At 37.1% G+C, this 135956-nt stretch overlaps 17 protein-coding genes and 2 non-coding genes across 39 annotated transcripts; 9 read left to right on the top strand and 10 right to left on the bottom strand.

The window, feature by feature from the left end:
• Window positions 1-1688: 1688 nt before the first annotated feature.
• On the bottom strand, window positions 1689-3972 carry LOC113779077 (5-amino-6-(5-phospho-D-ribitylamino)uracil phosphatase, chloroplastic). Its single transcript, XM_027324511.1, has one exon. It carries the CDS (start codon window positions 3014-3016, stop codon window positions 1892-1894), a length of 1125 nt encoding a protein of 374 aa, XP_027180312.1. The 5' UTR covers window positions 3017-3972; the 3' UTR covers window positions 1689-1891.
• A 4752-nt stretch (window positions 3973-8724) lies between these two features.
• Window positions 8725-13808, bottom strand: LOC113779148. Of its 6 annotated transcripts, XM_027324613.1 has the most exons (6): window positions 13641-13807; window positions 13312-13462; window positions 12119-12190; window positions 11908-12034; window positions 10774-11186; window positions 8725-9895 (listed from the first exon to the last, which is right to left on the bottom strand). In XM_027324613.1, exons 5-6 carry the CDS (start codon window positions 11058-11060, stop codon window positions 9301-9303), a joined length of 882 nt encoding a protein of 293 aa, XP_027180414.1. In that variant the 5' UTR covers window positions 11061-11186; window positions 11908-12034; window positions 12119-12190; window positions 13312-13462; window positions 13641-13807; the 3' UTR covers window positions 8725-9300. The 6 variants fall into 6 exon arrangements, with proteins under 6 accessions (XP_027180414.1, XP_027180418.1, XP_027180419.1 ...); XM_027324617.1 differs by lacking the exon at window positions 11908-12034 and having other exon boundaries at window positions 10774-11062; window positions 12119-13462; window positions 13641-13808; XM_027324618.1 differs by lacking the exons at window positions 11908-12034; window positions 12119-12190 and having other exon boundaries at window positions 10774-11062.
• Window positions 13809-13976: 168 nt separating this feature from the next.
• LOC113779147 lies at window positions 13977-20592 on the top strand. 2 transcript variants are annotated; one of them, XM_027324610.1, is made up of 8 exons: window positions 13977-14499; window positions 16301-16363; window positions 17062-17775; window positions 17938-18072; window positions 18338-18421; window positions 18757-18816; window positions 19280-19366; window positions 20022-20592. In XM_027324610.1, the coding sequence occupies exons 1-8, from the start codon at window positions 14116-14118 to the stop codon at window positions 20253-20255; spliced, it is 1761 nt and encodes a 586-aa protein (XP_027180411.1). In that variant the 5' UTR covers window positions 13977-14115; the 3' UTR covers window positions 20256-20592. The 2 variants fall into 2 exon arrangements, with proteins under 2 accessions (XP_027180411.1, XP_027180413.1); XM_027324612.1 differs by having other exon boundaries at window positions 17062-17760.
• A 4825-nt stretch (window positions 20593-25417) lies between these two features.
• LOC113779153 lies at window positions 25418-29811 on the top strand. 4 transcript variants are annotated; one of them, XM_027324628.1, is made up of 3 exons: window positions 25418-25477; window positions 26715-28686; window positions 28963-29811. In XM_027324628.1, the coding sequence occupies exons 2-3, from the start codon at window positions 26743-26745 to the stop codon at window positions 29290-29292; spliced, it is 2274 nt and encodes a 757-aa protein (XP_027180429.1). In that variant the 5' UTR covers window positions 25418-25477; window positions 26715-26742; the 3' UTR covers window positions 29293-29811. The 4 variants fall into 4 exon arrangements, with proteins under 4 accessions (XP_027180429.1, XP_027180430.1, XP_027180431.1 ...); XM_027324629.1 differs by lacking the exon at window positions 25418-25477 and adding an exon at window positions 25495-25540; XM_027324630.1 differs by lacking the exon at window positions 25418-25477 and having other exon boundaries at window positions 26114-27271; window positions 27347-28686.
• Window positions 29812-30435: 624 nt separating this feature from the next.
• LOC113780898 (putative F-box protein At5g55150) lies at window positions 30436-31638 on the bottom strand. Its single transcript, XM_027326680.1, has one exon. It carries the CDS (start codon window positions 31636-31638, stop codon window positions 30436-30438), a length of 1203 nt encoding a protein of 400 aa, XP_027182481.1.
• A 269-nt stretch (window positions 31639-31907) lies between these two features.
• On the bottom strand, window positions 31908-31979 carry TRNAD-GUC. The gene has a single exon. It is a non-coding gene; the product is annotated as a tRNA-Asp (tRNA).
• Window positions 31980-32321: 342 nt separating this feature from the next.
• Window positions 32322-37171, bottom strand: LOC113779124. Of its 4 annotated transcripts, none has more exons than XM_027324579.1 (10): window positions 36888-37171; window positions 36495-36575; window positions 34625-35897; window positions 34391-34509; window positions 34113-34237; window positions 33683-33782; window positions 33447-33521; window positions 33143-33226; window positions 32940-33025; window positions 32322-32799 (listed from the first exon to the last, which is right to left on the bottom strand). In XM_027324579.1, exons 3-10 carry the CDS (start codon window positions 35868-35870, stop codon window positions 32598-32600), a joined length of 2037 nt encoding a protein of 678 aa, XP_027180380.1. In that variant the 5' UTR covers window positions 35871-35897; window positions 36495-36575; window positions 36888-37171; the 3' UTR covers window positions 32322-32597. The 4 variants fall into 4 exon arrangements, with proteins under 4 accessions (XP_027180380.1, XP_027180379.1, XP_027180377.1 ...); XM_027324578.1 differs by having other exon boundaries at window positions 34625-35931; XM_027324576.1 differs by having other exon boundaries at window positions 36480-36575.
• A 103-nt stretch (window positions 37172-37274) lies between these two features.
• TRNAV-CAC lies at window positions 37275-37348 on the bottom strand. The gene has a single exon. It is a non-coding gene; the product is annotated as a tRNA-Val (tRNA).
• Window positions 37349-44920: 7572 nt separating this feature from the next.
• On the top strand, window positions 44921-46427 carry LOC113780899 (organic cation/carnitine transporter 3-like). Its single transcript, XM_027326681.1, has 4 exons — window positions 44921-45472; window positions 45625-45677; window positions 45776-46193; window positions 46329-46427. Exons 1-4 carry the CDS (start codon window positions 44921-44923, stop codon window positions 46425-46427), a joined length of 1122 nt encoding a protein of 373 aa, XP_027182482.1.
• Window positions 46428-46533: 106 nt separating this feature from the next.
• On the bottom strand, window positions 46534-55677 carry LOC113781434 (kinesin-like protein KIN-14J). Of its 2 annotated transcripts, none has more exons than XM_027327371.1 (19): window positions 55507-55677; window positions 54155-54302; window positions 53458-53585; window positions 53250-53333; window positions 53044-53121; window positions 52862-52954; window positions 52741-52770; window positions 51142-51483; window positions 50865-50946; window positions 50659-50754; window positions 50397-50576; window positions 50184-50290; window positions 49917-50095; window positions 49554-49718; window positions 49215-49468; window positions 48945-49108; window positions 47545-48104; window positions 47139-47236; window positions 46534-46914 (listed from the first exon to the last, which is right to left on the bottom strand). In XM_027327371.1, the coding sequence occupies exons 2-19, from the start codon at window positions 54255-54257 to the stop codon at window positions 46853-46855; spliced, it is 2805 nt and encodes a 934-aa protein (XP_027183172.1). In that variant the 5' UTR covers window positions 54258-54302; window positions 55507-55677; the 3' UTR covers window positions 46534-46852. The 2 variants fall into 2 exon arrangements, with proteins under 2 accessions (XP_027183172.1, XP_027183171.1); XM_027327370.1 differs by having other exon boundaries at window positions 54143-54302.
• A 1617-nt stretch (window positions 55678-57294) lies between these two features.
• LOC113781306 (ribosomal protein S2, mitochondrial-like) lies at window positions 57295-58095 on the bottom strand. The gene is made up of 2 exons (XM_027327222.1): window positions 57422-58095; window positions 57295-57344 (listed from the first exon to the last, which is right to left on the bottom strand). The coding sequence occupies exons 1-2, from the start codon at window positions 57815-57817 to the stop codon at window positions 57315-57317; spliced, it is 426 nt and encodes a 141-aa protein (XP_027183023.1). The 5' UTR covers window positions 57818-58095; the 3' UTR covers window positions 57295-57314.
• A 286-nt stretch (window positions 58096-58381) lies between these two features.
• Window positions 58382-62303, top strand: LOC113781305. The gene is made up of 5 exons (XM_027327221.1): window positions 58382-58786; window positions 59530-59596; window positions 61148-61196; window positions 61534-61578; window positions 61952-62303. The coding sequence occupies exons 1-5, from the start codon at window positions 58415-58417 to the stop codon at window positions 62016-62018; spliced, it is 600 nt and encodes a 199-aa protein (XP_027183022.1). The 5' UTR covers window positions 58382-58414; the 3' UTR covers window positions 62019-62303.
• A 7327-nt stretch (window positions 62304-69630) lies between these two features.
• LOC113779959 (transcription factor EGL1-like) lies at window positions 69631-75331 on the top strand. 5 transcript variants are annotated; one of them, XM_027325760.1, is made up of 9 exons: window positions 69631-69739; window positions 70080-70307; window positions 70890-71144; window positions 72945-73041; window positions 73167-73181; window positions 73376-73432; window positions 73535-74389; window positions 74483-74926; window positions 75064-75331. In XM_027325760.1, exons 2-9 carry the CDS (start codon window positions 70186-70188, stop codon window positions 75133-75135), a joined length of 1917 nt encoding a protein of 638 aa, XP_027181561.1. In that variant the 5' UTR covers window positions 69631-69739; window positions 70080-70185; the 3' UTR covers window positions 75136-75331. The 5 variants fall into 5 exon arrangements, with proteins under 5 accessions (XP_027181561.1, XP_027181564.1, XP_027181562.1 ...); XM_027325761.1 differs by lacking the exon at window positions 69631-69739 and adding an exon at window positions 69758-69996; XM_027325763.1 differs by lacking the exons at window positions 69631-69739; window positions 75064-75331 and having other exon boundaries at window positions 69756-70307; window positions 74483-74689; window positions 74782-74885.
• Window positions 75332-76550: 1219 nt separating this feature from the next.
• Window positions 76551-81540, bottom strand: LOC113779135 (GMP synthase [glutamine-hydrolyzing]). Its single transcript, XM_027324594.1, has 6 exons — window positions 80860-81540; window positions 79495-79745; window positions 78171-78546; window positions 77931-78062; window positions 77671-77846; window positions 76551-77090 (listed from the first exon to the last, which is right to left on the bottom strand). The coding sequence occupies exons 1-6, from the start codon at window positions 81403-81405 to the stop codon at window positions 76967-76969; spliced, it is 1605 nt and encodes a 534-aa protein (XP_027180395.1). The 5' UTR covers window positions 81406-81540; the 3' UTR covers window positions 76551-76966.
• Window positions 81541-89630: 8090 nt separating this feature from the next.
• Window positions 89631-94330, bottom strand: LOC113779040. Its single transcript, XM_027324446.1, has 7 exons — window positions 94200-94330; window positions 93660-93883; window positions 93080-93144; window positions 91245-92862; window positions 91002-91162; window positions 90662-90848; window positions 89631-90583 (listed from the first exon to the last, which is right to left on the bottom strand). The coding sequence occupies exons 2-7, from the start codon at window positions 93805-93807 to the stop codon at window positions 89994-89996; spliced, it is 2769 nt and encodes a 922-aa protein (XP_027180247.1). The 5' UTR covers window positions 93808-93883; window positions 94200-94330; the 3' UTR covers window positions 89631-89993.
• Window positions 94331-99917: 5587 nt separating this feature from the next.
• On the top strand, window positions 99918-105489 carry LOC113781705 (UDP-N-acetylmuramoyl-L-alanyl-D-glutamate--2,6-diaminopimelate ligase MurE homolog, chloroplastic). The gene is made up of 6 exons (XM_027327672.1): window positions 99918-101866; window positions 102935-103051; window positions 103305-103480; window positions 103926-104071; window positions 104365-104610; window positions 105072-105489. Exons 1-5 carry the CDS (start codon window positions 99946-99948, stop codon window positions 104381-104383), a joined length of 2379 nt encoding a protein of 792 aa, XP_027183473.1. The 5' UTR covers window positions 99918-99945; the 3' UTR covers window positions 104384-104610; window positions 105072-105489.
• Window positions 105490-111045: 5556 nt separating this feature from the next.
• LOC113779276 (signal peptide peptidase-like 2) lies at window positions 111046-119319 on the top strand. Of its 2 annotated transcripts, none has more exons than XM_027324820.1 (14): window positions 111046-111500; window positions 112342-112500; window positions 112584-112695; window positions 112995-113114; window positions 113747-113898; window positions 114001-114183; window positions 114683-114717; window positions 115570-115708; window positions 116372-116425; window positions 117732-117824; window positions 117923-118065; window positions 118486-118556; window positions 118705-118788; window positions 118926-119319. In XM_027324820.1, exons 1-14 carry the CDS (start codon window positions 111315-111317, stop codon window positions 119033-119035), a joined length of 1641 nt encoding a protein of 546 aa, XP_027180621.1. In that variant the 5' UTR covers window positions 111046-111314; the 3' UTR covers window positions 119036-119319. The 2 variants fall into 2 exon arrangements, with proteins under 2 accessions (XP_027180621.1, XP_027180620.1); XM_027324819.1 differs by having other exon boundaries at window positions 111047-111500; window positions 115570-115726.
• Window positions 119320-125526: 6207 nt separating this feature from the next.
• On the top strand, window positions 125527-128595 carry LOC113779908 (aquaporin PIP1-3). The gene is made up of 4 exons (XM_027325690.1): window positions 125527-125971; window positions 126690-126985; window positions 127986-128126; window positions 128255-128595. Exons 1-4 carry the CDS (start codon window positions 125638-125640, stop codon window positions 128348-128350), a joined length of 867 nt encoding a protein of 288 aa, XP_027181491.1. The 5' UTR covers window positions 125527-125637; the 3' UTR covers window positions 128351-128595.
• A 1576-nt stretch (window positions 128596-130171) lies between these two features.
• On the top strand, window positions 130172-135628 carry LOC113779484 (short-chain dehydrogenase TIC 32, chloroplastic-like). 3 transcript variants are annotated; one of them, XM_027325068.1, is made up of 8 exons: window positions 130175-130657; window positions 131600-131831; window positions 132012-132091; window positions 132824-132977; window positions 133484-133556; window positions 134253-134337; window positions 135040-135086; window positions 135199-135628. In XM_027325068.1, exons 1-8 carry the CDS (start codon window positions 130552-130554, stop codon window positions 135364-135366), a joined length of 945 nt encoding a protein of 314 aa, XP_027180869.1. In that variant the 5' UTR covers window positions 130175-130551; the 3' UTR covers window positions 135367-135628. The 3 variants fall into 3 exon arrangements, with proteins under 3 accessions (XP_027180870.1, XP_027180869.1, XP_027180868.1); XM_027325067.1 differs by having other exon boundaries at window positions 130178-130657; window positions 133478-133556; XM_027325069.1 differs by lacking the exon at window positions 135040-135086 and having other exon boundaries at window positions 130172-130657; window positions 133478-133556; window positions 135199-135333.
• Window positions 135629-135956: the final 328 nt, after the last annotated feature.

Raw genomic sequence — 135956 nt, forward strand, 5'->3', positions numbered from 1 at the left:
ACAAATGATAAATCAGTCTGGACCTAAAACCAAAAGTAAACCAATCCGAGCCCTGAATTGTGTTGGAGAAATTACTCTTCCGCCCACATATCCGGGCTTTTTGTGCCAAGTAGGCAAGCTGGGGAGTGGCTTAAGCCTTGCCTTATGATGGACTGTCATCGGGCTCCTCCAATGGGACAACAACCCAACCCATGCCCCACAATAGAAACTTTTGGGCAAAGAGAAATCGTGAAGCAAGACACAGGTTTAGGTGATGATATGAAACCAAAACCACCCAAATCCCTCCATCCAAACACACCCTAAGTGGACTGCCCACTCCCTCGCGAGGCTAGGGACAAACCATAAATAAAGCTCCCAATCAGATTCATTAAGCACTTGGAGGTTGAGTCCGACTCTAAACTCTAAAGTAGGGGCGCATTAAGTTCATGATGCTGCCACGGATCATATAATTCCTGACAGGTGCAGTCTCTTATGCACGCATTCTTCAAGTTACATGGATTCCAAGGATTGGAGGAGGGGCAGCAACGTTGTAAGAATTGGAAGCAACCTTTCCTGAAGGTTCATGGTCAAGATTTGGTCAAAAAAACATGTAAAGTTCAAATTACATCTTGCAAATCATTTTTTCCATATTTTATAGTTACACGTTGTTGAAAGTGAATCATACCGCATGCATATAAAGTTACATACGATTTTCTGACAAACTATTCCGGCCCCTTGTCCCCAAGAATTGTATTCCAAGGACTCTTTGTCACATAACGGTTATGCCAGAGGTATCTTCCTCCAGTTTGCTCTTGGACACAGCATCCAACATTTCACTCCCCACAGTTCTATTTCTATAATCTATATATAATCTTTTTTCCGCTTTGAAAGGACACAATTTTGGCCATTTTAAAGACTAAACAGTCCATTTGCGTTCTTTGAGTCCCAAAAATGTAATGTAAATGGAATCTCATTGTGGTTGGAAAAATACCACACTCACTCAATCCCAATTATGGTATTTTGAAATTTCACATTCATCATCGCGTCATAGTACAATCTCATGCGTTACAAATTTAGATCACGAGGTATTCTGTTCCGACCATAGTTCGAAGGTAGAACACAATGACACAGATGAAATGAAAAAAGTCCATAACAGAACTCTACGATATTCATAAGAGTTTAATGGCAGGCTTGAAATCAACATGTCTCGCAACCCAAGTATCCTAATCTTGTATGAATGAAGAAACTTTCTGGTGTCTCACGCCAGTACGAGAAATGGAGGACAGGCATCGTAATGTCAAAGCAACAAGCAATCTACAAAAGCGGCTAACTAGAATGTGCTTCAAAAGGCGCCGCATACCTTCTCGAAACTGCAGGTTTTGCGGATTTTAATGATCCACAAGGTTGTTGGCAAAAACATAGCACTCGAAATTTGTAGACAACTCACAAATGCAACTTGCTAGATGGAAAAAATAGGAACTAAGAACCAAAGTGATGCCAAAGAGATTACGCATTAAGCAGCAGCTAGGCACATTCATCAGACAAGCAGACTATGATGCGTAAAGATAACATAACCCTCCAACAATAAGTCCATTTCCATAGCTAGACGTGTCCTCAAGAAACATCCAATTCCTTCATTATTAACTTTTCTAACTGTATAAGAGTAGCATCAACAATAACAGTAATTATAATAATAAAAGAGACACTGAAGCAAGATATTGAATCTTAAACATCCATATAATGGAGTTCCGAAATATAGTGGAATCAATACATACATGAGATATTCAATGCTAGTCCAATGTGGACCACATTTTCCATTCCTTTGACTTCTATTTTGCTTTCCTTTTTATCTCCTAGTTATACACAATTTATAAATTAGATTAAGCACAACATACTGTACAATGGGAAGATGTCACCAGAAACCATCATCAACATCAACGGTTGGGTGGGGATCATCTTCTTCCTCTAGTTCCATCTCTAACTCTGGCTCAAACTCAGCTGACTCGATGTCTGCAAGGTTTTTCAAATCAACCACAGAGAGCTCATCAAGGCGTTTAACAACCAAGTCAGCAGCTCCAAGCTCATACATTGGATGTTTGCTTGCAACAGCTACACATTTCATCCGAGCATCATGTGCAGCCTCCACAGTTTGATTCGAGTTCCCAAACACAATACACCGCTCGGGTATGTATTGTAAAAGCTGTGCTGCATACACAAACATCTCTGGATCTGGTTTCCCCCGATAGACATCCTCTGCTGCAACAACAACATTAAAGACCTCTTCAATCCCAACAGCACCAATTGCAGTCTCCAAATTTTTTCTAGGTCGGGTGGACACCAAAGCAATTGGGATTTTGTAATGCATCAAGATATTGACAAATTCCTGAGAACCAGGTCGGAAACTGTAGATCCCACCCTGCAAGGCTTGATAAATTTCCTCCTTCCGACCAGCCATTCTTTTCAACTGAACCGGATCTCTTGACCAGCAAAGAACCTCTGATATTGCTTGCTCATTCTTCATTCCTTCGATCCTTCGAAGGACGAAAGCTGGAGGAGGTGATTTTCCTTCTTCCTCGGAAAGAGCCAACCAAGCTTGCTTCTCAAGATCCGGATTATCTTCAATGAGCACACCATCCCACTCGAATATAGCAGCTAGCCATCCACATCCCATCCTTTCTTGTCGAAGCAATGGATTTTGAAGGCCAGGATTATCTGCCTTATTAGGTGGTGGCCATAATCCCGGCATTCTATCAACACCAGTATCAATCTGGTATCTAAAATCCTGATAAGATTGCCCCTCTTCTCTGTATGCGTATGCCTCTTTAGTCAATTCCATCGCCTGACACTTAATTAGCTGCCGATGGGCTTTTAATCTCGGCAGAGATGATGAAGAAACAAGTTTTCTAAAACGAAATTCCATTGGAGGAAACTTGATGATATCGATTGCCCTCCGTTTGCCTGAAACATCCTTGGAACAATAGCCTCCATACAGCGGAAGATTTCCCAAAAGGGATGTGGTAGCAAAGGATTCCACCATTTTTAACGACAGAAGATGAAAACCACAGCCAAATCTGACCTATATATCAAACTTTACACTCTTTCCCCCTAAATTGGAATCCTTTTTCAAGTTCTTGCCCAGTTAAATGCAACAGAACCCTCACAAACCAACCAAACTGACCTTAATTTCAATATATTTAAGTATCCAGAAAAAAGTAAAGCTTTTTTAAATCGAACTAATCCTTCCTTTGAACACAAAAACCAATATCAAGACTAATAATATACGACTCTAGCTTTGGATTCCAGAAACCCAAGTGCTACTTTTTCTCAACAGGCTCCCAATTCACACAACAATATATTCTTACAGACTATATTTAATTACAAAGAACCTTCTTTTGAGAGAACTCACAGATTATTCCCCAAGACCAACCAAAAAGAGAGGCAAAGAAAGAATAACCAAACAGCACAAATATCCCAACTTTATTTAATAGCCATTAAAGTACTTCCATTATCGGATAATCCAAACAAAAAACCGTGCAAAATCCACTGGCCCAAATCAACAATTATTGCATTAAACAACTTAAAAAAACACGACTCGATAATTAACTAAAGCCCAGAAGGCATGAGCTTGTGATAACCAAAAAATGAAGGATTTTTATTAATATAGTTATACGCAGTAAAAACCCAACAAAATTCAGATAAATTAAGGGTAAGAACTTGGACCAAATTCAATAAAAATCTGAACTTTATTGGATTTAAATCTAGAGTCTTGAAGAGAGTACTTAAATATGTTGTACAGTGGTATTTATATACAGGGAGAAAAAGGCAGGAAGGAACCTGAATGAGTGAAAAGGGATGCCTGGATTGAAGAGAAAGATTGGATTTTGATTTATTTGGAAAAGGTGAATTATTTATGTGTGGTTTATAGGCAAAGATGGGGGAAGCGGGTACTTGTTTCAGGAGTCGAATTTGGGCTTGGAAACCGTATGGTGGTGGCCGGCGGAGGCTAATTGTGTCCAGAAGTACACGCGGGCAATGTATGAATCTTTCAGGAAATTTCTTTTTCTTTATTTTGTAGGTAATTGATACGTTTTGTTCCCGAAAGAGAAAGGTCAGCTTTATTCAAGGAAAAGATATAACTAATCAGGGAAATTCCCCTGCTAATTATCTAAATATAGAAAGTAAACCGGAGATGACCAGTATATTTAATCTTTTTCTCAACCAAAAAAAAAAAGAAAAAGAAATTTCTATATCAAGTTTGCTTCGGTGTTGACACAAATTTAAGTATCCATATTAAACGCAATTATGATTTAACTATTCTTTCAGAATTATTGCCATAGAAGTCTACAAGCTATTTTGAAAATTTTCTTCTTATTATTTTTTTTAGGATTTTCTCTTCCTTTACTGTTAAACCATTAATGCTTTTTTGCAAAATATGTATGTATATTGTTAGCATGAGAAGGATGAAATTTAAAAAATAAAAAGGAAAAATGAGAATTTGAACCCAATACCTCTTAATTCTGGAAAAGTCGTTATGTGTCTGTCGTAGTTCTATAATTATACACACAAACTTTCATCAAGATCGCAACACTTAGAATAGAACCAAGCATTATTGATACATGTTACACGCATATTCTCCAATTTCTATGTGGGTGGATAACAATCCAAATTGTATCTTCGGGTAAAAAGAGAAAGACATTCAATTTGTGTCTTATCTAATTTGTTAAGACCAGTGTTATGGTATCATTAACTCGTGTGACGTGCATCTTTAATATCTACAAGAAAAATACCTTATTGTGCATAAAATTGTATCCTGAGATTTGTTCAGACCTCAAAATTCATAATTAAGTTAGGTACGCTAGTAAAGAATTCATTTTGATTGAAGAGATCGTTTCATCTAATAAATCTGGACGAATGACGTATACATATAGAACTGCAATCAATAGATACAACAGACTTAAAGAAAAGAAATTTCATTAAACAAGGCAATGGACATTATCCACCAAAATCAGAAACTTAGCAATCCAAGTGAAATAGAGGTCTTGGAACAAAATGGTGCCTCCAATTAAAGTAGCTTAATTGCGTTGCTACATCCCAATCATCAGCTACAAGAAGGGATTAATCTAATTAAGGTGGAATGTATTATACAGATTGAGTCCTTTTCAAGGAACATTTTTTTTTTATTAATCCAGTGAACTGTGGATAAGAACTTACAGGAGGGGTCAACGCTCTTCTCCAATCAAGTCCGCAATCTATTTTCTTTTTGTTGTTAAGCCTCGGGAAATGTATAACTTATTTAATCCCTACGCTTCGCTTGTTTATTTGGTAATCAGTTGTTTCTTTGCCTCTTGGATACCAAAATTATTCCAAATAATATTTCGCTTGCATCACAGACACATTTCCCAACCTACCTTTTTATATTCCCAATCAACTTTTTATCTCACATACATCATATCACAAAAAAGTGTTACAGTAATTATTCCAAATAATATTTCAAATAATACACTGTCCAAACAAACACACTGGCTGACATATAGGATCAAAGAGCTGAAATTAAAAAAAAAAAAAAAGAGAGAGTCTAATCTTCTTTTATTTCTACTATGACTCCTTTTTCTTTTGGTATGTATTTCTTTCTAAATAGATAATTTCTTAAGCATTTGCTAATCATTTAGGAACCAATCAAATTAATGATCACATAGTTAGTTGTTATTACTTTCATTTTCATGTCTGACCATCGAGATCCTCCAAACAAATGGGTCCCTTAAAGCATACTTGCACGGCAATTTCGCTCAGAAATTGTGTTGAAATCGGAATTCATCACACGATAAATATGCCAAAATAATGGAAATTAGTATCCGCAGGTGGTTAAAAACAAAAAAGGGGTCAGAATAAAGATGCGTACACCTTCAAAATACCGCACGAAATTAACACGAAGAAATCCTGAATTTTATGCTAAAGCAGAGCCAAAGCAGCCAAAAGCAAAATCAAAAAAATGCAGAGGAAAAGCTGTGGTCCATGATTGGTTAGATGAGCCCACAAAGCCACCACAGAATCGTGTAGACCATTCCATTTCACATTTGTCTACCGACACGTTTCATATACATGTTTGTTTCCGGGGGCATAACATTAATTAAAAGATAGAAAAAAAACTACTCGATACTAATTTAACAAGATCTCGTTTGGCATTGGTTCGACTTCGCCAATTAGTCACGTTAAATTTAAATAATATTTTATAATTGATGACTTTTAAATTTGATAAAAAATTTTGTTTCGGCAAATAATTAAGTCAAATTTAGATAAAAGTTTAGACTCGTTAAAATAATCAAACAAAATTGAATACTGAAGTGTTCGACTTTAACTTAACGAAGCTTGTTTGCACGCCTACCAGTAGATGAGATTCATTGATTGAATCTAAAGAAAAGGTTTGATACGAGTGCAAAAGCGTAGCGTAGAAGGCATTGAATAATTGATGAACTGAAATAAGCCGGATATCTTTCCTTGTTCAGTTTCGAGAGCTTACACATTATTGATAGATACACCCTTAGACAGAGCTTAGAACTTGTTTGGACAATAAGTTTTTGTTCCTTCAAAAAAAAAAAAAAGATTTTGTTCAAAAAATATACTGTAATGTATATAAAATAAAAAAAAGTTATTAGAAAATATGTCCAGAGATTTTTTTTTTTTTTTTTTGCAAAAATTCACAATTCAAACAAAGCCATTTTAAAATTGGTTCTGGTAGCGTAAGATTTGCTATGCTTGGATATTAATTTTTTCTAAAATAATATTTCGCTTGCATTATACACATAATTTTTAATCTATTTTTTTATATTTTCAACTACCTTTTTATCTCATATACATCACATCACAAAAAAGTGCCACAGTAATTATTTGGAATAATACCCTATGGCCGCGATAATACTCTATCACACCTTTTTTCATCTTTACAACTTCCATTACGAGTTTGTCAAGCATGATAGAAAGATATTCAATGCATCTGCCGTATTCCATTTTATAGCACAACAAGAAGTCAATCTGTGGATAAAATCCTTCTAAAGCTTCAGCCAAACATAATTTTACAACCTTGACGTCACTGTTAAAGTTACAGATATTTAAATTTTTTTCCCCATTGAGAGGGTGTTTTGAATAAGAGATTTCTAGCGACAAAACGACAGAGAATCCCAGAAAAATGGTTTTTGTACAGTAAAAACCCAAAATACAAAAATTTAACGGTCTGCTTGGTGCCACATAATTTGAAGGAACGTGTCAAAGTTACGGCTGTTCATGCTTGATATACAAGAGAAATATCAAGCTCATCTTATGGATTTAATACAAGAGAAAAAATAATAAAAGGTACTGATCTCATTCCTCATTCTTCAATGACTTGCCATCTTTTTCAGCCATCAATCATCCCTTGGATGAATTTTCCTCATATTGCGGCCAGGTAAGGAAGAATGTAGAATTTCAGCTTGGCCGATGCAAGACGCTATTTTTGGTCCCCGAAAGGCACTAATTTTCTCACCTATTTGATCCTTTTATGAAAAGGCTGCGTAAGCGCTATCCAAATGCTGTAACAGATACCTTTTCTTAGTGAAAATAGCAGAAAAGATTCCTTCAAGAAAAAAAAAAGAAGGCAGAAAAGATGGGGAAAGAAACAACTCGTTCCAGCGTAGCTTGTCCTTGGCATAATCCTGATCTTTTCTTTTTATCTCTCAACTACTAGAATCAATATATTTGAACCCTAAACTTAGTAGCGAAGGAAACTCTAAAAATTCTGTTCTGACCACTGAATCACTGAACCAGCTCCAGTGATACTAATTATCCTATCTCAACTGCTAAGAAGATTTATCAAAGAATCAAAATTTGACTCCCAAATTGTACATAAGGCCTGAGATTTGGGTGGTCAAGACTTACACTGTGAGAGACCATATCATCTACAGTAAAATTTTGGTGGAGGAAAGACCAAGTTTGAATTTATTACGGGGTAGAACTAAAAATTAAACAGATTTTAAGGCATTCAACTCTGATTTTCAAGCTCTTGGGGGGCTTGCCATCGAGCCATGGCAAAGTTGGAAACAAGATCAGAAATAAAAACCAGTAAGATAACACGCTGAAGAGCTACGTGTAACATGAGTTTTGCTGTGCATGTGGATGAGTCTCAGTCGCAAATCTGAGTATCCTAACACGTGTACATCTCTAATCACATATATATGACAAGATTTTAGACACGTTAACGCTTTACAGGTAGAGGCAAATTGAGAGAAAGAGAGGCAAAAATGGAGTCAACTAAGGAGAGAAGAGAGCAGGTGGAGAAGGAGCAAAGGGAACAAAAGGGAGGTGTTGATCCAATAGCCAAGGCTAGGGAGGTACTTCAAGAAGCTGTCATCAGCAAAGATGATGGAAAGGCTCAGGGCGATAATAATGACGAGAAGGAAGCAGCAAAAGACCCTGATGACATTTTGGTTTTTGCTAGAGCTGTTCACCACACTGATTCCTCGCTTGATTGATATATAGCTATCACAAGTATCTATGAAGTGTAAATGAGACGAAGAGGGTTTTAGAGGTGACTGGCCAGTCTAAGTTACTGTACAATTTTCAGTTTGTTTCAATATGTGAGTTGGAAATCACAAGTTTAAATTGTTCTTCTCATTCTTGATTCTTAATTCTTTACGGAAAGGAGAGTAGCAAAAGCATGACAGGATTGATTATGCACAACATAATTTTGGGTCGGAAGGATACTGCAGATGTTAAATATTCACTCCAGATTTGCGAGTTGCAACCATATATCACCTCAGAGATCTAAGCCAAGAAAAGATTGTTCCATATGAAAAATCGAAAAAGAGTCTTATTTTCTCCAAATTTCTCCTAAATTTACCATAAAATTCACTATAATTCTATGTTAACATGAAAAGTTTTTGTTATTTGTGAAAATGGTTGTTCTCAGGTCCACTATTGGAGAATTAGAATTGAGAGAAAGGTGGAAGGGTGTTTCTTTCATCGAATTTGTAACTTGCCTGGTACATCTTCTTAGTTATCGGAGAGATCATTAGAGTATATCACTTAGGTCCTTTGCAAGTAGGATGAAGTAACTAAATCCATTTTTGTCAAGCTTTGTGCTCATGGCATGTATCTTAATATGAGAAAAAGATAAAGAGAATTTATAATGAAATGACAAAAAGGACAATAGTGCATGTTTCCAACCATGAATTTTTAATTCAGATGCTTTCTATCGGTCACATTGAAGACTTGAGCTATGCATACAGCCATACGGGTCCAGACATTGGATGTCTTTTACTACTCTCATCTCCATACCAATTTACATTTTTATTATATACGAAATGGGATTGCTAAGTTAGTGAAGTTACGGCTACCATCCTGGTCACTACGCTCAGCAATTTCCTTTAAACTAGTCCAAGATTTTCTCTTCCGCTTGCTTGATGGTATGGAAGCTTTCTTTGCATCAACAGGAACAGAACTGCTTTCTGATTCAACAATTTTCTTGGATCCTGATCTAGTCCTTTTCCTCTTTCTTGTATCCAACAAAGTCCCAACTTTAGCCGAGGGAGTTGTAGAACTGTCATTCACAGGATCCTTGTTAATTATTTCTTGTGAAGCAATTCCATCCACCTTGGACATGGGATCATTTTTGCTTGCTGTAATGACCTTTGCTTTGGCAAACTTTGGATGACTTGATTTAGTAGGATCTGATTTTGAAGAGACTTTGGGCTTCGATGGACACAACTCTTTCATGCAGCCTTTCGGGGTTCCTCTCTTCAAGTTTCTATGTGAACAAAAGTGGCAGCTGTAAACCACACTATTTTCAATCGAAAGACTACGTTTCTTGCGCCTTCGCTTTGGATTTGGTTTTATCTTCTCAATCCGAACCGTACAATTATAGCCAGGTTGAAGAATAGATTCACACCTGTAGAAAAATTACAATGGTAATCAAAACATTAGACACGCAGATGAATGTTTGTATTATAATCCACCACCATGGTGGTAACAACATTAAGCTTGTACTGCAGTATCTCCTTTGCTTCTATTCAATCAAGAAAAATGGTGTTGCAAGAATCGATCTTTAGTAGCAAAGAGCCAGAAGGAACCATCCAGGCAGTGAAAACATCTAGAAATATGGGTGAGCATCGTTGCATCAGCCATCTGCATAAAGGGTTATATTAGGACTTCATTCTACATCTATGCTTCCTTACTTCACTTTCTTGCTCTAGATGAGGGCAACTAGATAATAACTTGGGCCAATGAGTGTTGTACTCAGACCTATATGTCAGTTTTAGGAATGATATTACTTCCAAAACAATTCGTTGCAGTAGAAATACCAGTTAATCTTCGAGTCATGAAATTCACTAGCTACTCCTAGATAGAAGCACAAACAAAATATGTTTATCCGAAACATCAAGCATGTTTGAGGAGATTGGTTTCACGGAAGTATTTTCCCAAAATACGGTAAGACGGCCTTCTATAAGCTACTAGAGCAAATTCTACAAGAACGTTGTGTGTAAAAACTTGATTGTCCAAGACAATTTACTCCATTACAGAGAAGAGGTCATAATCTGATAGACATACACGTAATTTAACTGTACCGCATCACAAACCAAAGCCTTTAAGCCTCTAAAATTCCTAGGAACTAATCATGGAAGCACTAAATCAAACTCAAAAACGTTACTACTGAAATAGAACACAACAACTCTAATACAACCAAATAGGACTTGTATCGAACATGTAGAATACACCACAAGTAGAAAGCACAAAAACAATAGGAAAAAAGGGAAGAATTTAGGGGACCTCTGGCAGGAGAACAATGAAGGGTCAGGAGGAACACCCAAGGCTTCAGCAGTGGCAGCCAAGCGGTAGCCGAAAAAAGCACCTAGTGAAGATACGGAAGCTTCGGCAGTAGCCCAGATAGCGAGGTTTTTAAGGTGGTCCAATTTCAACATGGACTTGGGATTTACGCTGCTCTGTTTCTTTCCGCTAGATTCTTCTCTCATTGTTCCTGAAGGAGCCTGCTGCAAGTGTGGCTGTGAAGATATTGCCGCTGCTGCTGCTGTGGATGAATTCTTCTTCTTACCCATCGCTACTCAAATTTGGAAACTCAATAAAAGTATCAAAATATGTTTTAAACACTTGATGAGGAATCGCAGCCACAATATCAAGAGCAGTAACAGTAAGATTCAAACTAGTAAATAGTCTGATAATACCTGAAACAAAAAAGAAAAAGAATCAGATAATTACCCAAATCAACTTAGCTAGTTGGTGGGGTTTTGATTGTTTGGACCAACGAAATAGAATAGAAAGCAGTGCCAGAGAGTGGCAGCAGCAGGGAAGAAGAGGGAGGAATGATTGAGGGACGGAATAAAAGGAGAGACTCAAGTAGAGGCCGCATGAGTCTTATGACTTACAGTCTGGGCTGGGTCAAGATGGGTTCGAGACAGTTTAGCCCAGGTCATGGTATTCAGTCCAAATAACTACTACTAGTCTACTACTTGTTTTCTTTGTGAACAGATTTCGACACAAAATAGTGCGGGATAATTTCATAAACCCCCCTGAGGTTTTTTATAATTACAACCACCACCTTTAAAGTTTGAAAAATTACACTCATCCGTGCGTCCGATCAGATATTGGCTTCAGCCTCCCTGAGGTGACTGCAATTGTTTAAAAAACTCAAGGAGGTTCCTGAAATTATACCGTGCAACAATGAACATATTGGCTTCAGCCTCCTCGCTCCCAAACTTTAACTAACACAAGATAAAATTTTTATACTCCAACAAAAACTTTTCATGTTAGCATAGAATTATAGTGAATTTTATGGTGAGAGTATTTAGTAATTGGAAAAATGTAGTTTGGTCCATTCTAATTTGGTCCATACAATAGGAACTACTTCCATATAATATGCCATCCATGTAATTCTCTCTAGCTTACTCCCTATTAACATGAGGTGGTTTAGGTATAACAACTGGAGTTTTATAGACTTCAAGAGCTGCATATCCTGCTGCTAGGACTGAAGTGGCAGCACCAATTACAATAGCATCCTCATCATCATCACTACCTGGATCCATATATGAAAATTTAATATAATTATTAATTGATTGCATGCATATAATCGTTAATTAGGATTTAAAGATGTACTTACCAATGGAATACCTTAGCGAATGTGTAAGAAGGAGTACGATTACTTGAACAGAAATTCACAACAGAAATCCAACTGCCGCCCAAAACCATGACGCCAATAAGATTACTTGTTTGGGTAATAAACATTTAATTCACGTAGCAGTAGACTATTAGTAGTGTACCAGAAAAAGCCAGAGTGATGCAGGGGTCTCAAATGCAGAGTGATGCAGGTTATACCAATAGCAGTTAATGTTCTCCTTCAATGTGGGCGGGCCCAAGAAGTATAAGAGTATATAAAGGACATAGGAAAAGAAAGTTTGCTTGTGTTCATAGTTCAGCTGTTTCAGCACCCGAGACAGAGGAAAAGAAACAATATGATTGTGTAGTCTCCTAAAACTTCTGTTAGCTACTTCATTACTTTTTCCCAGAAAACCCCTTCCAATGAATCACGTTAAAAAGTGGACAGGATTGGTAAAACAATCTTGCTGCTGAAATCTGACATTAAAATAGGAGAGTGCAACTGTCTGTACAAATGTTGCACGAAATCTGCATGAACATGCAAATACTATGTCCCGAAGTGATCTGTGGCTTTTCTTTCTGATTAAACATCTATACAGGTCCACTTCAGTTTACAGGAAAGACAGCAAACGAAATCAATTATGTGCTTATGTTGGAGCTTGGGGCACAGGCTTAGCCCTATTGGCTTGAGCTGGTTCTACTTGTGATGACACATTTCAATAGAACTGAACTCATTCTTCAAATATAGAATTTTAAGTAGGACGAATATAGTCAGACATTATAGGATCTGTTATGATTCACGAAAAACAAGAATATCATGATAGCTTGTTAACTGCAACGCTGGGAGATTCTTTGCTCTCTGGGATGAACACAAGCAAACTGTTTTCCTCCCTAATCAGATTTTGTCAACTATTTACAAATGGTCTCACCAGACTGTAAGAAAAACACTACCCTACCCTACCCTACCCTACCGGGATTCTGATTCCAAGAATCATAAAACCCCCAAAACTCAGCAGCCAAATTAATTCATTAGCATCAATCAAATCAGATTTAACCCTAATCAGGTAAGAACAAACTAAAACAAAAGCAACCCACAAAAATTCATTCAAATCCAACTTCAAGAATCTACACCAGTAATTCTAGACAATTTTTCAAAGGAAAAGGGAGGAAAAAAAAACTAATAAGAGACCATCATACCTCTGGAAATACTTAAGGAGTCTTCACCCTTGTTGGAAATGCTACTGTAGGAACGGGAATGAGATTGTGCTTAGGCCGTCAAACAAGCTTCTGAGGCTGCATAAGCAAACGCATCCACAATGGCGGGCACAGCTCACAAACAAAAAGCAGACTGAAGAGACAGAGAGGGAGATGGTTACCGGCCGCAATGGCTAAGTCTAGTTCCGCTGACTAGAGAAATGGACCACACAAACGCATCCACACATGACTTGAGCCGTTGATATTGGCCGCTTTCAAAGGAAAAAAATGAGAGAGAGAGAGAGAGAGAGAGAGATGCCGGAGTAGCTCACCTGATGAGATGCCGAAGAGAGAGATGCCGGGAATGAAAGTTATTTTCCTGATGAGATGTCGCTGATGAGATCGAAAACCCTTGCTGGAGGCGTGAAAAGAAGAGGAAAGTAACGTCACAAATATAATTTATGAGGCCAGTTTGAGTTCACTAAGGCTGGATTCAAAAAGTCAATTGATATCAATGTCAATTTTAGATATGATGGATTGTTAAAGAATTCCCCAATCCTGCCACTACAACTATGGAGAATTTTTTTTTTTTTTTTTAAGAAAAAGAAAATTATATAGGGCAATTACCGGATAACCATCTTGTTCCAGGGCTTCTATAAAATCCCAACCCAACACTTGGCGCCTTAAAATTTTCGGACCCGGAAGAAACCGCCTAGCTAGCTTACTAGCTCATGACATTTGCCCTCTCTGGTGCGAACACTCTCTCTCTCACACTGGGACACACATTAATCACACACAGTAATCGCAATGGGTAATCGGAGGTTCACTCAGATGCCGCCGAGCGATGACGAGGACGACGGGCCACCGCCACCACCTCCGCCGCCGCGGCGGAGCTCAGCGAACGGTGACGACGAGAAAACGAACCAAAGGAAGCGGAAGAAAATGAAGCTCGTCGACGAAGCAGAAGATGAAGAAAAGCAAGTGAAGGAAGACAGTGTCAGAGATAGGAAGAAGCAAAAGAAAGTGATCAAAGAAGAAGAAGCAACTGCGGCTGAGCCTAGCGGTGATGAGGAGGAGGCTCCTCAGGAGGACGCCAAGCCTATTGGCGATGTAATTAGGGCTTCGGGAAAAGGAAGAGGGAGGAGGAATCACTATGAGGCCTTCGAATATGATGGAATGCGATATGATTTGGTAAATATTAATTCGAAATTCTCGTTAATTGGATTCATTTCTTGGGTAATACATATGCTCATAAGTAAGCATTTCAAACAAATATCATTGCTGAATTGTATGCAACTTTGTTGAATACTTTTAGAAATTAGTTGTAATTGTAAGCTTCGACCCATTAATTAGAAGTTGAGGCTAAAAAAGGGTTCTTTTGTGCAGAACAAGAAATAGAGTTCATACAAGCCATGTTAAATGAAACTAATAAGCACGAAAAATACAAAGTAAGGTTCCTGCTACGGTTATGTCTGTATGTTCGTGGTACATGTGAAGGGTTAGAGAGGGAGAAAGAGCCTATCTTATGTTCCTTTTTTTTGGTTCCCTACAAATGATGTGAGAATTCTCTTACTCTAGATTTCAAATAACTTCAGGAGGAATTATTTGAAATCTGTTGCTATATAGCTGAAACTCATGTAGGGTGGATTTAAAGTCCTTTATGCCCAATTCATCCGCCCAATGAAAATTTTCCGGGTCAAGCTGTTATATGTATCTTTGGAGCTTTGAATCAGGGACTCAGAGTCCTGTGTGTATTGGACGAAGGGGAACCCGCAAATGTAGTATTAGGAGGATCTTTTGATAGGAAAAAGCTGACCATGAGAGGAGACAAGGAAGACTATGTATGGGGCATGAAATTCTAGGCTTTCTGTTTCTACCATTTTAATTGAAAGTAAATCTTTTATAGTGCAAATGATCCTTAGCTGGCATGGTGCAACGAATGTCAATTATGGCAACCTTTTTCTAAGTGGTCATTTGAGCATCACATGAGCATCTTGTTGTATGTACTGCTGTTTGCATGTGTCCATTTGGTGGCTGTGAAATCATGTGGAACTTGTTTGACGCTTCTGTTGTTGCTTTTACTTTACCACACATGATTGATGACCACAATAATATTTACCTTCCTAGAACTCCTTTTTCTTGATAAAGTTGTGAATTCTATACTGATTTGGTGTGGGAGGCAAAACAATTGGATATATTATCCATATGAAAGTTTATACATCTTAAAATGCTGAAAGCATCTGTTAGTCAAGCCTACTTATTTTAGTAGACTTTGGGCATGTACCAGGTTTCTGGCTCCTACTGAGCTAAAAGTTATTTTGAGTTTATCTTAAATGCACATGGCTTTTGCTATGCGCTTAATGTAAGCTGAAGAAGCTGGACTGGAAATACAGCCCCTGAGGTGGTTGCAGAAACACTTTTTGGCTTCTTTGGAACTTTTAAACCAAAAGCATGCTTTCAACCATTAAAAAGCTTATTTGATGAATACTTTCTTCAAAAAAGCTTTAAAAGGCTGAAGAATTTCAGATGAGGCTCTGTTTTTGATGTAAAAAGCTTATTTGATGAATACTTTGTCAATAAGCTGAAGTCTAAAAGATTCATTAGAATTTTACTGCTTTTAGGAAAATATCCGAATATGTATGAAGATTTTTTGCTATGCTCTTCCTGATAATGAAGAAGAAGAGATAGAAGCGAAGTGGACAAAAATGTATATTGCAAGAAATTATTAACATGTATCACATCTGATCTATTTATGTATTGTATCCAAACATATTCCTGTGTTGAGATGCAAGCAATCAATTACAGTAAAATAAAATTTTATAAAAAGCAGTCATATGAAGAATGTTTGAGATCTTGATCAGGAATTCTGTGTTTCATTACATGATGGTCAATATATCTGCCCCTTTTAGAAGCAATTACTAGTAAAATAGTTTCTGTAGATATATTTCCATGTCTAACTTGCTTTAGTTTTGTATCTTTGATTTTGCAATAGGAGGATCCTGTGCTCTTAGTGCCTGAGGAAGCAAATCAGAAGCCTTATGTGGCCATTATCAAGGTATGTGTGAATTGTCATAAACCCTGTTGCACAAGCTGAACATGAAGACTGAAGATTATATACCCATTCTATATTTTTGAGGATATTTCTATTTTATACTGCAAGTGTGCAGTAATGTGAAGAAATTATGAAGAAGAATGAAAGAGACATATATAACAAGTATTTTTCATGGTTTTGCTAGTCCTCTTGCCATTCTTTCTATTTCCCAGTGGGGGTTATATTCCAGTGGACTTTTTTTGTTTAGCTAATGAGCTGTCTCATAGGCTTCTTTGGTGGTGGATCATTTTGTTGTGCTATTGGGCTTTGAAACTATAGAATTGTTGAATAGACTCCTTAATGTACCTTACGACTTCCTGAGTTTTCTGTCCTCCACATTGCTTCAATAATGGTTGTCAAAGGCTGATTGTTGAAATGGTTTTGCTATATTCAATGCTGTTTTCAGTTTTTTCTTTTTCCCTAAAGATTATCTATATTGGTTGTCTAGAGCATTTACCTGGTCCCTTAGTGGCATACACGCTTTATAGGTGAAAGGCCTAATGCGTTGTTGTTAGTTGGTTTTTGTGCAAATGATTGTATTATACTGGAGTACGTTGATACTGGTTTTTCGGCATCAGTAGGTTGGCAAATTTGCAGAGAATGTTTCCAGTTGTGTAGAATTGGTATTTTTCCAGTTGTGGCAAATTTGCTTCTGTTTTCAGGACATATCTCAGACAAGAAATGGGAGCTTGATGGTCACTGGGCAATGGTTTTATCGTCCTGAAGAGGCAGAAAAGAAAAGTGGTGGTAATTGGCAATCCACTGATACGCGAGAGCTGTTTTATAGTTTTCACAGGGATGAGGTCCCAGCAGAATCTGTCATGCACAAGTGTGTGGTGCATTTTATACCTCTGAACAAGCAGATTCCCCCACGGAAGCAACATCCAGGTTTCATAGTGCAAAGGGTATACGACACTGAACAAAGAAGGCTTTTCAAGCTTACAGATAAAGATTATGAAGACAACAAACAGGAAGAGATTGAACTCCTTGTTCAGAAGACAATGTCACGCTTGGGAGATCTTCCTGACATCGAGCCAGAGGAGGCAGCTACTGATCAGGAACATCAGTTGAGAAACAAAAGACTGTTGAGGAAGAAGAGCATGACTCAGTTGGATGTTTCCCGAGAGGATGAAGCATCTACAAGATCTGGGCAGTCTTTTAAAGCTGAGACTCCAGGAAGTTGTGCTAGTAATGCATCAGAATATTACACCATTCTTTCAAGCTTAAAGGCCCTGACTGGTGAAACACAGCGGGACAAGTGGTTGGAAAGGCTGCTTCAATCGATTCAGTTTATATGCACTACCGCTGATGGGGGTCCGGGTGATGGAAAGGGGCTAGCAGCTCCTGCAAATGGAAATGAGGTCAAGAATCTTAATGTAATGGCAAACTTCTCTTTCATCAGCTTTTCTAAGAGTAATTTGACACCTCATATCGTGGTGGTTCTTCACTACTACTATAGTTTATCTACAAGAATCTGCAAATTGGCACTGGATGATCTTTTCTATTATATAATTGTTTAATTTAATTTATATGTTCAGAGTGGTTTGCCTTTTCACTGGCCGGACAGCGCTGTTGCTGCTATAGCTGCTCTTGAAAAGGCTTCTCATGAAGCTTTATCCTCAGACTTTCAGAAGTATAACCAAAAGATGCGGCAATTGGCTTTCAATCTTAAGGTGAACATTATCTGTATCTGTCATGTGTGTGATGATTTATTTTATTCTTTAAGGTCTGCTTTCGTGAGATGGGATGAAAATTGGATTGTGGGTGAACTTAATATCCTGAAGTTTCATGTTTCAGTGTTGTGATGATGATGTCTTTCCTTTTCTAAATAAAAGATAAGGAAACCATACTTTGTGGTCTTTTGATTCCTGGAGCTATCATTCTTCCCATCTTCTGATTCTCTTGGGGGCTTTTTCTTTAATTCTGAACCATTTGCAGAACAATGCAGTTTTAGCAGGACGACTTCTGAAGGGAGAGTTGGAGCCTTCACAAATATTGAGCATGACACCTAATGAGTTAAAGGTATAGCTGTTACTTTTTTCATGATCTATAATTTCCGGATGATTCTCCTTTAATCGTTCATTCTATTGGATGAATAAATTGTTCTCTTCAGTGATTCCTGTGTTGGCAATCTTCGTATTACACTTAGATTCATTCTATATTCTTGTACACGAATATGCATCATTTTTTATTCGTATAATACAATGCATAAATGGTGCATGGTCCAGTTGTATCCATGACATTATGTACAGCTGGTCTAGTTTTCCTAACATGGCTTTTTACTCCTGATTTTGTAATACTAGATAATTGCTATCAGCAATATTTTTACCTTTTTAGCCTTTTCTTTTATGCTTCAGGAGGGTTTGACAGCAGAGGAGATAGCCAGTAGGAAGCCTGAGGAGTCAGAACACAGGCAGGTAATCATCTCGATTTATGGATTTTCTGGAGATTAACTCTTTAGTTTTGGAAGGATAACTAATAAAAACTTGCATTGTGTAGAGATAACTTTTTGAAAACTTGTTTTCAGTCACATAGAGCCAGCAATTTTCTCTTATTTCGTGGAATACCATCTGGAATTTTGTCTATATGCCTGTAAAAATTTCAGCCGTCTACCTTGGAACGATGGAGTTTATTATTATTATTTGGCTGGAGCCATGGAGATTTAAATGGACTATATGGGAATTAGTTCTGGCTATAGTTGTATCCATGAGATTGACCTGACAATACAGTAGTAGGTTTTCATGGCTCCATCGTGTTAGAATTGTTATTATCTTTTTAAAAACGTTTCTGCGATATTTCTGGTGAGGATATTACTTTCTCCTTTTTTAGGCTAAAGGATGTACAAATGTTGTTAACGCTGTGATTTGGCTTATGATACAGATGACAGATGCTCGCTGCAAAAGGTGCAAGGAGAAGAAAGTGGTTCTTATAGATATAATTCAGACTGGCCATGGAGATCGTTATCAGGTTTGCACTCATACGCATTGAACTTGTTTCTCGATTACCTTGCCTTGTATGAATGCAAGCATATTATCTGCCATAGTTCATGTTATTTTTTACTTAATCCAGATGCAAGATATACTTTATCTTTCACTCTCTTTAGCTTGCTCACTCCTGGATGTCCACTTGTTAAGTTGTACCAATGTGCTAATATCTATTTCTTCTTTTTTTTTTTCAATCCCAATTTCTCATAATTTTTCTGGGGTTTTTTTTGTTTTGTTGGTTTTATCTTTTTCCCTTTTTCTTTTTGCCTCTTCTCTCTTTTGGTGAATGGGAAAAATTTTTTTTTTGTTTGGGGGGCTGATCTTAAAGAGTATGGTTGGCTGATGTTTGTGTTACTTGATCTTGATGCTTAGAGTTAGAGGCGTTTATTTTCCACAACATACACTGAGAAATTGAAAAGTGTATAGTTTCATGCAGCAATGAGAGTAAGTTTTTCGATACTGCGCTTCATCCCTAGGTTATGTAGAAAGGAGTCAGTTTTGAGGATGAGCCTGCTGTCAACTTATACATCGTACCCCACTTCCTTTTTTTTTTTTTTTTTGGTTTTCCCTTTTCTGGGCGGTGTGGAGTTTCCATTGACTTAATATTTTCCCCCATCCGGTCTTGGTGAAATTTGCAGCTGGAGTGCAATGCTTGTGGCAACAACTGGTATGCTTCAAGTGATGAAGTATCTACGTTGACGATAGATGAGCCAAGTTCTGCGAGGACTGTTGGAACTGTACCTTTGGCGACTGCCAAGTTCGAAGATGTGGAAAAGAAGTTGGTTAGTCCTCGTAGACATGACAAGTCAGCAGATGATGGGTTTAAGAAGACGAGTGAAGCTTTTGTGCCCGTGCTGGACAGCCAGAAATAGTCATGGAAGCCTGCCTAAAAGTATATATGAATTATTATGATACTACTAGATACTAATGGTGCTACGCGAATTTTTAGGATTTTACTTGTCTATGAGATTGGCCCGCGTTAGAGACTAGTTTGGATGGGTAATCATGCCTAGGTGTATTATATATATAGACATAGCAAATGTAAAACGCGGGAACCTTTGCATAGTGGAGCTTTAGGCTTATATAGGAATAGGAGGAGGATGTTAGTCTAGTGAGTAAATCCATAGGTGAGAGCTTTGGTTATTATTATGGTGTACAAAGTGGGCAGCGTGTTTTTATTCCCGACAAAGCCAACACCGATTCTGCGGCTACTACTTGCGCTTAATGTTTAAAGTTTACTACCTCTTCAAAATTCCAAAATGGGGTAAGAGGACATACAATTTTGATAAATAAATCCCATTTCATCACGTGCGCACCGTGTGTAATAGTCCTAGGTGTGTTTTAGTCGGAATTGTTCCTGTTACCTGGAAACCAAAACCTATAAGGAGCCGCCATTCCTTCAAGGTTGTACGATTCCCGCCGCCGTAGATTTTATCCTTCCAAATTTGTAAGGCATCCTATTCTATCGACTGTATGATGGTGCCATTACTCTGCTAATTACAGAGAATCTCAACCCTTCATGGCCTCTCATTGTATCTTTTGAGAAAGCAAGCAAGCAATGCAAACTAGGAGTTTGAACTCTTCCAATCTCCTGCAGCACAACTTTCCCAGCCTCGACCCCTAAGGAGTAAGACCCCGAGATCGAGGAATTGGTCAGAGCTACAAGAAGACATGCTGGAACTCACAGCCCAATGCCTAACCAAGAATGAAGATAAAATAACGTGGCCTTTTGGTGCAGCTTGCAGCACCTCATGGCGAGCCGCTGCTGCTCCAAAAATAAGAATTACTACTAACTTCAAGGGGCTGCGTCTATGAAAGCATATTCCCTGCCTCAAGTATTCGGCTAAGGGAGCCAATAGTGACGGAGAGTTTTACAGCTTGATGGAGAGAAACAGAAAAATCGGGGCTAGACCCCAACTCAAAAACGCAAAGAATGTTTTGAATCGTTGGGCAACCACTGGCCATGCGTAATTCTAGGCGAACAGTAGATTAGCCAAGTTCTTGTGTCAATAACTTTTGGTACGAATATTAACCTTGCTTGTTGCTTGAACAATTCTTTTGTCTCACATTAAAGCTCCAAGAATCGACTTCAATATGTTTATTTTGTTCAAGTACCTCCCAACATCTGCTTTAAACTCATGGCAAAAAGTCCCGAGACCTAATGCGCTCCCATACTCAAATTTAATTTGGGCAGGATAGGTATGTAAAATATGGGACTAGGCCTATTTTAAAAAAATATATCCAATAATACCCATTTAAAATATGGATCTAACCTGAACTTACTTGAGATTCTCATAGATCTTTCTTTCCCCCAGAGTCTAAAAATATTGATTTTCTTAAAGACAAAAACCAACCAATATTTTCGAGACATTTGACTAGCAAAGTTTGTTATGTCCAAATTGAACTTCAGAAAGTAAATTTACTTTCAAATCTCATGAAATTTAGTTTTGGGTCCGTTTGGATTAGCTGTTTTTGAAAAATTTTATTGTAACAGAGTTTTTAGAGTATATTTTTTGAGATATTTTTAGAAAATATTTTGGAATATTTAAGAGTAGTAGAGTTTTTGAAATATATTTTGGGATATTTTTTGAATATTAAAAAAATTTTAGACTACTTTTTAAAGTACCTTTTATAGTACTGTTAGTTTTTGAAAAATTAGTGGATCAAAACAGATGAATTTAGAAAGAAAAAAATCAATTGGCATATGTTGCATGATTTTTCCACAGTGTAAAGAATTAAAACTGATTAATTTCATCCTGACATGGATTGTGCAAATCTGTATAAGATCTTATTAGTATGTTGGAGGAAACGTGACGAGCGTTTAGTCATATGAAGTAGAAATTTGGGCAAATACAAAACTGAATCATCAAACATTTCAGGAGAATGCATAACTTTGATGGTGGAAAGTTTTACAGAGTTTAAACAAACTAACTAAATGATATTTAAAAATAAGTAATATTGAGACATTTGATTTGGACAAAAAAAAGAGTTAAAAAAAAAATTATTAGATATTTGGACGGTATTAAAATAGATCTAACCCATTTTAGTCCTGCATATACTTCGTATTTTACGGTTCCAATTAAGTCCCGTCCAAATTTCGCCCATTTGCCCCTCTCTACTCGTGCCTCCCTGCTGCATGCATGAAATGATTACCCGTTGTACCACTGAACCAAAGTGTGGGAAAGGCAATCATTGATTGAACATGGTCGACTTTTATAACAGAGTGCTAACGGTATTCTCCTACCTATATTGTAGTAAATTATTTCGGAAAGCTCAAAACGGTGTCGTATAGCCCCCCCAGTCCTCAATTGTCATTTGGACATGACCAGTTGCTGGTCAACTCTGTGTAGTATTATTGGAACGGAAAACCCCAATTCGCCGGATGAGGGGCGAGCTGTTCACGGCCAGGATTTGGTTCAAAAAAAAGTACGGTTCAGATCATTTTTTGTATCTTGTTTTTAACAATGTGTGTGGGACTCACAAAAATTTGTTCTAAAGTTATACGTTGTGAAAATAAAATTACGCGATATGCAAAATGCACAAAAATCGATTATACCTGCAACCGCTGCTGCCCGTGGTCCCAATTCGCCGTGGCCTGCTTTGCGGCATTGGGGGGGAGCATTGGCAGTGCATGAATGTCTGTCTTCACTGGGGAGAGTTTCTCAAACTTGAGATCATAGATTTCAATTCCATAAAATCACACACTCTAATCAAGATTGAATAGCTGCATGTGCCCGTCTTGCATTTCAATCCGTTTATACAACTTCTCAAGCCAATTTATTAAGAGTTTCCTAAACTTGAGATCATAGGTTTCAATTTCACAAATAACACTCCGGTCAAGATTAAAAAGTTTTATATTCCCCTTTCTTGCATTTCAATCCTTTTTTTTTTCCAACCAACTTGGCAAGCTTTTTTTTTTTTTTTTTTTTAAAAAAAAGAATATATTACAAGTACATGTAAACATTGTAATCAATCCACAAATCGATAAGAGTGTATAGTGGATCGAGCGGTTTGAACTCTATGACTCCTTTTTCAGTGATTGAGGATTTGATTCCTACCTCTCTGCCAAGTTTGCAAATATTATCGCAACTTAACAGGATAGCGGGCATATGCAACTCAGGAGCAGCCGGAGGCATTCCTATTTTAATAGACTAATAGTATAGGATTTTCTTTCTTTCCCCAAAAATCCCCCAGAATAGGAGTTCATCCACAAATCGATTTCCGCTCTCTATCAAGTTGGGGAATTCTAAAGAGTGTTGTAGAGATGAGGCAGTACTGGTGAGGTTAGAAATTAGACCAGAAAATTCTTGTAGTATGAGACTAACATCGAAAACTATTTTTAAATCTATACCTACTTACTTATAAATAATAGTTTGATGCGAAATTTGACCGACTGCTTCAGTTTTGCTTCCTCCCGCCTAAACCAATCACATGCCCCCTTCCCTTTTACTGTACAATTTTCTTCTCCCAGTCCCATTCCTACCGGCACAACTACAAGCCTTGTACTTTAGCTGCATTGGGACCAAAGTAGGCCTTTTTTTTTTTAAAAAAAAAAAAACAATATAATTTGGTTTCTATAACCAACAAAGCATTCACAAAAGTTAAAAATGAAAACAAAGAAGAGAAGATGCAGATCCAATCTCCAGCTTGTAAATAATTCTTCTCCCATGATATATTCGACTTACCTTCTACGGTTTGTCCTGTTATTCAATCAAGGATTCCCTTTTTATTATTTATATTAAATGCATCTTTCAAGAGTTAGGAAATAGGAAATACACAAGAAAATATTTTTAGTTTAAGATTTTCATCCTGTCTAATGAACTACTATAGAATAGATTTAACCGGGACTATTTTCTCATTGCTCAAGCTACAGTTCAATCTTTTAGTAGTAACCAGGATTAATAAAATAAAAAAGCTGATTTGCCAGAATAACTTATATGGTAACAGTTGGGGTGACATTTACTCAAGGGTTCTGCCCCCTAACTGTGTTTAGCTGTAATAAAGGTTCTACATTTAAGGTTGTGTCAAATTTTTGATACACATATCATAAATCAAACGGTGATAGTGCATGCACTGTTATCAGTATATATAAGATTTATTCAAACTAAAAACTTTCCGTCAGTTTTCATTAATTAATCGACACAGGCACATGCCAATAATGCTCTACCACAAGTAGCAATTTTGCCACTATGTGTTGCATAGCAATGACAGATCTTTTTCAGGGCAATGTCCTTTTCCAAATTGAACTGCAAGTTCTAAAGAGTGATCTACCAAACATATTGGAGTATTGCTGTATTGGACCCTTCTGCAATTGATAGTGAAATACTACTGCTTTGATTGCTTAGACTTCAAGAATTTAGGAGCAAGGCTTAGGCTGTATCGAAAGCTTTAGTTGGTGGATGTACTCCTAGTCACATCACTCAAGTTACTTTTAAATGATTTTGTACCATCTTCTTTTTTGCATCTTGAGACAAGAAAGCAAAAAAACCAAAAAAAAAAAAAAATGAAAATCTTGTCCACATCTTCAATAAGTATCGTGGATCATAAGGTAATTGCACTAAAGGAGGGATCTGTGATCTCCTAAATTCAAAGATAACCATTAATTGCCAAAATCTTGTCTTAATATGGACTAGTACTAATTAATATAGCATTAATGAGCGGGAAAAGCCAGGAGAAACTAAGCCTGCATTTCCCAATAAAATAAGATAATCATATCTGCAGTGATTTCCCAAATAATCATTTCTTAATTGGTTCATCTCGAATTCCCTGATTTACCCCTATATTAGCCTGCTATTTTGGTCTAATCAAGGGGCAGTATTGTCTTTAAAAAAGATTGCGGTATTGTCTTTTAACAGAGAGCTAGATTGCCATGTTGAAGGCGCCTAAACTAAAACCAGTGTCCTAAAAAGTAACGTTAAAGAAACAGAGCAAGGCGCAAAAAACACACACATTGGACACAGCAATGTATGAATGAGTGAGTGAAAATGATAGTCAAAGCAAGAAGAAAACTTTTTTCTAGTGGACACTGTCTGAAGCTTTTGCAGCTCTCTGTCTCTCTTCTCCTCTGTTCTTCCTCATGTGAGAGAGAGTGTGAGTGAGTGTCCTGTCCCTTGAAACGCTTCTTCTTTTTCTCTCCGCCTTTCCCTTTTTCTCTCTGGTAAAAACTCTCTTTCTGTGCTTATTAGTTATTACACTTCTGCACGAGGATATGTTGTCTCTGTGTGCCTGTGTGCGTGTGTTTTTATCTCTTTTTTGGTATTTTTGGGTCTTGTTTGTATTTAGTTTTTCTTGACTGGTTGTGAAATTTTAGTACCATCTCTTGTCACATTTTTAATGTTCCCTGAAAGATTTTTATATTTGTTTGGGTCGAAAAATTAGAAATGATAAATGGGCTATTCCTACTTTTGGATTAGACGTTCAGCTAAAGAGATAGAAGAAATGATTACTTCTACTTGAGAGTTGTTGGGTATTTCGTTTTTTTTCTTCCTTTTTCTTTGGCTTCACTTCTCTGAGATCTAGTGGGGTATGGCCATTGCAATTAGCCATTGTTCCTTTATTGGCTTGCAATGCAAGTGTGTACAAAAAGATTGGATTTTTAATCACTCCTGTTTGTTTATTAGTATCTTTCTGACCCACATTGGGGATTATAGATTGCTTATTGTTGCAGGATTACTTGTACGAGATCAAATTTTTTTCTTTTTCCTTTATCTCTTGGAAAATTTTTCTCCACTAGCTTTGCTTGATTAGTAGGGTCCTGGCATTTGGGGTATAAGTTCTTTGCAGTGCTGCTTCATGTGTAGGAAATTTGTTAGTATTCTTGGCTTAAAGTATATTAGCTTCTCTATTGTCATCTCCATTTGCAATTGAAACATGGGTAGTGTCTTCTTTCAATCAGTTGTCAGCTTTAGCTTTTCCTCCTGAAAATACATAAGCATTCTATTTTGTTAGTCTAGTATTATTTGCTAAGATCTGGCCGTGTGCTTCATGTCTGAGTCCTCTAAGTTGCTAAATCTATTAACGGATTGAATATAGGCTGATATTAATGTGGGCATGCATATGAATTCTGCCCAAATTGCCCTTTCTGTTTGCACATGATAGCGTTATATGTATGTTAGAAATAGGAAATTGAATTTCTTTGCGTTATATGTACGTTCATTTCAATTTGTGGTTTCGCCTAAACAAGATTTTAGTTCTATGGAATAGTACTGGTTGGATAAGTGTCAGTATCTCACTTTTACTTCTTGAGTTTTCTAGTGATTATCTTTGATCAATTGTAAGTCATCATACTGCTTCTGTTGTTACTGATCTGTTGTAGTTCTGATTTGTGTCAGGTTTTACATGTGCCAATGAGATTGGGACATGGAGTTGGAATTTGACAAATATTGCATAGTGGATGGAAGTCCAACAACTGTTCTTCCATCTCCTCGGTGTCATTCAAAAGTTGAAAAGAGGAAATCAAAAGGTTATCCAAGACATGGAAATGATTTATTGACCGTGAATGAAGACTTCAGTGAGATTAGCTTCCATCGCTATCGTAGTGTTTCCTGTAATAACACTTCATCCAGGACAACTCCTCTGGGATATGATGAAGTGCGAAAGAGGGGCTCCGTATATCAAAGCTCCAAAGAAGTAAGGTTGATGAGGAAAACTGCTGCTACAGAAGGCAGGAAAAAAATCGAATTCTCACAGAGCAGTGCAACTGCACTTTCATTTGGAATACTTGATTCTTTGTGTGGTTCAGACGTGGAAAGCTCACAAGTGGAGCAGAAAAGATCCTCAGTGATGTCACAGAACTCAGACTTCAGTACAGCAGCAATTTGCAAGTCTGGTGCAGATTTGCAGTCTGATGATTTCTTAGATCTCTGCCTCAATCCTGTATCAATCAAAGGTATCCCACCAGATGGCTCTTCAGAACTTTCTTTTGAATTAGATGGTAGGGATGATCAATGTGCTGAAAATGCAGAGAGGCAGTCCGTGCACGACCCTAAATTCAAATCTAAACCAGTAGTTGTTCCTGTCAGTGATGGTAACAGCCTACATGAAAGAGATCCAGGTTTTTCTTTACACAAATCTTTATCAGCCAAATTAGCACTTCCACATTCTCCTGCTCGATCAGAGAGTGATTCCTCCAGAACCAGTAGTCCAATGACCAGGTTTGGTCCTGTCAGAAAGGTGTTTGATCCATTTGTGAAATCCAAGTCGCAAAGGAGTCCTCTTAGTGCTTCAGGTGAAACAATTAGTAGAAACCCAACTGGGCTTGTTAGTATCAGCCGAAGCAAGACATCTCGCAAGTCTCTGCTTCATGATTTTTCAAACACTGGACAGCGCATGGAATTTCAGTCTTGGTCAATGAAGGACAATAATAATCAAGTTGTCCAGAGCACAGCAGCTCACCTTCAGGGCATTCTCAAGGTGAATAAGAAACACGAGTGTCCAATTTTTGAGTTCTCAACAAAGTTTCCTGAAGACTTTTTTGTTGCCAGGACATGGAAAGTGGGTAATGCCTTAAATTGGATTTATACTTTTCATTCAGTTAATGAAAGAAGGAAAAGTAATGCTAGTGGACGTGGTTCCAAAGAAAGCCACAGAGTATCTTCCATGGTAGGACAGATGCAGGTGTCCTGTTATTTATCTGCTGAGTTAAAGGAAGCTGGAGCTTTTGATAACTCTATGATGACAGAATTTGTGTTGTACGATATGCTGCACCCAAGAAAGAGTGTTTCCTCGCAAGACAATTGTTGCTTCATTGAAGTTGCTGCAGCACCTAAGGCATCAGATGAAAATTCCTTTGTAGGTAGTCATAATTTGGATGCAGGCTCTATCAAAACTAAGATCAAAGGACAGGCAAAGCATGGTTGTGATTCTGGTCATGTTGAGTCATCAATGACTTACCCTCTGCCAGCTGCAGAATTGCATCCACACCTTCAAATAGGAGCTATTGTTGTGCAAGTTCCTTATGAAAAGAGAGAGAGTTTGAAATTTAAAAGCAGTGACAAGAAAATGGATCTACCACTGTTGAACTTTCTTGATCACTCCGGTGGTGAACATGAGAAGGAACTTGTTCCTGATTCTGTGAGTCCAGTAAAGATGAATGTCGTAATCCCTTCCGGTAATCATAGTCTGCCAACTTCTGAAAGTCACGGCCCTTCACCTTTGATGGATAGATGGAGATTAGGTGGAGGTTGTGATTGTGGTGGTTGGGACATGGCATGCCCCCTGCACATATTTAGCAATCTTCGTATCCGGATGGCTGACAGTCATCTCCTTATGGATAATCGGCAGCCACTGAAGCTTTTTTTCCAGGTAATCTTTGTATGTAAGCCAAAGTTAATGGCTTCAACTATTTTTATTTGTGACTCTTCGTAGGCTAATTATTTTGTAAATCAAATTGATTTCTTTTATTTTTGAACTTCACATTGACTTTGTTGGAAGAACACTTGAAGGGTGCTCGTAATGGTTGTTAACTAGGCACACTAGAATTTTGGATGCTTGTTCTTATGTTATGGTACGATACCAAGTGCGTATAATTTGTTTGAGGTTTGCCCTCAGTTATTGAGTTACTCTATCCTAACTTTACAGGGAAAGAAAGATACTACTCCAGCACTGACGATGGCAGTGATGCAAGATGGACAGTATGCAGTTGATTTCCATGCGCAACTATCCACATTACAAGCATTTTCGATATGCGTTGCTGTGTTGCATATCATGGAATCCTCTGTTAGTTCAAGACAAGAAGAAAACACGCAATTACTGCAAAGCAATTCTTTGAGAGTGTTCATTGAGGAGGAAGTTAAAAATCTCATTGATGCAGTCACAGAAGAAGACAAATGTAAGGGCAACAAAAAGGTGGCCGAAGTCTTGCCATCTTTTATAGTCAATCCACCCTTTTCTCCAATTGCTCGAGTATAGGCTTGATTGTATGCAATAAAAAATTGGAAGCAGTGAGACACAAATGTTGTGCAGCTGGAAATAAGTTTGAAGCTGCTAGATGCACTGGGATTATTGGATTCTTGAAAACAAAATCAACATATGCTTGATGATGTTAAAATGAAGATGCAGACAATCCCAGATTTTGTTTTCGTGCCTCGACAGAGCAACAGTCAAAAAAGTGGGTTACTGGATTGGAACTGGTCAACCTTCCTCTTGTATTCTTGATTTGTTTTTCTCACTTTAGGGATCGATTCATAGAGTAAAGACCACACTGTTTATAATGTTAGATATTAGCAACGGAATAGTCATCATTCAATTGTTGAGAGCTAGCTCTTCATTTTTGTAATTTATGATTATCTTAGGTCTTAGGGAGAGTATCCTGGAGTTGTTTATTAAGATTCACTCTTTAATCACAGAGGCAAGTGGCACTCGTACTTCCAGAACTCTGTAACTATACAATAAGGGAAAGTGACTTGCTCATCAATACTTCTTTCTTTATTACTCATCCAGGACTGTGTGCCTATTCTACATTTTGCAGAGTATAGCCGGGCACGTCGGCTTGGTGATTCTTTTAAGATCAATGTAGTAATGACAATTTGTGGCATCTTTATCTTTTTGGATCCAGTACACCAACATATTTCTGCAGTTTTGCAGACAGTGATTTTGAATCTGCATGCTTCTAGTTGTCTCTAATTTCTTGTTTTAATCATCAGAAGATGTTCTGTGACCTTCACTACATAGGAATATGCTGCAAAAGTGTACCTTGTACCTCTAATGCGCAGCGTTTCCCAACTAGAAGTCTAAACCATGCATACACACTGTTATTATTAAGTGCCAAAATCTAGTGAAGGGAACAAACGTTTTGAGAAGATGATTTCGAGAATATAAAAGAATAATACTAGTTGATTTAACAGCACCTAATGGTGAAATGTATATCGGCGTATTGTTGGCAACATCAACAGCTAATTGATCAGTAATTAAAACCTACCAACATACAATTCATCAGAGACAAAACAAGCTAGCAATCACGTCCTCATTGAAAAGGAATGCACAAGTTCATGAACAACAATAAAAATAGTCCAGACTCTCGTAAATCAATGCGATAAGGGAAAAGAAAAGAAATTAAAATTTTGGGGTGATCCAAATGGATGGGGAAATATTGCTAAGCCTACGAGGGCCCTGGTAGAAGGGCTGAATGGTTCCAGTTTCCAAGTTGTAGACACCCATATCCTTGCCACCGGTGACTTCTTGAATACTCTTATATGCGTCCCAGCAATCATCAGTAAAATAGATATGATTGGGTTGGATTCCAGGGAGTGAAAACTTGTTGGATGAGACCTGCAGGGAAGTAGAAGCGCTGTGACCAACAAAAACGGCTTTATTTCCCAAACTATGTATCTCCTTCCACGTCCCTCCTGATAAATCTACCTCGTACAACTTAAATTCAGTTGTACCATAGTTTGGCTGGTCGTCATCATCAGCATAATGCGAGTAATTATCTCGTGTTACTACCAGCAGGGATTCCTTGTCTGAAGATGAAGACTCAAGAACTAGGTACAAGTGCTTGAAGTCCACTATAAGGTTTGAGTGGTAATCTCTTAAATGCTGGTCTCTGTAGGACTCTTCCGAGTAACGAACCAATTGAGTTATCATCCGAGCCTTGGTGGGATTAGGCCCCGATACATCACAAGCCACAAGATTGCCAGTACAATCAATTGCATAGAACTGGCCATTGTGATAGTTGACAGCAGAATATGCAGCGTTATGGGTCTCAATCTTGGTCCAATTTTGGTCACCTTGCCGCCAGAATGCCAAGTATCCAACGGATCCACATACCAGCATTACCACGAAGTCTGAGGTTTCACTAGGCCTCGCGGACAACACAAAAATTTCCACGAATATTTCAGGGTCAGTATTCAGCCAGTCATCATCTGGGAAGGTGGTACCAGGAGGCAAAGGAATTTCGACGTCTGAAAAGGGATTCAGAAGGGTCATATCCCCTTCTTGTCCTACAGCTAACAACCATCCTAGCGATTCGTAACACTTTTTACCCTTGAGTTTTGGTAAGCTGATCTTGGCCACGATTTCTTTCTCGATCAAACTGTAGAACTCGCGGTGGTTGTCGTTCTCGTCTTCCGATTCTGCAAGCATGAGACAGGGAATTTGCTGCCACAGTTTCAGCCCCTTGAAATTCTTCCTTTTGGCCGCGGCAGCTCGCCATGAAGTGCAAACTGCACCAAAAGCAACGTAATCTTCAAGTTTGGTGAGGTGCTGCTGGGCTATGAGTTCCAGCAAGTCGTGTTGAAGTTTCGACCAATCTCCCATTCTTGATCAGGTTACGATTATGGTCCAAGACAAACAAAAACGTAAGAAAATCGTCTTATCTTAGGGAGGCATAAACCTAAGAGGCGATGATATCGTATAAAGGTTATGGGTTTCTATTATCTATTTCTGTGAAATCCGAATCCTAGATTCAAACCAAGAAGGAATCAGCAATCAACTGGGATATGCTAAAAAAAAGGTTCCCTGTAGTAAACTTGCCTTGTTCTTTTCCTCGGTTCGTTTCCCATGCGAAAAAAAAAAGGATTGGAAAACGCCGTTGCCGGGGATCGAACCCGGGTCACCCGCGTGACAGGCGGGAATACTCACCACTATACTACAACGACTTTGTTGCACTTCGGCTGCAGTTTTGACATACTACTAGTTCTAACAAATACAGCACAACCAACAACATTGCCAACGAATACCAAGCTGAAGCAGTTGGAGCTCATGTTTCTCTCTATTTTCACCGATAATAGTTGTCAAAGTCAATTACTCCTAAATCCTTCAGACATGCCCTTGTCTAATGAAATGAAGAGTGATTTCGGGTTTCGAAATTTTATTTATTGTATCATAATTACGCTTTTCAACTTCTGATTTATTTTTCTAACAATTTTTTTATATTACATGCGTCACGCTACAAAAACTACTATAATGTTTAAATTTTTTTTTTTTTTTAAAAATGCCAAATAATCTTCAAACCAAAAATGTCATTACACCTGACAGCAGTTAGTTGCCAATAGGCAAAATAATTACTACAAGAAACTTTAGTTTGGCACAAATGCCACAAAGTACTGCCTCTGTGTTGCTCTTTTTCTCAACTCAAAGACAGGAGAATATCATCCTAATCGAGTTTAATTAATGAAATAAATGGTCGATGGTCAGTTGTTCATGTTCCACATTCACCTAAGTTAGTGCCTCAACATGGTAGAAGCTCCCTGTTCGATTGAGCAAACTCCAAAAATTTAGTTGACCAGCAGGCATATGATGCTGTCTTGATCCTGGTGAAGAAAAGATGGTGGATCATCCTCCTTGACTTGTTCATGTCGACAGGCTTGAACATTCACTTGGGAGCTATCCAGAGAAAATACCATCTTAAAAGACTCGTACGATGCAAAGAAGAGTGCTCCTTGGGTCATATACATGAACAATCTTGGCGTCAATCCCCTGAAATATGATACATGATACATTACTACCAATCCAAGCAAAACCAGGGAGTCAATTAGAGAACAAACTACGGGCTCCCGGAAAGGGAGAAAAAAGTTTGGCGCATGAAGAACGCCTCAATCCATTTCTTCAACCCTTACCCGTAGAGACCCTTTAATCCTTCCTTCTTAGCAATTTCTCTAAGTGTATCGAAGACACCAGGACACTGGTTCCTGGATCCAGGAGTCTGCAAAACACACATCAGATACTTTGAACCTTTGCAGTGACATTGCCAAGAAATGGTTTTCAAAAGCAACAGCTAACGCATCATCAGCTTAACCAATGATGACAACAAAGTGCTAACCTGTGTTTGTAATCTTGTCTTGACAACATCAAAAGGAGTCGTAAATAATGCAGCAGTAGATCCAGCCAAACCTCCAGAGACTAACTGCAACAATAGGAAAAGAAATGAAAAGGAAAAAGGTGTCAATCTTAACATGAAAGGCGCAAAATGGGCTTCTCTTGACAACAATAATGCTATTTCTCAGGGGAGAGAGTAACAGTAGCAAGTGGCAACTTTTTAAAACTTCACAGCAAATTGTCAAGAAATTTATGATGAGAAAAAGAAACCCTAATTATCGAAACTCTTAGCAGGCCAGAAAACAGACCGTCACAAGCGTGTTGGTTTGACCATTCAACTGAACTTGGGAAAATAATTGCTTCAGACTCTCGTATGTGTAGAACTGCAAAAATCATGAAAAAGCGACTTAAGTAACTAAAATTCTTAAACCTAGCTTCTATGAGGAGAAATTACAAAACAATATCTTAAAAGAAATGAGGTCAAATAAGGGGGAAGAGAACTACTAACAAAAACTGTTCCAGGAATTTTATCCCCTAATTTTACCTTGATGATAGAGTGCGGAATGTTCCTGCAGAGTACAGCTGCCCAGCCAGCATACAATGAAGGCAAACCACCTTTTTCAATGATGCCGACCAATGCATTCCTGTTGAAGGACAGAACAGACAAGCAAAAGCATATTCAGGAATGTAACCTAAACAGCATAAACACACAGTTATGACCTGAGAATGAAGAGTAGCTGTGTTAAGAACTTGATCCAAGACAATGCACCAAAGTGAGCAGAAAATTTTAGCATCTCTACTCCGCACTTTAACAGGGGAATTACAAAATGGTAGAAGGCAGGATTTCATGCTTTCAAATTCATGCCATCATGTTGCCCGGAGATAATGAATAAGCAGGAAAATGAGCATAGACTGTCAGATTCAAGGTTCAACTAATGACAGGACAAGCTTATACAGGATGTTAACAAGTATACCAGCAGTTCTGATAGCGTGAACCAACTTGCATCTGCTGCTTTATACGCTCGCTTGGAGTGAAAATAAATGAAGTAGCAACACTGGCACATCCTCCTGCTATGCAGTGGGCCAAAGATTGATACTCCTACATAAAGAGAATTGTTGACATTCAAACTCCATCAAAGTGATTGCACTTTTACCCAAACCCAATCCATCTCTACAACCAATTTTTTGTAGTGCAACCCAGAGAGAGCAACTACTGAAAGAAATAAACCAGAGAAAGGAATCTGCTTCTTACCTTGGGAAAAAAGGGAAGCAAATTCCCCTTTACCCATTCATAGGTGAAAGTGTAGACCGCAGAAATTGGTGCTGAAGACGCAATATTAGTTGAAATTCCACGATAAAGCCCTGTTACACCTGAAGATATTTCAAAGTATTTTTTAGGTTAGTTAAAGGTACTAATTTCAACTTGAAAACGAGAATAGTCTGTTCTACTAAGTTGTTACTATAAATTCTTAAGAAAGCTACAAACCTCTTTGAGAGATAATTGATCGACTTATATCATGAAGAGATTTCTGATCAGCACGACCTGACTGAACAACAGTCTTGATCGTGTCCACTGGGTGGAGACACAAGCTGACGAATACACCAGCCATAGCTCCTGCAAAAGCATGCCCTTGTTTTGCAACTGCAGTATGCGACTTTTCCTTCATTGGCAAGCAAATCTGCATTTCTGAGTTGTCCCCAATGACAAGCTCCTGCTGCTGATGCTTTTCAGTCTCTTGCTGGTCAGTTTGAACTGAGATTTCACTTTCTTCGGTATTACAAACGCCAGAAAGTAGAAGGCATCCTAGAGAATTTGCAGGAGCATTTGAACTTGGAAGCTCAGACGTGCAGGCATTTACATCTCGGACTGTCCCATCCTCAGTCCACAGTGTAGCAGAAGCCCTTGTACTTTTAGCAGGATCATTATTTTGAACAGATAAAGAACCTCTGAGTCGGATTTCATCAGTTTCAGAGTTGCCATTTTCCGTGATCAAATTAGTGGCAACAATAGGTTCAATTACAGACACACTGCAAGTTGTGGGATCACTCCTATTGTGCCCACCATAGTAGTCATCAGTGTCTTGTTTCTCCATAGGGTTGAAGTTCAACTGACATTTTGGATTAGAAAGAGCTATTTCAGTCATCCAACCATACATTTTTTCCAGATCACATCCTAGATTTGAATTTGGAAAGCCTTTTTCTTTCCAAGATTCCTGAGGCATTCTATAACTACTGTGAAGAAGTCTTCTTAGAAGCAAATAAGTTCCAGAAGAAGGTTGAACAAATGAAATCTTGTCCACCACTTTCAGATACCTCAGATTTGCATAGAACACTGGTGGAGAATCCCGAACACTTATCGGATTAACCATGTCATTTTGATTGTCAGCTACCATGCATGCATTACATGCCCTTTCCCCAGAGGGATAGCAAAGAATGGTGCATTTCTGAAGGCAATCATCATCATATCTGAAAGTTGATTTAGAAACTAAACTAGAAAGAATGCCATTTGCACAATTCCATATAGAGCCAAGTGCTGAAATGAGCTCCCTGGTGCTCAAAATCTGTGATGATGTTGAATCAGGAGTTCTGCTCTTCTTATTTTTATTAGATGAAGCAGAGACGTAATCTTTACCACCAAAATCAACAAGCTCAAAGGATGCTCCATCCAATGAACTACAGCGGTACTTAATTGAAGGTTTGTCACGCCGTGGTGGCTGACCTGCCCCAGCCATGATCTCTTCAAAGTGATAGTAAAGCAACTGGCATATAGACCCGAGAGGCTGAATTAGCAAACTACAGCAGTAACGAGGAGAAAAGTATTACTCTCAGAACCTCCAATCCAGAATGCATATTAGAGGATAAAGTTATACGTTAACAATCTTCCACTTTCCGAAGCTCACCATAATTTGGTTTCTAACTGAGGCCAATTTAATAAAGTTCACATCAACTGAATATATAGTTGCTGCATTATGTATAAAGTAGAAAAACTTCCTGACCCAACGCTTAATACCCTCAGAGTACACAATATCACTTAGTCGGAACCTCAATCCCTTTATTTGGTTTGTGGGTATGCCCCAAGTGATGGACTTATTATTGCTTAAGGAACGGCATAATTAGATTGTACTTCAGACTTGCGTATTTAGTAGTACCCTCCATTTTGAGGACTTAAGTTGCAGTCTTTTCTTCAGACATAGCTCTCATAATATAGTGAACCCTCCATTTTGAGGACTTAAGTTACATTCTTTTCTTCAGATATAGCTCTCATAATATAGTAAACTACGGGAAAGAGTAGAAAACGAAAAAAAATGGGTAATGCCTTCAGGGAAAGAAACAAAAATTACCCATTACAAAGTCACCTCTTCCTTCACTTGTACTATCCAGATTCACTCCTACTTTGTCCATTTGAAAACAGCCGACACATAAATGCTATATCGCTCCTGCAATTTACATTCAAAACCCAATCAAGATTGCGACTTTATAAACACCCACAAATTGTATTGAACCAATCATTAGAATTGAGCTTCATTCTCTTCAACAAAACAAACTAAAAAGGCAAAACACCTATATAAGCTGAACTTGACCTTATTTTTAGACATTGGCTATGAAACTTTAATCGCAAGTAAAAGCTCAACTTAATGGTTTCTTCAGTATCAGTTTCCACTTTCTAAGCAGCAAAACAACAGAAACAAAACGGCCCATAAATAAAAATGATTGTATTGGGAAAGTTAGTAAAGAAAAGCAATAATAACCTCAATAAAATTGAGCCCTTTTCAGCGGAGAGTGGAAGAACTTCCAAGATTCCGTGTTTCATTTTTCTGGATAGCTCCAACTTCCAGCACCAAAATTTGTAGGGGATGTAGGGTTTTACACTTCAACGAGTGAGGTTTATGTGCAGGTGAAGAGTAAATTTCAGCCAATTTGGGCCTCTAAATTTAATATCCCATCCAATGTTTTGACACCAAAAAAAAGATAAAAATAAAATACAGAGCCTGCATTCGAGGTGTGATTATCACAATTAACAGTGTCTAGAAGAGAGATGCAAGTATTTGACTTTTGAAGTGAAAAAAGATTCAACATTCCAACAGAGATGATATTCGATTTGTGGGAAAATTTTACCAAAGAAATAAGGAAAACGATGTCTGAGCCCGGGTTCGAACTGGGGACCTCTAGTGTGTGAGACTAGCGTGATAACCAACTACACCACCCAGACGATTGGCCGATTGCATTCCAGAATTTTTAAGCAACTAAACATTTTTGGTGTGGAGAATCATCTTTACAATTTTTTTTTGGGTAATTAAGTATTTTACATGATTTTAGCGCTGATCACTGTCACAGGTCATGTAATGACCCAGGTACAAGGGCTGGTCCAAATAATTTTTGGACCGAAATTCATTAGCCCAAAATGGTTAATTCAAATTATTCAATAATCTAATTACCCAAGTTTTTATACACATTCCATTTCTCTTCCTTTACCGATGTGGAATACTACATTCTCCTCACCTTTTAGGATTTTGCATCCTCGCACAACCCATTAGTGTGACGCCCCCACTTCTCTCAAGAGCGAACCCGAGGGTATCGGCGGGATGCCTGCCTAACTCGCGTCAGGATTCAAAACACAAAACTAATAAAACTATAGAAACCAAAAGAGTACTATTCACAATATATTCAATCCCAAAAGGGTATTTACATCCTCAAAAGGAGTTATCGAGACTACTACAGAACCAAGAGCAAAAGTAGACTTGAATACGGGTTCTTTATACAGATCACCAAAGTAAAAGAAATATCTTAGTTGTCCAACCATTACAAACCAAACCTAACTACACTAGTGATAGTACAAAAGGGTTCCCCCGAGTCGTCCCCTGTTAAGGAAAATAAAGGAAAAGGGGTAAGCTAAATGCTTAGTAAGTAAACGGGGGTAAAAGCGTAAATTTCACATTAAAATAAACAGCTATTTCAAAAAAATGTCAAGTCAAATGCAAAAGTAACAATACAAATGAAGGATACAGGTTGGCTCCAAAGTCACGTCATTTGCCATGTGTGACCTCCTGCCGACCCTCCGTCGACCATACTTAAGGTCCGTAGAACTGCATTTGTACACCCACCTAACACCTTATCACCCTCACTGGCCAGTCACCTCACAAAATTGCTCGAGCGAACGAAATTGAGCTTGGTTCACAAACTCGGTTCACAAACTTGGTTCACATTCTCGGTGAACCGGATTCACAAACTTGGTGACCTCAAACTAGGTTAGACTGGTTTCAACCAAGCCCCGACTGGTTCGAATAGTCCATCTAGGTCGGAAGATCAACCCCAACTTACAAACGACACCCCGAGCTACAAGCTCAAGGGGTTCAAACCCAAAATAATTCATTTAGACATGTCATGTATAAATATGCATGTAAATTAGGGTTTAGGTCGAGTGCGATGAATTACACTCTCGCCTAGGTACCCTTTTATTCACCTCAAAACACATAAGCAAGTTATATACAAAACGGTCCGAATACTTACTCAAAAAATAAAGATAGCAAAAGTACGAAAATCGCGTCGCGAATGATAGCTAGTAGGCCCCACCGGCTCCGTCTAGCTCACCACCGTCTGAAATAAAAGATTGCATCACATTATATCACAAACGGCTACTAACATGCCTAAAACAAGCAAAACGGCAAAATTGGCACATGCATGTGCGGAATCGGCAAACGGAAACGGAAATGGCAGCATAACCGTTTCGGTGTCAAAAATTGTTTTGAACACAAATGAAGCTACGAGTGTCGGATCAAAGTGCATGAGGTACCGTTACAAAGTTAAGAGGAAGGGTTACAATTTTCATGAAGACACCTTAATTTAGATCTGAATGGAATTATGGAAAACAGTACCAGAAGTTTGCACTTTAGGGTGACGGACAGGGTCTGTTTGCCGGACCATAACTCACAGCTCACAAATTCAAATTAAGAAATTCCAAAGGCGTTAGAAAACTATGTCATAATGCTAAAACTTTTATGTTTTGGCCAAAACCTGAATCAATACAGAGCAGGGTGAAAAACGGGTCCAAAGTTCCTGTCAGAACTGTCCAAATTCAAAGGCAGTTCTGACAACCGATCTTGTTTTGGTTATAACTGGAGCTACGGAACTCGGATTTGGACGTACTTTATACTGTTTCGAAGCTAAAACCAAGATCTACATTTCTTATGTAGGGGTCAACACCCAGTTCGCACGTTATCCAGGTGAACCGAGCATGACCAGAGGCTAAAACCAAAAGCATAACACAATCCAGTGTTCAAAACAGGTGCAAGTATTTTGGCTATAACTCTGGTTACACTGATCCGTTTGATCTGAAATTTTGCAGGCACATTAAGGACTTAAGAAGCTACAACTTTCATGTTTTGAGAAACCTCTGAATCCATATACAGCATAAAGAAAAATAGAACCCAAGTTCGGATTTGTGGACTGCCCTGTTTCCAGTTTTGCCGGTTTCGAACGTCGCAACCGCACAGTCCGTTTCTATGGTTCTAATACAAACTTTCTAGCCAAACTCATACCAAACAATACTACCTATACCAGATTCTAAAAGACCTACCAATGGTCCGAAATTTCTTCCCCAAATTACCACAAAAATTACCAAACACCAACCACAATCTAGAATCCAATTTCACTAGTTTTTCACTCAATTCAAAAACCCTAACCAACTAAACCCTAACCAATCTAAACTAACTTCCATTTATATTAGGGTTTCATAACCAAACCTGATTTTATTAAGAATTCACCATTCAAATGAGATAATCACACCAAAAGTCCCATTATCAAGTTTAATCACCAACCCAATCAACTAAGAAAACCTATAACAAGAAGCCCTAATTTCTCTTGGTTTGACCGAAATTTCAGCAGCAAGATATCACCAAGATGAACCATTAAACTCTATATAATCACCATCTATATCATATAAGATCATAAAAACAACAAAAGCATCACTTTTCATGGATTCAAGACTTAAACACCAAACTTTAACTTCCAAGAGAGATGACTTACCTTCTAGTTGCAAGTTTCTTAGGTTGATCTTCCAAAACTCAAGCCCCAAGTTGTTCTTCCAAGATTCCAAACTCAAGGTTGATGAACACAAATGCAAGAAACAAAAGCTTTTCTCTCTCTTTTTCTTTCTCTCCCTCTCGGCTCTCTCTCTCTTTCTTTTCCTTTGGTTTGTTTTGTTTTGTTTTATGATTATCTTACAAATCCTATGGTATAATATAGTCAAAGCTTATGGAAGATATTTTCTACTATCACCAATCATATAAAAGCTCCCAATTTGCTCTCAAGCCCTTACACCTTCAACTTTGCATTTGATCCACTCTTGCCCTTAAACATTTGGAACTCTTTCAATTTATTCCATAGGTTATAAACTTAATCTAGTCCAAAACATGTAATCACACTTAATTGCTTCACTAATCACTTTTCTTTCTTAATCACCTATACTTAATCATACCTTAACTCACATAAAAGCAACTAAACAACAATATTTTTGTCATAGGCAAAATTAGGGTTTTAAATCCAATTTAAAATCTTAACAAATCATAACACTAGAAATTTTTTCTAGTTTAGGGTTTTCCTAACTTCTAAACTCACTTAACCTATATAAAATGGATCAAATTCTATACTTACCCGCATGAAAACACACACTAACATAACTAACTTTAACCACCACTCGAATTTAGGATTAGTACAAAAACTAGGGTTTCAATCCTAACCCCAACTCAGGGTTTTCTAATTAACCCTAAAACCCCAAATTTTACCGCACAAATAATGAATATCACCTAATATCAAACTTAATAACTGACCGGGGTCTGACAATTAGTATTTAAACTTTTCACTTGGTCACGTTCGGATACTAGAGGTGCCCCCTGTCGAACCATAACCCCCTATTATGGCCCAGTCTCACCTCACGCAGAGATCACTGGAGATTCGCGTGGATACCAACTGTAATAACCCGCATCCAAGGGTTAGCTCAAATAATTTTTGGATTGAAATCCACTGATCCAAAATGGTTAAACCAAATTACTCAATAGCCTAAACACCCAACCTCTTATACACATTCCATTCCTCTTCCTTTACCGACGTGGGATACTACAGGTCAAGACATGCATTCTGAACCATAAGTCATTTATAGGATTCTTACAGATCATCTATCAATACAATCCTCTTATATAGATAATAGATTGTTCGAACATACGATCTTTTGTAAGAAAATAACCCGTTCTTACTAATTAGTCAGCTTGTATTTGCTTCATAAAGTTTTTGGTGCTACTTTAATTTTGTACCAGAGAATTGAGAAAATAATTGTGTACTTAAAAACCAACAGATGTCGTGTTTTTGTTATCTATTTTTTATTGACATGTTAAAATTTCTCATGAATCCAACTAGTTAAACTCCAGTGCCTAGATTCGCAATCAGAATTGTTTCTCTATACTTCCTCAAAAAAACATAAGAGGTTTGGCTATGGGCTACGATGGTTGCGACGTTGAAATCTTTCTTCTCACGCGCACGCATCAAATATTGTTGACTCAAATGGCTTGCATTACGTTCAATTATTTTAATTTGTGATGCATCCCAATTATTATTATTTATCTTTTCTAAAAATGTAGAACACCAGTAGGCAATTCAGGTACAAGAAGCAATTGCATTTGGAAATTGGAATATTTGACCGTGTCAAACCACCAAATTCGTGCAACAATCCAAGATCAAAAGCCAATCTTATAGGATTTCTCATTGATCAAGTGGCTGATCCATTTTCATTGATGTTAAACGCTCAATAGCTTATAATGCAAGTGAGAGAAAAGAATGAAAATTGAGAAGCAACATCACAAGTTGACAACTTTTTTTTTTTTTAACAAGTTGACGACTATTATACTGACTTGCTGGAATAAGCAAGTGAAGATGGAGGATTCTTTAACTTCGCAAGTCTGCAGTGCTTCACAAGGTCATTTGTCCAAAGTGTGGATAGTGTATTATTTGAAATATTATTTGGAATAGTTACTGTAGCACTTTTTTTGATGTGATGTATGTGAGATAAAAAGGTGATTGGGAATATAAAAAGGTGAGTTGGAAAATGTGTTTATGATGCAAGCGAAATATTATTTGGGATAAAAGCACTATCCAAACAGTCATTTGCTCGAGTACATTGATAGAATAGTAGACATGATGTTGGCTAAACTTTGGATTGTAGTTTTCTGCGAAAACCTTTTATGTTTTTCGTAAACATATTTTTCAGTTAGCTTTTTATTTCACATACACATTAAATTAGTATAATACATTTTTCTACAAAAACTCCTAAAGATAGTAAGCTCTTACTTTTCTACATATTTTAAGTTGGGATGAATTTCCACAATCTATTATTGTAAACAAATAGTAAGAAAAGAAAAACTCTTGGATGGATGATGCTATTGGCCCCTCATGGCCTGGGCAGCTCGGTTGGTCTCAGCAAACCTCCTTAGGAGCTGGTGTCTAGTGTCCGCAAGGATTCGAGTCCCGTGGTTAACGTGTTCGGGGGGATGGGGCCTCTCCTCCCGGGCCGGAGTGGGATTAGTCGGGCCCCGTAAGGATTGACCCGGACATCCACTCCGTCAGAAAAAAAAAAAAAGGATAATGCTATTGGTTCATTGAATATACATAATTATCATGGATGCATGGGTGGTGCAACCAATTTCAAGAAACTGTTGAATCACCAAACCCTTGCAACGTTGGAAGATCTCTATGCACTGCATAGGGCTCCTCATTCACATGTTGCCCATTTTATTGGTTTTCTAAGTGAGAAAATTAGAGGGAACATGACAGACCATGAGACAAACTACCGATCTATTTTAAATATGAAACCGAGGCTAATAATCTCTATTAATCAGAGAGTTGTGTCATTTGCTTGAACCTATTTTCATATATTTTTTTATATTGACCTTGAATTTTGCCAAGCTGGTGATAATATAATATAATCCCATTTGGATCTCGAATTCTTAAATAACGTAAGTGCAGATTAGTATAACAAATCATGTTCAGAAGTTTAGATTAGACTTCCGTTTGATATTAGTTTCGGCTCAGAAATCTTCATCCTTTCCAGCTAGAACTAGAAATATGGACTCGTTATTAAATTTTTGCACTCATCTGCACGAAGCAGCATGATTTTGTGTGCAAAACATAACCCAAAATAATCGGGAAAAGGTTGGTAAGATTGGAAAATTTGTAAGTTGAAGGTCTAGTTCAAAATCTCCTGCTTAAAAAAAAAAAAAACCAAAATAGTTGGGATAGACTAATGAAGAATCTTGTGTTCTCATCTTAAGTTTTTAAAGGTTTATTGATCTTTAAAAAAAAGGTTTGTAAAAGTTTAAACTTCTACCGGCTAATTTTGTACTCTCTTTTTATTCTTTTCCTTCTAAAATATTAAAAAATATTTGCTTGTATTACAAACACGATTCGCAATCTACCTTTCTATTTTCTAATTACTTTTTTATCTCATATATATCACATCACAAAAAGTTCTACAGTAGTCGAAATTGTTACAATCTAAGGATAAATAATGATCATTTGCTCATCAAATGATGAATTTAACTTAAACATATTATACATAAAAGGGCATGTATAATCTACCCAAAATTTGTGGTGGTTGACTTGTATTTGGATAGCCAATTTTGCCAAATAATATTTCGCTTGCATCGTAGTCATATTTTTCACTCACTTTTTTCTATTTTCAATCATTTTTTTTGTCTCACATGTATCATATCACAAAAAATGCTATAATAATTATTTCAAGTAATATCTCAAACAATTTCCCATCCAAACACAATTATATCTTAATTAACTGGTGCCCTTGGTGATTTGGTGTTTAGATACATGTTATAAACAATTAACCCACGTTGAGAATCGTAGTTGTCATTGGATAAAGGGAAAAAAGGACCTTTGTTAACCCGGTAGGTAACCTCTCGCATGCTTGGACAACCAGGACATTGATTAATTTTTTCCTCGAAATGTGAAGAGAATTTGTAGTTTAATTGTTTAATTGAGTCTAGTTATTTACGTTCAAGTTTCCTTTTAATTAATCAATCAAAAGCAGTCTCTCGCTTCTATTAACTCTTATGCCTTCATTTGAATTATTTTTTAATCAATATAAAGTAACTTAGTTTGGAAAATATATACATGGAGATAAGTAAATACATACAATGACAGTCAATGCATATTCAATTGAAATAAGTAGTTTAACTAATTTTTACAAGAGAATTTCACCAATAAATTAAAAATATCAAAATTCTACATGGCAATTTATCATTTCAAATTAAATAATTTTTTGAAGGATTTTTCTAATGTACGCCTATTAGGCACTTGTTAACATATCTAAATTCCACATAATCTACCATGCATATATACATACTAATAATATTTTTTTTTTTATATTTATACACTTTTCTAATTAATCTAACCTTTCCAAAAAACTAACACTGAAGTATTTGCATGCCCATTGGACACCTGATAGACAGACTCTTTTTTGAAACGCATACATATTCCTGTATTCAATTAATGTGTCTATTCAATAAAGAGTAGGAAAGATTAATCCTTCATTAAATGGGATACCTCACAAAAAGTGAGGGTAACGAAGTTTCCAAATAAGTGGGGTTTCCCAAAAATACATGATGGTTACCTTGGGACATCCTAAGAATTCTTTTCGAGTCACAGTTGTTTTCAAAGGAAGTTGAAAGTTGAAAGCCAGATACCACCACAACCTTGTTTCACAAGAATCCCTCCTCTCAGTCATATGGCCGATTCACCTCCCTTACTCTCAAATTCTGCTCCAAGTTCTGATCTTGCTAACAACGGCTTCAGGTGGTCCCAAGTATTACAAGTCATTCTTATTTCAATGACTTCCTTCTTTGAAGCACAACAAACTTTTATCACAATTTTCACTGATGCTAAGCCCTCATGGCACTGCACACAAACTGCAGATGCAATCTGCAATTCTCAATCCAATATTTGCCAACTTCCACCAGGTTCATGGCAGTGGGACAAACCAGCCAGTACATCCATCATATCTGAATGGTCCCTCCAGTGTACAAGCAGTCAAGTTGTTGCTGGCCTACCATCATCATCTTTCTTCGTAGGAAGCCTGCTTGGTGGACTTATTCTCAGCTTCCACCGTGACTCTCTTGGTCAGAAGAAGCTGCTAGTCCTTTCATGTCTTACCATGTCTATTGCTTCTGTATCGATTGCTTTCTCCAGGAATATATGGGACTCCTCAGTCTTGAGAATGTTAAGTGGTTTTGGCCATGCAGCGATTGGATCTTGTGTCCTGGTTTTGTCAACAGAAAGTGTAGGAAAGGAGTAGAGAAGTCAGGTGGGAATAATAGGATTATTCTGCTCTATATTTGGGTTTTTGTCTTTGCCTACAATCGCATATTTTGATAGAAGTTATTCATGGAGGACTCTTTACTTCTTAACGTCTATACCTGCAACTATTTACAGAATGGTGATACAATTCTTTGTGTACGAGCCAGCAAAATGGCTACTACAACAAGGTAAAATACCCGAATCTCTAGCAGTTCTCAATATTGATATAGATCCCAACTCCAATTACACCTTGAGCTTTTCCATGATATTCTAATCAAAAGCGAAGGCAGAAGGTAGACAGTGATCGGTCACTTATGGGAACTTTGTTGAAGGACAGATATAATTTTCAACAGTTAACATTGGCAATGCTTGTTGGATTTGGCATTGGAGTCATTTACTATGGCATGCCAGTAGGTGTTGGCAACTTGGATTTTGATCTCTACCTCAGTATTGCTTTTAACGCCATGCTAGAAATACCATCTGCAGTGATGATCTACTTGGTAAAATGCAGGCACAGAAGTTTACTTCTGGCATTAGCCACCATTAGTTGTGCTTGCGGCATTACGAGTATCATGGTAGGAAGAGGACTGCAAATAGGGCTAGAAGTCACGTCTTTCTTCAGTTCCTGTGTAGTTTTTAACTTGTTGCTAATATACACAGTAGAGCAACTCTCCATAAGCACGAGGCTCTCAACTCTATCGAAGGTATGGCAAGCCATAATGTTAAGTGGTGCAATCAGTCCGCTAGCGATTGCTGTAGGAGGAGACTCCATCAAAATTCTACTACATCTGTTTGGAGTATTAGTATTGATTTTAGGGTCATTGGTTATATTCCTACAGGAAACTAGTATGAGCGGAACCCTTTCGGTCACATTGGATGAGCAACAGCAAGAGCAAGAGAAGGAGCATGATGGATCAAATTTGTGTATTCAAGTATAGACTATGTAAAAATTCATCTGAGTATATTTAATTTTGTGGCATTTGTTTTCTGCCCTTCTAAAATTCACATGTTAGAATCCTAAGAGCAACAATCATTTTGGGTCTCTCTCCAAGTGAATTTAGGTAATTACAGAGCAGAAATAACAAAGTTTCTTAATTACAACCAGCACCGAGCACTCGAGAAAGTGTCTGAATTAATTCACCATGTGTTCTCACTACATGGAAGAAATGGTGAAATGCATTCTACAGATTTTCACTTTAACCTTTGTCAAAGTACTCACTCTACAAGCTTAAGATCCTACATCTCTTCTGATTTGTGACGTCATAATTAAAGGGCACAAATGGCCTTCATTTCTGCAATTGCCAGTCTATTATACAAAAAAGAAGGATTGCAATTCTTTTTTCTCTTGAAGCCTACTCGCTAGTCACTGCCACCTTTTAGAAGGCTTTACCTTGGAGGAGCTGCCAGTTGTGGCCTTTCTAGAACCTAAAAACACCATTAATAGAAGAAGAAATTCAGTGAATATTTTAATTTTTAAATTGCAGGAAATAGAAAATTAGATAAATGGTAAACATAAGATAGCAGGTCAATTTAACAAAAACTCCCTCTGATTCCAATAAATCAATTCCTCTGCTTTCACAAACTGCTTCTGGTGAAGCAAAAGTATTGATCAAAGGGGTACGGACGTTGGTAGAGTATGATGCTCTTACCTGCAACTTTTGACGAGCTCTTTGTGGAAGACAATTGAGAAGATGCTGTACGCGAATGCTTCTGCTGCGGTCTTGGAAGTTTAGATGGCACATCGGGCCTGTAATTAACAATTCACCAAGGTAGAAAAGGCAAAGGAGATAGCATCAGAAACTTGAATTATATATAGTAGCAACATTTGGAAAAGGTCAACATAATTAACATCTTGCATCAGTATAATAGAAAATAAAAAATGCAGCTGAGAGGAAAATCTTGATAGGCTATTTATAATATATTTATCAGGAACTTAAGACTTATTCTTCGACTAATAATTAAAACTTTTTGGTATACCAGAAAATTATACATTAGGGCTGATTGGTACTCATTTGTATTCGGTAAAAATGAAGAGCACAAAGTAGGCAAACTCACTTTTCTGTGCCCTCTGCTGGTGGTTTTGCAGTTTCAGGGAAAAGTGTATACTCTACAATACTATTGATGGAACCATCAGTTTCTGTCCCCATCGAGAGAACACCATCAGATATATCACTTAATCTCTCTTCAGAATCTGCCTCTCCAAAGCCCAAAAGCTCCACATCATCGAAAAGGTTTTGATTTCCCTCTGTTACCACATGCTTTGATTCCAAGTCCTCTCCAAAATTTTGCCCTACATGTGCTACAGCAAGCCTAGATTGCTGAAAAAAATCTTTATGATGCTTTAAGTCATCCAAAGACTGCTGCGAACCAGCTTCAGAATGCTTATCACTGTACTCGGAGCTATTGTCTAAATCAGAAGTAGCTTTCACACCAAAGCTCTTTGCTGCTGATAGTCTACGACTTTGTTGTGAAGTTCCTGCAGAATGTCTTCTAGGAGAGGCTGACCCATATCTTTGAGAACTCATTCCGAGTCTCTCACCAGTTGCATTAACTTTAAGCCGTAGACGTCCAATTTCCTCATCCTTCTTTGCCAGTGAGTCCTTCAGGAAAGCCACCTGGATAATAGACAGATCAATCAAAGTGCATGAAATTATGTAGTAAACCTTGATACTGATAATAAATAAAAATGCTACTGGCTTCAAAATATTTACCAAAACAGAACAATTATCAATTATAATCAAATGTCATTAAAACAGCATTTATCTGAAGAAAAAAAGTGGAACATGTAACTTCAAAAGGAGGTTAAATTTTGAGCCATGTTATGTGAGAAATGGTGTTACAATAGCTCTAATGTTATGAGACACATTATAATAAACTGAATCTTTCTTTTTAAATTCTCCCAGATGGCTTCAAATGGTTGTCTGCTAACGACCATGCCCTTCGATCAGTTCCAGAGTCGAAGAAAAAAAAAAACTTGACCTTGTTATCTTGTTTCAATCTCAAGAACAACCAATCCTCTCTGTAAAGGCATGTAAAGCATTTCATTATCCCATGAAGGTTGATCTGACGTTTCTGGAACTTTAAACCACACACAGTGCTGGTGCCTAAATACATTCCAAACCACTTGTTTGCTCACTATGACGCAAAGAAAATAAACTCAAGCCTGGATTATAGTCACTGGATCAAACGAATTATAGTTCAATCTTGGAAAGCCACCACGCTCGGAATCCACATCTTCAGTAACTTTCACCATATAACTCACACAAAATTAAGATAAACATTTCAGTCAATTTAGAGAAAGACTTATCGCCAGAGGATTTTTTCATATCCAGGACCTAGATATAGGTGTAAAAACCCAAATACTGTGAGAAGGCATCAGCAGTTAACAAGTTGTCAACTGACACGTGCACTTGCAAAAAATTAAAAAAATGACAGTTTATAAAACATTGCAATACCTGTTCCATTAGTTCTCTGACACCCCTACCCTCTCTATTACTTCGTGCAGCACCCAGCTCAACACCAGAGACCCTTTCAGCAAACTTCAGTGTGCTTACAGTCTCAGAATAAGATTCTACATCAGGATTAAGTTGTACAAACATGATAGTCTTTGCTTGGCCACCTGCATAAAGCAGAAAGGCATAAAGCATACCGACAAATAACAGAAAGAGAATACAAAAACTCAAAATTGTAAAAAGAGAAAACACCCTGCGAAGTTGTTTGCATACCTAAAGAACCTTGAAGAACTTGAGTTAATTTGCTATTCCTATAAGGCACATGAGAATTCTTCTGTGCCAGAGCAAAGATCACATCTCCAAGAGCAGATAAAGACTTGTTTATATGTTGCGCCTCCCGCAGTCGATCCCCTGTTGCTTCAGAGCGATCTACTCTTTCACTCCCAGCAAGATCAATGAGATGCAGACAACCACGCAAGACAACATTGGTCTCCAAGTCTGTCCCACGGACATGCACAGTGAGCACACTGCCATGAATGAATTTTAGTCAATTCACACCCATAAGCAAAATCTTCAAAAAGAGAAAAATGCAAAAACAGTGTCTGAAGAAACCTGTGAGATCGGCTGCTTCTTTCATTAAGGGCAGTAGCACCAACAGCCCTATTCATTAACCCAATGTTCATTAATTCCAAGACATCTGAAGTTGATTGAACAGTGTGCATACTAGCATCAGGAACAGCTAAGCCATTTGGTTGTGCGGTATTCCAAATCCCCAGTGTGTGCAAGTCAAGGAAACCAAGGAGGAATGTGTAACATAATAATGCAAACATTAATTGAGCAGCATGTAGCAGAGTTCATGAAAACACAATAATCCTCCAATGAAAGAAATAGTATAAACATATAAAAAAGATTTCTATACTGAATGAAGAGAAAAAGAAGTCAGTCCTCCATATTCCATATGGTGGAAAAGGATATCTCTTCTGAGTACTTTCATTGCACAGCAAGTCACGAACTTGTTCATTATATATCTCAACCATTTGCACGCCTATTTCATATGTTATGGAACTCTTCCTAATTTGAGAAATCTGGAACAAATCATTCAGAGCCCGATAGTTGACCCCCCAATCTTCAACAGCTGATACACCAGGCCCGCTCTATAAACAGATACAAAATGCAACACATGTTTTCAAAAAAGAGCACATACCAAAGATGATGTTTGCATACTCTTATTATGAGGCATACCATAGTATAGGTCTTCCCTGAGCCAGTTTGACCATAAGCAAAGATGCATACGTTGTAGCCATCAAGAACGGATCTGATTAGTGGTTGGGTATCAAGAAACACCTCCTCTGAACACACAGAAAAAATGAGATAATTAAACCAATATAAATCATGTTTTGAAAACTCACACTAAATTAAAGTTCATGTGTGGGATTAATTTGGAATCCTTAAAACCTTGAGTAGCCGCAGGAGCAAAGACCTTATTGAACTTGAACAGGCGATGACCGTCTTTTCCTGGTTTTAAAGGATTCGTAACAACCAATTCTCCATTCTCACCAATATATTCTATGGTTGTTTGTTTTTGACTTTGTCCTGGAAGGAATGGCCTTATTCGACAGTAGACTCTAATATTACCTAGAACAAACATAAGTTACATGAGCTAGAATTTGCATTCCGGCTTGGCAACCCCATTGATTAAACAAACCAGATTTATAACCTTTCAAATCTTGAACCTCATTATACAACTTCCTATTTTCTGCAAGGACTACATGGTAATTCTGAGCTGCATCTACCAATCCTTTCAGCTCCCAACCTGATCAAGATTAAAGATCTATCATGTGAAAAAAAAATAAAAATAAAAGCTAAGCAGACTGCAGAAACATATTCTCAGGAAGAGCAAACAAGAAACACTTTACTCCTTACCAAAGTGATTGATTTCTTCCCGATATGTTTTTTGGGTCTTCAATACCTCTTTCTTTATGGACTCAGAAACTGCTCTCAATTCCTAAGCAAGTTAACATGAATTACGCGCAATACTAGAGAAGATATTAATTGAAGAGCACACAAATCAGGAACGCCAGCTTAGTGGTCAATGACTCAGCACGAGCACTAAGTGATATTCTCCTTTTCTTACACCCTTGCCATCTTTTAGAGATGGGAACGATAATGAAATGATTGTCAAGTTAAAGTTAATGCAAACCTGCAGAGCTCCAGCATGAGAATCTATGAAGTCCTTGAAGCCATGTTCTTTTCTTCTCCATCTCAAGTATTTTGATTCTGAAAAAGCTTCGAGTTCTTTGACCTTCTTCCTTGAGTCATTCAGAAGGGACTCAGTATGCTTTAGTTTCTTTTCCAACTCAGCTTTAGTCTCCATAGCTTGTGTTACCAGTTCTGCACAACTCTTTTCATAGGACTTCTTGGACAATTCCAGCTCTTGCTTGAGCAATGACATCCCAATCTCGTACTGGTCCTTTTGTCTCATTAACCTTATTACATCTTGCTCTTCTACCTTTCTCTTTTCATCAATTTTCAACTTTTCAAGCTGAGAAATCCACATAAAGAAAATATTGGTCGCAGTAGAGAAAAATTTATCTAATTGACAAAATAGTACAATTACCCTAACTATCCCATCAATGACATTCCAGATGCTAATTGAGAACATATCAAAAGGAAAACTATCAGTACTATGTGCATATCATTTTCCAATGCTGAAAACACTTAATTGACAGACTCAATTCTCTGGATCTAGATTCAGACATCCAGTAAGCCCATTCAACTGCATTCTTGTGAGTTGTAAGGAAATAGTCATCCCACTTCAATATTAATCTGGATTTTGATGTAAAAGAATTTTCTTACATTAGAAATTCAAGCAGCCAATGTTTTAGTCTAATGCAATTCTTATGTAAAAATGAACCATAAACATTGTTGAAGCACTAAGTCAAATCCCAAAGGCACTGGAGAGTTTCCAGAAGCAAAGGAAAGAAAATTTTCCATGGTGACAAGAATACTAAGGCTCAGAACATATAAAACTGAAGATCTGTAAGAATAAAAAAGGCACATGCAAAGTACCTAGTCATTCCCCACGTCAAACTTTGAACAAGAATATAATGCATATACTATTTGGATTCACTAATATTGGCAAAAGAAAAATGACAATGAGAGCAATTCTTAAAGCCTAGACATGTATTACATCATAGATGAATGGATGAGGATGACAATGATAGCTATAGCTCTAGGAATTTCAGAGGAAAAGAAAAAAATAAACTCAGCAGTAAGCAGGCAGAATTATATGGACTGACATCGTGTTTGAAGAGGATGTGATAGGGGCAGGCATTGTGCTAAACTATGCCTAACAGGTAAGACACAAGGCAAGCAAACTGTGATGACAGTTCTCAAAAGGCATCAAAATCCAATTCTCCTTTCAAGTCACTTGTTAAGCCTAACAGTCCCTATGACAGTGCAGATATATCTGGCATCCTTGTTTAAAAGATACCAAGTCAAGTGCTTATTGTGTACAAGCTTCTTCCTTTCATCTCTTCATGCTTTTCTTTGCGAGGAAGAAGCCAGTAATGGAATGAGTATATCTATAATGGTGCATTTATAAAACATAACACAGATAAAGGCTCTGTACTTCATTTTTTTTCCTTTCTTTCAAGAACTCTAATAGAATTACTCATCTATCTTTTCTTTTCTTATCAACGACTGGCAGAAGATAGGAACTCACAACCCCAGATTTAGCTGGAAAGGCAATACAAACAAGGAGAATGCTGTACCATGCTCGTAAGTACAAGACACTAACCTTTATCTTCTGAAGCTGGTTGATCACAATCTGCAAGCAGCAAAGCCACAAACATGAAGTTGAATGAGAAATTCAAAAAGAAAAATCCCAGGTGTTGAACACATAAAACTTCTCATACTACCTCATTTTCTTCAGTTGTTCCGGTTGTAAGAGTTTCAAGTGCTCTAATTTTAGACTGATACTTCTCTTCGCGAGACTTGTACAAATTGCTTTGCTGCAGCCAGAATGACATACAAACTCATCAGCAAATATCGAAACAACAAGAAGAAACTCTTGCTGGGAAAGTAATAATTAAGGACTAACCTTTCTAAAACTTTCAGCATGTTTTGAAACTCGCTGCTCAATCTCTTGTACTACCAATTTTAACAAAGAAGCTACACACTGAGAAAGGGGCAACAAACCGTCAGTTATAACTTTGAAAAGAATTTGACAGGAAATTCAAGAAAAACTCGTGAACAATATGGGAAGAAACATTCTTGCACTGGTAAGTTGCTTGCCACCTTCCATACCTGAGGTATGTCACCATTCTTTCTCTCAATGCTTTCGTCCAGGATTGCATTCACAACACTAAAAAGTGATGGTGTGGAGGCATTCTGCAGAAAAGTATAGCTCAGATTATAAGAGAGCACAAGCTATATAGTCGAGAAAATTATAAATGAAATAAACGAGTGAATAAGTTCCACTCTTTCCTGATAGAGGAAAAGTGACGTCCACTACCTCTAGACTGTTCAGCTTCATCATTTCTGAAATCCTAGCAGCTGGAAGGTCAGCAAAAGATCCATTCTTCAATGGAAAGATATCAGAGAACTTACTCCCTTCATGATGAATTGCTGCAGCTGATAGTCCTGCATGGGTGAAAGAGGCTGATAGAATTACAGGACATGCAGAGATCTCTAGCTGATGTACCACCTTATCCATACAACTCCACTTCATATTGAGCTTAAAAAGTGCAAACCACATAGCTTTCAATAGAAAGCAGAGGATCTAGGCTGACTCTTTATTATTATTATTTTTTTTAATAATGCAGGGCGGGATTTAAAAAGCAGGGAGGGAGAAGGGGGGAATTGAACCCAAGACCATCTAATTCCTAAAGCTTCAACCTTAGTCACCAGACCAAGCTCTTCGGCGATCTAGGCTGACTAATGGAGTTAAACAACGAAGCACTTTCTGAACGATGTTTAGCAACCATTATAGATGTAGAAAAATTGTAATGACCCAAAGAAAAATATTAAAGCAAAAGCTGTACTTATTAGCTCAGCAGAGTGCAATAGTTCCAAGGGACTTTAGGATCCAGCCTGTCCATACTTCTTGAGTTATCACAGATTAATGTTGTTCTCATAATTTAGAAGATGGGAAAAACGATAAAACACATATGATCAAGAAAAATTGACGACTAACGTACCTTCATATGTACCTTTAGAGTTTTCTCTTCTTTCAGAGACATCACCATTGAGGATTTCATTCAAACTACCTGGATCCCCATTTTCATTTTCATAGACATCCGAATCTCGATGCATGATAATGTTGACAGCAGATTTGGTAGATATAATATGGAACAACTCCTAGAAACGAATATTTCAGTGACATCTTATCAGAAAAACAGAACTTGAACTTCTCAAAAAAAGAAACACTGATGATAGGATACACATGCTATCCCCGAGCTTTTGTGAACTCATACATAACATAAAAGATCACGTAAAGTGTCATTCACCCACAGAGAAGATCCAACTCAATTGCTCAATCTTAACCTAGGAAGGGAAGATAGAAACCTAGATAAAAATCTTTACGTTTGAAGTTCTTGATAAATGCCGAGCAATAGCCGTCAAAAACAAATAGAAGAGCTAATCTTCACTAATATTTTCAAGATCAAAATTGCATCTGACCAAAAACAAATTGATGAATGGGGGCTACTTAAAAAGGCCCACAGACATGGCTTCTGCCATTTACAAACATCAAACTATATCATACTCTCCAGCTGCATAAGTTAGTGTTTTGTCCATAAAACTTCAAATAAAGCAACTAAGCTTCATAAAGTTTTCCACTTTAGTAGCTACCGTTGTGCTTATCCTCAAGCCCATATAACTACCCCCTTCTAGGTACTACAATTAGTCAAGTTAGAAACTTTTCTTTAGATTTTTCCTCATTCACAGGTCTGATTGGCTCAACTATAGCTCATAGTTTTCCAATTCAAATTCACAAGCACATCCCAACCAACAAACTTTACAGCATTGTGAAAGCAAGGCCAGATCCAAAATTCTCCCATAGCCCTTAGCCACAAGATTCCCTAGATGGAAGCAATAAACTTGTTTTCCTACATTTTCAGCTTGCTTTTCGCCATTTCTACACATGCATGAATCCAAATTCAGCATTTTATCAACATAATTTGCTCATACAGAAGCACATAAGCTCCAACTCATCTCTAAAACATGGCAGCTCAAAAAAAAAAAGGAAAAAGATTTAAAATCCACAAAAATCATGATCAGATAAAAGAAAAAAAAAGTCACCATAATCCACGTAAACTGCAACGCTTAAACGCGCGTAGTCTGTGAATTCTGCGCGTCATTAAACTCATAAGAACTTAAAACTTGGTAAAATTAAAGCTTAAACCAACGATTAATCCACATTCAGCAAACAATTAACATTTTCATAAACAGAATTTAAAGCTTAAAAAAAAACTCAATCTTGAACCGATAGATAATCACATTAAATATCAAGACTGGTTTCACAAATTATAAAAGGAAGGAAACCTAGAAAAATGGTACGAACCTAGGAGTAGCGAAATGCAGGAGATCTAGAGGGAGAAAGCGAGAATTGGAGCACAGCAGCGCTTGGGATACATACAGATCGGTGAATGCATCAAAAAATGTAAAAAGAAAAAGAAAAAGAAAGAAGAAACAGCTTTTGGGGAAGGTGTATTTTAGAAGTGAAGAAAAGAGGATTGCGTAATGATTATTATGTGGAAATTTGAATTGACATTTGACAAATAAGTCCTGATTTGTGGGAAGGTTCTTGGGTTTTTAATTGGTTGGGTTGGGTAGAGCAAAATGAAGCTTTTTTATTTTTCTTTAAAGGAAAATGAAGCTTAAAACTCCATCAAAAGAATTTTTTTTTTTTGTTAAAAAAAGTTCAAAATATTTTACTCCTATCTTTTTTTTTTAATATCTCTTTGGTTTTATTTTTTAATATATTTTAAAAATAAATTTGCTTTGGTACGTGTTTTTGTTAAGGACTAATGGATTTTGCAGGTTTTGAATCGTGGGGCAGCCTGGCCCTGGCCCCTTATTTTGGACTCGTATTCCCGCCTTCTACTGTTTGTTTGTTTCGGAGTGTTTTAAACATATGGCCGAGGTCGGAGCAGGATTAGCTTCTGAATTGGTCCCCCTCTAGTTTTGGGCTTTTCTAACTTTTCTTTTTTAAAAAAAAAAAAAATTATATTGGATTCATTTATAGTTATATGCCAATAATAACTGGTTTTTTGCTACATTTAATTAGTTTGCACAAGTTTGAATAGTCCAATTTTATTCCTCCCAAGGGGTAGACAGACAATATGATGGTGGTGAAAAGTTGTTCTACTGAAAAATACAAGAGTGATAGGATTAAGAATTTGCGTGGATAGCTTATTTTTTGAAATATATATTAAGAATATATATTGATCGGGAATAGCTTTATTGGCCAACTTGACAATGAATGCAAGACTTTTTACTAGTTAATACAGATGAAATCAAATGATCACGTATAATACGTGCTATTCGTATTGTTAGAAGAAATTATATAGATATATACATGTATTTTCAAAAAAGCAAAAAAAAGCTATTCGCACACATGATTAGTGAAAGATGAAAAATTCATTTTGTGAAATGTGAGGGATAAAAAATTTATTTTACAAAATATGAGGGACGAAAAAATTTATTTTGTGAAATGTGAGAACCTATGGATCGAATTATGTGAAATGAAATTTGACAATTTGACCCCTCAAAAATGATCACGTGCAAGGCACATAGTGGATTTCAATAAAAAAAATTAGTTGAAAACTTAAATAGGGGATCAAATTTGACTGATGTGAATTTGTGAGGTATATAAAATTATACTTTTAATAGTGAGAGACGAAAAAAATCATTTTATAAAATATAAAGAACGTTTTGAACAATTTTTTCCAAATAATTTTTAGCCATCCTTTATTATTTTTTTTCACTTAGGAGTGCCTTGTCTCGAAGTTGGAGTGAATGGCCCAAAAGGTCACTAAACTATTGAAAATGACACCCTTTGACCATCAAACTTTTTTTGTGGCTTAAAAGGTCACTAAACTCACAAAAACGAGCTAGCGGAGTCATTTTACCGATTTTTAGCGGTTTCTCGTCCGGTTGCATTGGCAATATGGAGTGGAGGAATATCTTTTAAGGGGCAAAAATTTTCAACAAAATATGGCAAACTTGTTTTTCCCTCGCAAACCGTGCCCTTAGATCTAAAAGTTCATTGAGTCTCTCTTTCATCTATTCAGAGAGAAATCTTCTTTCTTCAAAAATGAACACAAAAAGTAAAATTAGTAGAGTTCACACCGAGTCCCAGCGGTTAAATCATCTGCCCCTTGTGCAGTCTTCATTTTTCTTTGCTCATACAAAAAAGTTTTAGTGATCAAATTACAAAACAAGTAAACAAATTGAACTGAATCATTGGCACGCACCAGATAAGTAATCTTCTTATAAGTTTCCCACGGCATACTCGAATCAACATGCCCCACAATCGGAACTTGCAACCATTCAGCCTCCAAAATAACCGAAGACTTCCTCTCCGTATCGAAAATCACCACACAATCAGGAGCGTGAATGGCTCCTAAGTTCAACTTCTTATTCCGGCCGCGAAACTTTTTGGGACTCGAACTGTTTGTTAAAAAGCCTTCAAGACGCCACGACTTGTCATTCTTAATCCCAATAGCTTTCGTCATTTCCTCGCTGATTTCGTCGAAAAGGGTGTTGGTGTTGACGAAAAGAAACTGCCCTTTTAACCTGACGAGGTTGCCGACGAAATTGCAGGCGTTGCGGAGGCAAATAAGAGTCTTGTCGGAGTCTATTATAGTCATGGCATTCCGAGAGCCACAAGAGTAGATTTTGAAGTGGTGAGCCGCAAGAGTGGGGAAGATGAAAGAAGATTTGTCTAATAGATGAAAGAAGGGCTCAATGAAGTTTTAGATCTAAAGGCACGGCTTGCGGGGACAAAACAGGTTTGTCATATTTTATTGGACATTTTTGCCCCTTAAAAAATATTCCTCCACTCCACATTGCCGGTGCCACCGGATGAAAAACTGCTAAAAATCAGTAAAATGACCTCGCTAGTGCGTTTTTGTGAGTTTAGTGACTTTTTGGATCATAAAAAAAGTTTGATGACGAAAGGATGCCATTTTCAATAATTTAGTGACCTTTTGGGCCATTCACTCCTCGAAGTTGCATGCCGAACCAATCACGGATCTACTGGTAATTATAGGTTATGGAACTAGCCGGAGGCACCATCTTTTTTTTTTTAAACAAACAGTAACATTTTATAGATATTAACATTTGATAATACAAGAGTTAATTACAAAAAGGTAACTATTCAGTCGGAGGCACCGTCTGCTCTTTATATTTTGCCTTTTTTTTTTTTTTTGGGACAAACCTTCATAGGAAGACGGGGAAAGAGATTCATGTTAAGTGCTTTTCCGATTTTGCCCCGAAATCAATTAGAGTGCACTACGGTTAAACTACTGTTCACCTTGCGACTGAGAAACGATTTCCCCAGGCGAATGGAGTCGGACGATAGCATAGCGCCGGAACCTGGGACCAATGAGCAACAGCCACGTCACCAGAACTCCGTTTCTCCCAAATTTAATGAAGAAGAAGAAGAAGCAGCAGAAGAAAATCCTGTCAATAGGAATGAGAAGGAAGAACCCAAAACGACCTCGTTTCCTGAATGCAAGGATGTACTCAAAGCAGTAGAAGTGGTGGAGAGAGATTCGGTCGCGATCGCTCAGAGCTTCGCATCTCTCTTCGCTTCTCTCCGTTTAGCTCTCTCTCAGGTCCCCTCCAATTCGTCAAAAGTTCTTTTTTTTCTTTTAATTTTTTGGGTTTTAATTTTAAAATGGAAGTGAATTAAATTTAGTTGTTTTGCTTAGATATCAGCTTTCATCTTTACTTTCAGCGACTGTGCAACAGCTTGAGAAACTCTTGGAAATTAATTGGAGCAGTTTCTTACTTTTCTCTTTTTTCTGGGAGGAAAGTTACAATCTTTGTTGAGCTAACCCAATATATATATACTGTATTATTTTTTTCCCCCTGAATTGGAGATATTATTTTGCAAAAATATATAATAAAAAAAGTCGTTGATTTACTTTTTTTTTTTATTGGAAAAAGTTATTCAATGCTGGAACATAAATGGCAATTGGGCTGATATCCCAATAGCGGATGCATCATGCATGCTCTATAGTGCAGGAGGTCAGTCTTCAAGTCCTGGTGATCCCCCTCCCTGCCTGATGATAAAGAATAAGAATGAGAAATCTTAAACATGAATATACATGTTTAGTTGTTCATGTGCTTTATATCGTCTTTCTGTGACTTTTTGGGATTTTTTTTTAGTACAAAAGTTGTAGTTTGGTGTTATTGATCCAAGGTGTAGAATGTAGAGCTTGCTAAAGTTGATATTTTTCGATAAGCTTGTCATATTTGGGTTGATGAATTGATTATCAGCTGTGCATATCGTAGTAAATTGGCTTCTTTCTTTTGTGTGTGTGTTTTTTTTTGAGTGAGATTATATTTTCACTAGGTTACAAGAACTTCTGTGGATCACATGAGTTGCTTCAGTGATGCAGCTGGACGTCTTCAAGAATCTGGTAAAGCTCAAAGAACAGATTTTTTTCCAGGCTAAATAGAATAGTTCCTAATGAGAGACACGTGTCACTGTGCTTTTTCCATGCTATCTTGAATAAAAGTTTAGCTACATAATTTGATGTTTTTGTAGTTCTTGTTGTTTTTCTTTTCATGACTTCTTCAGTTTTATATAGCCAAAACCCTTCTTGTCAACTGTTCATTGACCATCCATGACCATTATGGATTTCATTGTGTTGAGGGAAGTTTTGTTTTCAATGCCATGCCTTCTTCTGGTCGTCCCAGTATCTAGCCTCGTGTGCTGGGATGCTTCCTTCTAAGGCAGCAAGGTCCAATATGGAAAATGAAACTAAGCCACGGTTAAATACAAACTTGAAGCAGAAGTAGCCATAGCTCCTAACTACCAATATCGTGTAGGAAATTCCACAAACTTAGGATTCAATTATCATCTTATTTTCATGTAGTTTGCAGGCATATCTATTCCATTTTCATTGCCCATCAAATTGTTTGAACTTTCTACAAGCCTGGGGAGGGCATCGACTATCAGCAGCTATCAAGTGCCCTCCCTGTTTTCCCTCTGGGGACTACAAAAAGCATGGTCTTGTGAGTTCCTAATAGGCAACATTGGTCGTGATTATCAGCTATAGATTGTATTTCAGGCTAACTCATTTTCCATGGGAGTTATTCACTGAGATCTGAGGTCGAATAGTCATTGCTTAATAGGAAATTGTCTGTTCATCAACAATATGTACTTCCATGGCTGTCTTTCTTTTCCAGCAATGGTGCATTTCTTTCATTTTTTACGCATCTTGATGTCTTAACTAGGAGCTTGCCTACTTATGACAATAGAAAAGGCGGCATTTGTACTGCATGCAATGTCAACTCCTTTTCCTGCTACATGGAGTACATGCTTTTCTTGTAAAAACATATTAACATATCTTTTAAACTACAAAATTAATATTTGGTTTTCTTATCTTTGTTCTACCTCCTGTCTAGGCTTAGCTTTCAGCATTTACCTATTAGCCATCTTTTGAAGTTAATCTAGTCATCTCCATTTGTTTTTTTCATAACATAATACCAATAGGAGTTACCTGGTTTAAAATACCTGAAATATGCTTTAGAATCCTCAACAGGCATCGAAAATTGGTAAAACCTTGATCCTTCCTCAAGTTGGAAAACAATCCACAACTTCATTTAGTGAAGGGAAAATGAGATAAAAGGTGAAAACCTTAAGTCAGCCAATTATTGCAACTTTGTTCCATGGATCCTGGCACTTGTAAAATCTGTGGAATGGATCTTCTATTGTCACATCAGGATATTAATTTTTGAGTGGGTTGGAACTTTCTCTAAGATGCATAGATGAGAATATGCAACATCTCTTGGCTTTTTATACTGCCTAACTGACTTCTCTGTTTTTAGTTCATCTACTTGTTTTTTTTTATCTTTCTTTCATTCTACCTTTTTGTTTTTTTGGTAATCATTATCTTACTTGAATGACGTTGCTTAATGGATGTTAATATCATATATAACTGGATACTACTGTTTTTTTGGTCCAGCTCTTGATGCAGCTACAAAAGGAAATCGTTATATAAATTCCTGTCTCAGGTATACTCACTGGTACTTAAAGCCTTTTGTGAATTCATCATACAAAGTTCAGAGTGGAAAATTATATAACAAGCTATGAGCTCCTGTTTGCCTTTTTCCATCTGATAATTTCCTTCCCAGTGCCTTAATGGATGTTAATGGAGGGGTTTTGGGAACCGGAAAGAGAGGCTGAGGCTGGTGTTAGGAGTTATGAATGATGTTATGGATACGTTTTCGTCTTCTGGGTGTTTACTTCCCTCATATTTGCAAAGATCTTTCTCTATGTTTTCTTTTTCTCTGACACCCTATCATCCCAGAACATGGCTAATTTGCTTTGCAATGATTCCTTATTTTGCAGATTAAACGAGGAAATGAAAGGGATTGACAATCTTGCCTCGCAGTTGTATCCTTTTTCTCATATTATGCAATTGGCATCCTCCACTCGTCTTTTATGTCTGAGATGCATGGGTGGGTGATTGACCTTTCTGCATTTTTTTTATTTTGAAAGTTAGGTACCAGGGAGATTTCTGCATTGTTTCCTTTATCCTTCCTGCTAGATGTGATTTGACCATATTTTAAAGAACTATGTTGTTCTTGGGTACTTAATTTGCTTCCTCCGCTATTCAGATGGATACAGCTGGGCAAAATTGTGAAACTTTGTGTTGCCCTCAACAAGTGTTTATATGCTTGTTTTGAGAAGTTTCAGCTAATTATTCTGTTGCTACATTTTCAATCCTGTGCAATCTGAAAATTTTCCTTTCCTTAATACTTTCAAGAAAAATCCTCAGGAGGAATGTAGATGCTTTGGATTCAGCTGTAAATAGGATGGTTCGTCTTCCATGATGTGAACAAGTTGACAAACTAGAGCTTCACAAGGCCAGACCTTGCAAAGGAACATGTAATCCTGGTCTTGCTCTGAAGTACCAAGTTTACTACTCATTTTTTCTGTTTCACACATTGTGTGGTGGATGCTTGTTTATTGTGGTCTTGTCGGGTAGGGTTTTTGTTCAGATGATCGCTGCTTGTTACCACTCCAGGCATACATCACTAATGTATTTTGTTAGCAAATGTTATGCTTCTTCTTTAACCACAAAAGTAATGGGACAATAAAAAAAAAAAAAAATTGGATACTTCACCTTTTATTTGTTTGAACTTTGCTTAGTTTTTTTGTTACATGTGAATTTTGTTCCTTTCTGGGGGGACTCGATTTATCTGTGACAGAGGACTTTTCAAACAAAAAATTCATGTGTGCACAGAAATATAATAGGCTCGTCCATGGACTCGACAATGTTTCCGGATGGGCCGCACATACCCGTAGGCTTAAGTGGCTAATCAAACGACAAGTCTGTTGTTGGGGGGGGGGGGGGGGGGAATTTTTGGCACAGTTTGATTTTGTGGGCGCAGCCGGTTGTAAATGGAGCGAGCTCAGAATGAAAGCTGGTCGGGTTGAGCTATTTGCCTGACACCGTCTATCTTGGATTTCGAAAAGTCCGTTGGCCGAAGAAATTTGTTGAAAGTACGGTATTACCAGTCCATGGTCCATATACCCTCTGTGATGACAAAAAAAAAAAAAAAAAAGAAATTTGTTGAAAGTAAGATAATAGAAAGGAGTTGTTGTCATGATTAATGACCTTCCAGCGGGTACAGAACGTCCAAGGGCAAGAGCCACCGCCGCCGCCACCGCCCCATTAGTTGACACCAATTCCATCGTCGTTCTTGCCACTCATGATAACAAAAACTGTCTGCTTTGTTGGATTGGATCAGGGGGCCCGTCCGGTTGATGTATTTTATATCACTTTTGTGTACAAAAAATTTTGTGTAACAGTGGTGTCTGCTCTAATTTAAGTATATGAGTTGACAAACTCACGTATAGATCAAAAAGATAGATTTATTTGCTTTAAATGTTCATGGCGCTATTGTATTTGTACCTGCTCTCTCTTTATGGTTGCAGGAAACTGGGCACGAGCCCAACAACAAATGGATGCAGAGAAATCAGCTTTTCTTGTTAATATTCAAATGAATGCATGAAGTAAATTTTTCGGATGGTGACTAAACTTTAAGAATAGTTGAGTTTTGGCCAATGAACTATATTAAAAGCTTGATTTTGGCCGCTGAATTATCTAAAATTTAGATTTCGAGTCATTTCGTTAGATTTGATCGTTAATTATGTCAGATTTGAATGCTCACGCAATTCATGAGACAAAATGAAGGGGCATGGTTAACTGTTAAATTTGGCGAAATGGTCTGAAATCTAAATTTTAGATAATTTAGTGATTAAAACCAGACTTTTAATAGCTATATGTGATCAAAACTCGACGACGATTCCAATATTTTAGTAACCATCAAAATAATTTGCTCATAAAGTAATGATAGCCTTGATGATAACGCATCTTTTCTAACCAGAAAAGGACTATATCCATCTTGTACGTTGTACCCAATTTGCAAAATTTATATCGGTTGAAGCTTATAAAGTATGCGCTAAACCTGTTTACTTTGGAAGAATAACGCTCGACACAAATTATAGTTGAAGCATTCTCGACTCCATGTACTTCATCGTAATACAGCTGAATAATTTAAAAAAGTAGCGTAAAACTTTCTTGATGAAAACAATCGCATCTAGGCATGTTTGCCAGTATTCAGTCAGCTTTGCTGATTCTGTTGGGATTGAGATTTTGTTCTTTTTCTTTTTGTACTGATTTTACAAATTCTGTAATTGTGTGGCCGACACTCACTTTCTTGCTTTCATCCAACATAAAAGGAAGAACATTCCAAAGCACCGATCCGCACGTTATCTATTGTAATGAAAACACGTTTGCACTAGGGAAGCAAATGCCACGAGAGTTGAAATTCTTAATCAAACCATTTTATCATTGCGCACCCGTCAAGAATCAGATTCACAACACCATCTGGTTTTTTTGGGCCCGATCTCATGAATTATTGCTGAATATCAGAAGTTACCAGAACTCATAATTCATAGAATGTTAATCAAACCCGCAACCACGTGTGGATGAATGATGATATCATAAGTTTGATTATCATATTTTGCTATATTAGAAAAGATTTTTATAAAAGATGCCTAAGTCACCCCAACCTACCACGTGAATGCACGTGCTAATAATTATTGGATTTGTCTAAAAAAATACCCACTGATCACTCGTTAAAATATATTTAAAGTATCATATTTTTGAAAATGTAAAATTAAATAGGAAAAGTATATAAATGCAAGCGAAGATAATAAATACAAAGGAAAGTAGGTAAGATTAAATAGAAAAAGTATATACAAATGCAAGCGAAAGCAATAATTGTTAGTATATGTATACACATGGTAGCTTAAATGAAATTAAGGTGTATTAGTGAATACCCAATAGAAGTCCGTTAGAAAAATGCAACATGATTATAAATTATCTTCTCTTACATTTATATGTCTGCCTTAATTAACTTTACTTACCTAAACATTTAATACGAAAATTTAACTCTTAACGAGTGTCCAGTAAACACTCGTCAGTCAGACCAAATATAAGGCCTTCCAATTATCTTCAAGACCCAACTCAGTTGACAAGAAAACATTAATGTCACGGTTCCTATATCGGTTGAATTTCAAATCCACCCTTTCCCAGGGTTTAGATTTTCCTGGAACCAAACCAAAAAATTCGTGTCGACAGATGGGCACCACGCCGTTCTAGATTGTATGAGGCTGATGTTATTGCATCGCCAGGTAATTATCACAAAATCATCAACTGCACAACAATCACTGCCTAGAAAAGTGAACGAACACTTACTTCCAGGAAATGACATGAGTCGTAGGTGTCTTTTTATAAACGGCCATTCACACTTGAGCCAAGACAAACAATAGCAAAGAATTATATGTATTTGTGTCTTTTTCCGTCTAAATTTCTGCATCCCAGTACATGACGTGCCCCAGCCGCAATGAAATTTAGTACACGATACGATATTAAGGGTGTATTTGAATTGTAATTTTTTAAATAAAAGTTATTACGTTTTTTTTGATATAATTTTTAATTATTTTTTATCTCACATCTATCAAATCGCTGTACTAATTTTTCTAAAAAAAAAAAAAAAGTTTAGAAAACAAAAAGCCTAATAAGTTCATAGGATGAAAATATTATTGGATGTGGTCCATGTGGGGGTGTAATTTGGGTAATGAGGGCCAGTTGATCAACATTTATTAGGCCTCTCTTTTTGTTGTTTGTTTCCTAGTAATACTAGTGTGTGTGTGTGTGTGTGTTTCTTCAGCTACTCGTCAACAACTACCAACTCTCGCTGACTATCCCATGAGGACAAAGGAAAAAGATTTCCGTGTTATGGAAGAAAGAAGAAAAAGAAGCTTTGAGACTACTATTTTTCAGCAGCCTCTCAAGGTACGTATTCTCGTCATGGATTTCCACTTTCCACTGGGTTTAGTCCAAACTCCAAACCAATGAGGATTGTTAATTTACAGCAAATGACCGCAAACAGGATTCTGAGAGATAATAACACATGGAGTAATGGTGCTTTAAAACTACAAGTTGCATGCATGTTCATAAGATTTTCTATTCTGAAACTTTTCCACAAGGCATTTTGTCGGCAAATGGATGAGATTGAGTGTTCGGTATGTGTTTCTATAGAATAATGCCAAGATTAATTATGATTGTTAGCAACTATATGGGCCACTCATGTGGTGTACGAAAGATTAATAAAATGCACTTATAGAGCTAGTCTTTTGAATTAGTAGTCTTCAAAGGTGTTCAAGAATTTGTTCAATTTTTTCTTGATTTGGTTATGCATCATGATTTTTTTATTTTTTTTTTTTGAGCCTCAATTTGTTCACGGGTTCAGCTTCAATTGTGCAAATTAACCCTTTGGGTATAATAAGAGCAGGCGAAGCTAAAGCCAATAAAGGAAAATATTCATTTGTAAAAGAGTGACACAGGACAAATTTCAGATCTCCCCACACCGCAAGAAAGACAGAAATATTTGTCCCTTGCGCCAAATTCAAGGGCCAGCCCTTGAAATTTTACGTTTGCATGGGAACAGACGGTGGACTGTTCGCGTTAATGGATTGAATTGCTAGATGTGAAATACCACCAAACTGCAGTAAACGTGAGAATCTTGCCCTATTATTATTTTTTCACTGTTATTGAAACTGGAATCGCTCATGATTTTTATGGTGCATGGGCACTTACAAGATTTTTATGGTCACCAATCAAGCTGCCAACTGCTCAAGGACACACACACCAATCCGCCTAATGTGTGTCAGTGTCACGCCGTCAGCTATTGTGCACAGTGCGCGAAAATTGGACCCATGACACAGTGACATGGTTTGACATTAGAGCATCCACGATGCTATTATACTTTGTGGAGTGTAATCCACATGCCATGTCAGCATTCCACTTTCTCCTCTTTTATTACACTTTCACTCACAATGGATTACACTCCACAAGGTGTAATAGCATGGGTCCACAATTAATCAAATATTTATTTTAATAATGCATAACTCATATCCCATAAATAAATAAAGTAATTTTTAAAACTAATTTTGTTATTTTTAAAAAATAAAGTACTAACTTTCGTTAAATTTTGTACATTTTGAATTTTTTTATTTTCTAAAAATGATATTATTAATTTTTAAGTTTGAATAATATATCTTTTTCTATGTTTCAAAAATAATATATTGTTATTTTTTTAAAAATAATTATGTAGGAAATTAAACAAATATTTGATACTTCAAATGCGAAGATATCATAATAATCCATACTTAATTAATAATTCGGAATGTAATTAGTTGAACTCCATAACATAATATTACATAAGTTAAATCAAATAAAATACAAATAATAACAAAATGAATACTAGATTACACGCATAGGAAGAAAATTCAATGGATTACACGCATCACCTGTGTGATGCGTGTAATATCCATGACACGGCTCCAATGGGGAGCCGTGTCATGGAGGGGTGTAATGGGGAGCCATTACACCCCCATTGGAGCTGCCCTTAGGGTAGTAGAACGAGTCTCCTCTCCAGTCTCCTCCCCTTAATTCTAAACTCTTTTCTGTTTGAAAATATATCAATAATGGGAATGCCTACGACTTTTAGTTCCGACATATTCACAAATATTATTATTGTTTCTAGTTTTATTAGAAATATGCAAAAACGTTATTGACCACCAACAATTATAAATAACTATAAAAAAGTAATCATTTGTACGTTTTCATTTTCATAAAACTTCATTAACAAGTTAGTTTTCAAAAAGTAAAATTAATTTGTGTAAAGTTATATATATATATATAGAGAGAGAGAGAGAGAGAGAGTGTGTGTGTGTGTGTGTGTTATTGAATCTTAAGGAAACAAAAAAGAACTAAAACATGATGTTTATGTAGGAGAAATAGCAATATAATAAAAAGTCGGACAGAGAGTGGCACAAAATGTGAGACAGAAGATCCGTTGCGGTAAAAAAACTCATTTTTTCCTGGCCGAGCTTCTAAGATTCTCTACAAGACTAAATTGGGAAAACCTACTGTTTATGTATGTGATTTAACTATTTAAGGAGTGTTTAATTCTCGATCAACTAAGCATTGGATAAGCAAGACTAAATTTTGAGCAATCTCTGCTAGCATTAGCAAGATCGTGATCATTATGTAACATATTCGATAGTGAGATTGGTACTGATGCTTGAGAGTTGAGACACACTCCCATTAGTGTGAGTGTGATTAAATTTAGAAGATTAAGAATTGAGGAGTTACGTATAATTTAAGGGTACGTCTAATTTGTGCCCAAGTTTTTGACCGTTCATGTTATATATATATATATATATATATAAAAGTTACAGATTCTTGTGTATGGAATTTAGAGCTTAAAATATATATGTAGATATAGCTTAGCTACATCGATCGTAAATATTTTATAATTTTGAGTACGATTAAGATATTCCACAATTTTTTATTAGTTCATCATTCCTACATAAATATTGGCAATCATGAACTCCTCAAGTCAGAGAGCTATTTATGCATCTTATTTGATTCTCAAAATCGATTTTTTTCCCCTTCTTCTTGCAACATTTCCCTTCGAACTACAAATAAAAGGACTATTTATTCACAAGCTCAAGTGACTTCCCATGCCGTACTGACATAATTTGATGTGCAAATCAAAGTCAACTGATAAACTAATTAGATTAGAAGAAAAAAAGCATGTAACAAGTTGAATTTCGAAGTCGAACGGTACTCTAAAGAAAAAAAATAGGGCTACCTCATGTCCACGTACACATGCACAAGATCAGAAGAAACAAATTACTAATTCAGTAGTAGACTGTGTAAGTGTCATGTCCTCCACTCAATACGAAATCAAACACCCTTTCTTTGACGTACAATAATTGTAGATTGTTTTTTAACAATAATTATATTCATTGATTTCATCACTCGCCGGCAGCAGCAGCCAATTATAGGCCACCGCCAGGCCGCCTCCCGCAATCATTTTTTTTGAACCAGAACATCTGCCAAACCATAACCAGGGAATTTGTCGATAACTATTCTTAAGATTTTAATTAAAATTCACATTAGACGAATGCTTCATTTTTTTTCCAATAGCTCAAATTTTGCTACTTCTCCTCTATATATTGTTCATTGTTTACCTTGAGGAAATTCTTAATATATTTGAAAATTTATTAAATCGTCATAGCAACCAAAAAATTTTCTTGCCATGTGTATGATAAATTGCCATACAAATAAACAGAAAATCTTTAGAGATCTATTGTGTTAATTCATGATTTTTTTTTTATTGGTAGAATGCATAATGATAACTCTTCCAGACGACTATTAACTAACCTTGGTGTTAATTCTAATGCTAATTATGACTTAGATTCTCTGCGATGGGTCATTTCTCTTTTCCTTTAAAATGAAACTTTTATATTTCACACTAAACTATGATCATTATCAAAGCCAAGGTTTAAGCATGATTAGTTTTCCATAGTTAAAGTCCACATGCATGGTAACAAATATATTAACAAGGGAATAAATTTTGAAATTGCATTAGTTTGGAAATATTTTTTAAGAGGAAGATCATAATGGCATTGCACTCCACATTTTTCTAATAAAACTTCCTGTCTGATAATTTACTATTTCTTGTTTGTTTCCACATTTACCATATCTGTGTCCGAGTACCCAAGATTTTTGTCGGACTCTTTATTTTGTTTTTCTGTAAATTGTAAAAACTAGCTACAAATACAATAAGTTTAGCCTATTATTTTTTGTATTTTTGTTTCTGAGCAATTATTTTTGCATGGTTTCACTTTCACTTCCATAAGGACCGTAACCACTTAAGTTGATGGTTTCTTCACCTCTCCTGTAGGTCCCAAATGTTTCAGTTCCTGCACCAAAGGTGCTGAGATCTTTAATAATGTCTGCCCTTTTCTTCCCTATCAATTTCTTTTTGTAATCCAAGCAAACAAAAAAAAAAAAGTGATGTATAGTGGGCTTCTCCAGTCTGGCCCGTAATTTCAGCTCTTGTCCTCTTACTCTATCAACCGTTAACTCGAAATCCTTATCTCTTCAGTGATGGTCCTGATGGATGTGAGTTTTCTACTCCATGAAAAACCTTGTCCAAACTTACCATGACGAACACGTGCACATGCATGTATTTGTGAGAGTTTTCTCGGACTTTTCTGGGAGAGTTCACTTGAAAAAATCCCCCATATCCCGGTCTTATCGTTCTGGAGTGTGAATCAAGGAAAATCCAGGTCTTGAAGTTGAGGGTCATGCAGAAAACACATTGTTTTGCATGCGCTTTAGTTCCCTACGAGCAAAGCCTTCGTGGATTAATCACAAAAGTTTGAGGCACTAGCCAGTAGTTGGTTCTGTTTAAAGTCTTCTTGCAGCCATACAAATTTCAGTTTTTTTTTTCTTTTTGTAGGGTACAAATTTGAGTTATACTAAGCTGGGAAGTAGGATTGCGCCGGAAGTCAAAGTTTAGCCTTATCAGCTTAAGAAGGAAAGGGTGTGCAGTGTGCTACAGGATAATGGCAACAGGACGACTCCAAAATCAACCGGCTGAGAGTCTGAGGAAGCAGCTCGCTCTTGCTGTTAAAAGTATTCAATGGAGCTATGCAATTTTCTGGTCCATTTCCTGTAGACAACCAGGGTATTCAATAGTATTCCGCTTCTGCTTTGCTGACGTCCTTTGTTTTATTCAATTGTTTGTTTTTTTGAAAATCTTCCGCAGAATTTTTGCAGCAAATTTTTGTTGCCTTTATCCTCCATCACCATTTTTCTCTCAGAAGGTCTTTTTCTTCCCCCGCCCTTCTGTGTATCTTTTTCCTTTTTCAATATTGTTAGTCTAAAGGGTTACTGCAGAAACTACTATGTAGTATGAGATTCCAGGAATATGGAATAGACAAATGAATGGCGTCACATGAGTACATATTCTGGGGAATCTTCTGAGGTTGTAAGAACAATTAATTTTAGTACATAAGAAACTTTTTTTTTTTTTTCTAAATTACCTTCGCTGACCATTTTAACCAAAATTCTAACAGTGGAATACTCCAAGCTTACCGTTTCCAAACAAACCCAGAAATATGCGATATTATGCTGACTTTCAATCTTACTTGTTTCTTTTTGATTTCTAACTTTAACAAATATCAGTAATTATCAGCACTATAGCTCTTAAGGAAGATTTTTCATGAGTGCATAAGGTAATCTGATGCTACTGGAACTAACTGTGTAGGGTGCTAGAATGGATTGATGGATACTACAATGGAGATATAAAGACAAGGAAAACGATTCAAGCAGCGGAGCCTAGTGCTGATCAGCTGGAATTGCAGAGGAGTGAGCAACTGAGAGAGCTGTATGAGTCCCTCTCGGCAGCCGAGACCAGCCCTCAAGCTAAAAGGCCTTCAGTTGCTTTGTCTCCAGAAGACCTCACAGATACCGAGTGGTATTTCTTGGTTTGCATGTCTTTCGTGTTCATCACCGGCCAAGGGTAAATTCCTTTTCATCCTTTTGCCCTTTTTTGGATGTTATTTTCATTTAGGGTCTGTTTGATTGATTGATTGGGTGTAAGATATTTTCCCTGGAAAATGAATGCTTTCCCATTCGTTTTCCGGTGTTTGGTTGACTAGTTTGGGCTCCTAGACCTTAGATCTCGAATGTCCAACCCACAGCAGCAGCACCTTGCATCTTGCATCCTAACATACGTTTTGCTTCGTCATGCCTAGCACTAGCAAAGCTGCCTACCATCCACGTTCTTTTGTCACCACAGCTGCAAAAAACTCCCCCCATCACCACCATTGCCACCACTTCCTCTTTGCCAGTCCCAGCACCATCCCCACGGCAAAAGAAAATTATCTTCAATTGGGAAGTCTCATGAAACAACGAGAAGTTCTTCAAAAATACCAATTGCGGGTATTGCAGAAATTGAGATTCATTAGATTAGTTCATCAATAAAGGAGTATCTTTTTCCAGAAAATATCTTCCGAAAAATATTTCTGACCCCTCTGTCAAGTCTGCCATTCATTCATGTCAAGTCTGCCTTTATAGCATAAGATATTTCTTTGGCAGACTCTACTTCCCTCAAGAGGCTTGACAACTTGGACATAAATAATGTGAGCTGAAACACTCTATTATTATCAGTGCTCTTCACACATGAGTGACTCTAACGAAAACAAAATCATTCAACATGGTTATGAGTCCATGAATTAGATTACCCATCAAGAACACGCAAAGTTTTTTGTTTTTGAAAGGAGACCACGCAAAGTTTGTTCATGCAATTTCAAAATTGTGACATATTGAGTGTATTTAGATATAAGATTATTTGAAATATTATTTAGAGTATTTATTAGAATATTTTTTATGATGTGATGTATGTAAAATAAAAAAATTAATTGAAAAACGTGTTTACGATATAAGTAAATAATTTCTTACAAATAATGTGATATCTTTTTTTTTTATGGATACGATAATTTCTATTCTATACCTACACCTACTTCTACTCTATACTAAGGGGAAGGGGTGAGCCCAAATGAAAAATCCGGAGAGAACTGGACCAAACAGGTACACCTACTACTACTTTACACTATAAGAAAGGAGTGAACCCAAATGGGTCACTAAAAAATTCGGAGGAAACTGGATCAGACGGGTACCTCTGCACCACCCGTCGTCAGCGAATGCAAATCAGAAAATTTGATTCCTTACCCTGCATTCATATAGAACTTTAAGCCTGCTAGCCAATTACCTTAGAGGTAGTTGGTTAATAATGTGATGAAAGCATTTGGCCGCTTTCGACATATGATGGGCGTCCAAGCAATCTTGATGATGGTACAAGTACGGTATGACGGGTCTCCTTCATAAATGCTTTACGTGTACCCATCTAAATTCACTGAAAAAATTGGACAAAAAGTACATATTGCTTCCTCTAGTTATAAGGACCTGATTCACATGTGTCCATGATCCAAGTGGGCACCGACCGATGGTCCTTTACCTGCAATGGCAACGTGCATGCGGTCGGGTCGATAATACTAACCATTTTCACCCTCCGGTTTGGCCAGTGGCTAATTTTAGTCACCATTGCGTCCACAGAGAGCAACGACGCCTTTGGAGACTGGGGAGCAATAATAATGCAACCAAACTTCGAAGTTGAACCTTTTGCTTACTTTAATTTGCCATTTGAACATGGGTTTAAAATTAATTTCTTGGCAATGTCAAGAATGGGTTGGAATGGCTAAAATCTAAATCGATTAACATTTTATTGAATGAGTGTTTTTGCTTTGAAATCCACTACCAGATTGCCAGGACGTACGCTAGCAAAGAATCAGATTACGTGGCTATGCAATGCTCACCAGGCAGACAGCAAAGTGTTCCCTCGGTCTCTGCTTGCCAAGGCAAGTGAAGGGCATCTGGTTGCTGAATTTTATTGGATCATTCATCATTCCCAGAAGATTAACATCTTTTTTTTTTTGGGTTTCGTTTCTGACCTGAATCATTGGACTTTTGCTGCCTTCATCAGAGCGCATCTATTCAGGTAATATGCCACGCTATCACCTTTTATATTTGTGCCCACCTGTTGAGGTCATTCAGAAATTTGTACGAAATTCTGCCTTTTAAAAACGCTAAATGCAGGGAAAATTTTAAATCAATGTCGTACTCGATGATTTTTTGACCCAAATGATGGCACTAACTGGAGCTTGATTCCCCACTTTTCTTGATTACATTTAGACTGTTGTTTGCTTTCCACATCTAGGAGGTGTAGTGGAGCTAGGAGTAACAGAACCAGTAAGCCTTATTCTTGGACTTGCTCTCCACTTTAATTATCTGAATGAAATCTTATCTTTTGATGATGGACATATTTGTTTTGCTGCTGTACGATATTTGAAGGTTGTAGAGGACAGAAATCTCATTCGACACATAAAATCTGCCTTCCTGGATAATCCTTACCCCGTCATTTCCAAAATTCCTCAATATGTCCCAAATACAAATGCCAAAGACATTGTTGTCTGCGGTCTTGATGATGACATGATTGAAGCTAATTTTGAGCCGCTGGTTGAATGCGAAGATGTAAAGATTTGTTCTCCCAGTAACAGTACAACTGGTTTTGAGGACGCTGATCAGCAGGCACAGAATTCACATATGATGGAAGGCACCAGTGATGAGGCTTGTCATGTACAAAGCTGGCGATTCATGGATGATGAAATTAGCAATTGTATCCATGACTCTATGAATTCCGGAGACTGCACACCTCAAACATATGCAAATGGTGAAAAAGGGGTTCCACTTTCTAATGAAGAAACAGTAAACCATGATTTTAAGCATGACCTGCAAGAATGCAATCTAAAGAAACTGGATCACTTTAACTTTCGCAGTGATGATGCTCACTATCAAGGTGTTCTTTCTGCTCTATTGAAAAGCTCGCACCAGCTAATTTTGGGACCATATTTCACAAATAGCAATCAAGAATCAAGCTTTGTAAGCTGGAAGATAGAGAGACCACAGTTTGTCCAGAAACAAGGGGCGATGTCACAAAGAGTTCTAAAGAGTGTAGTGTTCGAAGTTCCTAGGATGCACGGTGACTGGAAACTCAAGTCCAGTAAAGGCTATGGCAAAAGAGAGAGCATTTGGAGACCAGAGGCTGATGAAATTGATAACAATCACGTCTTGGCTGAAAGGAAAAGGAGAGAAAAATTAAACGAAAGATTTATGATGCTTGGATCATTGGTCCCATCCAATGGCAAGGTACTTAAATATCAATTTTTCTTCTTTTTTTTTTTGGTAATTATCGAAACGCGTAATGCACTAATAGAAGCTCAATTGCTTCTCATATTCCAGCTTGATAAAGTTTCAATACTGGATGGTGCAATTGACTATCTGAAAGAGCTTGAAAGAAGAGTAGAGGAGCTTGAATCCGTCAAAGAGGCGATAGAGCTAGAGGCAAGAACAAAGAGGCTGCAGCAAGAAGCAACAGAGAGGACCTCTGGTAATTATATCATGAATAAAGTTGGCAAGAGCAGGAAGCCCGTAATCAGCAAGAGGAAGGCAAGTAATCTTGAAGAAATTGAAGCTGAAACCAATTACTGTACCTTGACAGAGTGCTCAAGTGATGATCTAACTGTGACAGTGATCAACAGGAATGCCTTGATTGAACTTGAGTGTCCTTGGACAGAGTCTGTCTTTTGTGAAATTATGGAGGCAGTAAGCAAGCTCAATCTAGATTCTCACACCGTTCAATCTTCCAACACTGATGGAACTCTCACTGTTAAAATTAGAGCTAAGGTTTGATTCCTATTTCTTGATTTACTATTAATGAACCTCCAATTCAGCTAGTTACCATCTTGTAGAGAAAGTTGCATTTTCAAGTAGCACTATTACGAACTGTATTTATCTAACAGCTTTCACGGAATGAATTTCAGTTCAAGGGATCAAAAGTTGCAACACCTGGTATGATCAGACGAGCACTTCAGAGAGTCCTCCGAAAGTACTGAAGACTGAAGATGACCATGTTGCAAGACGAGTTTCAGTTCATGATGGTAGCTTTAGTTAGTGACTCAAGTGTATGTACAACATGCTGTAATCTTCCAATATTTTCAGGGATTCTGACAGTTAAAAAAAGGGCCAGATGGTTAAAGAGGCATTTGCCCAGAGGAGGGCAGTCTAATAAATGGAAAGCGTTCTTCTTTATATCCAGAATATCACAATAATCCTTTGAAGTGGGACATACCTATATATACCTGCAGACTTTTGTTTACAGCAGAGCACAAAAATGAAAAATCCACAGGGTTCATTATGAGATCCCTAAGCACAAGACGCTCTAACAGGATAACTTTGACTGACGCAGCTGAACTAGTATTGTAAGGAATTTATGAAGAGAGTTTAGTATGGGAGAGGACTGTTCAAGAATATTAACCAAATAGTACAAGTCGAAAAAGGGGAAGATAGAAATGCTCTTTACAATTTACAACTGTCAAGCTTCAGGGCACCGGGATTTCATAATGCAACCTCAAAGGGTACATGAATCACCCATCTAACTTAGCATCAGAACTTGGTCCCTACCAATCAAGTCACGATAAAAGATGTTCAAGTGACTGAGATTCTCTGACTTTAACTTTGCGCTGACAATGATGCTAAGTTTAGGATTGTCTCTTCTTTTTCTTTTCTCATGCAGATCCGATCAATTTATCATCTGAATGACAATTTATCCAATCAATTCCACTGTTAATGAATCAAATCCTCAATTTTAGGTACGCTTTTGTAATCTATGATTTTGCTAAGCAATACCAGGAGCATAGCTCTTCTTCCCTGTTAAAGAAAAGGAAGAATTCCAACTGGTTTAGAAAATGACCAAGAAAGACGCGCAAAAAAAATTTGATCTCAGGACCCAAGTCTTTTGGTTTAGGCTTGTAGCAGACAACTTGCTTGTAGAATTTGGTACAACTTATCTCACGAAATCGGTTAGCAAGCTTGATGTTATTCAAGTTGCTTATGATCTCAAGAACTTCTCTCTTGAAGTTGTTTATTATCGTATAAAAATTCTCTGGAAGTTTTATATGATTTCCTCTTACGTTATTTTCTTTCTATTTCTGCAACGTGCTGCAGAGGAAAAAGAATTCGTGGCATCCGCCAAAACCTAATCACTGGACCAAGAAAAATAAATGTGGAGCTGAGGCCAATGCTACTCTGTCTCTGCGAGCAACCAATCAGAGGGGCATTTGTTACTGTAAAGAAGGGCAGAGGGGTCAGAGTTCAGCCACAAAGCAGAAGAAAGCAGCCTTCACATCCAGTGGAATGTCCAGCTATAAAAGCATTCTAAAAAATTAATAGAACACCCTGCAATGAACATTTAACTCACTCGTTCTAATTCAATGTACTTCAAACGAAACGACAATGATCACTCAAGACGAATTCAATCACTAAAGTTGCTTGTCTCCGGAATATATCTGTTTTTACCAGAAACTCTTACTACCAAGGAGGAGAAATAGGACAGATACGTTCTTTTCCCTACACTGTATATCGATATGATTGCAGCAGATTCGATAGCAAACAACGTGAAAAATAGTAAATATTTCTTCATAAAAAAAATTTCATGAATCACTTATCAGCATCTTTGACTACAAGAATTAGTTACTTTTAATAGCTATATTTTGTCTTTCAGGCACATGGTAGAGAAGGCAGAGGCTATTTTACAGAACTTGAGACCATTCCCAGAACCTCAGAAGATCCAACGCTTGAGGGATTTAAGAACTTCTCCTTTTCTTAGTAATGTAAAGCCACAAGATTTTTCCAAACTTTATCAACCACGCTGCATATCACATGATATTATTCCCATTCAATTGTTGATGGAGGCTTCGAAGTAATATCTTGAACAACTCGATTTATCCCACGTACACTATTGCATATCTTTCTTGCAACATCATCGAGGAAATTGTGTTCAAAATTGTACCTAAACATCCCAACCATTTAGATATAGGATTCCGAAGGGAAAAAAGAAAAGAAGAAAACAAAGAACAAAAAGAGAGAGTATTTATGTCTGAAAATAGGCAGATAAACCACAGTACACACACACACAGAGACAGAAGAAAACCAGTTGGCATAAGTAACCACATATCCTTGAAACTGAACCTAAAAGTAAATATCATACCACTACTGGCAAAAGTAAGGACAAGTATAAGAAATGATAATGAGCTGTTATAACAATTCAAAATCCTCATTCACATAAGTTTAACTAGTCCAACAATCTGCTTAGTTTGAAGGGATGCCAATCCTTCCTACTGCTACATGTTTATGCATTCAATCAAGCAACCATTTCAGTTCTACAACTTGAAGTTCAAACCTTTTTTTGTGAAAAGGATAAGACAGATGAATAAATACTTTAAACATTGTTGCAATGGAGAAACTAATAGATGAATGCATATGTTCTGTATGATTGTCAAGACATGCAGTTCAAAAGATGCAAAGAAGAATCATTTCTCAATTGCTTACAACGATAGAGGTAATCAAAGAATTGCAAAGCGCATAAATACCAGTCAGCAGTCATCCCATCTTGACTTGTGACAGCTCTCAATGCAACAACATGAGAATGTGTTCTTTGATCTCCTTGAACTCCAACTGACCTTATGGGCAAGAAAACAGCAAAAGCTTGCCATATTTTATCATAGATCCCAGCATCTTTGATTGACTGAATGAAAATCTCATCAACCTACAAGACGTATTTGTAAGGAACAGGCATAGAATGTAACACCAAGACAGCTGACCTGTACTGAATGAACAAATGGTCCAAAACCTGGCGAAGAATATCCAGCGCATTTCCTTGAGTGACGTCACCCAGAACCCTCACTGCAAGACCAGGCCCAGGGAAGGGGTGTCGCTTCAAAAAGGCCTCTGGGACATTTAAAATACTTCCCAATGCACGAACCTGCAAATGAATTCAAGCATTAGCAAGTTAAAATATCAGTTTATCATTTATTGCAGCAGAAGAAACATCATAAAAATGTTTTCGGGATGGAGATATAGAATGGAGAACCTCATCCTTGAATAAAAGTTTAAGTGGTTCAATGAGCTTTAGCTTCATGTTCTTTGGCAGCCCTCCAACATTATGATGACTCTTGATTGTGTGGGAATGGGTGCTTTGAGTTCCAGGTGGCGGACAAGATTCAATCACATCAGGATACAATGTTCCTTGGACCAAGTAAGCAGGTCTCTTTCCGAATTTCTGCTCCAGATCATGAGCAAATGCATCAAAAATGTTGATAAACTCCTTTCCAATTATTTTTCTCTTCATTTCAGGATCAACCACCCCTTTAAGCTGGCTAAGGAACTGCTCTGTGGCATCAACACAAGTAACAGGTAAATGAAGGTCCCTTTCAAAAGTTTCCATCACCCGTTCTCTCTCCTTATACCTAGAACAAACAAAAGAGGTGAATCAGAATCCAAAGACATGAATAAATCCCTAACAGTGTCAAATACTACATTGCAAAGTCATTTCTAGTACATTATTATCCATGATGTTGAGAAGATATCTTTAGTAGTACCAGTTACATCAAAATTGATATTTTTGTGAGTAGTACCAGTTACATCAAAATTGATATTTTTGTGCAGTCTTTCTTATGATTTTCTAATAGTAGGCCAAATCCTTCAAATCAACACCAGAAAAGCATTGAGAAATTTTCAACTTCTATATCAAAATTCTATAGAACCATTAGCCTTTACAAAGTCAGCAGATCCTAACCTTTCCTTAAGCTAAAAGCTGTTTTGACTTCTTTTAGGCTGCTAACAGATGCACCTGGCGTCTGCTTTGATTATTCTCTTTGAAACAAAAAGATATTCGAAGGGTGTTTTGTGTAATAGCTATTTCTTTCCAAGCTTCTAAGACAATAATAATACTTTAATCTTCCACAAGTTTTTCCAGGAGTCACTTCTTAATTATCTCTAATATAAGCTGAAGCTCACTCGGATAATCTCCATAACATGAATAAGAGAAATTAAAATAAAAAAGGAAAAAGAAAAAAGAAAAGAGGGTAAATAGTGAAAAGAAAGGAAAAGAAGGAAAAGGCAACACAATCCCTCAACATCCATTTTTGCTCCCCCTATAAACTTTGTCGTTCATGTGATATCCCAATCAAGAACATGAACAAGAAAAAGAAAAAGCAGTGAAAAAAACAAAGAAAAGGTTGATAAGGTAGCTTGGGTATCTCCTAGCGACATCTAAAGTATAACAACACCATGACAATACTAACCATCTTCTAAATGCATTAAGGATTGCTCCAAAATTTAACATTAGAGTCTACTATAATAATGAAGCACTTATGCTAATGAACCATAATAGTCGAAAGTATTGGCATACGAACCTCAATAAACCATTATCAACAAAGACACAGTGGAGCCTGTCTCCAATTGCTTTATGAACAAGAGTAGCAGCAACAGTAGAATCGACACCCCCAGATAATGCACAAATGACATGATCTTCAAGTCTGACCTTTTCCTGAATGGCTTTTATTTCTTGCTCAAGGACATCTTCCATCTTCCACTCAGCACTAACACCACAAACATCAAAAAGGAAGTGTTGTAATGTTTCCATCCCTTCATGCGTATGAGTGACCTGCCCCATATTGAAAAACTTGTAAAATATCTAGTAACAAACTTTTTGCTTATGGCCATACAGGTCACATGACTCTATCACTTAGATAAAGTATATGTAAATCATGACGTAAAGAAACACAATCAAAATAATCCTTTTCTATTTCATTTTTCATACAGACAGTAGGATTGTACAGTGCTAGCCACCCACTTTGTCTGATTGGTGTCTTTCTAAACGAGTAATCTGGTAACTATTTAGTCATTCTATAACACTGGGGCATATCAAGAACATGGTTCCAACATGACATATTTACCTGTATATATCAATCACCCGGTTTTTTATTTGCAAGGCAGCACGCAAAATGAAAAATGCAATTCATTTATTTTTTTAGTCTCCACAGTGATCAATGACAAGATGCCACATGCTCAGTTACGGACTTACACCTAAGAAGACATGATGCTTTAAGAAAATTGTGTCCAGTTAAAAATCCTTCGAACATGTCATAGCATTTGTCTCAAATGTCCTACACAATAGATGTTGGATACTAGTACTTATAGATGGCATGAGGGAATAAAAGCAGGTTGATTTTGCAAACAGAGCTGCAAGATGGGAAATTTCAAAGTATATAAATGAAATGTACTATATTTGGAGCTTTGATTTCTCACTTTGCTATGGGTACGGAGTTAATTAGTATTGTTGCTGATACATATAAACTTTAAAGAAACAAGAGCAGCCTAAAAACTCAGCTACTCTATAGCTATAACACCATCATCAACATGACCCAATAACCCATATATCAAACTTAAATAAAACATTGACTTTATATGTACCTTTTACTCCAATTTCGTGCTGGAAAACAAATCAAGAATTTTTTAATTGTTCCAGTCCGATAGGCTGTGAAGACAAGTCTAAAATTGGTTATTTTCCAAAGTGAGACCCATGTAACAAACGTTCCATCGCAATGATCATTGTAACATTGGACAAATACAAAATGCAATGATCATTAATCTCGGTAATTGCACATTCTTTTAGCGCTGCATGATTAAAAAATGTACAAACAATTACACAGTTCAACGTTATCAACCAAATTTTACCTCATATACCAATTAATTCAAGCTAAATACACAAATTTTACCTCAGGATGGTATTGAAACCCATAAAACCTCCTCTTGTTGTCCTCCACCGCAGCGACCGCCCCCTGTTGACTCCTGGCCGCAACCTCAAACCCCTGAGGCAAATTCACAGCCTCATCTCCATGACTCATCCAAACAACCTGTTTATCCCCAACCTTTCTATTCCCAAACAACCCACAAGCCTTCTGCACCTCAATCTCCATCCTTCCATACTCCTGCTTCTCTCCAATACTCACTTGCCCGCCAAGCCTCTGCACGAGCAGCTGCAGCCCATAACAAATACCCAAAACAGGAATCTTCTCCGACTCAACATACTCGATGAACCCAGATGGAAAACACGGTGCTTGGGGCGCGTGGACGCTGTGGGGACCACCAGAGAGGATAATCACTTTCGGGTTTTCTTTACGGATGGATTCGAGTGAGGCTGTACCGTTTAAGCAGAGGGAGTAGACTGAGAGCTGGCGGATTCTTCGGGTGATGAGGTGCGTATATTGGGAGCCATAGTCTAGGATTAGGACTAGGTCGGATTTGACGTCCTGAGAATCCATTTGGGAGAAGGATTGTCGGTTTGGCCGGAGAAGAAGGAGCAGGGTTTTAGGAGGGTTTTAGGTGGGTGAAACGAGAACGGGGTGTGCGTGTGAGTTTCTTCCGTTTCGGAAAAAAAAGGAGAACGGGGTGGCTAGGGTTATTGGGTCCGGTTGGCGGGAAGTGGAGCCAAATAGTACTCCTATCTGACTTTAGTTTAATTTAGAGTGAATGGCCCAAAAGGTCACTAAACTATTAAAAATGGCACCCTTTGGTCATCAAACTTTTTTTGTGACCCAAAAGGTCACTAAACTCACAAAAACACGCCAGCGGAGTCCTTTAACCGATTTTCAGCGGTTTCTCATCCGGTGGCATGGACAATGTGTAGTGGAGGAATATAATAAAGGGGCAAAAATGTCCGAAAGGTTATTGGAACAAGTGAAGCCCAAAATTTTTCGTTCCCGAAGTTGACCAACCTCCACCCATAGATTGACTTCATCTCCAGCAGTAAAAGTAGTGACTGCGACCACCTCTAGAGCAAATCAAAATAGGAAATAACAAGATTTACAGCCTAATTAGTTCATTGATTCCTTTTTTTTCATCTCACACAAATCTTCGTTCAGTCTGAGGAATTGAAGAAAAAAAGCAGAGAATAGAGAAAAATGTTCAACAGGGAGCAGAAAAATTCCATCTCAAAGCGAAAAAAAGCTGGACAAAGGGAATAATTTTTTCCCCAGAAAAAGGAAGAAATTCAATCGCAAGCGAAGACTTGGGAGGGCAACCGCAAGACATCAGATTTGGAGAAGCAGAAGTCATCGATGGTGTCGATGGCCTAAAGCAGCCTTATCATTCCCTTCATAATCAGTGGCTTCCTAGCCCATTCATTACCTTCCTTTCCGTTAACTATTGAGTCGATTTCATCTCATCTCCTTCGACTGAGCTGCATCTGTCCTTTACGCATTTAATTTCTTGACGAAATGCCTTTCACTTTCGATCGAATTCCTCTGTCTTCCCTTTCGCCGGAGCTTGACTAGAAAGACGAAATAGCCTTGACTTCATTCAGTGCGCTACCTAGAATTCGATTCTTGACTGGTGCTATCTATAAACCAACAATCTAAAGCCTTGGGCAGAGTCTGAGCTTATCTTCCAAGGGTTAGGTTCAAGGGCTGGTCTCCTTCGCTTCTTCAGAGTAAGACTCTTAGCCAACCGCCTGTTGACTACTCTTTACATTGCAGAAGGGAAGAAAGTGAAAAGGCCGATTGCAATTGAATATGATTCCTTTGCTGCGACATCCAGTCTTGGTGGATGATCTCCCAACAAGTCAAGCTTCCTTTACCCGGGGCTAGAAATCCTTCTCACGAAGGAAGTGGCTTTTCTTTCGAGTGCTAGCTTTCTACTGCGGCACCACCTACATTTGGCGTTCAACGAGCACTCGGATCTTGACCTGACATCAGTGCAATCTCGGATGCTCCCGCGAGTCGAAGCTTTAGTGACGTCGCTTCGGGGATTGGTGCGACAGATTTAGGAACCACGAATAGGAGGAAAATAATGAAGGAAAGATGTAAGATGGGGCGGTGGCGGAGATGAAGGATGGATTTAGATTTGTTAGTGTGAGTATTAATTGACATTTTTTAGGATTTAATATTTGGGCTTACAAATTTGAAGGCGATAGCTAGGGAAATGATCAATTGGTCAACTTTTGGGAACGAAACAATCTATGAGTTCACCTGTCCCAATAATCTTTTGGACATTTTTGCCCATATCAGAATTTTCATTCAACTCAAGACCCTTGGAACCGGATGAGAAACCGCTGAAAATCGGTAAAATGACTCCGCTGGCGTGTTTTTGTGAGTTTAGTGACCTTTTGGGCCGCAAAAAAAGTTTGGTGACCAAAGGGTGCCATTTTTAATAGTTTAGTGACATTTTGGGCCATTCACTCTTTAATTTATTGAAACAGTTGTCAAACCGAATGGAATAGGCATTTCTATCAGTTTGCCAGCTGGGAAAAAGTTGGGTTCCATTTTATCCGAATTCCATTTTAAAAAAGTTGGATTATCTGTTTTTTAGGGTGTTTGATAGGGTGCGTTTTGATGGGTTATTTCACTGCTATTTCACAGTTGTTGGAACTAAATGTCGCTCTATTAGATGGTGACAGGTGTCGAGCCTGTGCAATAATAAAAATAGAATCTAATTACCACTAAAAACAGTCAATAATTAATCCTAAGTACTGGAGTAGGGATTCTAGGTGTGCAATGGGTTACTTGATTCACCCTATTCCCGAAAAGTTTGCTTAATCCGATATATCAGAATTAATTAATTGACAAAAATTACTAAATAATAGACAGTGGCAAGCAAGGTCGTCTCCTCAGGAATTGGGGATATTTGTCTCTTTGAAATTCCACTTGGTAAAAGGGGGGTTTTTCAGAATAAAGTTACAAATAATTAAGCAATTCAAATAAAACGAATAATTAATTAACACGAATGTAGACAGGAATTAATTCAAGAATAGATAAGTTCCAACCAAGAATACAACTACTCAGACACAGTCCATTTATCCGATCATTGATGCAGGAGAGGTTCACTTAATTTATTAATAGGTTAGTTATAGTCGCCGATGAACTCTAACGACCAATTTTTTCTTAATTTATTGATAATCAAGGTACGACCATTGATTACCCCTAACTAGAAAATACCCCTATGCACGACTATAGGAATTAATTTTTCAATTGCATTAATATCTAGAAAAACTTAGCCCCAATCAATAACATGCTACGAGGGTTATTTAAATTAGATTGCACGCTCCCCTAGTGTGTAAACACGCCAGTTGCCACTAATATTAATCAATCAAACAATTACGGATTTAATTGACTAACTTGGCAGGAGATTAATAAATCACATTGAACATCGGACCCTTGACATCCAATTAATAAAATAATCCCATGAAAATTCAAGCAGACAACGTGCAAATATTAATAAATTGAGAAACGCGTGAAAACGAATTAGATCTTACAGATTTTCGGAACTGCACCGTCGAGTTAATCCTTGACTAGATGAAAGGCTTAATCACGCTGCATAAATAAATCTCTACGCAAATTAATTGATTGCAAGGGCATTGCATCTTTTACTAGAAAGCAAGGAATAAAAGATATTCTTCCCGTTGGAGAATTTTGTCGAACACAAGGCACGCGCCTGACAAAAGGGAAAGAAAAAAAAGAGAACTAAAACTAAGGTTCCGTTTGATAAAACTGAATTCGAATTCTGAAATCTGAATACTGAAACAATTAATTTGCTAAATTTTAAGCACTGAAAAAAATATATGAATGTCTGAATTTTAATGCTAAACCTATTTATACTGTTTGATAAATATTTATAACCGAATGCTTAATAAGTTTAATTTGACAATTTTGCCCTTATATTCTTTCATTCAAAAAAGAAATAGAATCTATGATTTAATTAGTTTAAAATTGTTAGGTATGAAAATGACAATATTTATTTTTAAATCAAATTAATATAAAACATGAAATATATTATATGAGAAGTATGGAGAAGATGTAAAAGTCATTAAAAAAAGATAAAAGAGAAACTAAAAATCGTTAGATAGAGAATATTATGTTATTTAATCAGATAAGAATTTTGAACATAATTAAGTATCTGTTTGATAACATAAAAAAGTGCTGAAACTGAATTCATTCAGACATTCAGATGTTTTGGGTGTTTGATAAATAAAAATTTTTCTGCTGAACTTATTAAGTAGTGCTGAATTTGTATGTATTTTTTTCAGCACAAGAATCGTAACTGAATGCTTAATTTGATAAGAATCAAGAGATTTACTTCAACTACTTTATCTTATCTATCAAATCTACCCTTGTTAGTTAATTACACTCAAAATTCTTATCTAATTAAACAATCTAATATTCTCTATCCAAAATTCTTATCTAATTAAACAACCTGACATTCTCTGTCTAATGGCTTTCTACTTCTATTTTCTCCTTATTTAATGACTTTTTTACAATTTTTGCATGCTACTCACATCTGTCTACTCCTTATCTTTTTCCATCTTTCTACTCTTTCATAATTTTGTCATTTTTTTCCTCCCAATTTTTTTTATTGCTACCGTACTCACCGATCTCAAATTCATTATTTCCCAGGCAGTATCAACATTTTTCCATTGAAGTAATTAAATTTCTATATAATTGGTATGAATTTAAAACTTGTTTATTGCAGCTTCCTTTTGCTTATATTTGGACTTTTCTTATCAAATTCTGATTTAAAAATATATTTGCACCGATATTTGGACTTTTCCATAATATATTTCTTCTTTTATATTACTTTGATTTAAAAATAAATATTGTCATTTTCATACCTAACAATTTTAAGCTAATTAAATCATATGTTCTATTTCCTTTTTGGATTAAAAGATAGAAGTGCAAAATTGTACAATCTAGCTTATTAAACATTAAGTTATAAATGTTTATCAAACAGTATAAATATGTTCAGCATTAAGATTCAGATATTCATATATCTCTTTTCAGTATTTAATATTCAGCAAATTAATTGTTTCAGTATTCAGAATTCAGAATTCAGATTCAGTTTTATCAAACGGAGCCTAACAAATAATGGTAGATTTGGTAGATAAGATAAGGTAGTTGAAGTAATTCTATTGATTCTTATCAGAATTAAGCATTCAGTTAGGATTCTTGTGCTAAAAAAAATACACACAGGTTCAGCACTGCTTAACAAGTTCAGCAAATAGATTTTCATTTATGAAACACTCAAAACATCTGAATATCTGAAAAAATTCAGATTCAGCACTTTTTTATGTTATCAAACAGACCCTAAAGCTATCTAAAACTATTCTAATAACTAATGATTCGATGCCTCTGTACGTTTCTTTTCCTCTTAAAAGCCAAACGAAAGATGACTAATGCTTCCTAGTCCGTGGTCCCCGCCGAAATTGAGAATCCAAGTCCCAAAAATAGCTCTGTCGAGTTCTTCTCTACTTTACGTTTCCTCTTGCCCCTCAAAGACTTCAACTCCTAATCCGTTAAAAGGAAATCAGCTTTGGTCCCCCCTTGTGGGCCACATTGCCGGAGCTTTGCAAAAGACTCCCACGTGTGAAGTAATTTGCTCAGAAAGTCCCTCATTTTTGTAGTTTTCTGCTCCATTTCCTGAAATGAAATTCAGATACCAAATATAAGTAGATATTAACAATTAAAACAATATTTGACAGGATCAAGGGAAAAATTAATAATAAAATAACCGACAATTAACACCTCATCAGATGGATTCTACTCAAGTTTGTTGGTCTGTGTTAATTGCAGGAAATAATGCTAAAAAGTGCTGAAAAATCAAATTTCAGAGGACTTTTTGACAATTAGATGTGTCCATGCCTAACCTCAATCCAAAAAGCCAGATTCTCGTAATTCGTCGCACATGGGGAACTTCAAAAAGGGAGTAAAGTGACTGGCTATAAAATTGGAGATCGGTGAGACCACTCCAGAGCTGAAGGAAGTAATTTGTAATAAGACTTCTATTATTTAGGAAGTTTGGTATTCGAATACCAATTAGAGAGGAGAAAAACTAGGAGGGATACGTTTCCCTCTCTGGTGGGGCCTGACCGATGAAAAGGAAATCAATTCCTTTATTTTCGGGTGGCTACCAACGAAAAAGGAGAATTATACATTCCTAAGGCTTGCTTTTGACTTTTGTTTTTGGCTTTGGAAAACCATTAGGAAGAAACTAACAGAGAGTAGCAGCAATTGTGGACTTGTGAATTCTTTTTTCCTAGTTTTGACCGAATTGAAGTAGAGAACCTTAAAACTCTCTCTCGTATGCTTGTGGTTAAGAACAATAGACAGCAACAATTTGTCTTGTTTTTCTTTCGCTGGTTGATCGAAATTGAGAGAGCCAATTTAGCAATTTTTTCTAATTTTCTACGCATGGCTGGTTCTCCATTAATGGAAAACTAACTCTCTAATTCTAGTCAAGGGAACAACTGAAGATTTGGTTCGGCAAATACTGTGAGATCTAAATTATTTTAATTGTTTTATCTATTTATTGGTATTTATATGTTTTCTACTTTTAATTGTTATAGTTTTTGTGTATGATTGAATAGTGTGCAATATTTAATTATTCGCATAGGTTATTTTGCTAATTAGGGGTAGTTGGATCCATAATTATTCGATTACCTCTGTCCCGGTAACAACTGGCATAATTGGGATTATATCAGGAGAACATACGATCTAATTTAAACAAACCCTCGTAGCGTGTTTGTTAGTTAGGGTTGGACTTTTCTAAACCTTAATGCAATCTAGAAATTAAATTCTACGATCGTACCTAGAATTGTTTCCAAGTTAGAGAAATAGTCAACGGTCGTACCTTGACTATCGAAAAAGTAAGGAAAAACTGGTTGTTTATTGCGTGTATGACATCTATAACCAATCTATTAATGAATGCTGAAATTTTATATAATCGATGATCAGTGCATGAATCATTTCTGAAGTGTACTCTTGGTTAGAATTTCCCTAAGTATTTCTGTCAATTAATTATTTTTCGCATTTGATTTATTTAGTTCATTAGCATTTAATTCTAAAATCTCCCATTTATCTTGACTCAAAAGGAAACAAATTTTTCTCCAATCCCTGAGAGGACGACCCTGCTTGTCACTGTCTACTAGTTAGTGAATTTAGTCAGATAATTAATTCTGGTATATCGATTAAGCAAACTCTTCGAGAATAGGGTGAATCAAGTAATCTATTGCACACTTAGAGTCCCTGTTTCAGTACTTAGAATTGATTATTGATTACTTTTGGTAGTAGTTAGGTTTCATTATTATTATTACACAAGTTCGGCACCTGTCAGTATTTTTGAAAAATTTTACTGTAGCAGAGTTTTTAAAGTATATTTTGAGATATTTTTAGAAAATATTTTGAAATATTTAAGAGTAGTAGAGTTTTTAAAATATATTTTGGGATTTTTTTAAATATTAAAAAAAATTTAGACTACTTTTTAGGTTACATTTTAAAGTACTTTTTAAAAATTTTTACAGTATTTGAAAAACTAATTTTTGAAAAACTCCTATATCCAAACAGAGCAATTATGAGAAGAAAAGAAAACTTGCCTCTGATTACACTGGCTAAAGCATGAGCTTTAGCTATTGTCTTCCTACAAACCCTGACTATTCGAACAAAAGACAAACAACTACATATAAACATAAGATGTCTTCCACAATAGCCCGCACCACTTGGGCCGGATCCTCAATATATTACAATAACCAGAGGAGTTTTAATATCAACAGAATTGCAGGGAATAATAGTTAGAAAGATATCTGAGAGTATGTAAGCAGGCCAGCGCCTCAGTTTGCAAAGGTGTCAATGCTTGAACTTTTCTAGAGTTTGAGGTCTTTGCATGTTTTCAGGATGTTGAGCGAAGGAACCATCTATAAAGGCTTTCACTTGGGTAGGTTGATAAATTGCATCCCCTTCATGGAATGATAGCTCCCAAGTAATGACTTGCTTCTCTGATGATGCGGTTCTAGAGAACATTGATAGTTGTTTTCCTCTTGCCACGGTAGCTTCACTTGATACATTGCATCAATTGCATTCAGTAATTTTTCCAAGTTAAAATCTCTGCCCTCCCACATGAATTTATTTCGTGCTAGCCATATATTCCACAAAATATAGATAGACAACATAATGTCATTGTCGTCAGGAGCATCTTTGATCCATCCTTGCAGCCAGCCCATACAGCTAAGGAAACTGGTGTACCAGCTTCAAAGTCAAAACATAGCCGGGAAGCTCTCCAAATTCTAACTGATAATTGACACTCCAGAAACAAGTGTGTAGCAGATTCATTTTGCTTACCACATCGAAGAAGACAGATAGGGGAAGGACAGCAATTCCTTAAATGAAATTACTGAATTTAAGTGCTGAATTGGATTATCAAACAACTTGGTGAAATTAAGCCAAGCACTACTGTAAATCCTTTTTTTTTTCTTTAATTTTTTACTTTGTGCTAAGCAAGAGCACGTATATCTTATGAAATGTAATTAGAAGAATGGAGGGAAAAGGAAATTGCAGGTGCTCCATTTTAAATTTTAGGCTTCTAGCATTTATTCTCCTTGCATGGTTGTAGTAACATTTGAAAAGTGAATCTAATAATAGCTCACTCAAAAAAAAAAAAAAAAAAGGAAGATGTTTATACTGACAAAGACTTGGAATCAATGAATTAACAAACCACAGAGATACTGTTAGCCCTACTTTTATATGCGCCTTTTATTTTATGTAAAGCAAAATAAGTGTAGTATGCACTTCATACAATCAGCAAAATGGAAGAAGAACTATGCTCCTCTTTTATACAGAATTAGCAACATTGAAATAAAGAAAAGGTTTACCGGGCTTGAGTATCTATTAGTACCTTCCACCCCTTTTAGGTTTAATCAGTTATGATATTCGTCACCTGCACATTGCATTCTGCCAGCCTAACTATGAGTGCGAGCTACCTTCTGAGCACTGGTAGCTGACTGAGCCTAAAACAAGAAACTTTAACCTGTTCAAACTACTATAGGAGCCAAAGAAGATACAGCAGTAAAGAAGAAAAAGCAACATGGACTTCAAATTTGCAGTTCAAGAATTGTATCCATCATTGATTCTTGTAGAACATCTTCTGCAATCTGGATCGCAATATCTTCTGCATCAGGACGAAGTTCAAACCATAACCCAAACTTCGCCATATCCATTCCTACAAGCTGATCCAGTGTTGGTTGTCCCAGCTTTGGAGATATGTAGCAATTGACTTCTTTCACTACTTCTTCAATCACGTTTGCTTCAAGCGGAGCAGGCCTGATATTTGGTTTGAGAAGTGATGACCAAGGGGAGCATCCAAAGTAGCAGGAATATATACCTAAGAGGACTTCGTGAATGCAGTCAAGTAGGAGATTGAGTTCACAGTTTGCCTCGACTCGAAATAATCCCACACTATCGGCTGAGTATAGATTGTTTAGAACATGTGGAAGACAAGGACTAAATGCTGATAGCTCTTCAAAATCGAAATTTGAAGCTTGCATAACAGCCCTTACACAGGCTGACATATATTCCTCTTCATGCGTGCTTGCAGGAATATCGACCTTAGGGTCGTCTTCAAGGGATTCGACTTGCAAATGATCATCAAAATCAATACGACGTGGTTGCAATGGTGATTCATCTGCAGATGGTCATGATAATATTTAGCTGATAGTTTCTCGCTAAAAAAAATGCAAAATTTGGTTTGACTGAGACCTACCTTGCTTAGCTGTAGTGCTTGTAGGACTATTGGCATCTTCAGGGCAAAATGGGTCTAGGACAGAAACTGGACTCGGATGACCTTCTCTGTATTTACAAGCGTCCACAATTTCGAGTGCAGATATGTCTAAAGGACTGGAAGCAGGTCTTAATAAAGATCTGTGGTGATGATCCTCTGAAGAATCAGCCTGAAAAGGGGAAAAAAATGATCGTGTATGTCAAACAAAATCTGCGGTAATAAGCAGCAGAAACGAGAAAAAGAAGAAGAGAGAAAATATCTAACTATTTAAGGAGATTAGAAATCAAACGGCTTACACAAATAAGAAGAAATGGAAACTCACCAAACTTGAGGACTTGTAGCCATTGTCGTATAACAATTTGGTTGATTCAGTGCTTGGTCCACAGCAGGTACGATCAACCTTGTCTCGTTCACATGGCACTTCCAAAATGTTCATATTCCCAGGTAGCAGGCTTTCATTTTCCTCAGTACCGTTCATGTAACCTGCAAAACCATTTCAACTGTTTAAAACAGCACTACACTAAACGGAAAGCATGTGGGAGGCTGGAAGCATCAGTTTAATTACCAGTAGGTTTAAGGTCATCTCCAGTAGCACAGATGTTTTCCCGACCTTCAATGTCATCACTAATCTTTTCTGGGATATTAGGCCTAATTTCAAAAGTTTTCATCTGATCATCTGATCCAGAATCAGCAGATAGTTGAACTTCTTCATTATGCTTCTGAGGACTTGGCCAGCTCACTCCCTTTCCTTTCTCAATGTCACTGTAAGGAAAAAATCTCATCAGCATTGAAGCAGAAGCACTTGTGTCCCTCTTGGGACTACGAGTGAACAAGCGGTCATGATCAGGCAAAGAGAGAATCATCTGCAACGTTCTGGGGGTCTGTTTTCTGGGTAGGGTCTCAGCCAAATTCAAATTTCTGAACCTTTCAGAAAGGTGTCGTTTTGCTTCTATGAATATATCTGACTGTTGGTTGGAGCAGCTTGTGGTTGAGGAGTTGCACTCAGAGACATTCTTGAAATCAATTTCAGGTCCCTTGTGTGATATCAAACCCTTTGGTTTTGGTTGCTTGCCCATCCTCTTGGCATCATTGACAGATCTAGATTCTCCTTTTGAAATAATGGGACTGATCCCATTTTCAACATATTTCAAGGAATTTTTGTTTCTATAAAGTTCATTTAGACCATCTCCCAATGATATTGAACGCTGCTCTCTCTCGCTTTCTCCTCCTGCTCGTTTCAATTTTCTCTTAATCTCTTTGAGGGAAAAGTACGTGGATTTGCTATTTTCCCGTTTATTTTTCAAACTGTGGTGAGACTGCAGAGATGAGCAATGACAAGACACATTCTCAGGCATCTTCCTGCCATTTGATCCTGGCTTCAGAACTACAATCGCATTTGAAGCAGAACTGGTACTTCTCTTCGATGAAAATCCATATCGTTGCTTAAGTTTTTGCCACAGAAGTTTTTTCGCATTCCTCTTTTGTATACTCATGGTAGAAAGGGAATCTTCATAATCGCTTGTTCCACTACTCTGACATTCTGAAGACTGGGAACTAGGAGATGAGTTGATTTCTTTTTTCTCCCTTGGTGGAAACTGCAATTTCTGGATATGTTTCACCAACAGAGAATTAGGATCTTGGAGAAGTTTCAGGAATAAATCCCTGTTTACGTGCAAAATTTCTGAAGCATCTGAGAATGGTTCAGATTTACTGCTGACGGCATCTTTACTCGTATATCTCCGCTTTATATAAATCTGATCGATGAATGCCTTTGCGCTCATCTGAAGAAGCTGCACATTGATCTCATCAAGCTGCTTGAACCTTGAAGGAATAAGACTTCTGTGGATATCTCCGTTAAATCTTCCATCTTGATGAATCTGACTGAAGATTTCTTCTAACATTGCTGCAAATTTGTGATTGTCCAAAGATAGTTCATCTGAACATGAACACGGATGATGCCCCTCGTGGTCTTTCTCTTTCCTGTGATTTGCCAGCATCTGGGAAGCTTTCTTTAAGGTTTTGCTTGCCTTGTGATTATCTGCTAAATCTGATTTTCTCTGGTGCTGTTTCATAGCTTTTAGTAGTTTCTGTATTTGCTTTTCGGTTGGAAATTCTTCTTGCACGATATCCTTTACCTTGGTCTTATAGGCATCAACAGCATGGTTTCCCAAGCCTGCTCCATCCTGAAGCGAATTGAACGTTTTCAAAAATTATGAGTTTCAGCCTACAGACAAATTGACATATGTTGAACAATGAGAAGATCTCAAGTGCAAAACTTTTCTGCATAATCTTCTCATAAACGCTTCAACTGCTCCAAAGAATCCAAACCATTTTCCCCAAGAGAACAGAAACACCAAAATAAAATTTTGTGTATTCTGACATAAAATTATGTGTACTTACTTCAATGCCTTGGCACTTTTCACAGAAGTCAGCTAGGGTATCAACCTTCCTCGAATGCCGTGCATCTGCAGCAAGCAAAGACAGAGAACTTTCAATGATTGGAAACATATGTCTGCTCTAATCCCGTAAATATAGTGCCAGGCCTCGGTGCTCAATTTGAGTCAAACTTCAGTATCCAATTCTCGAAACCAGGTATCCTCCAATCCAATTTACAGCCTTATGGAGAGTCTGTGCGGGGTGGGGACTTGACTAGGTTCTTTCACACTGGCATATGTTTCAAAGCTAGAATAAAGCATTTTAACTGGGAAAATTCATTAACTGATCCCATTGTTAAAGAAAAGCATCAGTTCACATACTGTAACTGCAATACTTGAAATGAGGATGCTTGAAAGTGAAAGAACTCTCTATATGACAAACATGTTGCTAAAGAGCTTCTTTTAGGCCGTGAAGATAACACCAAAGTCTGCAATATTTTGCATTCCAATTGAAATGTCATGAACCCCAGGTTGAATAGTTTACATGGTAACTACATTTCCCTCATAAAATTAGTGAACAACAACAGAAGAATTGTTACCAATACCATGTTTGTGCCTTGTCTTCCCGTTTGACAGCCGCTTCTGACGGGTCCGTCCGGTCCGAAAATCAAACATATCAACCAAACCCCATATGCAGCTCCATTGGTACTTCCCTTTTGGCAGGGGTAGTCTTGGTGATCCAATTTCCATCATTAATCACTAGCAGCTTCAACAAAGAATCCTACTTTGTTCAAAACCATCCACGTATCCAGAGAGTCGAGGCAGCAACCTGGAAATTGCAATAAAAAATCATTAAGGAAAAATGTACTAATCACTACTGCTTTTCCCACAAACATGCAGCATTTTAAACCAATTGCTGCTACTCCATAACACTCTGATCCACTATGAGGTAGCTATTGTAAGTAAATATGCTAAGCTTAATATCCAATCAAGATGATTTGGCTTGTAAGATTTTCATCAAATTTCTTTTTCTTGAAGAATTTAACAATAAGTAAGAAGCTAACTTGTAAGATGTAGTAAAAATAAGCCTTAAGCATTCAGTATTTGACTGTTGCTTGTGGGAAAAAAGTTCTCGAAATAGATACCAGAAACTTAGCAGGAAAGCCTGGAGAAAAATGGGGTGTCTGCAGGAACTGCTGTCTTCTTCTTCCTCGGCAGGTATTGAGGTCCAGACGAATGTAAACGTAAGAAAAGTAAGAAAAAGAGAGCGGCGGGGAAGAAGGCCACGGAAGAAGGGGAGAAGTGTTTCATGGATTCATATATTAATAATTAGTCATATATTGACAAACAATAATAATATTATTGTTTGTCATGACATTGACCGCTGAGGCCTGACACAAATCCAATATTTGATTTTCTTAGGTCTCCATTCTCAACCACCAGCCCCTGACAGGCATTGAAAACTAGGAAGATTTGGTCACTGGTTTTCTCATAATCATTTATGCTCCTTCTCCATCAACAATTAATAGGACAACTGAAAAGAAAAGGAGCATTCATGCAACATGTTTTTTAGTAATTTTTATGCGTCTAGTTCCACCCATCTTGACCCAAAATACGATTTTATAATTTCTAGATGAAGAGGGAAGGGGAAAAAAAAGAAAAGAAATAGAAGTGGCATTTGCTGTGACTTGAATACAACACACGAAGTCATGAACCATGCTCACCGGAAAAACACTACAACAAAACAATATGTGTATTAGTGTACAATGACATCATGCACATTAAAGTACCTAACGCGGTTTTTAGAAAGACCAAAATTAGTAAGCGTGAAGAATAAAAAAGGCGATTTGAAAAAAACAAGGTAATTGAAAAATATATTTATAAGATAATTTTTTTTTTTGCAAAAATAATAGCTATCCAGAAATACCCTTAAATACTTCCTGTGTCCATTTCAAAATTAGTTGCTTTTAGAAGTGATTAGTAGAATTTATGATATTGAAATTGTGATTAATAAATCTAAACTAGAATGACAGAAAATGACAAGGTATTGTATTTATTACCGGTAGGACCTCAACCAAATCTAGAAATGGTATCTTAGATGGTACTTGGCTCTTCTTTGCTTGCAGACAAACCAGTTATCATTGCGAGTAAAGTACCAATTGGTCCGTGACTTGTATCATTTCATACTTCTCTCCCTGTAAAACTGACACATTACTTGAAGTTATTACTACCAAATTGCTGAATGACATGTTACTGTCTTTTTATCTTTTGTGCCTCTCTGAAAATGGTAGAAATATTTGGCACGATTTTTTTCTTTCTTTCTTTTTTTTTTTTACCCTCCTGATTTCAAGTCTTCACCAACCATCACTGTACGCAAGTGCCGTGTTTCTTACTGTAAATAGCATAATTATCAAACGAAACCTAATTGTCAGAGCCTGTCGTCCGTTAATTAACTCATTCTACAACTACTACTATCAATTACTTAATATATTTCCACTACAATTGGTCAACTTTTCATCAGCCCATTGATTCTAATTTCTATCACTCGTTGCCCGTTCTTCCTAACACTGCGAGTGAACGCAGTGGGCTCATCTGTTAGGGACAAATGCAGTTTTTAGAATTATTTCTTTGCGATTAGGCACTTGCCGGCCAATAAGAAGTCCAAAGCATTTTGTTAGTTTCAACTCCAGTAATGACTTTTCGTTGAATTAATTAAATCGAATTCCAGATTGAACTTAAAAAATCGGCAACGCTTGAAACCAACTCAGGACTTAACTCCTGGTGGCCACTGAGCCATTAGCCCAGTGGTTGATTCAACACTACTAGCTCGAGGCATTGATGCACAATAGACCCAAAGCAAGTAATAACGTGCAAGTTTTAGCCAATCCTTGCTATCCAACAGAACACTCACCATCTGCCTAAACCTTGTGGTCCGGAAAACATAATAATTGCATTCTTTCTAGTACCAAAACAAGGATAAAAAGTCATAGGATTCCCCTCAACTCAACACCACCTATTGCTGCTTCACTTGCATACGTTGCCGCCCAGCCATGCACGGCTGCCGGGGCCGCCGGCCACTGTGGACTACGAAACCAAATCCAACAAATTTTCACCAGGGACCACAGCTCACCAACCCGTGTACATTTATTACTGTTGGATTCTCTTGTCGAGCGTTTGAAGCCGCTTATGTTTTATCAGACTCATCTAACCTTTTTTTTTTTTTGTTGGCCTCTCGTCTTTCCTTTTGTCTTTGTTTTGACTGAGTATTTCACTATTTTTGCCTGTGGATTATGTTTTTCGTCTGCAAATGGGATACTGATAACGGACACTTGGGGGGTGACAAATGTTGTACCATCATATGATTCATTAGATGAAAATTAAACATCAGAACATGTATGAATGTAGTAATGTTTTAGTACGCAAATGAATAATTTAATATATCCAAGACAGAGGTCAAATTCGAATGGAAAAATAATTAATCATTATTAGGAGGAAGGGATGGGTTGAGTAGTAGGGACGAGAACGTGTAAGTGAGAGATTCAGAATTCGAGACCTTCTACTTACACTTAAACAAAATCTAAAAAAAATATATATATATTACTAGTAATTGTAGAGGCTCCTTCTCCCTCAAATAAAAGGATAATGGAGTAAATTTTTAGATGTAACTGGATAAACTTTTTTTTTTTTTTTAGAAAAAGAAAGATTGAATGCTAGTACTACGAAATGATGATGATTCTACGTCGAAATTTCTGATTTTTCAGAGAAAACTAAATATGAATTATTTGATTATTTTTTTTAATGCTTTGCTTGATTTGGATTTGACGTATAACTTACAGGACTAGCTAGTTGGCCATTACAATTAATTTAGTTACCTGCTACACTTGTCGGCAACCACTGCCATTATATTGTAACTCCAAATCAGAAGAAAACAAAAAAAAACACCCACCTTCCCAAAGGGAAAAAAAATGAAAATTAATTGCGCAAATTTTACGTAATATATCGATTTTATTCGATGCATCTTAATTCCAAACTCATGTCAGAAGTCGTATTTAATTATTGTTAGCAAGCAACCATTGCAGAGTCTGTTCAAATGTTGACAAAGAAAATGAGCAAAACTTATGAGACTACCTAATTACTTTCTGTCTGCCATTACATTCAACCACTAGGAATCAGGAGTATAAGTTTGTTTTGGAAGCTGGAAACCGCGTTGTATTGGGTTTATGATGGATACAAGCTAGCATTAGCAAAGCATGAGGTTTTTTTTTTTCTTTCTTTTTATCCTTCCTGTTTTGCTCCTCACTACAGCTGTTTGAGCATGCAGGAAAATGGTGTAGATTTACCTGTTTAACATGTAGTTTATCACCGCTGTTCTGGTGCTCGTAATATGTAGCTTAAAAAAGCCCTTCTTATTTCCGAAAACTTTCTTTCTTTAGCAATCAACTTGAGACCACGAAGTTTTGGATTGACAAAAGAAAATGCCTAGATTTCCATAGCAAGATGGTACTGACTTTTGGATATTCTAAATAATATTTCGCTTGCATCATAAACACATTTCCCAACTCACCTTTTTATATTTCCGACCAACTTTTTATCTCACATAAATCATATCACAAAAAGTGCTACAGTAATTATTCCAAATAATATTTCAAATAACACTACTCTATCCAAACCAAGCGAGTTTTGGAAAAGAAAATCACTTGCATCCTTGCTTGTCAAATTATTGGAAGTAGAACGCAATTTAATTTGATATTGTTTGGTTACTTGTAATTAAGTATAAAGTAAAATATATATATATAATGTAATAAATATCGAGACCTCTTATTTATGCTAAAAAAAAAAGTATAATGTAATAAATATCGGATCAAGTCATTCTTATGGGGTAATATTTTGGGCCTAATGGGCTGTAAGCATACTCAAGCCAATGGTGAGATTGACACATTGGGCTCATCTGATCTAAGAAAATGATGGGTTCAATCAACCAGCAAAGCATGCGTTTTGGACTTTGGATACAGAGAAAGCAATGGAAGAAGAAAGGATTTGGTAGGAAAGACTTGGAAATCATTTGTTTGGGAGATTTCAAGTGAAAGGAAAGAGAGGAAATCAAGGAAATGGAAAGATTCTGTCTCATTTGTAATTTTGTGGTGAATCGGAATCCTATAGCTTTCTTCGCGTCCATGTTGATCTTAGTTTACTTTTTACATGTTTTTGCAGCTTGGTTTATGCAAAGATGAGAACCTGGAGTCAACAATTTGACAATTTCAACCCATTTAGGCCACAAATTTAAAATTTTAAGCAACACTTCAAATGTAAATTCACTTATTATAGTATATACACTATCGCCTGCCGAATGCATGGTAATTAATCTAAATTTGAATTTAAAATCTAAATTTTGTATATGTCATGCAACCAATTGTAATAGTATATATTACGAGTTAGTTTTTTGAATAAAGAAGTATGGTTAATTTGAAAAAAATGTAGCAATATAGAAGTACAATATAAGTAAGTATATGTATTTATATAGTAACTTAGATATGATTTAGATATCTTAATGAATATCCACTTGAGAAACAATCAATGGGTTGAGCAGTTTGAACTCTATGACTCTTCTCTAGCGGACGGTCGGGGGTCTGATTCCTAAGACAGTAGATAGGTGCAACTTAGGAGGAGTAGGCGTCCCCCCTTGTAATAAAACAGAGTTTTTCCTTCGCCACGATCCTCCTTGTAATAGAATAGGATTTCAAAAAAAAAAAAAAAACAAAGAGTATCCACTTGACACCATTAGAAAAATTGATAGACTTTTTTTGGTTGGTAAATTAATGTTTTTCCTTTATCAAGTGAAGTTTTGGGTTTGGCATTATGCATGCTCTAATCCGTGTCAATATAATTAGTAATGACCCGCGCTTGATTGAAACCATGCAGTAACAGCCAAACATGCAACCGATAGAATTTGCCTCCTAATTTCTTTGACGTTACTGCGAAACAAAAGAAGGCCAAAATTAAGAAACTAATGAAGCAAAAAGCAAGAGTACATGGAGGTTTATGCACGAATATGCATATGTGCTGCCCACACACTCTATGTAAATACCAGCTGAATTGAGAAATCAATCATTGATTGCTGATATAAAAGCTTGGTTGAACCCAAAGTTGGCGGAGCGACCTTGCTATCAAAATAGCATTCCGTGGTTCCGTCCGAAAGGCTATAGATGCCCATGTCCATGGCTCCTGCTCGCCTGTACAAATAGCATTCGAAGTTATCGTCGCTGAAGTGCATGCAATTAGGCTTGTATATCCTTATCTGCGGAAGGGTCAACAAAGATGGAGGAATTATGACCCAAGAACAAAGCTTTATCCCGCAGGTTTGTGACTTGTGCGCATGCACCGTCTTTCGAGTTGGCCTCAGAAGCCTCAAATTTGCTGGTGATATTGGAAACAAACTCATAGCTGTTATCTTCCCATTTCTCCTTGTTCTTCTACCATCCAATTCCATACCTGATAAATAACCAAGAGCCTCCCCAGCAACTCCACCTAACATAAAGCGATCAGAATTAGTAGTTAGATGGTACGAAAAGAGGGAGTGTGAATTAGCAATTCAAGTTCGAGATCTTTTATTTACAATTTTTTTTGATAAAAAAAGAAAGGTAGTTATAAATAATTAACATCACAGAGCAGATCATATTTGCTGTTTTCCCTGAATTGGCAAAACGAAACAATTAAGAAGAGTATTTTCTGACTTGCCAACGTATTTTCCTTGAATTTGCCTTTATAGCCCAATCATTTCTTCTCCCTGTAGCAATAGCAAATAGTATAAAGTATAAACCTCAGGGTTCTGCTTCGTCTCTTCTACACAGTACACAGTACACACTCAAAAAACAACCGGATAGAATCATAGAAATGCCCCTTACCTTCCATTCCCTCCCATCCTTCCTTCCTCCCTTTCATATTTCTTCTTCCCCAATCCCCGAACACAACTCACTCCCCTTCCCCCTCTGCCTGAAACAATCCTTCCCCACCACTACCACCACCAGCAGAAGCTCCGCCGTTTCCGCCATTGGCCCAGATGGAAAGTTCTATCCAAACCCATCAGATGATGACCCGCCAGTAGCCCCAGAAGACTCAATGCACGGAGTCAGCAAGTTCCAGCAGATTCAACGTCAAGCTGCCCGAGCGAGAAAGCTCCAAGAAGAAGAATTCAAGAAAAACCAGTCCATTTTCGTTGACGCCCTTGCTGAAATTGAGGACCCACCTGAAAGCTCCATTTCTGCCAATGATGAAACTTCGGGGGATGATTTGTTCGGAGAGATTGATAAAGCTCTTGCCTTGAAAAGAAAAGAGTTTGTTAAACAGGGCCTTTTAAAGCCTAATCCCAAAAAGAACGAATCCCAGGTTGTTAGTGGTGCCCAGACTGAGGCTGACATTGATGAGCTGGAGCCTGAAGAAGAAGTTGATTTAGAGGAAATTAAGGAGCTTTCAGGCCTAACTGAGATTTCAGAGGATGATGATGCTGGTGGAAGTGAAGAGGAAAAGGAGGAGGAGAGCTCAGAAAGGTCTGATTTTGAGGCGAGTAATGAACTGAATAATGCTGAGTTTTCTGATTTATCCTCGTTTGATATTGATTTTGATGAATTTGGTAAGAGTAAGGCTAGAATTGTTGAACCTAAGTTTAGAATGAGTTTAGCTGAGCTTTTAGATGAGAGTAAAGTTGTGCCTGTTTCGGTGTATGGGAATTTAGAGTTGGAGATTAGTGGGATTCAGCATGATTCACGGTTGGTGGAGAGTGGTGATTTGTTTGTGTGTTGCGTTGGGAGGAACACCGATGGACATTTGTACTTATCCGAGGCTGATAAGAGAGGAGCTGTTGCAGTTGTGGCGAGTAAAGAGATTGACATTGAGGAGACGTTGGGCTGTAAGGCTTTGGTTATAGTGGAGGATACCAGTGCGGTTCTTGCTTCATTGGCTGCTTCATTTTATAGGTATCCGTCTAAGAATATGTCTGTGATTGGGATAACGGGGACTAATGGGAAGACTACTACTGCATATTTAATAAAGGGGATGTATGAGGCTATGGGATTGAGGACAGGGTTGTTGAGTACTGTGGCGTATTATGTTCATGGGGATAACAAATTGGACTCTTCAAGTACGACCCCTGATGCCGTTTTAATACAGAAGTTGATGGCAAAAATGGTGCACAATGGGACGGAAGCTATGGTTATGGAGGCTTCATCTCATGGATTGGCGTTAGGGAGGTGTGATGAGGTCGATTTTGATATTGCAGTTTTGACAAATATGACAAGGGATCATTTGGATTTTCATGGGACTGAGGAGGAGTATAGGAATTCCAAGGCTAAGTTGTTTTCAAGGATGGTGGATCCTGAACGCCATCGGAAAATTGTAAATATTGATGATCCTAATGCAACGTTCTTCATTGCACAAGGAAGTCCTGATGTGCCTATTGTAACTTTTGCAATGGATAATAAGAATGCTGATGTCCATCCCTTAAAATTTGAGTTGTCTCTGTTTGAGACCCAGATATTGGTTAATACGCCTCAAGGAATATTGGAGATTTCGTCTGGATTGCTTGGAAGGCATAACATTTATAACATTCTTGCGGCTGTTGCTGTTGGGATCGCAGTTGGTGCACCTTTGGAAGACATAGTGAGAGGGGTTGAAGAGGTTGACACCGTCCCAGGTAGATGTGAGTTGATAGATGAGGAACAGGCATTTGGGGTGATTGTGGACTATGCTCACACTCCTGATGCATTGTCTAGACTCCTTGATTATGTAAGGGAGCTCAACCCTAGGAGGATTATCACAGGTACATGAATATTTGCTTTCTTTTGTAGCTGATACAAATCTAGAAGGAGCACCATTTTCTTCTGCATGCAGTATACTCAAACTTGTAGTCTTTCTAATATAAGTATCATATTTATTTTTAGTTTGGCTCTTCTTGACTTTTATTTTGAGTATCTAACTTTTGTACTTTCAAACTTTTATTGGAATTTTCTCTCAAACCAGATACAGACGTATCTGCTTATGTTTTATCGTGGTTTACTGTAGACTTGGTATGTGAAAGAAAGTATCATCTCTGTATGTTATTAAAATGCCCCTTCTGGCTGTTTTTCCATCTTGACTGAGCTCTTTCATTAGAGTTGGTTATATATAGCTTGTTCAACTTGGAGATCAAGATCAGATTAAAACATTTACACTAATGCTGGACTGACTCACAAAATTTGCCAAATATATATGGTGGAAGTCGGGTGTACATTTACACTAATTAGCGTGGCTTTGCCATTAAGGCCACGCCAATTAGTTAAATTTTCATATAACTTTTAATCAGTTAAACACTTTCCAATTCTCTTACTGAACTAGTAAACAGCATGTTGAAGGTAATGTGAGAGGGGGGAAAAAGCCTGAGCAAATGAAAATCATTTGATGCTGAGAGACGTTTTAAAGTTGTGCTGCTGTTGTAATCTAGAACTTGAATAAGTTGAGTGTATATAACATTTTAAATGTCCTTGGCTACATACTTATGTGTTCAACTTTCTTCCTTCTAGAAACACATGTTTGACCATTATCTAGACTATCTGTTGTGGTCACTTGCGGCGTTATGTTTCCCTTGCTTCTTGTGATCATGTAGATATACAGATATGTTCCTAATTGCTTATCGGCATTGTAACATGTGGTGTTCAGTTGTTGGTTGTGCTGGTGAAAGCGATAGAGGGAAGAGGCCGATTATGATCCTTCTAGAAACACATGTTTGACCATTATCTAGACTATCTGTTGTGGTCACTTGCGGCGTTATGTTTCCCTTGCTTCTTGTGATAATGTAGTTATACAGATATGTTCCTAATTGCTTATCGGCATTGTAACATGTGGTGTTCAGTTGTTGGTTGTGCTGGTGAAAGCGATAGAGGGAAGAGGCCGATTATGACAAAGATAGCAACAGACAAAAGTGACGTGACTATTTTGACGTCTGATAATCCAAAGAATGAAGATCCATGTAAGTATTCCAGCAGGAAATGTATTTACACCACTATGGAATCTATCAATCTACAAGCAAAGTTATCTACCATAGCCATTTTTATTAAGATCCTTTTTTTATTTGGGAAGGAAGGGTGTTAGGGGGAGATGGGGGTCTTCTGCAGTTCTTACATACAGTAATATCAAGTACAAGTAACAAATCCTACAGTTTTTTTTTTTTAAAAGGCGTATGGGTGCATGATAATGATACATGATTATCTTACTTTTACCAGTGGATATATTGGATGACATGTTGGCTGGAGTAGGATGGACTATGCAAGATTATCTGAAACATGGAGAGAATGACTATTATCCTCCTCTTCCTAATGGCCATAGACTTTTCTTGCATGATATAAGGCGGGTAGCTGTACGTTGTGCGGTTGCTATGGGTGAGGAAGGTGATATGGTTGTAAGTTACTAAGCTCCTTGCTTCCTTTGTCTATATACAGTTAACTACAAATATCATTGTGCATGTAGAACTCATGTATGTATGTATCTAAAGCAGAATGTTTGCAGCGATGATAAAACTGGTTTACTGATTTCAATATTGGTTATTAGAATCAGAAAGAGTACACTGTTTCTTTTTTTTTATTTTTTATACACTGTTTCTATTTTAAGATAGATAGACCTTAATGTCCAAAACGGATAATGCTATATGCGATTAGCGCCTTTGAAGTTTTAGTGGATTAATTCTCACTCTGTGTGGGTATGATGTAATCTTGTGTCTTGTGTCAAATGATGAACAAAAGGTTTGTACGGTTAAATTACTCTTCACTGGGTTCTTGTTTTGTTCCTGTCAATATGTTTTCATTTAACTTATGGATTTTTCTTACTTTGCTGTCTGCTTGCTGCAGGTTGTTGCCGGAAAAGGCCATGAAACATACCAGATAGAAGGTGACAAGAACGAATTTTTTGATGACCGAGAGGAGTGCCGTGAGGCATTGCATTATGTTGATGAGCTTCATCAGGCTGGAATTGATACAAGTGAATTCCCATGGAGGTATGCTGATTACAGTTATGCTGGAATGCAGCTTATTTAGCATCTCATAAGCATCAAATCTTATACTCCCCAGACTTGCAATTGTCAATTGCAAATGGAAATAGTTATAATACTGAGTGTCTATCTGCAGCGCTTCTTTTATTCTATATTGAAATGTGAGGGCTGTGGAAAACATCTTTTTACTTCTAATCATTCGCTTCTATCTTCTTCTCTTTCATTATTCCTCTGTTCCATTGAAAAATTAGAGATCTTGACAAGTATTTTAAATTTGATTTCTTCCTGGAATGCTACAGGCTGCCAGAGAGTCATTGATATGGTAGCAGAAAATGTTTATAGAAAAGCTTTATGAGGATACGCAAGGAGCGCAAGTCATTTTGTGGGAGCTTGGTGCCATCACACTGGAATTGAGAAGCAGGCTGTTTGACTTGCCCTGAGATATATGGATATGAAGAAGAGCAACTGTTGCATGTTGAATGGTGTTCTTCAGCTTCAATTGCAGGAATGGTTAAACATATCAGAACCTGCTTTTATAGAGAAAGGTATGTGATTGTTTATTGAGGACATTATCAGATATTGTTGCTTAATTATCCCATCGCCATCTTCATATGTGGGGTTGCTCATATATGGAGCTGTAAATGAGCATCCCTATTTTTCAGTAAAATGCTTGGACATTATCTGTATTAACATTTAGCCCAGCCCTTTTGGTCTTCGTTATGGAAGTCAGTTCCATTTTAAGTTAGTCCAAAGGGCTGTAACTCTTTTCCGTATAGGATCCCTTGGATTTCTTGATACTCATATTTGACCGTAGATCCTTTGTAGCGGGGGAAGAGGGAATTTGATGTTCTTACCAGCTTTTGTGAGATTGAAATGAAGACAGCTTTATTCAACAGCATAGACGAGCCATTCATAGTCTTCTCTTTTTACAGTTCTGCTGTCCCCTACATTTTCACTTCGTCTGTGAACATTAAAGTTGGATTCATTTCATCTTTTCCTTTCGCAGGTTGTTACTGGGTTTAGTTACCTTGCAAGGGCAGCCAGTCGATCATACTGACGTTGCAATTTTGTAAGCATTTGCATTAACTGGTATCTCTCCATACATGTTGTAATTTTGTAAGCATGTGCAGTTAGGATTATCGGAAGGCCCCCCCCCCCCCCCCCCAAAGGGGGGGTTCTGGTTTTTTCTTCTTTCAATTGATGTTTATGTAGTGAAGGAAGGACAGAGACATGGAGATATACTAAATGAGATTGAGATATCATATTGATAGCCATTTCGAATTCTTGACTCTTAATCAGATTTTAGAGTGCAGAACTTTGAAATGAAGGTGCACTGGTGCGGTAGGTGTTGCCTTGAGCAATCACTGTAGTGTAGTGATTACCCAAAAAAAATCCCCACGGAGACAGTATATGCAAGAAATCAGATGTGCGTAAGCATCTATGTTGTGTAAAAGTTATTCCTCGCTAAACTACTGAGATTCATTCCTCCCCAAATTTTCATCAAACTTGACGAGCATTATTCTTCAGTGTCTAGAGCATTTTCTCGACGCCTTGCAAGTACCTTATATTTGCTCCGTTTGACAATTAAAACATTATATGATCTGATTTTCTTCTGCGAAGAACCTTGCTAGTAATAGATAGTTTAATATATGAATATAGGTCGGATCAATACGCAAAGACTACTCTTTTATTTAACAACATTACAACCTTAAAATGAGATTCTTGCTAGTGATAGTTAAAGAACACTACTCATACATTAAAGGAGTATCCCGCGATTGTGATTTGAGTCTTTTAACTTGAGATCAGTGATTGACATTCACCAGGAAGTCACAATGAATCTGGGATGAATAGTAAAATGTAGCAGCAGCGGTTTTCCTTGAGATTGGGGCTATTTCGAGAGAGTTTTTTTTTGGGGGGGGGGGGGGGGGGGTTTACACTACTTTACAATATCCTACACCACTGCAAAACTTCAGCCTTTTTCTGTATTTCTTCTGAATCTCAAACGACGATGGTAAAAGGTATGAACCCATATATGACCACGGGATGAATGCTGATACAACAGTGTCAGCTTAGAAACCCACCAACTTTTACAACTTAACAGTGTGTTTGCAAAGAGAACTGCCAAGGCAACTGTCAAGATTGCATTAACCAAACTTTAATGCATGATTCTATAACCAAAACTGTCTTTTTCCTCGTGAAATGCATTATGCCATCACCACCAAATGCAGAGGTGTTCGGTGCAAATTGATGTCTGCGTAAGGGGGGAAAAACTTTTAAGAAAATGAAGCAAATAGAAGAGTCCCCATCAAAGGAAAGCCAAGAAAGAACGGCCGAACAGGAGACTTATTTGGTGAGCAAATCTTTGCTTTCCTTCTTTCCAGACACTAGAAAAGTTGGTATTGGTGTTTAGCGGATAAAGGGCCAACTGGCATACGATTTGCTAAATATCTAAGGTTATAAGATGGCCTGACGAAAGGTGGAGTTAGACGGCCTTTAATTTGATATGGATTTAAATGCTATCTAAGATGGCTTACTAAAGAAGTTAACAAAATCCAAAAGTTTTGTTGATACTACAAAAACTTGCTGCAAAGCATTAATCACAATATAGAATCGGAAGATCCCATCATTTATTCAGATTCATGCCAATGGACAAATTTTATACTCAGAAAGGCTAATGACACCATAACTCTTTAGGCTTTACAACTGTTTACATCCTCTCCTGCCAACTTTACAATACGGAACTAATTATATCGCACACAGCCCGTCTGCATTTAGATAGAAACTTCACCAACAGGCATAAAAATCGCATATTTTTCTTCCTCTTAGTGATAAGAAAGCAATGAAACATATGCAGAAGAAGAGCATCATTCTTTCACATAGAGAGCATCGGTGTTCGGGAGAGGGCTTCGCTGATTGAGTTATATATATATATATTTTTTCATCTGGTGAATAAAAGATGGTAAGAGTGTATTCAACCTCCGAAGACACGATATAATTGTACATGCTTTTATAATTCTGCTTTTCATTGATTAGTCTATGCTATTATTCTTTTTATTATGACACATTATTTGGTTTGGCCTTCTTGTTCGATCGTAACATCATGCCTTGGTTGGATTTGAAATTGCAAATTGAACTGTTTCTTTCTTTCTTTTTTGTCTAGCTTAATCTAAGTTTATTAGTACGATTGAGGAATTAGTAAATTGAATGCCTATGGTCGTTCTTTGCAATTTAGGACAGTTAAGAGTACAGAGTTAAGACTTGGTGTTTGTTTATAAATTTGCACTGCCTGCCAAGTGACTTGATTGTGCAATGATCCTTTTGCATGCAAACACTTCGGGTTTACCATCCAAATTCTTCTGATTATATGCTCCAGAAGAAGAATTAACTGGTAAAGTAGTAATACTGAAACGGTACTGACTTTGCTAAGTTGAAGGATTCAATCCTGAATCGCTGTCTATCTAGCAACTATCTAATGCTGGATCTTTCTAGTTTGTCTAAGTTTTTCAACCATTTTATTTCTGCTCTATCCTGTTCTTTTTTTCCTTTTTTGTGTCATTTGTTGCTGTAATATTGATCCTTGTTGCCTATATTTCTTCTTACACTGAAGCAATTATTTTGTTGACCTGTAGATGAGTATCTTCAACGCAGACTACTTGCATTTTGTGTAAGGTAGAAATAGGAGAGAGACCAAGAATTGCTGAATGTGCTCGAATCAGATGCGAAATGTGAGAACTTAGCTCGCCGTGAGGATGGTCTACCATATTTTCAGGTTTAACTTTGGCAATTAATTTGAATCTGAGTTATCTCCTTGTCCAAAACCTCTCTACTTCAGCACCTGGTAGAATCAATTAGGCGGAGGTGTAGTTTATTTACACGTACGCTGGTTCTTCCGGATGTTGAGCCTTTATGTAGTGTCAATTGAGGTCTGATCACTATCCTCTGATTTCAGAACATGAAGGTAATCACAACCGTGCTTTAATATGGATCTGGACCAAAAGTTCCAGCAGCGATGGGAGTATAGGAGGAAAGATGATGAGGTTGATTCCTCAACTGATGACTCTAAATCAAGTTTAGGTGATGAGCCAGTTCAAAAGAAGCATAAACTTGTTCCAAGTTTGAGTTTGTCCCAGGATGATGACGCTATTGAAACCCCAAGTTCTCGAGAAAACTATCAGGAAGATGCCACAAAGAGTGTCCCTTTTCGAGCAGCTGAAGTTACTAAAAAGCATTGTGAACCAGGAATGGAGAAAACTGCCGTTGATTTTAAATCCAAAAGAAACTCTGGGAAAAGGAGAAATACGAAGGTCAGGAACCACATCCAAGACCGAGAGCCTGTGCTATTGAATGACCTCAAAATCTTCAGTGAGTCCCTATTAAAGGATCTCAAAGTTGCAAGAGAGAAGATGTTTGTGCAAATGAAGAAACAGATGACAAAGTTGGTGGCTGTGAAGCAGGTTTCAAGACCGAGAAGCAACAGTTGTTTGAAGAAGTCTGATGGAGCAATGCATCAGGCTGGAAAGAAATCATGCAAAAGAATTCAAAGTTCTGATGGTAGGTTGAGAAAAGGGTCTAAGAAAGACAATCTGGGATTTGAATCAAGCAAATCTTCTATAGCTAATTCAGAGAGAACAAATCTTGAAAAGGCAGCACTTCATTCCAATAGGATGGACAAGAGAGAAACACTAAGTTTACCTAGAAACAATTCAGTACATTTAGTTGAAGAGTCTGATCAAATAGGTTCTTCCTTTTATGTGACATTGCCTAGTGTCTTGCCAAAACCTCAAACTGAGAGCCTGAGTATTGATTCTTCTTTACGTAATCACAATGAGTCTGGATCTCCAGTAAATATTGCTCAAAATGCAGAAAAGGAAAATCCCGTGACTGATGCAAATAATTATGGCTACCTCTTTGGGATCCAGCCAGATGAACCATTTGGAAGTTTAGCTCAGATTACTTCAAAAGGCATGGGTTTGTTGGACTATCAAAACAGTCAAACATCAAGCATGGTTTCTGGTTTACCAGTGCCACTTAATCATTGGAAGAATAATGGTTTCACTATCACAAGCCAAAGTGCTAAAGATCCAGCTCAGCAGAATAATGCAGCAAGGATGGATGGTGGAGCTATTAGAGTTCCTGGGAGAAGCCATGCCCTGTCAGAGTGCTTTGTTGGTAACACCATAAGCTGCAGCATGCATTATGATACTAATAATGCTGATGGAGGACTTGCATCATTTAGATGTGGAGAAGTTAAAATAGACCATCTTGTGCTGAAATAGTTGTCAAAAGAATAAGTAGGATGTGTATCGATTTCTCTGACCTGTTGATGTGCTATTTCCTTTGATCCTTCGACAAAGGGATGGCATTCATATCCTTAAGCTAATGATATATTCATCTATGTTTAAACAGACATCCACTCTGAATTTCTTTTTCTGTTTTTTTTCCCTGAATTTGGTGTTCTTGTCCAGTTAAAGTTCCCCTTCTTTCTAACTCGATGCAGCATAGCCATTTCCCTGTTCTATGTTATTAGATAAACCTGAGCACCAAGACTTTCGAATTGCATCGCATAATCTAGTACTGGAATAGTTAAAGCACTATTTTTCTTCCATCAAATGACTGCTCATCAATTGCAGTTTTGCGAAATTTGTTTGTCTACTCCTTTACATTTACACATAAAGGGCTTATTTTCTTGGAAATGATCTGAATGCAAACACGTCAGGTTTGAACTCTGTTCCTTCTTAGTGTTACAAAAAAGCCTAGTGTAATGGTGTGCATCCTAGTTAGCCTTGTTCCTAATTAGAGATGTAATCGAGTTGAGTCGAGCACGAGTATCGCTATACTTCAGCTTGACTCAACAGTAAAGATGTATTGATCGAACTCGAGCTTGAGCAGCAGAAATGGAGTTTGGACTCGAATTCGAAAAATAGTTTGAAAACTCGAGATCGACTCGATTATACTTGATTTTCTTGTGAGTATGATCGAGTTCGAGTACTTGACTCAACTAAAAAAGTAATTCTGATAATTTATACAACTTCCAAATCCGAAAGAGTAAAATTGTAATAACTAAACATATAATTTTTAATTAATTACTTTGTGTTCGATAAGGCTCGATGAGCCATCAAACTTGAAAAATCAATACTCGAATTCGGTTTGAATAATTATCGAGGTACTCGCACTCGATCAAGCTTTTGACCGAACTGCTCGTGAGTAGTTCGATGTTGGATTACATCCCTATTCCTCACAATATAACTCATTCTATGATGTCTGCAATTACCCTGTTAGTTAATGTTTACGGACAACGTTAGTCAGAAGGGTCCTAGTTGAAGGAAAAGTGCCATGCTGTGTGCTGTGTCGATCAATCCCCATGGTCTTCAATCTTCATCACTGCTATCCTAAGCCCTCATTGTCATCGATCATCATTGACTCGATGCTCTTTCTATTCTGGCCCTCATGCAAGTTACTTTGGATTTTATAACCAGATGCACTAAAACGGTTCTCCAAGAATTTCAGTCCGGCAAACACCAGATACTACAATAAGAAAGCGAGGAACTCCATTATTTGCTTTGCAAACGCTACTATATATATGTTTTACAATTGCTCTGACAATTTTAGAGAATTGCAACCCCTTTTCATGCCCTCTAGCGCTCCAAGAAGGCATCATAATTCGTAATTTTTTTTTTGTAATTAGACTTTGGTGATTTGCCTCAATTGGTGAAAAGGTATAACATCAATGTGTTGCACCCAAATTGTAAGTCATCGATATCATAGTAATCAGGTCACAAGTACTTTAAGTGTGACCGAGTGTTGGTGAAATAGTACGAATTTCTCTAAATAAATGCCTAAACACCTGAAAAACGGAGAGATCTACACGCTTTTAAGGTGACAACTTACAGCATAAAAAACTGGTCCGCGTACGTTTTCAGTTCTCACCTTCACCAGATTGGTTGACATTTGTGAAGACCTCCACTTCTCACAAGTCCCCGACCGATGACGCCCACTTTCCACAGCAACTGTTTTAAGTATTTGAATTTTTTATTTCATCCCTTGATTTTTCCCAACTTTATTCGTCACATTCTCAAGTTATTCTTATAACCGATCCCAAAAAGATTTTAAAAGAAAGATAAAAACAGACCAAATTTTTTATCGAAAAAGGGATCTGCTTTTGGACCCTCTATCTCTATGCATTAAATGATTGATATAGTTCAGCTCAGACTTCAGAGGCTGTGATGCACCGAACTAAATACATAAAAAAATGAAGAAAAATAGCATCAAAGCTTCTGCATTTCTCATGGGTTTTGACAGAATTTGCAGTTTAATCTGCGTGTATGCAATTGTAGTGGTGGTCTTCAGTAGTCCAGCTGAAGTGACGGCCGGTGACATAGTTCATGAAGACGATTTAGCCCCTAAAAAGCCCGGTTGCGAGAATGATTTCGTTTTGGTACTTCATCTACTCCTCTACTTCTCCTCGACCCTTTTAAGATTTTCTGTGACTTCTAAACAGGATTCTAGTTATTCTTTTTTTCATGTTCTACTACTAAAATTTTCAGTCAGTTGCTTGATTTTATTTATATGGTCTCGCCACTTCCTTTTCTCATTTTTGTTTTAAATGATGCTGTGACGGAGTTGTGGTGATTATGTGTTAAGGAACTGGATTCCGAAACGAACCTAACCTCTTAGCTTTCCCACCTGTTTTATGTGTTGAATTTTGGGATGGTTGGAGTGGGTTGAGGTCAATTGGACTTTTCTTGTTAAAGATTAGATTTTTAATGCTTCTAATTGTGTTTGGATTTTATTGAGTAGTATATGATGAGGTTTCATGATGAACTTCAGTGCATTTTGGTTTTGGGCGTTTTAATGATCACTAAAAGCAGCTTCTACTCTTCTGAATCAGGTTGCATTTCGCACCCCAGCCTTCACCCAACTCGAAAATTAAGAACTGACGGAAAAGAAAAAGTTAAGAACATGAAAAAATCTCGAGCTTTACTTCGTGATAATTAAGAACATGAAAAAAATCTTGAGCTTTACTTCGTGATAACTATTGAATTCTTTGCCCTAGTATAATGGAGCATGGCAAATGAAATTTCATGGCATAGTACCACTTGAGGTAGCCTACTTTGAATTTGGCATTTGTAGGTTGTAGTGTTACTGTTATTGGAGCTGAAAGCTTCAGTTGGCTGCCTATCATTTGGTAGACAAGAGATGAATTTCTGTCATTTGGTATATATTCAATCCTATCTGTTAACATTACTCGTCATTAATGTTATTGCTGCATCCGATAGGTAAAAATTCAGACTTGGGTTGATGGCATAGAGAACGCTGAGTTTGTTGGTGTTGGTGCTAGGTTTGGCACTACAATTGTTTCGAAGGAGAAAAATGCACAACAAACTCACCTTACTCGTTCAAACCCTAGGGATTGTTGTAGTCCTTCAATTAACAAGGTTTGTGTTGACTACTGTTTTAAATATCCCTATTAGTGTTTAGTATCTCCATGCTAAAAGCAGACTTTTGTTGTTTGTATTAGCTTGCTGGAGATGTCATCATGGTTGATCGTGGCAAGTGTAAATTTACAACTAAGGCTAATATTGCAGAGGCTGCTGGTGCTTCAGCTGTCCTTATTATCAATAATCAAAAAGGTAATGATATTTTACTTAATGTATTTGATGCCCATATTTTGGCATGGGTGGCTGAAAAGGGTGCTGAGCTAAATCTATTTGCTTGTTGCCTTGTGATGTTCCTTGATCATCTGTGGTTCAGTTCTTTTTTTAGTGTCTCCTTGCTGTTTTGTTTGGTATTACCTTTGCTCTGCCATTGATGTCTTCAATGAAAGGACTGTTCTGGTTATCTGATCTATGAATAATCAAGATGCTGTTCATTTTATATTACTGTTTTCTGTAACACTTCCTGTGTCATATGGGACTCATAACCTTTGCAGAACTCTACAAGATGGTCTGTGAGCCTAATGAAACTGATCTGGACATAAAGATTCCAGCCGTGATGCTTCCGCAAGATGCTGGTGCAAGCTTGGAGAAGATGCTGTCAAATAGTTCATCAGGCAAGCTTCCCTCCTCATGAAGATGTGCAACTTAAATAATAGAATATTCTTGTTAGTCTTATGCTGCTTTGAAAGAAATTCTAAGCACCTAACTTCTGCGCTATTAAGATGACAGAACATCGTCTTTTTCTTTTTTTCTTTTTTTTTTTGGTGCTATTATTATTATACTTAAGCAATTTAGCATAGCAATTGTCTTCCCATGGCTTGAAATTTTGCTGTACCTTGCATTCTTTTTATTTGCCGTGGATAAACAACTGTGAGCTATAGCATAAAGGCTTTGATTTCTTCAAGAATCAATAGCCAAAAAGCAATCATGTCTACAAGAAACCTTTTAACTGATGATTGATGACTATATGTGCTTTTTGTGCATGTGAAAAGTAAGGGAAGAAAGCTGCAATGCATTTTCTGATTCTTGCAGATGCTTAAGAAATAAACAAACTAAAATTTGGTGCAGAATAAACTAGTATGCTAGTTTAAGACTTCAGACAGTTTGACTAAGTTTAGCATTACTTTTTTGTTGAACTAATGTGTCCATCATTAGTATTTGTGCTATTACTTCCAATTGTTTTTTATCCTATTCCAGATATATTTCTATAAATTCCCTTCTTGATGGCATTTGTATCTTTCTCTAGTTTCTGTGCAGCTGTACTCTCCACGAAGACCAGTAGTTGACATAGCAGAAGTGTTTTTGTGGCTAATGGCAGTTGGTACGATCTTATGTGCCTCTTATTGGTCTGCTTGGAGTGCTAGAGAAGTGGCTGTTGAACAGGACCAGTTGTTAAAGGTTGAATATGAGTTTTTATTTTATTGGGTTTTGCTGGTTCATGCAGCTTTGTTTTTTAGTTCACAGCCTGTGTTCAAAACAAATCTTATCTTCTTCTTCTAGGATGCGTCAGACGAAGTTCCAAGCCCAAAAGGTCTTGGTGTAAGCAATGTGGTGGATATAAGCACTGCATCGGCAGTCTTCTTTGTAGTCATTGCTTCATGCTTCTTGATTTTACTGTACAAGCTAATGTCATCCTGGTTCCTTGATCTCTTGGTGGTTCTTTTTTGCATTGGTGGTGTAGAGGTGTGATTTTCCCTTTGAAATGCAAGCCTTATATGTTTCAATTCATCAATAAATATAGATATTTGTCTCATATAAATAATGTCTCATCAATATATATAGATTTTTCTCTCTTATAAATTATTTCTGATGTGTAGACAATGGTCCATTTTTTTTGTTCACTGACAACCCCCCCTGATTTCTGGAGCCGTTGTTATTTCCCGTTGCACTGGTTTTGTGGGGATTTGCACTCTTTCTTTTGACATTCAGCATGCACTATAAAGTTGGAAACATGTCTCAGTATGTTTGCCCTCGGATATTATAAAGTTGCTACAATAAATAATAACCACTTTTAAATGCTATACTTGCAAATCTGCATCACTGGGAATCTAAACATACGTACTTTTTTATCTAAATTTTGGCTTCTAAGTCTGCCTGTTTATATCCTTCTTTGTTCCCGTTCAATGAAGCTCTTTATAGTAATTTTAATTTCTAGTGTGTTGGCTTGTATTTTAATTTGCAGGGCTTGCAAACTTGCTTGGTTGCTTTGTTATCTAGGTACATTGCTTTCTTAGCTTCTTTTTCTTCTTTTTTTTTCCCCTTTTCTTTTCCTTCTTTTTGCACTTGCTATTCAGCTCTTCATTTACTTGTCATCTCCAACTCAGAGGTGCTATGTTGGTGTAAAGAGCTCATGATTTGTGTTGAATCTTTTTCTGGGGTTAATTGTCTGGCGGAAATTAATCTTAAAATAATATAGAAGAAGCCACTATGAATTTTCTATTTGGAAGAACAAGAGTAGTTGTGGTGGTGTTAGAGAGGGGTTTAGAAAGGAAAAGTTGAAGAGAGCACTCTAGGGTAATTAAATTCCCACACACCCATTTTAGCTTCTTGCACAAAAGGTACCCTGTCTATATGGCCTTATAATTCTTCTCAACAACCTACATTTAAGCTTCAAGGAGAAACAGCAAGGTTTGGACTAAATCCATCCTGAAATTATATTTGCGTCAGAATAGAAACTCTTAAGAGTTCATTATGTACTCTATTAAGGCTACATATGTCACTTGAAGTGTAAGGTAAAAAAGAGATTTATACTGTAGATGGCTACTTCTAATTGTTTTGGAAGTTGTAATGATTTATATATGCTCTTTGGTTTTCTGTTGAAATATTTGCCTAGTTGAATTTCTTATCACGATGATCTGCAGCTGATAGTAGTGTTCTGTAGAACAGTCAATATGATTGGCTGGACTTCTATTTGATTTTTAGTTTGATGGTCCTATACTTAAATGCTGGAAGTTGTACTTAAGTACTTAAGCATAATATTTGGCAAATTTTATTCAGTTCATGATGCAACAAAAGTTTAGGTTAGATTTTTGCAATCAATTGAAGCTTTGGAATTTGTAAATTTTTCAGGTGGTTCAAACGCACGGGAGAGTCATTCATTAAAGTGCCTTTCTTTGGAGCTGTCTCTTACCTTACTTTGGCTGTATCTCCATTCTGCATAGCTTTTGCTGTTATTTGGGCTGTGTACAGAAATGCCTCTTTTGGCTGGGTAGGCCAAGATATTCTTGTAAGCATAGTTGCTTTTGTCATGTTTCCTTGTGTTGTTTAGCTAGTGTACATGGTGCTTACTGAGCATAAATAAATTATTGGGTCAGTAAGTGAACCTTCATTCTGTTCTGAGTGAGTCAGTGACAATGTTAAGAGTGACAGTAGAGCCATATTTAAGAGAGAGAGGTAAATGAAGGGGAGGGTGAGACCAGAAAAAAACTGTCCTTTTCTTCTCTAGAATGAAATTTCCCAAGTGCTTGTGGATGGTACACCTGTGTCGAGTCTAAGATCTTGTCTTTGAGCATTTACCACTGCTCATTGTGTTTACAATTCCTTCCCTCTCCCCCTCCCCCCTCTATGTTAAATATGGTTACTCATGCCATCTTCGTGAATTAGGGTTTGCTGCATCCTGTTCTACCAGTGAGCTCACAAAATATATTTAAATATAATTATTATCATTATGTTCTCAAGTCTTAAAAATCCTGCCTCTATACCCTTTGTTGTGGTTGGTATACTGATTTTGATTTTTGCTCTCATAGATCTATCTTAATGTCACTTAATCTGAACCAGATGCTTTATGTATAAGTTGCACTTGAGGACCTAAGATATTTAGATTTAATGCAGCTTGATCTTTTGACATATGATTCCTGTTCTTTTGTGTCAGGGGATTGCACTGATAATAACAGTTATTCAGATTGTGCGAGTCCCTAATCTCAAGGTAACAACACCAGCAGTTTGGCATACCTTTAAGTTTTTTTTTTTTTTGTTCTGCTCATTCTATGATGCTTCAATGTTGAATAATGAGATTTACTGAACTTTGAACAAGTATGCTTACATACATGTTTCTTATTTCCCAACATGTGTCACTGTTTGGGTGTTCCACAAAAAGTATTGGTAGGTAGAACAAGTTTTGCTGTGGAAGATGATAGGAGGATAAGAAAGAAATGAATCAAAGGGCATTATATTCCCAATGTCTTGTATCTGTTCACTCCGCTATTTGCACATGCTGGGCTCAGAACCAATTCTTGTGGATTTTGATTCTAAAGTATCAGTCAGAGAATTAATCTATACCCTCCTATATTAATTCTGAGAATCTTTTTTCTAGTGTTCAAGCTTTTGAAATTTTAATATATCAAGGCTCGTGTTAGGGCATTTGAAGTCTGTGATTCTTTATAAAATGGAAGATTGGTTAGGAGTGAAATATTATTCCTTCATTAGCTTTTACTTTTTTGTAAGGAAATATTAAGAACTACAAACATATAGTTAACTTTAGCATTCAGAAGACACAGCTCTGAATGGCAGGGAATTTTATGTTGCTTATCCAAAGAGTTTGAAAGTTAAACTCTTTGTGCTTGTCTAACTGGCTTCTTATGCCTATGACAAGGGCATTTAGCTCCTTGTAGCAGGTGGATGTTGGACTTTGCATGTTAGCTGGCCATGTTCATTCTGGCTGAAAATGTATTTAATAGGATATTCGCGTTGTAGGGATGATGTAATGAGAAGTAACTTAAACCACATTCTACCACAGTGGACCAGTTTGAAAACCGGACTTGAAGTTGGCAAAATTATATGGTGCAATAAAGAACATTATGGAGTTAGACAAAAAGATGAAGCTCTCTGAATCACTGTTTACATAAGAGAGCCTGTCTAGTTTCACCTTGCTCTGAAATGTCCAGAGAAGGATTTTTCCAGAAAATAAATGCTCCAGTACAATGTCTGAGTTTGAGCTGAAACCTAGTGTAGGGAGCAGGGATAGAGAAACAATTTTAGTAAAACTTAGCTACTTAAAGTCTGGCTAACCACTGCATTGTGTTGCTCCTGGTGGTCAAATTACTCACTCAGCACCAACTATTTTACTGGTTCAATCTAATTTTCCTCCAATGAGGCTACGAGACATGAAGTGGTTAAGGTTTACTTTTTATCTACTGCTATTTATAAGAAAAAAGGATTTTTTTTTTGAATAAAAGATATGCTTTATAGCACATATTTCTTCCATGTAATTAGGAATCTGTACTATCTTTCAGGTGGGCACAGTTCTTCTTAGTTGTGCCTTCTTGTACGACATATTCTGGGTCTTTGTTTCAAAGACGCTGTTCCATGAAAGCGTGATGATTGTGGTGGGTAATTTTTTTTAATAGACAATGAATATTCTAGAATTCAGTAATTTATTTGGCAAAAAGGTTCGCTTTCAAATGAGTAATTTATGGGTTTTTAGGTTGCTCGAGGTGATAGAAGTGGAGAGGATGGTATTCCAATGCTTCTGAAAATTCCACGCTTGTTTGATCCTTGGGGTGGTTTTAGCATCATAGGCTTTGGTGACATCCTTTTACCTGGGCTGCTGATAGCATTTTCGCTCAGGTTTGATTTGTTTAGCTTTGTATTATCTGCGGATCTGCTATGCATAGAGATCTGTAGTACTTTTGAGCAAAAAAAAAAATTTCTAGCTTTATGGTACAGTTGCTCAGTATTCTTTGGAACTTTATTATTGTCTTGTGGCAAGGAAAAGTTGAAAAATTTCATGATCTGGGTAAATTGCTTGGCTCCATAAAATCATGAGGATAGATTTTCAGTCATAAAATATATCTTGGGTTAGTTTAACAACTGAAGCAACGATCATACCATCTAATCACTGGCATATGTAATGTCCTTTTGTTTCCCTTTTCGCTGACTTATAGTGGGTACATGGTATTCAATTGCTGTAACAAATGAAAATTTTCTTTATGAGGCCTGTGTTGTTTGTCACTTGGTTCATTTGGGAAAACTTGGTGTACATTGCAGATATGATTGTCTTGCAAAGAAGAATCTTCGAGCTGGTTATTTTTTATGGGCAATGTTTGCTTATGGACTAGGTAACCACTAGGATGTCAAGATTTTCCTCTAATACAAGTGTTTTTGAGATATCTTGGTACTTCAAATTTTTGGCACACTCATCTTTCTTCTGATGTGTTGCTTACTACTCGTATCAGTAGATGAAACAGTTTATTTAATACATTGTAGGTCTGCTTATTACATATGTGGCGTTGAACCTGATGGATGGCCATGGCCAACCTGCTCTTCTTTACATCGTCCCATTTACTCTTGGTAATCTATCATGGGAATCTTTGTACTTGTATATGCCATCTGTAATGCAAACTGTGTGTGTGTGTGTGTGTGTGCGGGCGCGTTCGTGCGCGCGCGTTTAATGATTTTCTGAATACAAAATTTGATGACTGGTGCAGGAACCTTTATAGCACTGGGAAAAATGAGAGGCGATCTAAAGATTCTGTGGACAAAAGGAGAACCCGAAAGGGTCTGCCCGCATGTCGGCCTTGAATCTAACAAGGAATGATTCACACTTTAGAAATACTTAAACGTGTAATTATGTTGTAATGGCTAGTTTTGTGCATTATCAAGCAGCCCTAGTGCCCTGCTGTTTTCGTTGAAACCCTCTCTTTAATTTTTTTTTTTTTTTTCCAAGAATTGCTTGTGCTTGATGCGAAATGTTGTAATCTATCTGTAATTTATTGCTAGTCCGATGGGTCCACAAAGCTGTGGATTGAGGCGCTGGTTGATGAAATCAAGTTTGGGTTTGAGATGGATCCTCATCCATCATTCCATTTCCCTTCCCTCTTATTTTGCCCTCCCATTGATTTTCCAAACAGAGAGGGCTATTGTAACTATCATTGCCCATAAAGCCTGTTGCAGCTACTGAAAACTGGTCCTGAATACTTTATATGTTTGGCAAAAGGGTTGGAATTAACAGAAAATTGTGAATCATGGCAGTGCAGCTGCTTTCTGTATGGATAGGAAGGAGTTGCAATTGGCACATTTAGAAATATTACCAAATGGGGATGTCTGAAGGACACTCCAGTGTTCCAGACTAAAAGGGATATCGGGTTTTAACCAGTAAAGTTGAAGTAAATCTTCTAGATTAAAGAGGATTAATGAGCGGTGTAGATAATCCTTGATAGCTTAAACTTGAGATCCATCCGTTAAACTCACAATCCTTGATAGTTTAAACTCGAGATCTATTAGTTACATTTTGAGATAAAGTTTGTTAAACTCACAATCCTTGATAGTTTAAACTCGAGATCTATCAGTTACATTTTGAGATTTTGTTTGGATTGCTTGTTTTCGTCGGAAAATATTGTCGTTTTCCGTGATCACATTTTCCTATCACCTTTTTCCCTCACATATGTCAAATCGCTACAGTAATTTTTTCATGAAAAATGACAGAAAATGCAATCCAAACACATCGTCTTTGTTCATAATTATAATTCTCTAATCCTTTAAAATAGGTGTCCAATGCTTAGGAATAGGGATGATCAATGACATGTAGCTGTTCGTCTAAATAAATAAGTGAAGTTGACTCAAAAAACTCACGACTTTAACGCAAACCTGATTGTGCCCCTGAGTAATTATTAGTAATTCATTAGACCATAAGAGCCCAACCAGATAATTAATAGTAGCGTGACAACATAAAAAGCTGTTCCTAATCTCTTATCTCCACCACACAACATCTCAGGCTGATCTTCCAAATAATGCACACATTTTTGGCATGTTCGCATCTTTCCTTTGGGGATCTTGCCGATCCTATTCTACGTCTACGTCTTCGTCTTGGTGGCCATAATAAAAATTGAATTTCCCAGTTGAATGACATTTTTTCCAGATGGGAAATGGTGGTGTCTGGGCTGATGGTCGGCTGCCTCCAGCCTCCAGTCGGCTACATGCTGACGATGGTACAATCATTCATCAGAGAGAGTTGAGCTGCTTCCACGTGGACAGCCTATTGAGGTTGGGGCGGTTGACGTGAGGTATTTGGAATATTGTAAGTAGAATAAGAATGACAAATTCCACAAAATGTTAGGTGATGTAGCTTTTGGTTGTGCCTAGGATTATTTATTATTCTACACAACTCTAATAGAAAAAGGTTAAGTTTTGAGGGAAAAGAGATTTTAATATTATTTAAAAATTTATGAAAGAAAGGAAATGATTTTGGACACGTTAATCAATAAATATTCCATTCAATACCTTTTCAAAGATAGAATGGGCAATTTAAAAAATTTTTGTAGTCTTTCCGTAGCTTTCCTTTGCTTTCTGCTCGATTTGGGATGGAAATTTTTTTTAACTGCAACGGGTATCTTTCTCCTCCCAAATCAGTCGGATTCTTTTCCTTTCTAATTCACTAAAACTCTCAAAAGTGAGAAATACCTACCTTTCTCTTCCCTTCTTTTCTTTTCTGCTCTAATCTCATCTCCCAAACTAGGCATAAGTATCACATTTTATTATTTTTCTCTTTCTTTCTCCGATAGTTCGTGGGCAATAAACTTTTCTTTCAGAGGATTTAATTCTTGAGTAAATCTTACGTATCACTATTATGGTTAGATATATGATGCATATGAAAATTTTATATTTTAAATTTAATCAGTAGACATCTTAAAAGTGAAAATATATACACTATTAGTGTATAAAAAATTATGTGAATATCACTTTTATGTTAAAATATGAGTATTTATTTGGTGATACATGTTTTATAAATTTATGCAAATTTATAAATTTACCATAATCTCCAAAAGCTAAATTTGATACTAATACTAAATCAAACTTTTTTCTTCCAACTGTCTAAATAGAAAAACATAAAATATTTGAAGAACTACAATCCAAAAATTTGTAGCAAATAATTTACGAGGAATCAATAGTTGACAAATTTATGAAGGTCTTTTTCATCATTTATGAAACACACCGAGGAGGAGAAGTAAAGCAGCAGGCGTGGGCCTGAAAGAAGCACGTGATGCGAGGAGAGGGCTCAATTTTGGACAATGGCTCGACATAGAGGCCAATTGAGAATTGCATCATTATGACTGGTGAGTTGTCCGGCGTGATGGCATGATTGCCTTGGCTGCCCCTGTTTCTTCAGATGCTATGGAAAAAAAAATAAGCTACACTACGATATTTGTCCTGATCCCATTATTTCTTCCCAATGTTTTTTCTACTTAAATGGTCCATATACAAATTTTTCCTATAATTCTTTTTTATTATTTAAATTTGTAGCACTACAAAAGTGGGATTTAAAAATCAAGAAAAATGAAAGAAAATTTGAATTCAGTACCTCTGAATCTTGACACTTTTATGCTTCAAATAGTTGCTATCGCAAAAAAAAAAATAGAGAAATTATACAATGAGGACGCTTTTATTAAATTATGGCTCTATGCTTAAACTTTAGATCGATCAGCAATGGTAATGAAAGTTATGTAACCGTGAAATTTTTGTTTTCACTTTCATCAAATCCCTCTTTCTCCTTGTAGGTTTGGAGTCATCTCTGCATAGGAACAATAATCCTGAAAGCTTTAATTAACTCTCTTTTTTCCTCAAACAAAGACATTTTACTTTTTTGAACCCAAAAAAAGAAAAAGGCATTGTACTTTCTTTTTCTTCTTCTGGAATTTTTTGAGGGATAGTTATGTGAAGCATATATATATATAACAAGTGTGGATTAGTGATGATAGCCACTTTTTCAGGAAATTACATGTCTTTGGTTTTGGCCTACTTCTGTTTATACTCTAGTGCACTAACAAAATATACACTGAGTGAGTAAAGACTCTTCCTTTTTGCTTTTGGTTCGTGACACTAGACCTGCTAGAGATAGAGCGGGACTTGAACCCAAAAAAAAAAAAGACGTAGAATGAGAGGAGAACTCTTGGGCCACGGGAATGAATAACTATTGCCGCTATTACTACTGCTCATCTGTCTTTCTTGTACAGTATACTTAACGACAAATGTCCGGATAGTAAAGCGGGTGATGATGTTTGCCCAATGTTGGCTGCTCTCTTAATCATGACAAGGAAATTCGCTGATTTAAACGAATGATGATGCACGACGCAATAAAATTCAAGAGAAGTCAGTCATATGTATCTGTACCGAATAATGTTGCGTGATAACTTGGCTTCAAATCCTCTGTATCCAAAATTTTATCTGTCTCCTCTGTTCCTTATTTATACAGCTGCAGCTGCCACGTGTTTCTAACCTTTTGTTAACCCAAACTCAAATAAATCGATAATAATCAGTTTACAAGTTTTGTTAACCCAAACTCAAACAAACCGATAATAGTCGATTGACAGGTTTACTCAAAGGCTGATTTTACAGATAACTCAAAACTATTGAGTAACTAATTTTAAATCATCGCATTTACATAATTACGAGATGTAAAAAAATTAGAAAGAGCTAAACTTGTTTGTTAAAAATTATGATCAACAAGACTCTTTTTTGTTAAAAAGAAAATAAAAAAAGTTTTGAGTTATCGGTTTGTTTGAGTTTGGATTAACAAAACTTGTAAACCGATTATTATCGATTTATTTGAGTTTGGGTTAACAAAAAGTTAGGGACACGTGGCAGTTGTACAAATAAGGGACAGAGGGGACATAGACAATTTTGGAGACATAGGATTTGAAGCCTGATAACTTCTGTTTTTTTTTTTTTTTGTTTTTCTCTCTCTCTATCTATCTATATATATATATATATGAAGGAAAATTTTGGTTCAGTGTCATGTAAATTTGAGTTGGAGTTAGCTCATTTTTGTAGTTTTCTCAAGGGGTGCCATTGTATGCATCGAAATTGACAAGCATCGGCAAATTACGTAATATAGAAGGTGATAAAAGTTGTGGATTTACGTCATATAATGAAACATTTGTTATTTAAGAGTTTTCTTTGTAAATTCTATTAATATTAACTCGCTTGCATCGTTAGGTGTTAGTGTAAAGATTTTTTTTTTGGTTCAAAAAGAGTTAAATCGATGATGTAGGAAATATTTCATTCCACTAGCCTTAAGAAATCAAACATTCAAACTTTGGGAGGGGCAATAGCACTTGAAATTTGAATTGGATCAAAGAATTTTTTTTTTTCCCTGTAATTCAAGCTATTTCCTTCTTTATTTTATTGTGCCAACTCTAGTATGAAATGAAGTAATTGCGAAGTACCCGTTTCAAAGCTGGGCACAAATTGACCCGACCAGATCATTCATTTATCAAGTGGAAGTGCCAAAATCTGAAGATCACGAGTGTCTTTTTCCTTTTCCACCTCTGATCCTTTATTCTCTCTTCTCTGATTGGTGGAGTGGCTAACAACTCGGGGGAAAGTGGGCCAACCCGCCGGGGTTGATGTCAGTGCGATGTGATTTGGACCATAATCTAATCTCTGTGTTTGGGTTCATTCAATTCAATCTCACCCGTTGGCCGTGGGCCTTCCGCACATGTAAATTCAAAGCCTGTCACTTTCTGCAACGGTCGCGCAAATAAACGGCTCTTTTTTTCGGTCCGTCTATCTATCAGCTTCGTATGCACCTTACACCTGTGCTGCATGCTTCTATTAATTTGTGGTTGTTATTTTTTCTCTTTAATTAAATTAAATAAAAGAAAGAGGATGCTCGTAACTTTGACCCTAATGAATTAGTTGCTTAATCCTCCCTTCTTCCCCCTCCCTTTTACTACTTTTTTTTCCATCGCGATTCTATCTATATTACTTTACTTTAATCTAATTTAAGACGGAGGTCCAATTGAACTTATAGGAGATTGATGGGAATTGAACAATTATTAGATCAAACGGATGCACTGTATACTCGTATGGATTTATCTTCTTACTCTTTGTTGATTATTTTCTTTTGACATTAATAATGATCCAAAGTCCGAGCATGAATGAAACTCCTAGAAAATGATGAATTTTGGAACCCTTGTTTAATTAGGAATTGGACCTGGCCTTGTTTGGATTGCGGTTTTTCGTCGAAAAATTACGTCGTTTTCCGTGATCACATTTTCCTATTATTTTTTTTGCTCACATACATCAAATCGCTACAGTAATTTTTCCATGAAAAATACAATCCAAACACAAGAATTTCTAAATAGTGCCCACTACATCATTCATTCTGGAGGTTGCCTAATGATCAGCCACTCAATAATCAAATACAAAGAAACAACGCATTAGAGGTGACCCAAATTAAAAAACAAAAAAAGTGATATGGATTACTTAAAATATATACATGATTCCATCACCCTTCTTAGACTTTACCTCCAGAATATATTTGCCTGGCTGCCCGCATTTGTTCTTATCAATCTGATTAGGTGAATCAAATGGCCCCAGACCAGCTAATCAGAAGCATGTATGCCTAGAATAAACCATGGTGACGCTCTGCAGCAGATAAGCACAACAAAATAATTCCATTCAAAAGCCTGTCAACCATTTCCAGAACCCTCCTCACACACCCTCTCTCTCTCTCTCTTTTTCCCTTAATTCCATTACTCTAATACACTGACTCAGCGCAGTGTAATGCTTTACTAACAAACAATTAGTTCAAAACAAGTATTGCTAAATTACACTCTAACATCCAAGACTTTGTCATAATGACCACGCCAACCTTCCTTACTCACTTAACTTTTCCTAAAATTACAATTTTATCATTTTTATCTTCTTTATAATAATGTTTAACAACGCCTATAATTGTCTGCAACACTCACCAAAACAAATGCATTTTACGAAAATAATTCTTGATGACAGCAACATTTATTGGAAATTCGACTCGGAGTTTGATTCTTTCTAAACTATTTATTTTTAAACAATATCAAGCTCGATCTGAAGTTCAATTATTTCTTAAGTGTTTATTTTTCATATAAATTCAAACTCGAACAAAAGTCGAATATAATTAGGGTAAACTTTGAGGGATGTTAATGCAATTTAGCCTGCATAATAATTAGCATACCGAGCTAAAGTAAAATAAAATGAACACAATAATTACTTCATTTTTTTTTAATTATATGACTTCTAAGTAGTATAAAATAGCTCACACCCTATCCAAAGCTTCACAACTTGACTGCTTTCCCTCCTCCAGTACTGTCCAAAAGAAGAGAGAGAAAAAAAGCAGTGGGTGCTCAGTTGAGTGTGTAGAAGAAAATCAAGAAGAGAGAAATGGCAGAGGGCAAGGAAGAAGATGTTAAGCTTGGAGCGAACAAGTTCACAGAGAGGCAACCATTGGGGACAGCAGCTCAAACAGACAAGGACTACAAGGAGCCACCACCAGCACCCCTCTTCGAGCCAGGGGAATTGAGTTCATGGTCCTTCTACAGGGCTGGTATTGCTGAGTTCATGGCCACCCTGCTGTTCTTGTACATCACTATCTTGACTATTATGGGGGTTAACAGAAGCACGCCAAACAAGTGTGCTTCTGTTGGTATTCAGGGGATCGCCTGGGCTTTTGGTGGTATGATCTTTGCACTTGTCTACTGCACTGCTGGTATCTCAGGTTTGTCTCAGCACTACTCTTTCTCTTCATTTTCCATCTGCTTTTTAATTTGTTTTGCTTTGTCTAGTAGATTCCTCACAGATGATTCCTGGGCTTTTTTTCCTTCTTTTTGTTGCCTTTTCCTCTCCTTAAACATGTCCACTACTGGATAGTAGATTCTATTCTGCATAATTTTAGAGCAAGTTACCATTTTGCTAGGGGTGCCATGTTTACCTTCTATTATCAGTTGCTTCATGCACGGCACTGCCTATTCTGCCTCTGTATTTTACCAGATTCTTTAGTGGATCTCATAACTACTTGTCTACCTATTTTGTTTATGGTACTTGACTGAGCTATTTTTTGGGGTATGCACCAGTTTTTAGTCATTTTATTGTAGGAACAAGGTATAGTTTTGGATTTTCTTATTAGAAAATGCTACCGGTCAACTATTTTTCGTGTACACTGGTTTCACTGAATTTTTCTAGGAAAAAGGTATGATCTTGGGTTTTCTTTTCAAGAAATGTTACACCTGTGTTATATAACTGCTGATGGAAAACTTGTTCTTTTATCCCCTCGATATGTTGTTCTACAATTGGATCATTCTGGGATATTTTTCACAATCTTCTTGAAGCTGCAAGTTCTCCCTTTTTTTTCTGATGTTTTGATGTGGATCTGTACCAGTCTCTTTCTCTCTCTCTCTTGTAGTGTCTGCTAATTCTTTTGTTGTTTGCTGAAACAGGAGGACACATTAACCCAGCGGTGACTTTTGGACTGTTCCTAGCAAGGAAGCTCTCCTTGACAAGGGCTGTGTTCTACATAGTCATGCAGTGCTTGGGAGCCATCTGTGGTGCTGGTATTGTCAAGGGATTTGAGAAGGGACCATATGAGAGATCAAAGGGTGGGGTCAACTATGTACAACATGGCTACACCAAAGGAGACGGCCTTGGTGCTGAGATTGTTGGGACCTTCGTCCTTGTTTACACTGTTTTCTCTGCCACTGATGCCAAGAGAAATGCCAGAGACTCACATGTTCCCGTATGTGCTCTTAAACCTGCCGTCTAGACTTACATTTCATTTAATGCTTCCCTGTTTTGCCTGCTAACCCTTTGTGATGCACTAAAATGGTAGTGATAGTTTGCCATTCCCTTTTGTGGCTCAAATTTTAACTGAATCGGTTACTATATATGCGAGTAGTTTTCTTTGTGGAACTAGTTCTTAAGAATGCCTAACTTGCCAGTAGGCCCAGTACCTGATGGCTTTTTCTTCCTTCCCTCTGTATTGTAATTAACCCTTGTGGTTCCTTGGGAGTAGGGATGGGTAGTTTTTAACTTTTGGCTCCAGCCAGCAAAGTGATGCAACACATGCTTGCATGTGAAGTGTTTCTCATGATGCATTTGCTTTTCTGCTTTTGTTGTTTTGTCATGTGGAACCCACAAAAGAACTGGTCTATGTTGATCCATCATTGTGCCAATTTACGAAATGCTAATGCTTGCCGAATCTTTTTGTGGCTTCCATTTGCCATATGACTAGCACTTTCCTTTTGGTTCGTGCAGTTAAAATGTTGTTTTAGTTGCCTTCACTCGTATTCATTTCTTGGCTTCGCTCCAGCATCTCTTTTTACTTATCAACAACAAATGTTTATCTCGTTTATTAAACTAAATATTTTAAATTGCAGTAGCGCCTAGACTACCACTATTTGTTTATTTTCTTGCCCCTACTTGGAAAGATACTCCTCTTGTCATTTGGATTCTAAAGGTCTAGAGCATCCATCCATCATTGGCTTGGACTGTTTAAGAGAGATTTTGTACGTGGACTTGAAAATCAGAGCTTGGAGTTTTGGAACACGCAACTTAATCCCAAAGATGGGACTGTTCTAACCATGATCAATTCTGTACTTGGTTGCTCCATTATGGTGTCTTGTTCTATTATTGCTAGATTCTGATAATCAAACATGTTGGCGAAAGATCATTGAGTAAAGTTGATCGAAATCAAACAATTTTGGACACCCTTTACTAATCTCTCTTTTATGTTCCAGATTTTGGCTCCTCTTCCAATTGGATTTGCAGTTTTCTTGGTTCACTTGGCTACTATCCCCATTACTGGCACAAGCATCAACCCTGCAAGAAGTCTTGGTGCAGCCATCATCTACAACAGAGACCTTGGATGGGATGATCACGTAAGATATAATGATTATGTCTGCATGTTATCAGTGTCTATTCTTCGTTTTTTTTTTTTTTGGTAATTACCAGTCAGTGTCCGTCCATACTCTTAGCTAGATAATAACTATTTGTCTCTGGTTTTCAGTGGATCTTCTGGGTTGGACCCTTCATTGGAGCTGCTCTTGCTGCAGTGTACCACCAGATTGTGATCAGAGCCATTCCTTTCAAGAGCAGGGCTTAAGAGGGGATCAAGTTTTTTAACCTTTCGAGTCATCATCATCTTGAATCTCTACCTTTTTTAAAGGGACAAGGATATCATCTCCCCATTTTTCTTCTCCTGTTATTGTTGTTTGTTCCCGGTGTTCCCTTGCCTCTATCTCTCTCTCTCTCTCTCAAATGTGTGTGTAAATTATCAGTGTATGCTGTACTTAAAGTTTGCTTCAGTTTCCAACCTTTGAATGAAGGATTCTTCTTTTGTCTTTTCAATAGGAGTATATTTTTTAACATTGTGGTGTAATCTTTCTTGAGCCCACAAAGTTGGTATTTTTTGTTATCTGGGCTCGGCTGTATTTGCTTGTGGAAGTTTTATCGCTTGGTCTTGGCAAATGATTTTAGTACTGCAAAAGGCATCGAGGGGAATATGCTCGTGTCATGGTCCATACTAACTAATGATGTGGAGGATTAAAACAATTGAAAAGGTGGGTAGAATTTCTGTGGGTGATAATTGGCACTTGGCATCAAGATATGTTAGCTAACTGCTAGTTTAGCTGACATATCGACAGGTTTGTTCCTGCTAATACAGACTGGAAGTACATAGAAAATCAAATCTGATACATGTTACCGTGCACATACTAGCATCATGCTACATATGTAAGAAAAGGAACTTCAAATTCAAATTAAGTAACATTCATTCAAGGGTTATATATATATATATATATCATTATTAGTTGTGAATTTATGCAAGTATGAATAATTAAAAAAAATAAAATAATACTCTTACATATTCATGACTATTTATTATATTAAATTAATGGATCCATGCGTCATATTAATCTTTGAATTAATTATTAAATTTTTATACAATTATAAACATGAAACTATTTCAACTAAATATATTTTTTAAAAACACCCAAAAAAACAGTTAATTCAGTGTCTGTATTCAACTAAATATCAAAGATGCAAAAATATATTTTCTCGATGAACAAATATTAAGTTTCTTGCCACTTTAATGAAGTAACATCTAAAATAACACTAAACAAAGTTAATACACATGACATGGATTAAAATAAATTAAGTGAATTTAGAAACCTATTACCTGATTTGGGCCTTGGACTCCTCCCTGAGCCCAAGTACTCGAGGCTGGCTCGGAGGCACCACTGTTTATTATGGAGTAGCCTGCTTGGGCTTAATGTAATTGACTGGCACCTTTAACTCATTAAAATCTAAGCAACGCCATATCGAAATAAGCCTCCGTTATAAGCAGATTTAATCCTCCATTTGACTGAAAAATTAAGTCGTAAAAAAAAAAGGTTAGTAAAAGATATAGCTAAAAAACGATAAAGGAAAAGGTAAATAGGTTAGTAACGAATCCAAACCAGAAAAACACACAAATTCTGCTTAAAATGAATAGGAAGCAAATAATTATTGAGTCTACTTAGTTAAAGAAAATATTCATTCCGATCGAAAATCATCACAAAGTCCTTTTTTTTTTGTTGGGGGTTTTACAAAGGAAGGGACAGACCCTTAAGACGCAATAAGAAGGGGGATAGGCAGCCCTGGCTACATCTTTTAAGGAAGGGTCCCAAAGTCTTTAATGAGAGCCAGAATGCCTCGCACTTGGGGACCATTTTTGGTTTAATTTCCATTTACGTGGCTGCTATTAGATCATGAATATTCAGCTTTTAATTACATGCACAAATTCAACGATTGGGCCAAATTGTGGGCAGCTAGAAATAAAATTGGACTCACTAATCTATGTTTCGGGCTTGGTAAGGTAACACGCCTGAGGCTTGGAGGGTAATGGGAAGAGTTTCGATGCTTCTTTTAACCCAACTTCCTGCTCTCATTTCTTTTTTCTCACGAAGAACGAAACCTTGGCGATTAGGAGAGTAAACAATCTGCTGTATCTTTTTCCTCGTCTCTGACCTCATGCGTGATGTATATGGCTTCTAAACAAACCAGTCGTGTAACATGTTAAGCCATCCATAGTTACTTGTCGAGGAAGACAGGATTACATTCAAGATTCAACGCCAAACAATTGACAGATATGCTGGCCGTACGCTGATAGATGCCTTTCTGTCCCCACATACATATATATATAGGTGGGTGTTTTTCTGAGCTCAATTCCACTTACAGGTGAAAATACCACCTACTAAACATTCAAAAGATTGATTCTTTAATTACTACAATAAAAAGATCAAATTTTGGGAGCAAATCAGAAAGATGTGGTATCCTTGGAAAAAAGGGCCATCTGGGTTCTCTTCTAGCTCTACAGCTGAGGATGTCACTCAAGGGGTTGATGCCACGGGCCTCACTGCCATTGTTACAGGTCTTTTTCCTCTTCTGATGGTTATTTTTTTCCTAATCTTAATTTACATAATTTTCCCCTTTTATCCGTTGAGTGCTGCACGTGGTATATTCATGTATGCAAGTTGTCTACTTTCTTTTTCCTGAGATTTTTGAACTGTTTGATGATTCATGACTCTTCAAATCTCATTAATATGTCAAGGAAAGATTGAATATGAGCCAGATGAACTATTATGACTGGGGGGTGTGCTATGTAAGGATGTGGGCTTTGTATCCTCCCATAGTGAAAAATAAGGAGAAAAGAGGTGGACGTTCTGCTGTTTGCGACTTGGTTCTTGTTAATCTATGTGACCTTCAGCAAAATTTCTTTTGGATGATTAATTATCAACATTCAAGCATGTAGCTACTCTGCCAGACTTGGACCTTGCTTTGGCCTCGTGCAATATAATGAACCATAATCCAGCAGTGGCTTACCTCTTTCCCTGCATAGTAAAACTAAGAATACGTTGTATTTTGCATTTTCTCAATGCAAAGGGAAAACAGGAACTTTTAAGTGGTGGTAGGAGATGATTCTGGTTCTGCCAGTCTATGTGTTACTGTAAATTGATCCAAGAAGGGAAATTGATTAACATCCATAAACTCCGCATTAGAAATTACATTCATTTAGTAGTTTGGGCTCTATAATCTCTATTTTGTGTGGATGATCTCATGTGTGTTATGTTAGGTAATTTTGTGTTCATCATTATCACCTTTGTCTTATGCTCATCCTCGGAAGATGTTTTAGTATATTTCTAATTTACGTAGTTGATCCTTTTTGCTTTTCTGTTGTCATTTGTTGCAATTCTATTGATGGGAATAAATTTTAAAATATTTAAAATTTCTGATTTTTATGATAAATTTTTTTTTTACCCGGGCAAGCTTTGTTGTCTCATATCTGCTGCTCTTCCTTCTTTACAATTTTCAGGAGCATCCAGTGGCATTGGCACAGAGATTACTCGAGTCTTAGTGTTGCGTGGTGCACATGTAATTATGGCAGTGCGAAATGTGGATGTTGGAAGAAAAGTAAAGGAAGCCATACTGAAGGAGATTCCTAATGCTAAAATTGAAGTTATGGAGTTGGACCTCAGCTCTATGGCATCAGTTAGGAAGTTTGCATCAGAATACAACTCCTCTGATCTTCCTCTGAACATTCTGATGTAAGATAATCATATGTCAAATATTCAATTTTCATATCCATGGTGTTTTAATTCTTAAATATTTGCTTCTTCTTGGGATATGTATTTAATGTTAATCATTTACTTTCTTGTGCATTTTCTTCCTTTTTCCTCCTATTTACTTGAATTTTTCTTAAATTTGACATTTTTTGTTTTTTAAAGTAACAATGCCGGGGTTATGGCACCACCATACATGGTTTCACAGGATGGTATGGAGATGCAGTTTGCAACTAATCATATAGGTATGCTTGCTATTTATTTCTTGTAGATATGATGTTTCTTGAGATTGCAAGTCTATGATGTTAGAAAATGTTGGGCATTATTTGCAGTGTTATGGTGCCATGGATATTTCTTCTTCCATCCAAAAACATAAGTAAAATCTGGCATGCAGTTGTATCTTTTGTTGCTGCATGTTAATTCAAAGCATTTTTGTGACTTTGTAGATTGGCAAGTGAAAGTTGATGCTGTAGGTACATTTATGTTTTCTATTATTTAATAAAAGTGGACGTGAAGATTAGACTATTAAATAAGAAAAGGTAGACCATTATGAACTAACCCCAGATGGTGAAGCCTGTCTTGTACCTACTTGCATCGAATTTCTGTACCATGTTTCTTTATAGGTGAAATTTTATGATAGGGATTGGAATTTTTTATCACCACATAACCTACTGATTGTTTGATTAAATTCTTCACTTGTTGGCTTGTTCTTTCTTAGCTTCTCTTAAGCCCTAGAGTTAGACTTCCAGTAGAGTGGAATTGTCTTTTCATTTTCTTAATAACTTTAAAGATGTTCTATTGGTTGAAGGACTTCTGACTGACTAAGAGAAAATCTTCCAATTTGAAGCTGCGGAAATACATTTCTTGTTTGGTTCTACAAGCAGTCTTGTTATAACTCCTTTGTTTCTCTGTTCTTCTTACTTTCAAGCACAGATGATGACTGATGCCAATGCTAATCACTTCACTCTTTTGTGCAGGTCATTTCCTTTTGACAAATCTGTTGCTGCAGAAAATGAAAACCACAGCACGTGACTGCCAAAGAGAAGGGAGAATAGTTAATGTCTCATCAGTTGGACACAATTTCACGTATCAAGAGGGAATCTGTTTTGACAAGATAAATGACCAATCAAGGTGGCATAGACGATGCTCTTTTGTTTCATTAAATTCCTAACTTTTGTGCTTATTTGTTCAGTCAGTTGCTACAAAACAGATGCATACCCTTATTGGAAAATAGAAATCTGTATAGCCAACCAAAAGCAATTGGGGTTACTTGAGACAAGATGTGTTCTTATGAGTTCACTTTTTTTGTGTACATGCAACACTAGATAAAAGAATAGGAGAGAATTTAGGAAATTATAAACTTGAGATCTCCAGGTTATATCAAGAGGTCAGCATATTGATAACATCAACAAAGTAGACCAAAGCATTGGGGCAAATGATCTGTTGAGGTATATGTGACAAAAATCTAAAAGCTGATCGAAATGATAAATTATTTGATACTTGGGCCTATGGGGTAGAGTTCTCAGTTCTCGTACTTAATAAAGTGGATGAACTGATTAGGGTTGTAATGAATGATTGCTGGTCATAATTGTTTATAATAAAATGCCTTCTGTTTCTTCATTTGTTTCCAGCTACAGCCCTTTCCGTGCCTATGGACAATCCAAACTTGCTAATATATTGCATGCTAGTGAACTTTCCAGGCGCTTGAAGGTAATCACCATTAGCAGAAAAGTGACTCTGGAACCATTTTACTGATGAGTTGCATAATGTTTCATATAAAACTAGAGGCCATCTAAATCTCTGTAGCCTATGACTATTTTGATCTCTTGTTGTATCTGGAGGCAGAGTAGTAATTATCAAATCTTGGCATGTTTAAAATATTCTATTATAGTTTGAGATGAACAAATTAGAAAGCAGTAATATAATAAGTGAAATACATTTTCAGTATTTGACAGTGTCCCTGTGAGTTAATAAATCACCCTTAGACAATTATTTTCATGCTTTTCAAATTCTCATTCTGGTCTGGATTTTTAGATGAGGTGTCCTGGAAGCCCTTAGATGCTACCTGCAGCACACTGTCACTCTCCTTTACTGCAAGAACAATGATTGATGTGTATACAACATTGAGTCTCAGAAGCAAGCAAATCTATAAGCATAATATCATTTATCCTTGTAAATATGATCATGTGAAATAATTGCATTTGAGTGCATGAGTTAATATTTGGCCAATAAGCATACATACATACATACATACACATACATATACATATACATGTATATGTGTGTGTGACTAGGGATGTACTAGATTGCTAGTGTCATATTCCACTTCATCTATTAATATCTCAAAGTTTTCCTGCTCAGCATGCTCAATAGAATATGCAGTAACAGCCTTTTATCCTCCCACAGGAAGAAGGCGTGAATGTAACTGCTAATTCTCTTCATCCTGGAGCAATTAACACAAACCTTATGCGTCACCAGAAGTTCGTGGAGGGTAGAACTCTGTGCCTTTTCTGATTGTTCTTTTCTATATTTTAAAGTAAAGGCTTTCCCATAATATACCAGTAATACATGCAAAGACAGACCTTTTGTCAGACCATAGTGAGCTTGATAGTTTGTTGTCCTTTACACACCTGGTCCTCACAGGAAAATGGGAAAACAGATCAATAGAATTCTTGTAGCTACCACAACCCTACCTAATCTCAACACATTGTAAAAACCAGATCATCCAAAATTTTTTCAAACTAAAGCTTTTGAGGGTCCTAGTAATGAAAGTCAACTACAGGACAAAATTTGCTCAGTTTTGATTGTTGTGGTGCGCACAAGTTTTTGTTTATCAGAATATGAGAATCCTGGCTATATTCAAAATCCGAGGGTAAAACATGTGCAACTTTCGTCAAACTAGTTAAAGAGTTCAGGTTGATGCAAAAAATGAAGTCGTCATTGCATATACAATATCTTATACATAAAGCCTATCACAATGCTTCAGAGGAAAAAATTATTGCTTTTTTTTTTTAGTCAATAAGGTTTGTGGCCAAAATATTGGTAGATGAAATGAGAAAATAGCTAATAAAAGTACATTGTATGGCTAGTTATGAGGCTTCCCTTGATATTATTCACTTGACATGATTGATTGATGCTTCTTTAGATTAAATGAGGTATATTGATTGTTTATTTTGGTTGACTTTTGATGCAGTTGTGGGAAGTTTGTTAAATAAACTCTTTTTCAAATCCATTCCACAGGTTCACTTCATCTCGTATTGTTTCTTTAAAGAAAATCTTGCTGGCACCTCAAATTGGAGGTGCTTGGTGAAGTATTTTCCATATGTTTCATTCCTGTTATCGTGCTTTGTAGGGTGCTGCCACTCCATGCTACGTGGCTTTAAATCCGCAAGTTGAAGGAGTACGCGGCGAGTACTTTTCGGACTCTAATATAGCAAAACCAAGTGCTTTAGCTAAGGATGCTGAATTGGCGAAGAAACTGTGGGACTTTAGCTTGAAATTGACAGATCCCAAGGAGTAGATCGGACTCAACCTTGCTCAATCATATATTTCTGGTGCTATTAAATGATGGGATGTAAAATAATGGTTTTTGTCATGGAACATTTTCGATTCTTGCTGGTGTGAGCATCAAATAAATGGATATGTAGTTTGACCATGAATTAAAAGAAAATTATTTACTAGCAGTAATGTTTTTATCAACTCGGATATGAAATTTCTGTTCTGCTCAACTTGAGAGTTTTGAGTTTGTTTCCCCCCTTAAATCAGACCAAGGCATCATAATATCTGTCAGAATTTGAGTAAATATGTTTTGGCTTCTGTTCTATGGATGGTATGAAAACAAATTCATGGGCCGTTACCTTCTGTTAAACAGTCAGACAAGGAAGGTGCAAAGCAGACCATGATCTCATGTAAATCTGTATATTTCATGTTGTACATTGCATCTGCATATTGCTTCTAAACATAAGACAGGAGTACCTTCCTTGCTCAGACTTGTGAACACAGGTGGAATTCAATACGATTAAGTAGTCTTAGCAGCAGGTAGACAAATTTTGCGCCGCCTGTACACGTCTCGTAAGTAATAGTTTGCATTGCATCGACTGTGTTGTGCTT

Source organism: Coffea eugenioides, chromosome 8 (assembly GCF_003713205.1).
Source record: "Coffea eugenioides isolate CCC68of chromosome 8, Ceug_1.0, whole genome shotgun sequence".
NCBI lineage: Eukaryota > Viridiplantae > Streptophyta > Magnoliopsida > Gentianales > Rubiaceae > Coffea > Coffea eugenioides.

What these genes read in the sequence shown, in the direction of transcription:
- LOC113781306 (XM_027327222.1), bottom strand. Translation starts at nt 57,817, where the DNA reads ATGACTATAATAGACTCCGACAAGACTCTTATTTGCCTCCGCAACGCC. An exon ending in ATAAGAAGATTACTTATCTG is followed by an intron (nt 57,345 to 57,421) that starts GTGCGTGCCAAT and finishes GTATGAGCAAAG; the next exon opens with AAAAATGAAGACTGCACAAG.
- LOC113779153 (XM_027324628.1), top strand. Translation starts at nt 26,743, where the DNA reads ATGGAGTTGGAATTTGACAAATATTGCATAGTGGATGGAAGTCCAACA. An exon ending in CACTGAAGCTTTTTTTCCAG is followed by an intron (nt 28,687 to 28,962) that starts GTAATCTTTGTA and finishes CTAACTTTACAG; the next exon opens with GGAAAGAAAGATACTACTCC.
- LOC113780898 (XM_027326680.1), bottom strand. Translation starts at nt 31,638, where the DNA reads ATGGGAGATTGGTCGAAACTTCAACACGACTTGCTGGAACTCATAGCC.
- LOC113779135 (XM_027324594.1), bottom strand. Translation starts at nt 81,405, where the DNA reads ATGGATTCTCAGGACGTCAAATCCGACCTAGTCCTAATCCTAGACTAT. An exon ending in GGTTTCAATACCATCCTGAG is followed by an intron (nt 79,746 to 80,859) that starts GTAAAATTTGTG and finishes AATATGGGGCAG; the next exon opens with GTCACTCATACGCATGAAGG. An exon ending in GATGGGATGACTGCTGACTG is followed by an intron (nt 77,091 to 77,670) that starts GTATTTATGCGC and finishes TGGGATGTTTAG; the next exon opens with GTACAATTTTGAACACAATT.
- LOC113779077 (XM_027324511.1), bottom strand. Translation starts at nt 3,016, where the DNA reads ATGGTGGAATCCTTTGCTACCACATCCCTTTTGGGAAATCTTCCGCTG.
- LOC113781305 (XM_027327221.1), top strand. Translation starts at nt 58,415, where the DNA reads ATGTTAAGTGCTTTTCCGATTTTGCCCCGAAATCAATTAGAGTGCACT. An exon ending in TCCGTTTAGCTCTCTCTCAG is followed by an intron (nt 58,787 to 59,529) that starts GTCCCCTCCAAT and finishes TATTTTCACTAG; the next exon opens with GTTACAAGAACTTCTGTGGA. An exon ending in GACAATCTTGCCTCGCAGTT is followed by an intron (nt 61,579 to 61,951) that starts GTATCCTTTTTC and finishes AATACTTTCAAG; the next exon opens with AAAAATCCTCAGGAGGAATG.
- LOC113779147 (XM_027324610.1), top strand. Translation starts at nt 14,116, where the DNA reads ATGGGTAATCGGAGGTTCACTCAGATGCCGCCGAGCGATGACGAGGAC. An exon ending in ATGGAATGCGATATGATTTG is followed by an intron (nt 14,500 to 16,300) that starts GTAAATATTAAT and finishes ATTTTGCAATAG; the next exon opens with GAGGATCCTGTGCTCTTAGT. An exon ending in AATTGGCTTTCAATCTTAAG is followed by an intron (nt 18,073 to 18,337) that starts GTGAACATTATC and finishes AACCATTTGCAG; the next exon opens with AACAATGCAGTTTTAGCAGG.
- LOC113779276 (XM_027324819.1), top strand. Translation starts at nt 111,315, where the DNA reads ATGAAGAAAAATAGCATCAAAGCTTCTGCATTTCTCATGGGTTTTGAC. An exon ending in TTTGCATTGGTGGTGTAGAG is followed by an intron (nt 114,184 to 114,682) that starts GTGTGATTTTCC and finishes TTTAATTTGCAG; the next exon opens with GGCTTGCAAACTTGCTTGGT. An exon ending in CATCGTCCCATTTACTCTTG is followed by an intron (nt 118,789 to 118,925) that starts GTAATCTATCAT and finishes TGACTGGTGCAG; the next exon opens with GAACCTTTATAGCACTGGGA.
- LOC113779484 (XM_027325067.1), top strand. Translation starts at nt 130,552, where the DNA reads ATGTGGTATCCTTGGAAAAAAGGGCCATCTGGGTTCTCTTCTAGCTCT. An exon ending in CTTCCTCTGAACATTCTGAT is followed by an intron (nt 131,832 to 132,011) that starts GTAAGATAATCA and finishes TGTTTTTTAAAG; the next exon opens with TAACAATGCCGGGGTTATGG. An exon ending in TCACCAGAAGTTCGTGGAGG is followed by an intron (nt 134,338 to 135,039) that starts GTAGAACTCTGT and finishes CTTTTGATGCAG; the next exon opens with TTGTGGGAAGTTTGTTAAAT.
- LOC113779148 (XM_027324617.1), bottom strand. Translation starts at nt 11,060, where the DNA reads ATGGGTAAGAAGAAGAATTCATCCACAGCAGCAGCAGCGGCAATATCT. An exon ending in TCATTGTTCTCCTGCCAGAG is followed by an intron (nt 9,896 to 10,773) that starts GTCCCCTAAATT and finishes ATTTTTCTACAG; the next exon opens with GTGTGAATCTATTCTTCAAC.
- LOC113781434 (XM_027327370.1), bottom strand. Translation starts at nt 54,257, where the DNA reads ATGCATCGAGATTCGGATGTCTATGAAAATGAAAATGGGGATCCAGGT. An exon ending in GAACAACTGAAGAAAATGAG is followed by an intron (nt 52,771 to 52,861) that starts GTAGTATGAGAA and finishes TGCTGCTTGCAG; the next exon opens with ATTGTGATCAACCAGCTTCA. An exon ending in GAGCTCGTCAAAAGTTGCAG is followed by an intron (nt 46,915 to 47,138) that starts GTAAGAGCATCA and finishes TGGTGTTTTTAG; the next exon opens with GTTCTAGAAAGGCCACAACT.
- LOC113779124 (XM_027324579.1), bottom strand. Translation starts at nt 35,870, where the DNA reads ATGGCTGGGGCAGGTCAGCCACCACGGCGTGACAAACCTTCAATTAAG. An exon ending in ATCAATTATCTCTCAAAGAG is followed by an intron (nt 34,510 to 34,624) that starts GTTTGTAGCTTT and finishes AAATATCTTCAG; the next exon opens with GTGTAACAGGGCTTTATCGT. An exon ending in TGCTTCCCTTTTTTCCCAAG is followed by an intron (nt 34,238 to 34,390) that starts GTAAGAAGCAGA and finishes CTCTTTATGTAG; the next exon opens with GAGTATCAATCTTTGGCCCA.
- LOC113779908 (XM_027325690.1), top strand. Translation starts at nt 125,638, where the DNA reads ATGGCAGAGGGCAAGGAAGAAGATGTTAAGCTTGGAGCGAACAAGTTC. An exon ending in CTGCACTGCTGGTATCTCAG is followed by an intron (nt 125,972 to 126,689) that starts GTTTGTCTCAGC and finishes TTGCTGAAACAG; the next exon opens with GAGGACACATTAACCCAGCG. An exon ending in ACCTTGGATGGGATGATCAC is followed by an intron (nt 128,127 to 128,254) that starts GTAAGATATAAT and finishes TCTGGTTTTCAG; the next exon opens with TGGATCTTCTGGGTTGGACC.
- LOC113780899 (XM_027326681.1), top strand. Translation starts at nt 44,921, where the DNA reads ATGGCCGATTCACCTCCCTTACTCTCAAATTCTGCTCCAAGTTCTGAT. An exon ending in TGGTTTTGTCAACAGAAAGT is followed by an intron (nt 45,473 to 45,624) that starts GTAGGAAAGGAG and finishes AACTATTTACAG; the next exon opens with AATGGTGATACAATTCTTTG. An exon ending in AAAATGGCTACTACAACAAG is followed by an intron (nt 45,678 to 45,775) that starts GTAAAATACCCG and finishes TCAAAAGCGAAG; the next exon opens with GCAGAAGGTAGACAGTGATC.
- LOC113781705 (XM_027327672.1), top strand. Translation starts at nt 99,946, where the DNA reads ATGCCCCTTACCTTCCATTCCCTCCCATCCTTCCTTCCTCCCTTTCAT. An exon ending in CCCTAGGAGGATTATCACAG is followed by an intron (nt 101,867 to 102,934) that starts GTACATGAATAT and finishes TGTGGTGTTCAG; the next exon opens with TTGTTGGTTGTGCTGGTGAA. An exon ending in TCCAAAGAATGAAGATCCAT is followed by an intron (nt 103,052 to 103,304) that starts GTAAGTATTCCA and finishes TACTTTTACCAG; the next exon opens with TGGATATATTGGATGACATG.
- LOC113779040 (XM_027324446.1), bottom strand. Translation starts at nt 93,807, where the DNA reads ATGATGGAAATTGGATCACCAAGACTACCCCTGCCAAAAGGGAAGTAC. An exon ending in GAAGACAAGGCACAAACATG is followed by an intron (nt 93,145 to 93,659) that starts GTATTGGTAACA and finishes TGCTTGCTGCAG; the next exon opens with ATGCACGGCATTCGAGGAAG. An exon ending in AGATGACCTTAAACCTACTG is followed by an intron (nt 91,163 to 91,244) that starts GTAATTAAACTG and finishes ATGGTTTTGCAG; the next exon opens with GTTACATGAACGGTACTGAG.
- LOC113779959 (XM_027325760.1), top strand. Translation starts at nt 70,186, where the DNA reads ATGGCAACAGGACGACTCCAAAATCAACCGGCTGAGAGTCTGAGGAAG. An exon ending in ATTTCCTGTAGACAACCAGG is followed by an intron (nt 70,308 to 70,889) that starts GTATTCAATAGT and finishes CTAACTGTGTAG; the next exon opens with GGTGCTAGAATGGATTGATG. An exon ending in CTGTTAAAATTAGAGCTAAG is followed by an intron (nt 74,927 to 75,063) that starts GTTTGATTCCTA and finishes AATGAATTTCAG; the next exon opens with TTCAAGGGATCAAAAGTTGC.